Source organism: Pongo pygmaeus, chromosome 1, assembly GCF_028885625.2.
Source record: "Pongo pygmaeus isolate AG05252 chromosome 1, NHGRI_mPonPyg2-v2.0_pri, whole genome shotgun sequence".
Taxonomy (NCBI): domain Eukaryota; kingdom Metazoa; phylum Chordata; class Mammalia; order Primates; family Hominidae; genus Pongo; species Pongo pygmaeus.
This window is the reverse complement of record NC_072373.2, coordinates 21862053-22006231: the sequence shown is the minus strand read 5'-3', so window position 1 is coordinate 22006231 and position 144179 is coordinate 21862053. Positions and strand designations below refer to the sequence as shown.

General features: G+C 41.4%; 1 protein-coding gene and 2 pseudogenes across 1 annotated transcript; 2 read left to right on the top strand and 1 right to left on the bottom strand.

Annotated features, from left to right (window-relative positions):
• Positions 1-43024: 43024 nt before the first annotated feature.
• LOC129022523 (5S ribosomal RNA) lies at positions 43025-43144 on the top strand (annotated as a pseudogene).
• A 2176-nt stretch (positions 43145-45320) lies between these two features.
• On the top strand, positions 45321-141998 carry ZNF678 (zinc finger protein 678). The gene is given in 4 exon segments (XM_054467622.2): positions 45321-45508; positions 125042-125168; positions 132867-134240; positions 134243-141998. Coding segments are annotated over 4 exon segments (1647 nt in total). The 5' UTR covers positions 45321-45478; the 3' UTR covers positions 134359-141998.
• On the bottom strand, positions 80838-81594 carry LOC129021762 (protein FAM133B-like; annotated as a pseudogene).
• Positions 141999-144179: the final 2181 nt, after the last annotated feature.

The window sequence follows — 144179 nt, the reverse complement described above, 5'->3', positions numbered from 1 at the left end:
GCACATAAGAGTAAATGCTATAATTAAAGTAGGATGTTGGGAGGGAGGGCTGGGGAGCCATAGCATTCGAGGGACCCAAACGCCTCACTGAGTTGACATTTATGCCATGACTAGGATGACAACAGAGGGCTAGCCCTGCACAAGTCTGGGAACAGTGTGTCAGGGAGATGCCACTCCTGGTGCAGAGACATGCAGGCAGAAATGACTTTGGCAGAGGATGTGAGAAAGAGGCCGGTGGGGCTAGAGGGAGGCTGGGGAAGAGAAGAGGAGAGGGAAGGAGGACTCTGAGGCCTGGAAGAAGAAGACAGTGATCTGCTTCTCTCTGACATCATTGTCCCCAAACTTAGCACCTTCAAGCAACGAACGCTTACTTATCTCACGACTTAGGTGGACCAGAATCTGGACACAGCTTTGCTGGCTGCCTGCAATGAGGCTGGGGCTGTGTTCTCAGCTGAAGCTGGGCTGTGGGAGGATTCGCTTCGAGGCACACTCATGTGGATATTGGCTGGATTCAGTGTAGACTGAGAGCCTGAGTGTCTCCTGGGGCCTGGGCACTCCCTCATTCTCTGTTGTGTAGGCCTCTGCACAGGGCAGCTCATAACACTGGAGCTTGCTTTCTGAATTTGAGGAATGCAGTAGAAAGACAGGGAGAAAAATACATATTGACAGAAAGAGAATGAGGGAGAAAACACTGGACAGAGTAAGTAGAAGAGATGAGAGAGATTGAGGAAGAACACACAGAAGAAAGTGACTAGGAGAAAATGGCAGCTTTTTGGATAATAACATAATGACAGTTGCAATAGACTGAACATTTCCCCACCAAAAATTGTATATGTTGAAATCCTGGCCCCCAGTATAACAGTACTAGGAAGTGGGAGGTAATTAGGTCCTGAAGGTGAAACCCTCATGAGTGGGATTACTGACTCTATAAAAGAAACCCCAGAGAGCTCCTTCCTCCACTATCCATCAGGTAAAAATACGATGTAAAGTCTACAGTCTGCAACTCAGAAGAGAGTTCTTACCAGACCCCGTCCATGCTGGCGTTCTGATCTTCAACTTCTGTCCTCCAGAACTGTGAAAAAGAACATTCTGTTGTTGATAAGTGGCTCAGTCTATTTTTGCTATAACAACCTGACTTAGGACAGAAGTGTTATCCCATCACTTTCGTTGCATTCTGTTGGTCAGAAGTGAGTCACTAACCCCTTAGTGTTGTGAGCCCTTCCTATTGGCTGCCCAACATATAGGCCAAAATGAAGGACATGGGTCTGATTCTGAATATAATGAGAAGGCACTCAAAGGAGTAATGTCAGAGGATGACAATATCTGAATTTCATTTCATCTCAAACTCTTACTGGTGCAGAATGAAAAATGGGGCTGAGAGGGGAAGTGACTTTCCAATAACACACTGCTGGACACAGGCCTGTTTGAACTGTATACTACGCTACCTCCCATTCCTTATAATTCTTTTATCTCTAAGTGTGTGTATTATCTATATGGGATGCCACACCATGAGTTTCACAAGTTTTATCTCATACACACCTGATGAGTTCCCTAGAAAGGAGATGCTGGCATGTTACCGCACTGTACATGTTGAAAGGCCCCAAAACCCACAATAACTTTTCTGGTGTCACAGAACTAGTAAGAAAAAGTAGGTTGTTACCTGGATCTGTGACCTCACACCTGAGGCTCTGGCTGCCTTCAGGTCTTTCCAGGGAACTGAGAAGGGCTGTACTTGCATAACTGTGCACAGGTAAAGAGTTGACATGCAGGGATAGTGAGCAGTCAGTAGCCCAGCAGGGCCTTTGGGTAGGTCTTATGGAAGCAAGAAGCCCAGAGGATGAAACCTTGAAAAAGCCATCTTACTTCCTTGGTGACAGACCCCAACAGAACTTAGAACTCTGGTAGCCAAGCACCCACACCCTAGAGACAGCCCTGTATCCAGGTTACTTGGTGGGAAATGCTTAAGAGACCATGATGTGCTCCTGCTCTATCCCCTCTCTTAGGCTCTTGCTTCAGGAAGGCCTAAAGCGAAAACCTTTTCTGAGATGCTCACATTGGCTTATTCCTCACCCAAGATGCCTCTGGAGATTTTGCAGAGGTCACCCAGAGGTAACATACAGTAAGCCGAGGGCAGGCCCCTCTAGCCTAGGTCTCACCAGTGCTTTCATTTCCCTTTGCATTAGAATGTAAAGAAAAATCAGGAATTTAAAATAGCAAAAATTGACCAAAACTACATTTTTGTTAGATTCTCTAAGGTTCTTGTTGTTGTTGTTGTTGTTTGTTCGTTTGAGACAGGACCTCACTCTGTCACTCAGGCTAGAGTTCAGTGGCACAATCATAGCTCACTGCAGCCTAGATTTCCTGAGCTCAAGCAATTCTCTCACCTCAGCCTCCCAAGTAGCTTAGAGACTACAGGTGCACACCACCACACCTGGCTAATATATATTTTTTATTTTTAGCAGAATTGAGGTCTCATTATGTTGCCCAGGCCTGCCTTGAACTCCTAAACTCAAGCAATCCTCAATTTTTGATACATAGCTTTGCTAGGTGTAGGATTCTTAGTTGACAGTTTTTTTTTTCTGTGAGCACTGGCCAAGGAAATTTTAAAAGAAGAAATAGAGAAACTTCAAATAAGTCAATTAAATGAACAAATCAAGAGCTAAGAAACAACAAAGATTGAGTATTGAGGTTGTAGTTATGGCAGCTAATGATAGACTAGATCCAGTTAGAGAGTTCAGGCAGAATTGTATTTGTAGAGAGTAGAAGTCTGAGGGGTGAGGGTGTCCTGAATGAGGCCAATTGGAAGACTTGTTTGTTATAGAATCAAAGACAATGCATGGGAACATACCATGCCAAACCCAAACAGGCTGAGCTGGTGCTCTGTGCTAAGATATATAGGTTTATGAAAAGAAAAGCTACCATTATAACATCAGGTGTTTTTCTTAATTAAAAGAATCACAAATGTGGCAGTCATAATCAGGGTTGAGTTATACTTCAGGTTTGGTTGGTGGGTGTCACAAAACCAAAAGTTTATCTTTTGCCAAGAAGTGGGTGTTCTAGTTTGTGAAATAAAACATCCCCATGATTAGAAACAGTAGAGGAGAAAAAGGAATGGGATGGCAAACACAAATTCCTGACCACAATCAGGCACAGCAGCTGTGCTGCGTTGTGGTGAACTGCCCCCTAGTCCCTGGTGCCAGCAGACTAGAGCGGCCAACTCAAACCACAGATATAGCGGCTGCCCCTCCCCCGGGAACTTGGTCCATCTCCGCCTCTCCAGCCTGCTGCCGCTGGCTAGCTGGAATTCCAAGTCAATGGGTCTTAACTTGTGAGGCGCTGTGGGAGTAGGGCCCACAGAATGATGCCACTTGGCTCCCTGGATTCAGCCCCCTTCCTAGGGGAATGCATGGATGTATCTCGCGCTTTGCCGGACTTCTGGGGGCAGAGTATGCAAAACTCCTGGGTTTCCACGCACATCCCAGTGAGCCAGCGAGCACTCCCCGAGACTCCACACAGCTCTGTGCTTCAGACCCAAGGCCATGGTGACTGGGCTCACGAGGGAATCTTCTGATCTGCAGGTTGCAAATATCCCCGGGAGAAGCATGGTTTCCCCGAGTAGAGTCACACACAATCACTCACTGCCTCCCTTGGCTGCGAGTGGGGCTCCCCTAGCTCCGTGCCACACCTGGGTGGGCCGTCGCCCCACTTGCTTTTCCTCACTCTCTGTGGGTCGAGCTGTCTGCCTAGTCAGTCCCAGTGCAAGAACCTGGATACCTCAATTGAAGGTGTAGAATTTACTGGCAGTTTTCATTGCTCTCCATGAGAGCCATGAGCCACAGCTGCTTCTAATCGACCAGCTTGGCCCCATCTAAATTAGGATTTCTTAATACATGAGATGTTTTAAATATTTTACAATGATGATATTTATCACAAATAATATTTGGTCTCAATGTGTTATGAAAATTGCTAATAAATAAATTCTTTTTTGGTTACCACAAAACTATCTGGAAATGTAACTTCTGCCGTTTATAAAATTTTTGTAGAGTTCATAGAACTTTACCTGAAGGGAGGCTGGCAATAGACATCATGATTTCACATATAGTATTAATTGTTTTGTAATTTTGTGTTTTTTTTAAACTAAATTTATTAAATTGGTGATGTATTACTTTAGGTAAGATTATTTGGTGATGAGAGAATAATAATTTGCACAATATTAAGAATATGAGTTCCTTATTATAAAAATGTCCTCTGTTTTATATTACTACCATTTCCTCTGAAAGTTTAAAATTGTAATTTTCTAATTAAAATACATACTCACAAATGTGACTTGTAAATGTTAATATTAATTTTGTTTTTTTTTTTGCATTTGGTAGGGATAGGATTTTCTGGTGTCTATTCTTCTTCAAGATAAAAGAGAAAATGGAATAAGGATAGGTTAAAACACAAAGGAACACAATGATGATAATAGAGATTATTCATTTGCAGCCTGCCATGGCATAAAAATATCAAGAAGAAACATGATCAATAGAAAACTTGCATGTCCCTGAACATTAGAGAATTTTTCATTTGTTTAAATAAATGAAAAAATTTTTTAAATAAAAGTGTAAACTTATTGAGAGATTATAACAATTGTAAATATATATGCACCCAACATCTGAGCACCTAACTATATAAAACAAATACTAACAGACCTGAAGGGATAAATAGACAGCAATACACTAATGTTAGGGGACTCCAATACTACACTTTCAACAATGGATTTATTATCTAGACAGAAAATCAGTAAGAGAATAGTGAACTGAAACAACTATAGACCAAAAGGATCTAACAGTAATATTCAGTTCATGTTAAAAATCTCTGCAATTTGCACATTTAGGAGAGAGAAAGTCAGAGTGCAGGGACCTCCCCTGATCCTGATCAGAGCACTCAAATACAAAGCATGTGTATTTATCTCCTCCCAACTCCATAGTGGAAGCAGTTGCTCTGGCTACTTATTACAGTGATGCACAGAGACATGATGGTCAAAGAGCTTGTGTGCTTTAAAAAAGAAATGTTCTATTATGTTGAGATTTAAAAAAAAGACATGATTTGTCTACAGATCTTCATAATCTGCCTCAATTATATTAAATTTATAAACAACTTACATAATAAAATAACATACTGGGCTTTTATTATTATTTGATAATTTCTTTGTCAACATCATTTTCACCATATTGTATAAACAGCATTGTAAGACCTATGACTGGTCATTGACAATATATACAATATGTATATATTTGTACACAGGATCCAGCTCTGTCATTCTTGCTGGAGTGCAGTGGCACAATCATAGCTCACTCCAGATTCAAACACCTACCACCAGGCAGGATTTTTAGAGGTTTCCAAAAATTGTAACATATGACTTGTGATCAAGCCCCTCTACTATTTTTTGTCTTTTGTCTCTGCAGTAACACTTCTACTACTTTTTTCCTCAACGAGCTAAGAATTAAATGTCTTGAGATCATAAATGTCTATGTTAGTAAACATTGTGATTATGGCTGCACCCTGTATTAAGTTACATTGCCAGAGAAATTGGGATGTATTTTAGTTATTTGGTTATTATCTTATAATTATTCTTTTGGCATTTCTGCATTTCACAAGGTTCTTTTCATGGAAATATCTAGTTAGAAAGAATAATACTTTTCTAAAATTGTGAGCTCAGTTTCTCAGGTTGCCAACTATTGCCACTGAACCAACCAACCTTCCTTTATCTGTCACATGAAACTCTCATAATCACTTTATGTTGTTGATAACCAGTCATAGGTCTTACAGTGCCATTTCTAGAATATGGTGAAAGTGGTGGGGACCAAGAAATAATAATAAAACAGCCCAGTATTTTATTATGTAAGTTGTATATATATTTAACTTAAGCCAGAGTACAAAGATCTGTAGACAAATCATGTCATTTTTTAAAAATCTCAACAAATTTGACATTATTATAAAGACAAACAGATTTAGCAAGCTCTATTTTCTTCAAATTATTTTTCATTACACTCTCTTTCTTTGCTTCAGACATCTGATCTAAACACCTGCAGTATTTGTGATCAGTCTTTTGTTTTGGTACATTTAATGGTGTTATTTTTCCCACAATTATTAATGATTATATATATGCTTAGGGACTTATACAATTTTGAAGGTAAAGCAAGCACAATGAGAATGAGCTTGATTTGCATTGTCTGTCTCTGAGAGTGCGCAGAGACTTCACCCTCAGCCCAAGGACAATCTGGTTGCCACATTTTCCTGGTGAGAGCTCAGATGTACATCCTGATTTATGTTTTCAATGTATCATTTGAAACTCAGTTTTCTTTTATACTCTTACCAATCCATATGACCTTTTATTCTTTTTTCCCCACATCTGTACAGTGTTATTGTAAATCCTATGATACTTCCATAATGGATGTGTCAGATTTACCAAAAGAAAATATAAGAAACACAGTAAAGTTTAAAACTAGGATAAACAATGAATAACTTTTTAGCATAGCTATGAATATTTGCATATTTGTGTGTAATATGTTTAAGCAATTATTGGAAGATATTTATACAAAATAATAACATTACTTACCCCAAATTCAAATTGAGCCAAGTGTTTTATAATTTTTTAATTTTTGTAGGTACATAGGTATATATGTTTATAACATACACGAGATGTTTTGATACAGACATACAAAGTTAAATAATCACATCACAAAGAATGGGACATCCATCCCCTCAAGCATTTATTTTTTGAGTTGCAAACAATCCAATGACACTCTAAGTTATTTTAGAATGTACAATTAAGTTATTGACTATAGTCACCCTATTGTGCTATCAAATAACAGGTCTCATGCATTCTATTTTTTGTACCCATGAACAATGCCCACCTCCCCCTAGCCCCCCACCATCCTTCCCAGGCTCTGGTAATCATCCTTCTACTCTCTATATTTATGAGTTCAAGTGGGTTGATTTTGAGATCCCACAAATAAGTGAGAACATGTGATATTTGTCTTTCTGTGCCTGGCTATTTCACTTAACATAATGATCTCCAGTTCCATCCATGGTCTTGCAAATGACTGGATCTCATTCTTTTTTAAAGCTGGATAGTACTCCATTGTGTATATGTACCACATTTTTTAACCCATTCTTGATGGACACTCAGGTTGCTTCCAAAGTTTAGCTACTGTAAATAGTGCTGCAACAAACATAGGAGTACAGATATCTGAACATACTGATTTCCTTTCTTTTGGGTATATACCCAACAGTACAATTGCTGGATAATATGGTAGCTCAATTTTTAGTTTTTTAAGGAAACTCCAAACTGTACTTTATAGTGGTTGTACTAATTTACATTCCCACCAACAGTATATGAGGGTTCCCTTTTCTCCAAATTCTCTCAAGCATTTGTTATTGCCTGTCATTTGAATATAAGCCATTTTAACTCCAGTGAGATGATATTGCACTGCAGTTTCAATTTGCATTTCTCTATTGACGTTGGGCACATTTTCATGTGCCTGTTTGCCATTTGTATGTCTTCTTTTAAGAAATATATATTCAAATCTTTTTTGGCCATTTTTGATCAGATTATTAGATTTTTTTCTTGTAGAATTGTTTGAGCTCCTTATATATTGTGGTTATTAATCCTTTGTCAGATGGGTAGTTAATCCTCTGTCAGATGGGTAGTTTGCAATTATTTTTTCCCATTCTGTGAGTTGTCTCTTCACTTTCTTGGTGTGTTATATTTTATTGTTAATTTATTATTTTATTTTATTTTCCCATAAGTTATTGGGTTACAGATGGTATTTGGTTACATGAGTAAGTTCCTTAGTGGTGATTTGTAAGATTATGGTGCACCCATCACCCAAGCATACACTGCACCATATTCATTGTCTTTTATCTCTCACTTCCCTCCCACTCTTTCCCCCAAGTCCCCAAAGTCCATTGCATCATTTTTATGCCTTTGAGTCCTCACAGCTTATCTCCCACATATTAGTGAAAACATATGATGTTGAGTTTTCCATTCCTGAGTTACATCACTTAGAATAACAGTCTCCAATTTCATCCAGTTCACTTCAAATGCTGTTAACTAATTCCTCTCTATGGCTGCGTAGTATTCCATCATATATATTTCTTTATCCACTTGTTGATTAATGGGCATTTGGGTTGGTTGCATGATTTTGCAATTGTGAATTGTGCTGCTATAAACATGCATGTGCAAGTATCTTTTTTGAATAATGACTTACTTTCTTCTATGCAGGTACCTAGTAGTGGGATTGTTGGATCAAATGGTAGTTCTACTTTTAGTTCTTTAAGGAACCTCCACACTGTTTTCCATAGTGGCTGTACTAGTTAACATTCCCACCAGCAGTGTAGAAGTGTTCCCTGTTTACCACATCCACGCCAACATCTACTGTCTTTTGATTTTTTTTTTATTATGGCTTGCAGGAGGTAAGGTGGTATTGCATTGTGTGGTTTTGATTTGCATTTCCCTGATCATTAGTGATGTTGAGCATTTCTTCATGTTTGTTGGTCATTTGTATAACTTCTTTTGAGAACTTTCTATTCATGTCTTTAGCCCATTTTTTGATGGGGTTGTTTTTTTCTTACTGATTTGTTTGAGTTCGTTGTAGATTCTGGATATTAGTTGTCTGTCAGATGTATAGATTATGAAGATTTTCTTCCACTCTGTGGGTTGTCTATTTACTCTGCTGACTGTTCCCTTTGCCATGCAAAAGCTCTTAGTTTAATTAGGTCCCAGCTATTTATCTTTGTTTTTTATTGCATTTGCTTTTGCACTGTTGGTCATAAAATCCTTGCCTATGCCAGTGTCTAGAAGGGTTTATACAGTGTTATCTTCTAGAATTTTTAGAGTTTCAGGACTTAGGTTTAAGTCCTTAATCCATCTTGAATAGATTTTTGTATAAGGTGACAGATCAGGATCCAGTTTCGTTCTCCTACATGAGGTTTGCCAATTATCCCAACACCATGTGTTGAAAATGGTGTCCTTTCCCCACTTTATGTTTTTGTTTGCTTTGTCAAAGATCAGTTGGCTGTATTTGGGTTAATTTCTGGGTTCTCTATTCTGTTCCATTGGTCTATGTGCCTATTTTTATACCAGTACCATGCTGTTCTGGTAACTATGGCCTTATAGTACAGTGTGAAATCAGGTAGTGTGATGCCTCTAGGTTTGTTCCTTTTGCTTAGTCTTGCTTTGGCTATGAGGCTGTCTTTTGGTTCCATATGAATTTTAGAATTGTTTTTGTAATTCTGTGAAGAATGATGGTGGCATTCAGATGGGGATTGCGCTGAATTTGTAGATTGCCTTTGGCAGTATGGTCATTTTCACAACATTGATTCTACCCAACCATGAGCATAGGATGTGTTTTCACTTGTTTGTGTCATCTATGATTTCTTTTTCTTTTTTTTTTTTTTTTTGGAGACAGAGTTTCGCTCTTGTCACTGAGGCTGGAGTGCAATGGCGCAATCTCTGCTCACTGCAACCTCCATCTCCTGGGTTTAAGCGATTCTCCTGCCTCCGCCTCCTAAGTAGCTGGGGTTACAAGCATGCACCACCACGCTCAGCTACATCTATGATTTCTTTCAGGAGTGTTTTGTAATTTTCCTTGTAGAGGTCTTTTGATTCCTTTGTTAGGTATATTCCTAAGTATTTTCTTTTTTTGCAGCTATTGTAAAAGGGGTTGAGTTCTTGATTTGATTTCTGCTTGGTTGCTGTTGGTGTATAGAAGAGCTACTGATTTGTGTAAATTAATCTTGTATCTGGAAACTTTGCTGAATTCTTTTATCAGTTCTAGGAGCTTTCTAGAGGAGTCTATAGGGTTTTCAAGGTAAAAGATCATATCATCAGCAACTAGTGACAGCTTGACTTCTCTTTTACTGATTTTGATGTCCTTTCTTTCTTTCTTTTGTCTGATTGCTCTGGCTAGGACTTCCAGTACTATGTTGAAGAGGAGTGGTGAGAGTGGGCATCTTTGTCTTGTTCTAGTTCTCAGAGGGAATGCTTTCATATTCCCCATTCAGTATTATGTTGGCTGTGGGTTTGTCAAAGATGGCTTTTATTACATTAAGGTATGTCCCTTGTATGCCTATTTTGCTAAGAGCTTTAATCATAAAGTGATGCTAGATTTTGTCAAATGCTTTTTCTGCATCTACTGAGATGATCATGTGAGTTTTGTTTTTAATTCTGTTTATGTGGTGTATTACATCTATTGATTTGCATATATTAAACCATTCCTGCATCCCTGGTATGAAACCCACTTGATCATGGTGGATTATCTTTTTGATATGTTGTTGGATTTGACTAGCTAGTATTTTGTTGAGGATTTTGGCATCTATGTTCATCAAGGATATCAGTCTGTAGTTTTCTTTTTTGGTTATGGCCTTTCCTGGTTTTGGAATTAGGGTGATGCTGGCTTCATACAATCAACTGGGGAGGGTTCCTTCTTTCTCTATCTTGTGGAATAGTGTCAAAAGGATTGGTACAAATTCTTTGGATGTCTGGTAGAATTCTGCTGTGAATCTGTCTGGTCCTTGACTTTTTTTTGTTGGTAATTTTAAAATTACCATTTCAATCTTGCTCCTTGTTATTTGCCTGTTCAGGGTATCTAATTCTTCTTGAGTTAAGCCAGGAGGGTTACATTTTTCCAGAAATTTATCCATCTCTTCTAGGTTTTCTAGTTTATATGCATAAAGGTGTTCATAGCACCCTTGAATGATTTTTAGTATTTCAGTGGTGTCAGTCATCTCCTGTTTCACTTCTTAGTGAAATTATTTGGATTTTCTCTCTTCTTTTCTTGGCTAATCTTGCTAATGGTCTATCAGTTTTATTTATCTTTTCAAAGAACCAACTTTTTGTTTCATTTATATTTTGTAGTTTTTATTGTTGTTGTTGTTTCAATTTCATTTAGTTCTGCTCTGATCTTGGTTATTTCCTTTATTCTGCTGGGTTTGGGTTTGGTTTGTTCCTGTTTCTCTAGTTCCTTGAGGTATGACCTTAGGTATTCTGTTCATGTTCTTTCAGACTTTTTGATGTAGGTGTTTAGGGCTATGAACTTTCCTCTTAGCACAGCCTTTGCTGTATCCCAGAGGTCTTGATAGGTTGTGTCATTATTGTCATTCAGTTAGAAGAATTTTTTTAAATTTCCATCTTGATTTTGTTTTTGATCCAGTGCTCATTCAGGAGCAGGTTATTTAGTTTCCATGTATTTGCATGGTTTTGAAGATTTCTTTTGGAGCTGATTTTCAGTTTTATTCTACTGTGATCTGAGGGAGTGTGTGATATAATTTCAATTTTCTTATATTTATTGAGGCTCATTTTATGGCCTATCATATGGTCTATCTTGGAGAAAGTTCCATGTGCTGTTGAATAGAATGTGTATTCTGTGGTTGATGGATGAAATGTTCTCTATATATCTGTTAAGTCCATTTGTTCCAAGGTATAGTTTAAATCCATTGTTACCCAAAAAACACATGAAAAAATGCTCACCATCACTGGCCATCAGAGAAATGCAAATCAAAACCACAATGAGATACCATCTCACACCAGTTAGAATGGCAATCATTAAAAAGTCAGGAAACAACAGGTGCTGGAGAGGATGTGGAGAAATAGGAACACTTTTACACTGTTGGTGGGACTGTAAACTAGTTCAACCCTTGTGGAAGTCAGTGTGGCGATTCCTCAGGGATCTAGAACTAGAAATTCCATTCGACCCAGCCATCCCATTACTGGGTATATACCCAAAGGGTTATAAATCATGCTGCTATAAAGACACATGCACACGTATGTTTATTGCCACATTATTCACAATAGCAAAGACTTGGAACCAACCCAAATGTCCAACAATGATAGACTGGATTAAGAAAATGTGGCACATATACACCATGGAATACTATGCAGCCATAAAAAATGATGAGTTCATGTCCTTTGTAGGGACATGGATGAAATTGGAAAAATCATTCTCAGTAAACTATCACAAGAACAAAAAACCAAACACCGCATATTCTCACTCATAGGTGGGAACTGAACAATGAGAACACATGGACACAGGAAGGGGAACATCACACTTCGGGGACTGTTGTGGGGTGGGGGGAGGGGGGAGGGATAGCATTGGGAGATATACCTAATGCTAGATGACGAGTTAGTGGGTGCAGCGCACCAGCATGGCACATGTATACATATGTAACTTACCTGCACATTGCGCACATGTACCATAAAACCTAAAGTATAATAATAATAATAATAATAAAAGAAAAAAAAGAAAAAAAAATAAATAAATCCATTGTTACTTTATTGACTTTCTATCTTGATGACCTGTCTAGTGCTGTCAGTGGAGTATTGAAGTCCTCCACTATTATTGTGTTGCTGTCTATCTCATTTCTTAGATCTATTAGTAATTGTTTTATAAATTTGGGATCTCCAGTGTTAGGTGTGTATATGTCTAGGATTGTCATATTTTCCTGTTGGACAAGGCCTTTTACCATTATATACTATCCCTCTGTCACTTTTAACCACTGTTGCTTTAAAGTTTGTTTTGTCTCCTATGAGAATAGCTACCACTGCTCACTTTTGGAGTCCATTTGCATGAAATGCCTTTTTCTACCACTTTCCTTAAGTTTATGTGAGTCCTTATGTGTTAGGTGAGTCTCCTGAAGGCAGCAAATAGTTGGTTGGTGAGTTCTTATCCATGCTGCAGCTCTGTACCTTTTAAGTGGAGCATTTAGGCCATTTACATTCAATGTTAGTATGAACGTGTGAGGTACCATTGCTTTTATCATGCTCTTTGTTGCCTGTGTACTTTGTTTTTGGTTTTTAACTTGTATTTTTGTTTTATAGGTCCTGTGTGAGTTATGCTTTAATGAGGTTCTGTTTTGATGTGTTTCCAGGATTTGTTTCAAGATTTAGAGCTCCTTTTAGTGGTTCTTGTAGTGCTGGTTTGGTAATGGCGAATTCTGTCAGCATTTGTCTGAAAATGACGGCATCTTTTCTTCATATACGATGCTTAGTTTCACTGGATAGAAAATTCTTAGCTGATAATTGTTTTGTTTGAGGAGGCTGAAGATAGGGCCCCAATCCCTTCTAGCTTGTAGGGTTTTTGCTGATAAATCTGCTGTTAATCTTATAAGTTTCCCTTTATAAATTACCTAGCGCTTCTGTCTCACATCTCTTAAGATTCTTTCCTTCGTCTTAACTTCAGATAACCTTATGACAATGTACCTAGGCTAAGATCTTCTGTGATGAATTTCCCAGGTGTTCTTTGTGCTTCTTGTATTTGGATGTCTAAGTCTCTCACAAGGCCAGGAAAGTTTTCCTTGATTATTTCCCCAAATATGTTTTCCAGGCTTTTCGAATTCACTTCTTCCTCAGGTACACCGATTATTTTAGGCTTCATTGTTTAACATAATCCCAGACTTCTTGAAGGCTTTCTTCATATTTTCTTATTCTTTTTTTCTTTCTCTTTTTTGGATTGGGTTCATTTGAAAACCTTGTCTTCGAGCTCTGCGTTTCTTTCTTCTACTTGTTCAATTCTATTGCTGAGATTTTCCAGAGCATTTCACATTTCTAAAAGTGTGTCCAAATTTTCCTGAATTTTTTATTGTGTTTTCTGTAAGCTATCTATTTCCTTGAATATTTCTCCCTTCACTTCTTGCATCATTTTTTGGATTTCCTTGCATTGGGCTTTGCCTTTCTCTGGCCCCTCCCTGATTAGCTTAATAACTAACCTGAATTCTTTTTCAGATAAATCAGGGATTTCTTCTTGGTTTGATCCATTGGTGGTGAACTAGTGTGATTTTTGGGGGGTATAGAAGAGCCTTGTTCTGTCATATTACCAGGGTTGGTTTTCTGGTTCCTTCTCATTTGGGTAGGCTCTGTCAAACGAAAGGTCTAGGGCTGGAGACTATTGTTCAGATTCTTTTGTCCCATGGGGTGTTCCCTTGATGTAGTACTCTCCCCCTTTTCCTATGGGTGTGGCTTCCTGTGAGCCAAACTGCAGTGATTGTTGTCTCTCTTCTGGGTCTAGCCACCCAGTTGGTCTACCCAGCTTCAGGCTGGTACTGGGGGTTGTCTGCACAGTCCTGTGATATGAACCATCTTTGGGTCTTGCAGCCATGGATACCAGTGCCTGTTCCAGTGGAGGTGGCGGAGGGTGCAATAGACTCTGTGAGGGTCCTTAGCTTTTGTGGTTTAATGCTCATATTTTTGCAGGTTGGCCTCCTGCCAGGAGGTGGCGCTTTCCAGAAAGCATCAGCTGTGTAGTGTGGAGAGGGACCAGTAGTAGGCAGGGCCCCTAGAACTCCCAAGATTATATGTTTTTTGTCTTCCACTACCAGGGTGGGTAGGGAAGGACCATCAGGTGGGGGCAGGGCTAGGCATGTCTGAGCTCAGACTCTCCTTGGGCAGGTCTTGCTGCAGCTGCTGTGGAGAATGGGGGTGAGATTCCCAGGTCACTGGAGTTGTTTACCCAGGAAGATTATGGCCGCCTCTGCTGAGTCATGCAGGTTGTCAGGGAAGTGGGGGAAAGCCGGCAGTTACAGGGCTCACCCAGCTCCCACACAAACTGAAGGGCCGTTCTCATTCCCACCACCCACCACCCCCCACCCTGCCGCCAACAGTCCCGAGTCTGTTTCCAGGTGGAGGGTTAGAGGAGCTTGAAAATTTGCCCAAGGATATCTGCCTCCCAGCTGTGAAAGAAAAGGGCTTTAGTAGTTCCCCTAACTGTGGAGTATGCACACCAGATTCGCACCCTCCCCTGAGTTCTGGCCAGGAGAGGGATTGGTTCAAATTCTTACAAAGTTCTTGCCTGGTTCAAATTGTTACAAAGTTCAGCTAGAGAATTCCTTCTCCCTGTGGAGTTTTACCCCCTGCTCCTCTGGCCACCCTCCTGATGGATCCCTGTGGTGCCAGGCAGGAATGGGCTGCCTGGGTACCCAGCAAGCTCCCAGGATCTTTCTGCTGCTTCTTCTACCCATGTATTTTGCTCACCTCTCTAATTTGACTCAGCTCCAGTTAAAGTCAGAAACTTCTCCTGCAAACAGAACTTCAGCTTCTCCAGTGGGGAGTATGTGTTCAGGAGAGGAGGGTCTCCTTTTCCCACTTATGCAGCTGGGGCATTCACAGTATTTGGGGTATCTCCTGGGTCATGCAGGGGCAGTCCGCTTCCTTCAGAGGGTCTGTGGGTCCTCTCGGAATTCATGGTTTGTTCTTGCAGTTGACCTGGAGGTAAAATTCACAATGCAAGCCTCTGCATGTTGTTCTGTCCAAAGCTGCAATTTAGTCCTGCCTCCCATCCACTATGATCCCCTGAATCCCCTTATATTTTATTTTTCAATTCTAGTTTATGAAAACCGCTTTTCTTTCCTCAAGACTTAGCATAAATGCCCTCAAAAACCTCATTAAAAACAAATTTGTTAATTCACCAGATACACTGTTTTGCAATATGTGGTAAACATTTAGAGACTGTGTAGCATGAATTAGAGTGTATGATCTGGTTACCCCATGGAGAGAGAAAAAAATAGAATTTTTACCTATGTTATTTTATCTAATTTCATTATTTCTTTATGGGATATGACTTATACATAGTGTGTGTGTATATATATATATATATGAATCTGTATGAATTCACCATATATGATTCACTTTCCTAATATACTGCACTTGCATGAATATATCCATGACAATAACATGAGAGAGTAATTGCAAAATTATTCAGTGAAATTATATGTCTGTAAAGGGTTCTGATACAGAGATATCTTGCTTAAGATGTGGAGAATTATCTTTACTGTTAGAGAAATTAGTATTTTTCCAAGGCATGAGAAAGTATTTCTGTATAAAGTCTTAAGAAAAGGAATGCCATGGAATTAATTTCATGCAAATTCGTTGATGTCATAAAGCAGAAAAAGGTAGTCTATGTCCTCTAACATTGAGAGCTGGATTTTAGCAATTTCCTCTTGAGATTAAAAAAAAATTTTTTTACATACTTCTCTGGGATAGAAACAAAACTTGAAAAGAGCCAGGATTATTTTAAGGAGATGTAGTTAATTAGCCCTGTGGTAAGTGAAATAATGCCATAAAAGATGCCTATGTCTCAACCCCAGGGCCTAGCAATATATCATGGTATGTGACACAGCAGAATTAAGGCTGCAGGTGAAATAAAGGTTGACCATCAGCTGACTCAAAAATAAGAATATTAACTTGAATTGCAAGTTTGGCCTAATGTAATTACAAGGGTCCTTAAACCTTTGTAAAAGAGAGACTAAGAAGAGAAGCAGTCTGGGTGCTGTGATGTGAGGGAGTCTGTTCTTTTTAAATTTTTTTTCCATTTAGTGACTCTCTTCTTTAAAATAAAATTTAGTTTAGATATACAAACACTCATGAGGTATTTTTATATGACTATCACTCTTCTAGTTGATAAATATTAGGCAAGAGATCTAGAACTACAAAAAGTGTTTTCTAAATAGTGAGCCCCATACTATGGTAGTATAGATAATGGGCATTCTATATGGGTGATTATGAATGTGCTGGTGTGCTGTGTATGTGTGTGTGTGTGTGTGTGTGTGTATCTATATGTATATATAATTTGGTGTACAAAATAATGTGACTGTATTTTTAAAATTTCATGATAGAATTAATCAAGAAAACATTTTGAGTGACATCTTGTAAACTAAAAATTAAAAAACAAAAAAGTGTAAAAAATCAAGAAAACATTGAATGGAATAAGAAAAGATATCATTTGTGATAATTTTGACTATATAGTAAATAACATTAATGATGTAAAATCTATTTTTTTGATATATATTTCTCTAGTTTTCCCTTCCTTTTTTTACTATGCAGTGGTAGTTTATTATTTCTGCATCAATATTTATATTTATTTATCTCTTTTTGAACACTATGCATGTCTGAATTAAAAGATTTGTATCTGGTTTTTAATTTTATCTTATAAAATTATTACTTTCTGATTGTTGTGTTTTATTCTTTTCATATATGCCAGTGAAGTAACTGGATATGTTCTACCCCTTCCTATTCTAGTCGTTATTTATCTGTATTTATGTTTTATATCAGTTTACCTGTTTCACTATAGATTTGTTCTGCTTAATCTCCCAGTGCACTATTCCTCTCAGCAGCTCCTACAAAGTTAATAAAATGTATATTCATATGATGAATATTCAAATATGATGTATATTCAAATTCTATACCTTATTTTTCAGCTATTCAATTTATCCTTGGCTCTTTTCACATCTGCTCTTCGAATTTAAAGATTTTTTATTTTTCAACATTATTTTGGTTTCATATTTTCCCACTGTATTGACTTAAATATTTGTGATTATTTCAATATCAGAAATTTATGTGTAATCTATTCTGGTAGCTTAAATTCTGGTAGCTTATTTTCTTGTATGCTTCAATCTTTATAATTTAGTTCTCACAACAGAGAGATCTAATACTGTAAATATTTTCAATCTGTATGTTTATGTATTTATTCTAGTTGGCCTGGCACAAGACTTTCAATGTTGCTGTGTGACCAGCCATTGGCTTTTCACATTCACAACTCCTCTGAATTTTTTCTTGCCTCATTTCTGGTTCCGGGGAACTCTGATATTTTCTCCTCATCTCCATTGTACATTTTAGGGATTCTCAAAACTTTTGATGCACAAACATCAACACTGTCCACATAAGGTAAATATTTTACTTAGATATTTTCTAGCAGACACTGAGTTCTCATGAGAAATCCTCAGTTTCTTTATTTGGAACACCCCCTCCCCAATATTCCATATGGAGTAGTTATGTGTAGAATGTGATTGCTTCATTAATATGTCAAAGTAGGGATATATTTTGAATACATTTCTGAAGTTCTAATCCTTTTCTTCATGAATAGCACCTGCACATGAACATAATTGATATTTTCTCTGTAGCAGAAGTTAGCACTGGTAGAATCTGTTCTGCAATACGAGGTCCTTGGGCCCCAGTGTCAATGCTTCCTCCTTAGATCCTCACTGACCCTGTAAATTTACCTCAGTCTCTATTTCTTAATCCAATAGTTATTTAAATTGATCTTCAATTACTTTGTATGTGGCTAGATATTATTTATGGGTTATATTCTAATTCACATTTTCTGATGTAATTTCACAGAGTCTAGAAAATATCACCTATTGAATGTCTACTTCCACGAAATCAGTGATACATTTTTAGGTCTTAAACTTCAATATTTAAAATGTTTGTCTCTGGAATGTGAAAATAATGTGTATGTCTTGTTTCCTGGCTAAAAAGGCTAATCACTTGTTCATCTGATTAGTAATCAAACTTTCTAAAGTTTATTTAATACTTGATGTTAATTTATTTGTTTTTATAAAAGTGTATTTCTATGACAGTTTTAGTGTCACCTAATATTATTTTCAATGTTGTAATTTTTATTTATATGAATATTTGTGTTATACATTTTAATGTCATTGGTATTAAAACTGTATGTGAAAATAGCTTGAAATAGCGCCTAACACGTCATGGATTCTATGTAAATATTCACCACTCTGTTTCATCACATTTTAACCCATTCATACCATTCTTCATTTGCTAACATTTTGTTTGTCCTTATTCAAATTTATGTTGGTGTTCTGTGTACATGTTAATAAAAAAGAGGAGGTAGGCTCAGACTTCCATCTTGATTAAATACTATGACAAATGGCACATTTTCCTAGTTCTATTTAGATACAACATTACATTTGTCTCACACTATAAATGTGAGTATTAAGTACAGCAAGAAAAACAATCTTCTCCTTCCTATAACAGATGTTGGGTTATTCATGGATTGTCCACAGCTTCCTTCTCCCAACATTATTTTTATTCTTACATCTCAACTGCCATGAAAACCTAGAAGCATGAAATACTACAAATTAGAAACAAATTCGCTGCTATACACAAATTGGAAAAGTAAACTCAAGAAGAAATAGAATATATGCATACTCATACAACAGGTAAATAGATGAAACTAATGAAAACTCTTCACACAGAGAAAAGCCCAGGCTCAGATAGCTTCGCTAGTGAATTCTATTAAACACTTAATGAATAACCAATCCTTAACAAACACTTGCAAAACACAGAAGAAGGAAAACATCGATTCATTTTTGAGGCCAGTATTACCCAGATAACAAAAGCATCACAAGAAAATAAATGTGCAGACCATTATTCCTCATGAATGATGACAGAAAGCTTCAAAAACTCTAGTAAACTGGATTCAGCAACACATAAAAATGTTAGACAAGCCTGGCATGGTGGTGCACACCTGTACTCCCAGCTACTTAAGAGGCTGAGGTGGCAGGATAACTTGAGCTTAGGAGTTTGAGACTATAGTGAGCTAAGACTGCCACTGCACCCCAACCTGGGTGACATAGTAAGGCCTCAACTCTAATAAAAATTAAAGAAAATTAGAAAAGAATGTTAGACACTATAACCAAGTGGAATAATCTTACAAATACAAATTTAAAAATCAATCAATGTAATACACCATATTAATAGAATAAAGGAAAAAAACCATGATTCTTTCAATGGACATCTGACAAAGTCTGACACTCATTCCTGATAAATCTCCCAGAAATCTAGCAATAGACATAACTTCCTCAACCTCCTACAGGATATCCATGAAAATTTAATAAATTCCACTAAGGTATATTGAAAGACATTGATACTTCCAACTCTACACTTTTAAAAATTAATAAAATGATAACTAATAACAGTAATATATCCATCTGGAAAACATTAAACACTTCTCTAAAAATATTTCTTTTGCACATGATAAAGGTAAAAGTTCAAATTTAATAAGAGGGGTGCTCTTGAGAAGACTGAAACTTGGTGTTCCTAATTTTTCTGACTCATTAGCAATTACGATCAAATTACCAATAATTCCAACAAGACAGGAGTATTCTCCTCAGCCAAAAGGCATGATCACATAAAATCCTTATGTTAGGCATAACAGCATTTCATATTTGAATTGTTTAATAACATTATAATCATTGCTATATTCTCCTGGAAATAACACACAATATAGACTTCAAAAACTCAGAGCTTTTGCTGGGGATATATGCTCCTTCCAAAGGAGATTGCATGCAGTATTCTGAGAAATAATTCCTCCAAAGGTAAAGTGTGGCTATCTGGGCTTTGGGAGGAAATATTCCAAAAATCCACATATTCTAAAAATCTTTTCCACTACAAACCACCATAAATGCTGGACAACAGAATATGTGCTCAACTGGGCAAATTATTCCTAAGTGGGGAATGAAAGTGAAGAAGCAAAGGTGGCAGGAAGGAGGGAGGATGAGAGCATAGCTGGCAGGGTGGGGCTGCCCATGATGGTGCAGTCATAATAGGGGCATCCTTTATTGGGTTTTAACAGCATTTGGGTGTGGATACAATGCTACAGCAACACCAGTGAAGGGGAGAAGAAACTGACCAGCCTAACTAAAGGAAAAGCCTCAAAGTTCCACAAGTCTCAGAAAAATGGCCTAGAATACTCAGACTGCAGTCAAAGGAAGATAAACAGTGAAGCTCCTCAGGCTATGCCTTGGCTGATTCGGGAAGGCAGGCAGCCCACTGTTACTTTGGGGCTTCTGTACACAGTTTTTGCACAGAAATATTTAAGTGAATATAAATTAATTCAAATGTTTTCCAGGTGGATATTGAGGGAGAAACAGTAAAATCCAAGACAATCTCCTGTGGAAGAAAATTCTCCAACCCAAAGCTCAACCAAACCCAAAGCGCAACCCAAAGCACTGAACAGCACATCAATTAAGACCTGTCAAATATAATCACACAATCTAATATTTTTAAACATGCAAAATGAAGAGCACCAAAGTCAATGTCATTCAGAAATAACGACAACAAAACCAGAGCACCCTATACAATTAGGCCTCAAGGAATTCCAAAGTAGTGTATTAGGTATAGAAAATATATATGTAATTAGAAACATTTACAGAAATTAGAGGGATACAGGCAATATAAAAAATATGAGCTAAAATATGAGTAAAAGAATGAACTGAAATCTATACTTAGGTGTCAGGACAAGAAGAAAAATGAATAGAAAATATAAAATAGAGGTGAAAATAAATTGAAAATGGAATGAAAGGGCTATTTCTAATGAATTTTCAAAACAGACATTTAAATAAACAGAGAAAATAGTAGAAAATAAGACATGTTTAAACATTTTAAAGAATAATGAAATACATGCTCATCAAATATCAACCAAGAAAAGCACAAAAGTTATACATATCTAAAAACATCATAAATGAAAATGCTAACACCAAAATAAAAGAATTAAATTCATTGAAATATAAAATGCAAATTATGGAGCAATAGATTTTAATCTTGTTTCTCAACTTCTTCATGAAATTGATATATCAATAGATATTAAGCTTGAAGTTGTAGGTTAAATATGTGTCAATTTGGAATTGCATACCTAGCTAAAATATTTTTCAAGATTGTGGAAAAATGTAAATTAATTCATACAAGTAATATAAAGTCTTTAATGCAAATATTCACATCTTTAAAAAGTATAGGCTGGGTACAGTGGCTCACGCCTGTAATCCCAGCACTTTGGGAGGCCGAGGTGGGCGGATCACGAGGTCAGGAGTTTGAGACCAGCCTGACCAACATGGTGAAACCCTGTCTCTACTAAAAATACAAAAATTAGCCGGGCATGGTGGCGAGTACCTGTAATCCCAGCTACTTGGGAGGCTGAGGCAGGAGAATCGCTTGAACCTGGGAGGCAGTGGTTGCAGTGAGCCAAGACTGGGCCATTGTACTCCAGCCTGGGTGACAGAGTGAGACTGTCTCAAAAAAAAAAAAGAAAAAAGAAAAAAGTATAATATTTTAAATAAATTACTACCTTTTATTAATGTTTGTGAAGGATATTATTTTTCTTTTAATTGGCCTCTAAAACAGTTAACAATTTCAGTAAAGAAGAAAATAAAAATTCAATGTTTGATATACATATATAAAAATAAATTTCAGGAAAATGAAAGGTCCATGTGATGACAGAATCCAAATTATATAAAAGAGAAATTTCAATATTTGTTTTTACACATTTTAAGGAAAAAAATCAACCCTGAAAGCATAAGTCCAGAAAATAATGTTAATAAGTCTTGAGTTTTCAAGTCCCTCTCACTGACTTTGGCAACTTAGAGAACAGCCAGCACAGGCTCAGGACACCCTACTGAGCATTCTATCAAGGAGACCATCCTCATGGAAATGCAGAAGATGGATGGATGCTCCCCTCCCAGAGACCAGCAGGTGCAAGTGTAGAGGGAGTGGGCCAGGGAGGGGCTGTGAACACCAAGCTGGGAGAGGTGCCTGGACCTCCATTGGACCCTCCTGCCTGCAGGGGCCTCACAGGGTTCCAGCAAAGGCGAATCCTAGGTTCCCTGTCCTATGGCTGGCCCCTGAGACTTGCTCCACCTGCCAGCTCTTTCCACAAAGACATCAGGATGGCAAACCCAACCCAGCCCCCTCACAGAGAAAGGGGATTAATGTCAGGGCCCATGCCCATCCTGGCCTGTTCAGTAACTGTTTAAGTAGTGAATAGTTTAGGCCAGAACGTGCTGCTGTGGCCCCTGGGATCACATCCCTGAAGAGAACTTGCCTGGGGCTGTGACCTGAAGGGGAAGGCCGGACAGCCCACTTGGGGTTCAGTGAGCTGGGACTTAGCTCCCAGCTCAGTTCCTTCTGCCACTCCTGGGGGACTTGGGCTTGTCTAGAGCAGGCATTGAGGATGGCATATAGCAGACATGCTGAGCTGTCAGGTGGGTGCCAAGGGGTGGACATGAGGCATCCCGAGGGTTGGAACCATCAGAAAGCCCTGAGGTCAGCCCAGAACCAGCCCAGCCTCTGTTCCTGGAGCTGCAAGGTGGGCGCTGTGCAGTGGGCTGGTCAGAGTGGAGTGAGAAGCCAGTCAGGGAGGAGCTTTCATTGCCCTTTATCCTGTGGTGCAAATCAAGTCCCCAAGGCCACAAGCCAGTCAGGGCAGAAACAATGGGCTAAAGCATCACCATCTCTCCTCTTTGGCTCACATAGGCCCCTGACTTTCCTGGGCTTGCCTGAGAGTGAGAGAAAATCCCTCTTCTTGTGAGGGTGAAAACAGAAGTCACCAGTCAAGTTTGGTGAGGGGGTCCCAGGCACCCCCAGAGTCTTTGTAGGGCAGTGCCCACTACTTGCTGACTGGACCAAGAGGCCAGGCTGGGACATTCTGGGAACTGAGGTCACCAGTCCCTACCTCGAATCTGTCCCCACCATGCAACCTCGGGCCAGCTCAGGCTCTGCCACCAGCTCCCCACATCGTCGTCCCTCAGAGCCCTAGGGTGGGTTCCCCCTGCCTGGTGTCTCTGGCCCCTGCTCTCCATTCTGAGGCCTGACAAGCACCCAACCTCCAAAGCTGTGTTTTCCTGGGGGAGTGGGTGTTGGGACCCCTGGCACAGAACTCGCAGCTTAGCTACATGTTTGTTCCAGACTTGCTTAATGCAGCAGTAAACCCGCTGCTTCTGGGGTACAGTCTCCTTCATTTCACGGGTCTGGTAGACAGACTGCGTCCCCTTCACCCCCAGGTGTGCGAAAACACAGTTTTCTCCACCTGCAATTCGGTCCTGCTCTCTTCCACCTGAAGAAGACCTGCTCACACCCCAGGGGTCACCTCCGCGGCTTCTTCTTGGTGAAGCCTCCCTGACATCGCCTCTGGCACCGATACCACTCTCTGAGCCCCAGCACAGTCCCAGCAAAAGCTGCACGCTGTGCAACAGAGGCCTGCGCTCGACCTCGCTGTGCACACAGCAGGGGCTGCCCTCGGTCCCACCGTCTCCCCTAACGCCCCTGCCTCCCAGTCCCACGGCCCCCAGGAGGAGCCATTACCCTAGCCCAGGGAGCCAGGTTGGGCGCGGCCTGGGGACCGGGCGTGGGAAGCTGGCCCACAGGGTCGCCCCTAGCAAGGAACCACCAGAGCGCGCATGCGGGAGCCGAGGCCGCAGCACTGGGTGAGCAGCTAGCTCATCGAAGACCCGCGCAGCGGGCCAGGCGCCAGCGGCCGCCAGGTCTGGGCGTGGGGCCGGGCCGGCGAGAGAAGGGTCCGGGGCACCCAGTGGGCTCGGATCTCGAGCGGTCCCCGTGACGGCCCCGCGACGGCGCGACTTCCCGCTCTAGAGAGTTTATGGCCCCTGTCCCGGGAGGGCTCCGCAGCCGCCAGGGAGGGACCGGAGGGACCGCGGCGCTGGGAGAGGGCGGCGCCAGGCGGCCCTGGAGCCCTGGGCGACGCGGCCGGGCCGGCCAGAGGGCGGAGAAGTCGCAAGCAGGAGCCCGGACAGCCGCTTCCGCCCCTGCGCCGCCGTCCCGGCCCAGGTGACCGGTTGCCCTCCCCGGGGAGCAGCGCCCTCCTCCGCCTGGGCCGGAGCCGGGCGTGGGGGTCGCAGGCTGGTGCCACAGCCTGAGGACGCCGCGGCCTCTGCCCAGGGGAGCACGCCAAATGCCGGACGGAGCGGCTGTTGCAGACGGTGAGGCCGCAGCCCCGCTGGAGGGTAGGGTCGGGCGGGGTGTCGGGGTCCTGGCAGAGGCCGCGGCGAGGGCAGGAGCGGGTGCGCTGGCCGCTGCACATGCGCCGCCCGGCTCCGGGACCCCGCGGGCGCGCCCTCTGGTGGCAGCCAGCGGGAGGTGGCGTCCCTGTCCCCAGCCAGGCGGCAGCGCGAAGCTGCTTCCCCGCGGGGGGAGCGGAAGTGGCCCAGCTGTCCGAGTTACTTACCAGTTAAAAATCTGGGGTTGGAGCTGCCACGGGGGGAGGTGTGGAGGCCTGGGGGGCTCTGCCTAGACTTTCTGGGTATCCTCCTGGGACCTCAGGTTCCTCACCTGTCCCAGAGGACTGATGGGCTGCTATGGCAGGGTTGTTTGAAGGATTAGGCCAAATAGTCCCAGTAAAGCCCCATTAGCCTCCCTGGCCTCAGGATTTTTTTATTTTTTATTTTTCTGGCTTGGGAAACTGCGGAATGTGGCCAGGTGCTGAAGCGGGAAGGCTGGACCCTCCCTAGGCGTCGGGGTTCCTTCCTGGCGCGCCCTCTTCTTAGGCTCTTTTCAAGCACATACCTGGCAACATGTGCTCTACCCAAGAGCGCTTCACAGATCTTCCTGAGGGCCTAAAACCAGAAAGCTTTCTTCCCTGACCCCGGCTCTTATATCACCCCAAAGCCAAGTCTTTTGGCGGCGCTGGCTTCAGACTCGAGTCTCAGTTTAATGCTTGTTCTCTAAGGTCTGCCCAGGGTTCTTATGATGGGGCGTTGTTCCACTCCACCCCAACCTGTGCCTCCCCCAATGCGCTGGGGGCCTCAACTGCAGGGACTTGGAACTGGGAGCCCTCCTGGACAGGCTGGCCTGGCCATGGACTGGTGGACCTCAGTCCCAGGGCGAGATACCCCGGGCAGGGACTCTCAGCCCAGCTTTTGTACACTTCAGCCATTTAACCTGGTGTGGTGGCCTCGCTGGGTCCCCAAGTCTGTGGGGCAGGATTTCTCCCTTGTGTCATAATGGAGGAAACTGAGGCAGAGGGCCGGTGAATGACAAAGTCGGAAATGCTCTGATTATGAAATTCCCCCTAGGCCCCGCAGGTCCCTTCAAGACACAGCATCCGTCGGGCTGCTGCATAGTGGGCTGTTGGCTTGGGCACCCCAAGCTCAGCACCATGTGGGGATGAAGCTGGGGAATGTGGGGGCAGGGATATTCGTCCCCCATATCGGCACAGCAGGAGTTTCGTTCTCTGATACGTGTGGACACCACTGCATGTGTGGGTGTGGGTGGGGCCCCCATTGTGTTGATTAAGAAAAAGCCCTTCCTGGGGCCTCTGGGGAAGTGAGGGGCACCATGTGTGCCTGGCTGCTGATTGGGGTGTGGAGGGGCTCATCTGGCCTCTGTCCTTGTTGTCACCTTTTCAGGGCCAGCTAGACCCTGAAGTCTTAGTGCCAGTCATGCCCGGTTGCATGCTGCCCTTCACTTGCCTTCCCCCCCGCCCCTGCCTGACTCCCCCAGCTCAGCCCCTGCCGGGCTTTCTCAGGCCTCTGTGGACCCTGGATGGGATCCCAGGAGATGGCAACTCCACTGCCTGCCTCTGCCTGAAGTCCGGGGTCCCTGTGCAGGGTGGGTGAACAGGTCAGAGGTCAACTTTTGGCTGAGTGCGGGGCCTTTCCCTGCTCCCCACCCCGCACTGCTGGAACCACTGTGCACGGCTGGTCTGGGGGCTGCACTGGGTCCCCCAGCCTCCTGCTGGACCGGATTGAAGAGAATACTTCTGCACATGGCTTGACCTGTTGTTAATGCTCAGTCCAAATCAGAACTAACCAGCTGTTTCCCTGGGGTCAGGGCCCAGGCCTGAGGCTGCCATGACCAGCCCATTCTCTGCCTTCTTGGGGGCCATCAGCGGCCAGTGCTTGGTGGTCCCCAAAAGACATGATGACCAGGACTGGAGAGCTGGGGGTTAGGTCAGGAGATCCCCTGACCATGGGGGTCCACAGGGGCTGTCCCTGAGCTGTGGGTCCCTATGGGATGCAGGCACATGTGGATGCTTTAGGAGATAAGCATGGGTCCTTCTGGCTGGCAGGACCTTGGTGGGCACTGGACATGTGGGGCCAGGTTAGGTGGGATGGGCAGAATTGGGCCTGGCTGGGGAGTGTGACTGGTGTGGCCAGAGTCTGCAGCGAGCCCCTCACATCTAGGCTGCACAGTGACAGAATGACAAGTGGCACGTCAACCATCCCAACTGGGTCTGGGGAAGCAGGCCTACCCAGTGGGACCCCCACCCTTGTCCCAGCCCCAAGCCCAGACTGCCTGCCTGCACTGGGCATTGTCTAGCCTTGGCAGGGAAGCCTGGGTGTGATGATCAGGTGTTATGTCTCTGGGTCTCAGGCCTTGGTGGTCCCTAGGGAGATGGGCAGGCACTGGGCAGGGGGAGGGTCTGGGGGCCACCTGAGTGCATCTGCCTCTGGGTGTGTGCCCCCACCCCAGCTCCTCAGCCCTCAGGGCAAAGTGACCAGGGCTCCTCACCTGCTGTGTGGCTCTAGCTCTGACCCCCTTGCCTAATGACTGACAGATTCTCCCCTGAGCCTGTGGGAACTTTATGTGGGTCATTTGTGAGTTGGGGGTCCCAACCTCCCTATAGGAAGGAGCCCACCACCAACCACCCTAGTAGGCCCACCTGGGCTTCCTCACTCCACTGGCCTGTGAGACCCAACTGGCCAGACCTGGTGTCCTATTTATATTTTGCTCTTTTTCTCAGTGTGTGTTTTCTGTAATGGTAGTTGCATGGCACTTCCAGATAAGCTGCAGGGTAGAGACTGCTCCCTGCCCCCAGAGAACCCCCACACCAAATAGCCCTCTCCACGATCTCCTGGGCTGGTTGTGTCTGTGCTCAGCTTGGTGTAAATGGCGCCTGCAGTGTGAACCATTGAGTGGATCTGTCCACACGACTGCCTGAGCTGGCATCTCTGCCCTTGTTGCTGAGGCCCATTCTCTTCCCCCACTCTCCACCTGAGCTGCTCTTGAAGCCAAGATGAGGGATGGAGAGGGGCCCCACCCCTCCTGGGGTAGATCTCCACCATGAGGAGGCTGGGCTTGCCCACCCTGTCATCCACTCCTCTGAGCTCCATCTCAGCCAGAGGTCAGCCAACTGCAGCCTGTCCCTACCTGCTTTTGTGCTGCCCGTGAGCTAAGAGTGGATTTTACATTTCCAAATGTTCAAACAAATCAAAACATTTATACTTCATGATGCTGTGAAATTTGAATGTTGCCGGTTCATGAATAAAGCTCTACAGGAATCCAGCCATGCCTGTTTATTTACAGGTGGCCTGGGGGAGGCTACTGTCTGGCTACAATGGCACAGTTAAGTCCTTGGCACAGAAAATGGTTGCCAAAGCTGATAATACTGACCCCTGGCCCTTTAGAGAAACAGTTTCCAGCCTGGGGTTTGAGGGTTGTTTGGCAGGACCCCAGACTCTGGGTCAGATCCTTCTCCACTCACGGCTACGGTGGCCTCCACTGGTATGCCTGTAAAGAAGGGGTGCCAGGGGCCTCCCAAGGGGATGTTGAGGCCTTATGTACCAGGTTTCAGTGTGTGTGTTTCACAGTCACTCATCTCACCCGCTGAGGTCCCGGGCCTGAGGTGGGCCTGCCTGCAGGAACAATTGGTCCTTGGCAGTGGGAACTCTGTGGAGCTGAGCTGCCACCAACTTGGCAGAGGTCCCATGGAGCTCACTGTCGGGGTCAAGGGTAGTGCAGGGCTGGTGTCCTGGACTGCATGGGCCCCAACTACTGCAGGCGCTGACTTCCTCCCATGAAGAAATCAGAGCCAACAGCTACAGCAGCTCACCCAGTGCATGCTGTGCCCCGTCTGTGTGCATGTGACAGAGGGTGCCTGCTGGGTCTGCACCAGGCTGTGGGTAGGGGGCCTTGGTGGCTATGTTCACTGAGTGGCTACCTGGCCCAGGAGTGGCCAAAGGGTCTCAGGAGGTGTGGCCACAGCATCCCCTCCGTGAGGGTCTGTCTGATGATTGGTAGAGAGGAGGGCACCCCCAGGAGGTGAGGGGCTGGGGTCCTCACATCAGTGAGGGACAGCTGGGGTCCTCCTGGGGAAAGTCAAAGGCTGAGCCCCAGGACAGAAGGACGCTGCCCTCAGCTGAGTAGCAGCAGGCACTTGGACGTGGGCCATCACAGGGCTGCAGCACACACACACTGTCTCCTGCATTGCACTTCAGGAGGTGAGGAAGTTGGGAGGTCAAGGCTGAAGACACAGATGAGACCAGACTTCAGTCACTTAGGGCTGGTCTGGGGTAATGCCTGCTTCCCACTCACCAAGCCTTGCCCTTCACAGGCAGATGAGGGACCAAGGACTTGGGGACAACCTCCCTAGGGTCACACTGACAGTCAGGGTTCCCTTAAGGTGGAGGAGGGGCTGGGCCACTGACATGACTCTGGATGCCTGGCCCATGGAGCTCACTGTCTGGATGAGCTGGCTCTGGGGTTCAGGCTGGGGGTGAGAAGGGAGCACCCATGCTGCAGATGGGGAGACTGAGACACAGGGCTGTGGGGGTTCCAGGGTTGGAAGGAGGCCAGGGCTGGCCTGCGAGGACTTTGGTGTTGGCTGTTGGTGAGGTAGGACATCACAGGTGTGAGTGCAACAGGTCACAGGGGCTCAGGAGGCTGCCTGCTGGACCAAGGCCCTGTGAGCAGCAGAAGGCAATTGTCACATCCCAGTGGAAGGGGAAGTTGGTGATGGGGGTGGCAAAGGGAGAGCCCACAGTGTTTTTCTGACAGATGGGCTGTGGGTGTGAGAGAGCAGTCAGGGAGACAATGCCTGGGTGATTTGGCCTGGAACAGTGGCAGGGGGACTTTGCCCATCTGTGGAGGGGTTTGGCTGGGAGGTGCGGCTTCTGGTTCTGGAAATGCTGAGAGATGTACAAATGTTGTTGAGGGTCATCAAGGGACAGATGTGTGGAGACAGTTACAATTTGGGGACAGATGGTGTGTTGGCTGAGCCCCTGGGCCCTCTGGCATGGAGGAGACAAGGAGGTGAGGAGAAACCAGCCAGGGGGACACGGCTCAGGGAAAACCAGGGGAGCTGATCCCAAGAGTTGATAGAATCTGGGATGGGATGAACATTTTCCAGCTTCCTGTTCAGCCCCTGCCCCTCGTCTCCCCTGCACCCACCTGGTTCCCTTGCCCTGAGTCCCTGCTTGTCCCTGCTTACCTGCCTGTCCTAGGCAGGGGTTTGATGTTTCCACCCGACGTGGGCTGGGGCTGTGAGGGTCACTGGAGGCCAACTTTCAGAAGGCACCATCTGGCAGTGGGCAGATGTGGCCTCTCAGCCCTGTGAAACAGCCCCCGCCACAGCCTGCTGGGCTGTCTCCACCACCCACCCCAAGAGGCCTAGGAGGGCCACTCACAGCTCTGGGAGGTGCCTCTTTTCAGCTTCTGTTCATAGTTTCCACCTGGGCCTAAGCTTCCTCCTCCAAGAGACAGGTGTGTCTCTGTGGATGGATGGCCGGGAGGTCACTTTGAGAGGGGACTGCCTCCCTCCTGGGGGATGGCAGCCCAGCCTCCCCGTGAACTACAACAGAAAGGCAGCCCAAATCTCAGGTCCTGGGAAAGAAAACAGTTGGGCTGTGAGGAAGTGGGTGATAACAGCTCTGGACATCAGAAAGAGGAGGTGGCAGGGCCTGAGGCACTATTCTCTCTGTCAGGCCACAGAGCTCTGCAGAGGGTGGTGTAGGGTCTCAGATTCTAGTGAACTACAGCCACCTGGCTGCACATCATCTTGCCTGGCTCATCATTTTTTATTGTTGAAAAGCGGACATGTTGAATACTATACTGTAGTAAATCTGGATAGCAAATTCTCCTCCCTCCCTAGGCTTTGTGGCTGTTTCTTGTGAGTTACAGTTGCTTATTTAGTGACCATTTCAGTTTATTTTTAAAGCTGTATCCTTTGTCATAAGTGCTCACTGATACCTATGTTTCATTAGTTGTTGGCTCTTGATTTGAGAGAGGATTTTTTACATGTCTAGAGAATACACATTTTCTGTCTTTGCAATTGTATTCTGCCTCTTTAATAAACCATGCCTTTAACACAGCCACGCAGTTTACAACTCGACTTTTGTCTTCACTTCCTGTTACTCAGAGAATAAATTTCAAGAATACATGAGATCTTAACCTTTCCCAAAACTTTTGTTGGGGCATGAGCGTAGCATTCTAGGTTTTTAGAAATATATGGAAGCTTTTCAAAATGCTTCCGTATTTTCCAAATTATCACATCATACTGACTTTCTTTTCAGGCTTTTTAGTGTGTCTATTGTTTTGACATGTTTTGCTTCATAAGGCAGCAAGATTACTCTTTTTTCCTAGGCAGGGATAATTATTCAAGCCAGAGTGGCCCAGCCCTTTGATTCCAGTTGATGGTCCCTAGGACAGCCTTAATCTTATACAGTAAAGAAAGGAAAATGAAGGCCACCTCTCAAAAGTAGCTGAAGCTGAATTTTGTAAAATTCAGACTCTGTACATGGAATCTTTTCCCTATACATGGAATCTTTCCCATATGTTCTTTTTAATGTTCACACTCAGCTACATTGTTCTTCAATATCTTTCTTCCTCTTCATTGTGTTGATTTCCAGCAGTAAAATTATCAAATCAGAGTTGTCCTGTCATGTCACATGCATTTCTACATCGATTTTAACATAATCACGTGTTCAGCTTATCTGGGACTGCATATACGAGACACTATACATATGATCCATGGCAGTGACAGATTCCATTATTTCACTTTTCATAAAGTGTGAAGTTGGGTCTTCTATCCTGTAATTTTCCTCTAACTATTTAACCATGCCTAAGAAAATGTCTATGTGACCTGTAATGAAAACATAAATAGCCACCAGAATAAACAGTCACCAATAGAATAAGTAAGTCTGAGGCAAAAAAAGTGCTTCTAACAGAGCAACTCCAACTACGTCTACAGGATCTTTGAGAATTTTTTTTCTATTTCTAACATTTTTGTTTAATGTATTGTTTCTCAGTTTGCCTGATTTCTCCACAAAATTAATTTATATATTCACTTATTAGCCATCTAAGGTTCATAAATATGTATTACTTTAATTCATTTTTTTCTACTTAATTGGCACTAAATTTACCCAATGATACTAATGTTTCTAGCTGTGCTAGCTTTGGCACTTGCAATAGTTTTGCTGCATTGACCATGCATATTCAACTGGGATGTCTACAAGCCTATGTTTATATAACAGATCTAGACAAAAAATGATAAACTGGCCATCTCCTTGTCATGGATGCAGGCTCTGTCTCCTTTTCTCATCTTGTACTACTCTACAGTCTTAAATCACATTTTCAAGTAAAACATAATAGAAAAAATTTGTGTCTTTTTTATCAGGCAAGTAATTCAAATTTTAGGTCCTAGTCTCAAGTCTCTCTCAGAGTGACTCATGTTCTGTTATTGCTGTTGTCAGACTTCTGTACCTTCCTCTAGGCCCATCTATAAACTTTCTTGTAAAATTCAGTTGTAGCAACAGTGTAAACAAAGTCACCAGGAAGTTTGAACTGGGAAGAGCTCACTGCAGCTTAGCAAGGCCTCTGTGGCCAGACTATCTCTCTAGATTCCTCCTCTCTGGGCAGGGCATCTCTGCGAAAAAGGCAGCAGCCCATCAGGGACTTATAGATAAAACCCCCATCTCCCTGGGACAGAGCACCTGGGGGAAGGGGCGGCTATAGGCACAGCTTCAGCAGACTTAAACGTCCCTGCCTGATGGCTCTGAAGAGAGCAGCGGACCTCCCAGCACAGCGTTCAAGCTCTGCTAAGGATCAAACTGCCTCCTTAAGTGGGTCCCTGATCCCAGTGTATCCTGATTGGGAGACACCTCCCAGTAGGGGCCAACAGACACCTCATATAGCAGAGATCTAGCTAGTATCTGGCAGGTGCCCCTCTGGGATGAAGCTTCCAGAGGAAAGAACAGGCAGCAATCTTTGCTGTTCTGCAGCCTCCTTTACCCAGGAAAACAGGGCCTGGAGTGGACCTCCAGCAAATTCCAGCATACCGGCAACAGAGGGCACTGACTATTAGAAGGAAAACTAACAGAAAGGATAGCATGTCCACTCAGAGACCACATCCGAAGGTCACCAACATCAAAGACCAAACGTAGATAAATCCATGAAGAAGGGGAGAAACCAGCGCAAAAAGGCTGAAAATTCCAAAAACCAGAACACCCCTTCTCATCCTAAGGATCAAAACTCCTCACCAGCAAGGGAACAAAACTGGACTGAGAATGAGTTTGACAAATTGACAGAAGTAGGCTTCAGAAGGTGGGTAATAACAAACTCCTTCACGCTAAAGGAGCATGTTCTAACCCAATGCAAGGAAGCTAAGAACCTTGAAAAAAGATTAGATGAATTGCTAACTAGAATAACCAGTTTGGAGAAGAATATAAATGACCTGATGGAGCTGAAAAACACAGCAAGAGAACTTCGTGAAGCATACACAAGTATCAATAGCCAAATCGACCAAGCAGAAGAAAGGATATCAGAGATTGAAGATCAACTTAATGAAATAAAGCAAGAAGACAAGATTAGAGAAAAAAGAATGAAAAGGAATGAGCAAAGCCTCCAAGAAATATGGGACAATGTGAAAAGACCAAATCTACATTTGATTGGTGTACCTGAAAGTGACAGGGAGAATGGAACCAAGTTGGAAAACACTCTTCAGGATATTATCCAGGAAAACTTCCCCAACCTAGCAAGACAGGATGACATTCAAATTCAGGAAATAGAGAGAACACCACAAAGATACCCCTCAAGAAGAACAACCCCAAGACACATAATTATCAGATTCACCAAGGTTGAAATGAAGGGGAAAATGTTAAGGGCAGCCAGAGAGAAAGGTTGGGTTAACTCACAAAGGGAAGCCCATCAAACTAACAGCAGATCTCTCGGCAGAAACCCTACAAACCAGAAGAGAGTGGGGGCCGATATTCAACATTCTTAAGGAAAAGAATTTTCAACTCAGAATTTTTCTTTCTTTTTTTTTAATATTATACTTTAAGTTGTAGGGTACATGTGCACAACATGCAGGTTTGTGACATATGTATACATGTGTGCCGTGTTGGTTTGCTGCACCCATTAACTCGTCATTTACGTTAAGTATTTCTCCTAATGCTATCCCTCCCCCATCTCCCCACCCCACAACAGGCTCCGTCAACCCGGAATTTCATACCCAGCCAAACTAAGCTTCATAATCAAAGGAGAAATAACATCCTTTACAGACAAGCAAATGCTGAGAGATTTTGTCACCACCAGGCCTGCCTTACAAGAGCTCCTGAAGGAAGCACTAAACATGGAAAGGAACAACCGGTACCAGCCACTGCAAAAACATACCAAATTGTAAAGATCATCATCACTAAGAAGAAACTGCATCAACTGATAGGCAAAATAACCAGCTAGTGTCAAAATGACAGGATCGAATTCACACATAAGAATATTAACCTTAAATGTAAATGGCCTAAATGTAAAAGGCCATTACATAATGGTAAAGGGATCAATGCACCAAGAAGAGGTAACTATCCTAATATATATGCACCCACTATAGGAGGATTCAGATTAATAATATAAGTTCTTAGAGACCTAAGAAGAGACTTAGATTCCCACACAATAATAGTGGGAAACTTTAACACCCCACTGTCAATATTACACAGATCAATGAGACAGAAAATTAACAAGGATATTCAGGAGTTGAACTCAACTCTGAACCAAGTGGACCTAATAGACATCTACAGAACTCTCCATCCCAAATCAACAGAATAAACATTCTTCTCAGCATCTCATCGCACTTATTCTAAAATTGACCACATGAAGTAAAACACTCCTCAGCAAATACAAAAGAACAGAAATCATAACCAACAGTCTCTCAGACCACAGTGCAATCAAATTAGAACTCAGGATTAAGAAACTCACTCAAAACCACACAACTATCTGGAAACTGAACAACCTGCTCCTGAATGACTACTGGGTAAATAACGAAACAAAGACAGAAATAAAGATGTTCTTTGAAGTCAATGAGAATAAAGACACAACATATCAGAATCTCTGGAACACATTTAAAGCAGTGTGTAGAGAGAAATGTATAGCACTAAATGCTTACAAGAGAAAGCAGGAAAGATCTAAAATCGACATCCTAACATCAAAATTAAAAGAACTAAAAAAGCAGAGCAAACAAATTCAAAAGCTAGCAGAAGACAAGAAATAACTAAGATCAGAGCAGAACTGAAGGAGATAGAGACACAAAAAAACCCTCAAAAAATCAATGAATCCAGGAGCTGGTTTTTTTTAAAAAGATCAGCAAAATAGATAGACCACCAGCTAGACTAATGAGAAAACACTGAAGAATCAAATAGATGCAATAAAAAATGATAAAGGGGACATCACCACTGATCCTACAGAAATACAAGCTACCATCAGAGAGTACTTTAAACACTTCTATACAAATAAACTAGAAAATCTAGAAGAAATGGGTAAATTCCTGGACACATACACCCTCTCAACTCTAAACCAGGAAGAAGTTGAATCCCTGAATAGACCAATAACAAGTTCTGAAATTGAGGCAGTAATTAATAGCCTACCAAATAAAAAAGTCCAGGACCAGATGGATTCACAGCCGAATTCTACCAGAGGTACAAAGAGGAGCTGGTACCATTCCTTCTGAAATTATTCCAAACAACAGAAAAATAGGGAATCCTCCCTAAATCATTTTATGAGGCCAGCATCATTCTGACACCAAAACCTGGCTGAGATACAACAAAAAAAGAAAATTTCAGGCCAATATCCCTGATGAATATCAATGGGAAAACCCTCAGTAAAATATTGGCAAACTGAATCCAGCAGCACATCAAAAAGCTTATCCACCACGATCAAGCTGGCTTCATACCTGGGATGCAAGACTGGTTCAATATACTGAAATCAACAAACATAATCCATCATATAAACAGAACCAATGACAAAAACTACATAATTATCTCAATAGATGCAGAAAAGGCCTTCCACAAAGTTCAACACCCCTTCATGCTAAAAGCTCTCAATAAACTAGGTATTGATTGAACGTATCTCAAAATAATAAGAGCTATTTATGACAAACCCACAGCCAATATCATACTGAATGAGCAAAAACTGGAAGCATTCCCTTTGAAAACCAGCACAAGACAAAGATGCTGTCTCTTACCACTGCTATTCCACATAGAATTGGAAGTTCTGGCCAGGACAATCAGGCAAGAGAAAGAAATAAAGGGTATTCAAATAGGAAAAGAGGAAGTCAAGTTGTCTCTGTTTGCAGATGACATGACTGTATATTTAAAAAACCCCACCATCTCAGCCTAAAATCTCGTTAAGCTGATGAGCAACTTCAGCAAAGTCTCAGGATACAAAATCAATGTGCAAAAATCGCAAGCATTCCTATACATCATTAACAGACAAACAGAGAGCCAAATCACAAGTGAACTCCCAATCGCAATTGCTACAAAGAGAATAAAATACCTAGGAATACAACTTACAAGGGATGTGAAGGACCTCTTCAAGGAGAACTACAAACCACTGCTCAAGGAAATAAGAGAGGACACAAGCAAATGGAGAAACATTCCATGCTCATGGATAGTAAGAATCAATATCATGAAAATGGCCATACTGCCCAAAGTAATTTAAAATTCAATGCTATCCCCATCAAGCTACCATTGACTTTCTTCACAGAATTGGAAAACACTACTTTAAGCTTCATATGGAACCAAAAAAGCCTGCATAGCCAAGACAATACTAAGCAAAAAGAACAAAGCTGGAAGCATCATGCTACCTGACTTCAAACTATACTACAAGGCTACAGTAACCAAAACAGCATGGAACTGGCACCAAAACAAATATATAGACCAATGGAACAGAACAGAGGCCTCAGAAATAACACCACACATCTACAACCATATAATCTTTGACAAACCTGACACAAACAAGCAATGGGGAAAGGATTCCCTATTTCATAAATGGTGTTGGGAAAACTGACTAGGTATATGCAGAAAACTGAAACTGGACTCCTTCCTTACACCTTATACAAAACTTAACTCAAGATGGAATAAGACTTAAACGTAAGCCCTAAAATGATAAAAACCCTAGAAGAAAACCCAGGCAATACCATTCAGGACATAGGCATGGGCAAATACTTCATGTCTAAAACACCAAAAGCAATAGCAACAAAAGCCAAAATAGACAAATGGGATCTAATTAAACTAAAGAGCTTCTGCACAGCAAAAGAAACCACCGTCAGAGTGAACAGGCAACCTACAGAATGGGAGAAAATTTTTGCAACCTACTCATCTGACAAAGGGCTAATATCCAGAATCTACAATGAACTCAAACAAATTTACAAGAAAAAAACAAACAACCCCATCAAAAAGTGGGCGAAGGATATGAACAGACACTTCTCAAAAGAAGACATTTATGCAGCCAAAAAACACATGAAAAAATGCTCATCATCACTGGCCATGAGAGAAATGCAAATCAAAACCACAATGAGATACCATCTCACACCAGTTAGAATGGCGATCATTAAAAAGTCAGGAAACAACAGGTGCTGGAGAGGATGTGGAGAAATAGGAACACTTTTACACTATTGGTGGGACTGTAAACTAGTTCAACCATTGTGGAAGTCGGTGTGGCGATTCCTCAGGGATCTAGAACTAGAAATACCATTTGACCCAGCCATCCCATTACTGGGTATATACCCAAAGGATTATAAATCATGCTGCTATAAAGACACATGCACATGTATGTTTATTGCAGCACTATTCACAATAGCAAAGACTTGGAACCAACCCAAATGTCCAACAATGATAGACTGGATTAAGAAAATGTGGCACATATACACCATGGAATACTATGCAGCCATAAAAAATGATGAGTTCATGTCCTTTGTAGGGACATGGATGAAGCTGGAAACCATCATTCTCAGCAAACTATCCCAAGGACAAAAAAACCAAACACCGCATGTTCTCACTGATAGGTGGGAATTGAACAATGAGAACACATGGACACAGGAAGGGGAACATCACACACCAGGGACTGTTGTGGGGTGGGGGGGAGGGGGGAGGGATGGCATTAGGAGATAAACCTAATGCTAAATGACGAGTTAATGGGTGCAGCACACCAGCATGGCACATGTATACATATGTAACTAACCTGCACGTTGTGCACATGTATCCTAAAACTTAAAGTATAATAATAGTAATTAAAAAAAGATGCTATAGAAATGACTACAAATACATATGCATATCAAGAATAACGCCACTTTGTTCCCCTGGGACCACAGAAAAAGATTGTAGATACTGTATATCAAGGCACCCTAGCACACAACAGAGGCCAATTATGCTTACTAAAATGCCAGTAAAACCAGATTGTGAAACAAAAACCTGTACCCCTATAAACTTTACCATTCTAAAGCCAGGCTTACCCATGTGGACTTCAGATTACCCCATACATGTCTACATAAGAAAGTACCCAGCAACCTACCTGTATGTTATCATATACCCTACCTATATGTTATCAAAAAAGGAACCCAGGCCCGTCCGGCCCAGCAACAATTCCAGGTCTTTAAGTCATTCTATAAGCATGTAGACCAGAAGTTACCAGGGCCTCCTCCTTTAGCTGAGAAACTGTTTGCTCAGCTGGCTGAAAACACTGCCAGCAGCCTAGGCATTTCCTCATGTTATGTTTGTGGAGGAACTAACATAGGAGACCAATGGCCTTAGAAAGCAAAAGAGTTAATGCCGCAAGATAACTTTGACTGACTCTTCCCCTGAACCGACGCCCACAGGTTCAAACGTCTGGCTCTTAAAAACTTATTTCATCAGGGGATACTGTGTTGCTCACAGAGGAAAAGCTTTTACAGACCCAGTAGGAGAATTAATATGTTTAGTACTGCAATATTTTAATGAAACACTAAGAAAAACTTTCTTGTGAGGTAAAAATAGTTCCAAATCACCTCAATACAAATCCATTCTCCCGTTTCTCTTCTCTAAATCACACCTGGTATCAGCTTGAAGCTCCAAATACCTGGCAGGCACCCTCTGGTCTCTATTGGATTTGTGGGCCACGGGCCTACCAACAGTTACCAGCCAAATGGACAGGGGCTTGTGTACTCAGAACAATTAGGCCATCTTTCTTTTTGCTTCCACTGCAACACGAGGAAACCTTAGGGTATCCTGTCTATGATAAAATTAAAGGAAGAAACAAAAGAAATGTAGACATAAAAAAGACATAAAATAGGAGATTAGAAAGACACAGATTGGCCACCTGAAAGAATAATTCAATACTGTGGGCCAGCTACCTGGGCACAAGATAGGTCATGGGGGTACCGCACCCCAATTTACATGCTTAACTGCATCATAAGTTTTGCAAGCAGTCCTTGAAATTATCACTAATGAAACAGCAAATGCATTAGACTTATTGGCCCAGCAGACCACAGAAGTTAGGAACTCCATTTATTAAAATAGACTGGGTTTAGACTATCTCCTAGCCCAGGAAGGAGAAGTATGTGGAAAGTTTAATCTAACTAATTGCTGCCTAGAAATCGATGACAATAGAAAAGCTATTATCCAAATAACTGCAAGAATGAGAAAATTAGCCCATGTTCCAGTCCAGACCTGGAAAGGGTGGACTCCTGATTCCATCGTTGGAGGCTGGTTCACCTCTTTTGGTAGATTCAAAACCTTAATAGGAGTAGTTCCAGCCATACTAGGAGGTTGCTTGATACTTCCTTGCCTTTTACCCCTCCTTGTTAGGAGCATTAAATCAACTATAGAGACGATTGTAGCTAGGCAGACTACCACTCAGCTAATGGCTCTGCGTAAATATCAGTCTGTGCCTAAAAAAGAAAAACTGTTTTTTTCAAAAAGAACCAAGTAATAGTGATGCTTTCTATTAAAATCTTGTTTATAAAAGCATCAAATGGGAAAACTGAGGCAGAAATTTGAAAATAATGACAATAAGTACTGCATTCATTCACTCCAAGAAAAGTAACAGACAAGGCTATAAGAAGGTTGTAGTGACCTAGTCTGAGAAGTAAAAGCCAAGGCCCAGAATGTGACAAGGCAAAGGTTAAAAAAAAAAAAAAAAAAAGAACAAGTTTTCCTCTGCCTGGCAAGCTCACTTCAAAGACAGTTACAAGATAATGCTGTCCCTGAAGTCAAAACCAATGGAATAGGCTCCAGACACCCCTCCTCTGGAGCAAGCGTGGAGAAAAAAAATAATAAAGGACAAATGTCTGTATTTAGACAGTTCTTGTTTTTTTCTTTCAAAGCAGCTACAAAGCCACAAGTTATATCAAGTCATCAGTTATGCTAGAGATTATGTGACCTGTCAATATATGATTTACTGCCTTTGTTTTGCTCTTGTATGCTAGCCTTTATAAACCAAACTCTGTTTTTGTTCAACGCTCATTTTTTTGAATGGGAATCCACTGAGTCAGTGTGTACTTTAATATAAACATCCTCCTGTTTTCCCATATCGGTCTCTCTGGTCCTCAGTTTCCCACAACAGAAATACCGGGTGCTGAAGGCTTTTTGGCTTCCTGCTCCCTCCTTGTTTACCCCTTTTATCGCCTTGCTTCCCAAAAGCCCCCTGACTCTGCTCCCCATTTTCTGCACGCCTGCACCCCCGCTGCAGCCCGGGACCTCCTTGTGGGGGTCCACAATTGCAGCACCACCAGGTAGCGGCATCCCACCTCTTCCACCTCGCCGCCGCCACAGCAGCAGGAGCCCGGCTTGCTGTTTGGGGAGCGGTGGGCCAGGGCCTGACCCCAAAGACGCAGGGGCGGGTTGCCTACAGTCCTGAGAGGTTTCCGCTCCCGGAACCCCCAGGCAATTCAATTCACTCATCCGGTGCTGCCTCCACCGTCCAAGCTGGGGGAATGGGCGGGCAGGGGCAGCGGGTCTCACAGATGCCAGCCAAGACCTCCGCTCCAGAATGCATGGGCTGCTTTCCCGGGGGCGGGGGGAAGGACATTACCTTCACCAGTCACCAGGAAAACCGTAACTGTACACCCGGAATCCCACTGCCAACAACTTCATGTAAACTCCAGTCCCAAGGACACAAGAGAGACCCAGGCCTCAGGCCCCATGGGCACTCTCGGTGTCAGAGCTCTCGCCAGACAGACAGGGGCAGTCTACAAATCTCGGGGCCCACCGCAACAAGTGGACAGGAAGGAGCAAATTAAGCAAAAACCCTATAAAACGCACCTCCAACGCAACCAACCAATCCAAGAAAAAACACGTCTCACGGTTCCATTGGCCCACCCTCGTGGGCGGCCCTGCCACCCTGTTCTGGCCCAGCTCAAGCACCCTCCACCCTACCCCCAGCCTGCTCAAAGGGGCCCTGTGTACTGGAGCAGAACGCTTCCTCTCCAAGGCTCTATGGCTCTCGCTTGCTAGGTCCCTCACGCTCTCTCTTTCTCTTCTTCCCCCTTTACCTCGCGCTCTTTCTGTCACCTTTTCTCTCTCTCTCTCTCTTTCTCACCCTTCTCTCTCCACCCTCACCCTGCCTCTCTCTCTACAGCTGTCTCTCTGTTCCTCCGTTTCTATCTCTCCATCCCTCATTCTTTGCTCTCCTTCAAACTGTCTCTGTATGTGTCTTTGTCTGTGTGTCTGTGTGTGTGTTTGCCCACGCGCGTGCACCCTTTGTGGGGGGGAGGGGGCTGCGGTGGTTTAGCTCGTGGTGGTCATTAGTTGTGCCTGGGTGGGCCTCAGCCCCTGTCTCCCGGGATCAGACTGCCGGCTTTGGTGCCAGCGCGGGGCAAACAGTGCCCGCCCCTCCCCGCTGGACCCTTTGTTGCCCACAGGCAGGGTCCTCCTCGGGAAAGGCAACGGTGGTGAAGGCTTTGTGAGAAAGAGGGCCCGCGGGGCTGGGTCGGCTTATCGCCCTTGGGCAGCCCTGGCAGCTCTGGTTGGGTGGGGCAAGAGGGGGCCTTGCTGGAGGGGCAGCGAGGGATCCAAAACAATCCCTCAGCGCTAAGGCAGACGACCGGAGGGGACCAGGACCCAGGACCGTGGGCCCTGGGCCCTGACGCCTCGGAGCACACCCCGTCCTGAGCGGGCCCGATGTGGTCTCGGGAGCTCGGGAGCCGGGGGAAGGCCTGGAGCTTCAGCGGAAGGGAGGCTGCCTGGAGAGCCCAAAACCTGTTCTGGCCCACCCTGTTCTGGCCCAGCCCAAGCACCCTCCACCTACCCAGGCCTGCTCAAAGGGGCCCTGTCTACCAGAGCAGAGCGCTCCCACTCCAAGGCTCTATTGCTCTCGCTCTCTAGGTCCCTCACCCTCTCTTTCTCTTCTTCCCCTCCACCTCGCGCTTTTTCTGTCGCCTTTTTCTCTCTCCTCCCTCACCCTGTCTCTCTCTCTCTATGGCTTGGAGAGCGCTTTCTCTCCAAGGCTCTATCGCTTTCGCTCTCTAGCTCCCTCACCCTCTCTCTTTCTCTTCTTCCCCCTCCACCTCGCGTTCTTTCTGTCGCCTTTTCTCTCTCTCTCTCTCTTTCTCTCTTCCCTCACTATGTCTCTCTATCGCTGTCTCTCTCTCCCTCCGTTTCTATCTCTCCATCCCTCTTGCTCTTGCTCTCCTTCAAGCTGTGTGTGTGGCCGCGCGCGTGCGCCCCTGTGTGAATGGGTGGTTTTGCTCACGGTGGTCGTGAGTTGTGTCTGGGTGTGCCTCAGCCCCTCTCTCCCAGGATCAGGCTGCCAGCTTTGGTGCCAGCGCGGGGCAAAGCAGAACCCACCAGGCCCCCTTGTTGCCCACGGGCTGGGTCCTCGTCGGGACAGGGGACAGGGGTGAAGGCGTTGTGAGAAAGAGGGCCCGCAGGACTGGGTCAGCTGATCGCCCTTGGCCAGCCCTGGAGGCTCTGGGTGGATGGGGCAAGAGGGGGCCTTGCAGAGGGATCCAAAACAATCCCTCAGTGCTAAGGCAGAGGACCGGAGGGGATACCAGGACCGTGGGCCCTGGGCCCTGACGCCTCGGAGCACACCCGGTCCTGAGCGGGCCCGATGTAGTGGAAGCTCAGGAGCTCGGGAGCTGGGGGAAGGCCTGGAGCTTCGGCCGGAAGGGAGGCCACCTCGAGGCCACCTCGAGACCACGAAGCCTGTGCAGGAGACAGAGGCCTCTGGCGCCCCCGCCCGGCAGCAGGGCGGCGCTGTGGCGGTCCCGCGCTTGGCCTGGCCACCAGCTACTGCGGGAGGCTCTGGGAGGCCAGCGGAAGGCGCAGCGCGCGGCGGACGGTGCTCGGGCGTAGAAGAGGAGAGCGGCCGGTAGAGGGGGAGAGCCGACCAGCCTGGCCGCCGGCGAGCAGCTCAGGGGTACTTGATCCGAGCCCCGTGGACCCGGGGTTGCCGGGATGCCTGGAGTCGGGCGCGCAAGACTGAGCGGAGCTCTTGGGGCTGCCAGGCGTCTATGGCCATACCACCCTGAACGCGTCCAATCTCGTCTGATCTCTCGAAGCTAAGTAGGGTCAGGCCTGGTTAGTACTTAACTGGGAGACCGCCTGGGAATAACAGGTGCTGTAGACTTTTTGGTTTCCCGGTCCCTCCCTCTTTCCCCCTTTTATCGCGGTGCTTCCCAACCGCCCCCTGACTCTGCTCCTCCTTTTCCGCCCGCCTGCGCCCTCGCGGTACCCTGGGACCTCCTCGTGTGGCGTCCGCCACTGCAGCACCGCCAGTTAGCAGCTTCCCAGCTCTTCCGCCTGGCAGCCACCCCATCAGTAGCCCAGCTCGCTGCCCGGGGCGGGGCGGGCCGGGGCCAGCCTCGAAGGCTCAGGGGCGGGTTCCTTGCCGTCCCGGGTGTCTTCCCTCTCCCGGGACGCCCAGGGAATTTAATTCACTCATCCGGCGCCGCTGCCACCGTCCAAGCCGGGGGAAGGGGCGGGCAGGGAAAGCGGGCCCCACAAGACACCAGCCAAGACCTCCGCTCCAGAACGCATGGGCTGCTTTCCCCAGCTGAAGGACATTGCCTTCTCCAGCCACCAGGAAAACCGTCCCTGTGCACTCGGAATCCCATTGCCACCAACTTCGTATAAACTCCAGTTCCGAGGACACGAGACAGACCCAGGCCTCTACCCGGTGGGCATGCTTGGTGCCACAGCTCTCGCTAGAGGGACGGTTGCACTCTACAAATCTCGGGGCCCACCGCACCAAGAGGACAGGGAGGAGCCAACAAAGGAAAAGTCCTATGAAACGCACCACCGAAGCAGCCAATCCAACAAAAAATACGTCTCAGGGCTCTGTTGGGTCACTCCGTTAGCCCTTCCACCCTGTTCTGGCCCAGCCCAAGCACCCTCCACCCTACCCCGGCCTGCTCAAAGGGGCCCTGTCTACCGGAGCAGAACACTTCCTCTCCAAGGCTCTATGGCTCTCTAGGTCCCTCATCCTCTCTCTTCTTCTTCCCCCTCCACCTCGTGCTCTTTCTGTAGCCTTCTCTCTCTCTCCCTCCGTTTCTATGTCTCCATCCCTCTCTCTTGCTCTCCTTCAAGCTGTCTCTGTCTGTGTCTTTGTCTGTGTGCCTGTGTGTGGGTGTATGTTTGCAGGAGGGGCAGCGAGGTGTGTCTGGGCGTGCCTCAGCCCCTCTCTCCTGGGATCCAGGATGTGTGTGTTGGGGTGAAGCTGTGGAAAGGGTGTTGAAGGAAAGTGACAATCGGCTTCCTGAAGGGCACTGACAGGCCATTATTCCTGTGGCTTGGCAAATTTTCTGTTTGAACTTATTTCTTGTTAAGGGTCCAAGTGTACTGACTATGGAGATAAGAAAAGAAGAATAGCTCTAAACAGCTGAAGCTCTGTGAGGCACGGAAGATTTTTCTGGCCCAGAGAGACTTGAGTATGGGATTTGAGACACAGCTCCACACCCTTTCCCAGGGGCAATTGTTTAAAGGTATGTTGTTCCTAACTAGCTGTCTCATCTGGAATTTGTGATACAAAGAACAATGTATAGCCAGTCAGTGGCTTATGGATTTTAATGTAAATTTTTGATGAAAATTTTAGGAACTGCTTCTTTTCTTAAAACCTACTTGTAACGGTTACTAGTTGGAATGTATAATCAGGGCAACTTTAGTCTATGCTCTCAGGTAGGTATCCTAAACATGTGCCTTTGAATATACTTTTGAAAATAGATTCTGACTTTTTTATTATGATGGGTTGACAGGGGACTGCCCTGGGACACCTGCCTGGGTGTAAATACTCCAACCATGTGCTGCCCTGCCCAGCAGAAGAGGCGGGTGGACAGCAGGCCCCCTTTGGTCAGAAACACATGCATTGCGTAGCGGTTCTGGAGCTGGGTCCTGCTTGCAAGGACAGTTCCACAGGCGCACCGGAATGCGCCTCCCCTTTCCACCCGCCAGCATTCCCAAGCACGCCTCGGCTTCTGACTGTTCTGCGCTTTGGGAGGAAAACTCATCTTCAGGTTTTTCTCCAACAGAAGATGATTTGATGTTGTTTAGACATTCAGGAACAGAGATTGCAAATTGGCTTAAAAGTGCGCCCTTTATAAAAGACGGTACGCATGGAAAGACATGGAACAATTTTGGAAGGATACAAAAAAATTGCCCATTTTGTTAATAGTCTCATTTCAACCCCTTTGTGACCTCATCTCCTGTTACTCATAACCAAAGGAGGCGGGTCCTGGAGCCCTGTCCAATTAGGGACATTGACGTGGGAACTGTCCAATCAGAAGCGCAGCTTGAGAGGCAGAGGCGGTTTCCGGGATCTGGCGGGGCCTTTGTCTTGTGCTCCAGCTGGAGCTTCGGTACCGTATTCTCGGCTATTTATCCTCAGCTGCGGGAGGCCCTGGTGACTCTGCTGCTGCAGTGTCTGGTTTCCCTGTGACCTGCAGGTACTGGGAGTTACATAGCTAAGATGCCAGGACACCCCGAAAGCCGGAAAACGGTGAGAGTTCCCGGGAGGGTGTTCCAAGATGGCAGCGCGGCCTTCCGGCGTCAGCACTAGAGTCCGGGGCCCGGAGTCCCGGCTGGCACCGGTGGGATCTGTCACCTCTGGGTAGGGGCGGGGCCAGGCCGCCGCGGTATTCTCCTCCCATCACTGCGCCGCGGCTTCCGCCCCGGCCTCTGGGCGGCTATGAAGCCGCAGCCCCGCCGGTCCCCCAGACTGTGTGCTTGGTCCAGAGGGGAGGGTCATCGGGGAGAAGCCAAATCGGTGTGCGAAACATGCGTGGGAAGAGCTGTTCCATGGGGCTTATCTTAGCTGTGCAGTCCATCCTTTTTCCTGTGAAAAATGGAGTCACTCTTAAAGCTTTGAAGAGTGAGTTTGAGGAAAGGGAGTTTCATGAATGAGAGAGCGCCCAGCTATGGTGTGTGGCTTGTGGGTTTATGGAGGAGGTGCTTGAAGGAAAAGCTTTTTTGTAAGGTGCATGAGGAAGCAAGCCAAATTTAATAATTGACTGGCGACAGTTACAGTCACCTTATTTGGACTGTCCAGGTGGAAATTTCCTGGTTATTTAATTGGTGATTAATTGGAGTTTTGTGATTGGTTGAACCTGGATTTTGTTTCCACTTAAGGCAGTCATTAACAAGAAATGCATTTGAGCTATTAATATTCTTTTTCATGTAGAAACGCAAGACACTAGAGCCACCTCAGTCTAATTGCCTGCTAATTATTTTAACACTGCACGAGAGACTGCTTTTCCCCTGCATTTTCCAAATAACATGGAAAGCAGGGTCTTAAATCCACTCCTCTGTTCTCCCAGCCTAACTCTGGCCTGCAATAAAATACTAAATTTTCAGTTTCTTTCCAAAATTCATAAAAACCACCGTCACCTCTTCAATTCACAACATTGTTAGCTATTTGTCTTTTATTGCGTACTCCAGGCACAATATTTTAATTAATCATTTTTTCACAGAACATTGGAGGGCACTCTTTGTTGTTGCTGTTGTTGTTTTGTTTGTTTTTGTTTTTTCTTTAAGAAGGAGTCTCGCTCTGCAGCCCAGGCTGTAGTGCAGTGGCGCGATCTTGGCTCACTGCAACCTCTGCCTCCCGGGTTCAAGCGATTCTCCTGCCTCAGCCTCCTGAGTAGCTGGGATTACAGACATGCGCCACCACCCCCGGCTAATTTTTGTATTTTTAGTATTTTGTATTTTAGTTTCACCATGTTGGTCAGGCTGGTCTCCAATTCCTGACCTCGTGATCCCCCGCCTTGGCCTCCCAAAGTGCTGGGATTACAGGCGTGAGCCACCACGCCTGGCCTGTTGTTTTTTCCCCACCCGGCTTTTTTTTTTTTTTTTTTTTTTTTGGTTGAGTTGGAGTCTCGCTCTGTTGCCAGGCTGGAGTTCAGTGGCGTGATCTCGGCGCACTGCAACATCCGCCTCCTGGGTTCAAGCGATTCTCCTGCCTCAGCATCCCAAGTAGCTGGGACTACAGGCGTGCGCCACCACACCTGGCTAATTTTTGTATTTATAATAGAGACGGGGTTTCACCATGTTGGCAAGGATCGTCTTGATCTCTTGACGTCGTGATCTGCCCGCCTCTCCCTCCCAAAGTGTTGGGATTACAGGGGCGAGCCACCACACCTGACTTCTTGTTGTTTTTAAGAGGATCTTGCTCTGTCCTCCAAGCTGCTGGAATGCAGTGACATTGTCATAGCTCACTGAAGCCTCCACCTCCTGGACTCAAGTGATTTTTCTGCCTCAGCCTCCTGAGTGGCTAGGCTTAAATGTGTGTGCTACCCGGCTAATTCTTTTTATCTTATTTTTTTGTAGAGATTGGGTTTCGCTAGTTACCCATGCTTGTGGAACTCTTTAAAGATTTGTTTTCTGTTTGTGAAAGCAGAGAATAACCCCCTGGCACTCTATTGTAAAGAAATATTTGTGCCACTCTGCTTTTTATTTTTCCTAGGCACAGACGCCTTGTACAATATCTTAGAAAACTTTGGGAACTTTACAGCTTGTTGTATCCTCAGCCACTCTTTTTTATTTTTATTTATTGTTTGAGACGGAGTCTCACTCTGTCGCCCAGGCTGTAGCGCAGTGGCGTGATCTCGGCTCACTGCAAGCTCCGCCTCCCGTGTTCACGCCATTCTGCCTTAGCCTCCCGAGTAGCTGGGACTGCAGGCGCCCGCCACCATGCCCGGCTACTTTTTTTGTATTTTTAGTAGAGACGGGGTTTCACCGTGTTGGCCAGGATGGTCTGGATCTCCTGACCTCGTGATCCGCCCACCTCGGCCTCCCAAAGTGCTGGAGTTACAGGCGTGAGCCACCGCGCCCGGCTCCTCAGCCACTCTTATCCTAGTCCTGAATTTCAGAATTGTCTGGGAATGGCCCAAGATGCCCACAGTGGCTATGTCTCTTGGAGTATCTAGTGAATTTTGGTTCCTGGGTTTTTTCCTCCCAGAGGACAGCCTATGGCATGGAGATGGAGCCTCTCAGTGAAGCAGCTGGATGTCCTGGGGCTGAGAGAAGTCTTCTGGTACACCCTTCATCTAAAAAGCTAACCCCTTAGACATTCTCCCCCAACCCCCAATTTCATTGCCTGGAGACACATCAGTGGTGTTGGGAAAAGACAGAAATAATTCCTGCCCTCTGGATTCTCAGACTTGTGAAGGGAGAAAAACTAGTCCAAAGGACAAGCAAAACCTACTCCAGTGAGCTGGTGCGAGAACATGCAAAGCAAAACATCCCTGGGGCACACCGTGAGGCGCAGTGCAGTGTCTCCAGACAGAATGGTCAATGAGCACTTCAGTGAGCAGAATGGCGAGTGGGAGAATGTCCCAAGTTATAGGATAGCCTGACTTGACGCTTGAGTCGGATGTGTCTGTGTTCCAGGTAGCACTGCTTCTCCCTGAGTTTGTCACCTTAAAAAGATTTGTTCACTTATTTCATCATCAGTTTTTTATTAAGTATATATTACACTTTATCAGTAGAGCTTGAAAGGTTAGAAAATATTTACAAAGGGCATGAAAGTGGTGAATTCTAGGAAAAAAATATGTAGTCATATATTTCATTTGTTAAAAAACTCATTTACCTTTTTCTTCATCAGAGTAAGTGTAGTAAGTTTCTTAGTTCTGTTCTGTTTTAAGGATAGTTTCAAACAGAATCTCAGGGCTTAAGTTTGGGAATTCTATCGGGGAAAAAAATAGGAAACATCTCTTTTTCATTATGCCTATAGGAAATTCACTTTCACAAGACAGTATGGTAGATTAATTGGTAAATTATATAGATTCATGAAACATCAGTTCCTCTTTTTTACTGGGTGGATAATTTGTGACATTAAATGTTCTGTATTTAATTATCTGGACATCCAAATTCAATGCTAAGTTTTAGGAGATGGGACATGGCTCCTCTTAGAAGGGTTCACATTTAGTAAGTGTTTCCTAAATGATCTGTTATAGAAATATTTAATTGACGTTTTTGTTATCTGAAAGGAATAGACACTTTTGCCTTTCCTTTTGAAACATAAAATGTAAGTGTCTTACAATTTTATTCCCTTTTATAAACACTGTCTGAGTGATTTTGCTGAATTCTTCAAACTGGGCATTTTCTCATTTAAAACTAAATGAATAGCCCTGACTGGAAAGCAGAAGTCTGAGCCCAGTGACTCTTAAGTTAAGGCCAATCTTGAGCCTGCAAAAGAAGGTCACTGAAGGCCCAGTTAGTTCTTCCTGAGGAGCCTCTTCTGCAGGTGTCCCAGCCTGCTCACACAAGCACGGAGGAGCCCTTTACATTGAGAGAAGCTACAGATCTCTTGGAAAGTGGGAGATCCATAGGCAGATGCAAATGGGGTTGGGTTGGAAGACGGGTTCTGAAGCTCTTTCTGAGGATAAATTTCGTTGTCCTGGGCTGTTTCTAGACTTTGTCAAATAAAGCTAATTTAGATTTACATAAAAAGTTACTTAATTCTAAAGGAGTATTGCAACGGGAAAAATACCAACTATATCTGCAGTCATCTGAAATGTTAGGCAGAAAAGGGCTTTATTTAAAGGGGAACACACAAGACTAGAAAGAATGTGGGAAGGGGAGGACAGGATGAAAGGTGCCAAAATTAGATCCTAGATCAGAGAATGTTTCACCCTGAGGTCAGCCTGTGTTTAGGAGGGGCATAAAGAGGAATTATTTGTTGGCTCAGGCTGAGTGTGCATCAAAGTTCAGAGGCCTGTTGGAAAGAGAGAAGCTAACCCATTTATGCCTAGTGTTCCATTACTGGAGCACTAAGCTCGTGGGAGTTATTTATACTTCCTACTGCTAGATGACCCTACTGCTCAGGGTCATCACCATGGTCTGATTTTTCACACACAAAAAAATTTGCCACCTCCAGCATAAATGGGTTAAGCGGTGGTTGGTGAACAAGTACTTTTTTTTTTTTTTTTTTTTACCACTAAAGAGAATTGTTCAGGTGATTGTTTATGAGACAAAAATGGGAATTTGCAATCCGTGTTTGGCTTTGTAATAGGTTAAAAAAAAAGGGAGCATCATCTAAGTCAAAATGAGAAGAGTGTTTCTTCTCATTCAGCTGTTCTTTGAGAACATAAAGGATGGGGAATTTCTTCTATCACATCTATTTACCAGGATTGCCTACCCACCCAATCTTCTCCTGCCACCTTCCTTTGCTGTATACAGATCTTCCATTTGGCTGTTTTGAGATGTACTTTTCATGACAAACTGGTACATGTTTTGCTGAGTTCTGTGAGGAGTCCTGTCAAATTATTGAACTTGAGTATGGGGTTATGGGAGTCCCAGAGTTACAGGCAGTCACTCAAGAAGTATAGGTGGGTCCCTGGTGCATGTGACTGGCCTCTGTAGTGGGGGCAGTGATATGGGACTGAGGCCTGGCCTTGCAAGGTCTGTGCAAACTGAGTGGTGTCAGTATTGAATTGTTGAGCAACCAGTGGTGTTGGAGAATTGGTTGGTGTTCAGGAAACTCCACACATCTGGTGTCAGAAGTTTTGTCAAAAGTGCAGGAGCGGCAGCTGGAGGTAGATGCCCTTTCTCAGTGAAGGGAGGCTCTGTTCTGTACACAGGCTGTCACACTGCACTGTCCTGTGATTCCAGGTGTCCTTCCAAGATGAGAGGGGACTGAGGACTTAGAGGGAAGGAGTTCTGAAAACAGACCCCCTTTCCCCACAGCTGCTTTCACATGATTCCCCACCCACTCAAGAACATAGCCACTAACTATTGATGTGGGCATGCCTCTTCCAGAACAAGGCTTCCCTCTCAGGAATTTCACATACAACACCTTCGCTCCTAGAGTCTCTGACCAAAAATCACACATGTGTCTTCAGGACTCTTGGCATATCCCCTACCTCAGATACTGTTTCTGTAGCCACAACCTGCTCCCTTCATCAGTCTGGGCTTCTGGACTAGCTGATTATAATCTCATTTTCCTGCATGGACACAGAAATGAGTCAGGGCATAGCCCCACATGGACCAGTATCTGAGCATAAACCAGTTCTTCCTCCAATCCTTCACTGTCCCCCACCTGTGGATCCTTGAGAGCACCTTTCTCTTTTTTGCTTTCTTCCCTCTTTCATGTGCCTAATCCAATGCTCACTGGAATTCCAATGTCCAGGAGTTCAAGACCTGGCTGTTGTAGTAGCAAATACAAATTATAAGGAAGAAACTTAATTTTTCCACATGAGAATGAGGGAAGAAATTTTGCTCTTCTCCCTTTTCTTTTTTGTTTTTGTTTTGAGACGGAGTCTCGCTGTCTCCCAGGCTGGAGTGCAGTGGCGCGATAGGCTCACTGCAAGCTCTGCCTCCTGGTTTCACACCATTCTCCTGCCTCACCTCCCGAGTGGCTGGGACTACAGGTGCCCGCCACCACACCCAGCTAATTTTTTGTATTTTTAGTAGAGACGGGGTTTCACCGTGTTAGCCAGGATGGTCTCGATCTCCTGACCTCGTGATCCGCCTGCCTCAGCCTCCCAAAGTGCTGGGATTACAGGCGTGAGCCACCACGCCCGGCCTCCCTTTTGTTAAAGTATTTAATTTAGAAAGATCTTATTATTCTTTTGTTTGTTTGTTTTGAGACAAGGTGTTGCTTTTTCACTTAGGCTGGAGTGCAATCATAGCTAACTGCAACGTGGAAATCTTGGGCTCAAGGACTTCCTGCCTCACCCTCTGGAATAACTAGGACTACAGGCATATACTACCATGCCTGGCTAATTTGTAAAGTTTTTGTAGAGACAGGGTCTCAGTATGTTGTCCAGACCGGTCTTGAACTCCTCGCCTCAAGGTTGCTTTCTACCTCAGCCTGCCAAGGTGCTAAGATTATAGGTGTGAACCCCCATGCCTGACCTGGACAACTTAATATGTATTTTTTCTTCTGCTTCTTGAAATATATGCAAATTTTTTTACCAGCTAAATAAATTTGAATCATTCTTTTTAACTCATGGTTGTCTTTATCTAAGACCTGGATTCTGTTGCATCGTTTTTTGTTTGTTTTTTGATTTGGCAGAAATTTATTGTTTTTAAAATTTTTAAAGTTGATTAAGAGCACACAAAAGTTGAGCCCAAAGAATAGATCTTTCACCACATTGGTTAAATTTATTGCTAAGAAATCTATTATTTTGTTGCTATTGTAAATGAGATTTTTTTTACTGGTTTATTGCTACTCTGTATAAACAAAACTGATATTTGTAAGTTAATTGTATATTCTGCTACTTTACTGAATACATTTATTAGTTTAAGCTATTTCTTGGTGGACTATTTATGATTTTACATATATAAGATTATGCCATCTACAAACAGTGACATTTTTTCTTCTTTTCAATTTTGATCTTCTACGTTTTCTTGCTTAATTATTCTACGTAGGACTTCCAGTTCTATGTTCAAATAGAACCGTGAGAATGGTCATAATATAGACTTGCATTGGTGTTTGTGCATTTGAAGGAGCAAACACCTTTTCATTTTTATAAACTGGTTTCAGTAGGTAAAGATCTTCATCTTTTGGGTCTCAAGCCTGATGAGATCTTTTCTGGGCTTTCAGTAAAAAGGGTTGTAGCTGGGTCACAAGGTTGCTGCCAAATCTGGAGTGGGTTTTACCTTTAGTGGGCTTCTTACCAGGAGCACATGTGGTTGTGAGTCCTATCATGTTTTTGGGCAGACTGGATTGTCTTCAGGACTTTCTGTGGAGCAGGCACTAGGGCAGAGTTCTGCTATATGGTGGGCCTAATACCAGATGCGTGGATGAGTGTGGCTCCCACTGAGTACCTAGCAGGGTTTCCCCAGGTTATCTACAAACAGTGACTTTTGAACTGTTTTGTGTGGGTGACAAGTATGATGCCCTCAGCTTTTTTCTTATTCCGCATGATTGGTTTAGCCATTCAGTATTTCTTGTAGTTCTATGTACATTGTAGGCTTGCATTTTCTGTTACTATGAAAAGTGGCACAGGAATTGTGATAGGGATTTGAGTTAACTTACAGATTGCTTTGGATAATATGACACTTTATTAATCAAAGGGCCTGTCTTCTCAAAGTGACTCCTTGATCTTGGGTTTTAGCACAGTTTCCTAATGCCCAGTATCCCAAAGCTCACTATATTGTCCAGGCTGTTCTTGAACTCCTGGCCTGAAGCAGCCCTCCTGCCTCAGGCTCCTGAATGGAGGAGATTACTGTCATGAGCCACTATGCCTGGCTCTCTCATAAAGTTATTTTGGTTGATGGATGGCTGACTAGTTTTTTTTTGTTTTTTTTTTTCTGCAAGGGAATATAAAAGTAGGGAACTCCTATTCCATCATCTTGATAATGTCACTGTTTCCATACATTTCTGCCTTATTTTGTTCTCTTGTATGTTTGTGTGTTATTTTAGGTTCAAACATGAAGAACAACATGGTAGAATTTATACATTGTGTAAAAAGTAAATTAGATAGCTAGTAGGTACCCTATATATATTATAATATTCACCTGTAAGATTAAGTTTAGTGCAGACAAAAGGGCTCATTAAGATTTTCATCCACTTTTTTCAACCTCTGTCCAAACTATAATATAGTTTATGCCCAAATTTTTATCAGTTACTCTTAACCATGTTTCACAAAATTTGTATTTTTTAAATTTAGAAATGTGAGGCTATTATTTGCTTTTAAAGGCTGTATTACAGGTTATTTATTTTGTAAAATAATAGCATCAATGTATTAGTAATATAAGTAATTTGTAGTGTAAATACTTATTAAAATTTTCACATTAGATAATTTTATTAATTATTGTAGTGCATTTTCTGTAAAATTGTACTGCCATACACCACAGGGCAATGATTCAGAATGCCTGGTCTTCATAGATGCACAGTTACAGATGAACATTGTAGTTATTTAGAAAAATTCTTTTCTAGTGTTGTATCAATGTTCCAAACAAGATTTTATGGGTAAATGTTTCTCTCATTCTGGTTTTGCAGTTCCACGTTAACTGTGTTTTTATTTTAGGGTAGGTCCCTTGACATCGGTTTATTGTATTGTTGGTTTTACCTAAGCATTATTTTGGATGACAATGTGCAGCTTTTTATGTACAGTTTATGTCAATTTGTAGTTTAATTACAATATGAATTAGCCATATGTGTATTCACAATTCAATTTAAGTTCAACAGAGTTAATGAAAACTAAGCAAACTAATGTTACATGATAAAGCCCCAGTCAGCTGTCTTATACTTAAGCAAATACACCGAATAATAGTTTGTAGCTTTATTGCTGCTTTTGTTCAAACTATGTTTTATATCCTCTGTGACCAAGGAAATTTCCGATATTGTCCTATCAGGCTAAAGAAACAAAAGCTGGGCGCGGTGGCTCATGCCTGTAATCCCAGCACTTTGGGAGGCTGAGGCAGGCGGATCATGAGGTCAGGAGATCGAGACCATCCTGGCTAACATGGTGAAACCCCGTCTCTACTAAAAATACAAAAAATTAGCTGGGCGTGGTGGCGGGCGCCTGTAGTCCCAGCTTCTCGGAAGGCTGAGGCAGGAGAATGGTGTGAACCCAGGAGGCAGAGCTTGCAGTGAGCCAAGATCGCACCACTGCACTCCAGCCTGGGCAACAGAGTAAGACTCTGTCTCAAAAACAAAAAAAAAACAGTGATTATACTTTCAAGTGGCAGTTTATTCCAGGTACTCCATATGTTGACAACTATGCTCATATTTGTTTGTTTTAATAAGGCTGTGGTCCAAAACCTTACGTTTTTATAGAAATTAAAGCTTTTCAGTTCCATTCTAAAGAAAGGACAGCCCCATGATCTAAATCCAAGGGTGATGGCTTAGAGTGAGGAGCATTTCTTGTTGACATGGAGATGGTTGAGTTGGTCTACAATAAATCTATGGGAGAGGCAGGTTGTGATGACTTGGAAGTGTTGGCTGCCTTCATGGTCTCAAAGTTCTTTGCCAAGTTCACCTCAGCAGTGCTGTACTGTTCTGCTGTCAGGTTGGGAATGCTTGGCCAGTAGTGGTTCTCTGCATGGTCCAAAACTGCGGATGTTTCCCTGATACACTGCCTGCTAGAAATGCAATTGTAGCAAAGGAGGTCAGTAAGGGGACAGAAGCTAGCTGGCCACTGCCTGGTGGGGAAGAGCGGTGGGAACCCAATCCTAGCTCACATGCCAAGTGCCATCCTCATCCCATTACCCAGGGGTGTCTCCCATAATGTGCACTGCCTGGCCTTATGTAAATGGAGAGCTCAGCTAAGGCCTAAAGTTGTAAAGGGGCCGTTCCGGAGCCCCAAGTATGCTGGACAACTCACTAGCCATGGAAGGAGCCTGGTTCCTTGTGGCCACAGAGAGGCAATGATTACTGCATGCCCACATTGCAAGGCCTTCTGGAGTCTTCATGTGAGAGTTCAGCTCTGGCACCAGAGGACATTTCCGGTGGCTAGAGATGCTCAGTGTCTGGAAGGTGGGAAACTGATTGATGGCATCTGCTGGCTTCTGGAGCCCTGCCTGGCGGTCCTTATCTGTGGGCCCCACCCAAGGCACTTCAGAAAGCTTGATCTCTGGCTAGCATTCTGGACTGCGAGACAGCCTGGCTACAGCTAGCGCTGGATGGAGAGAGTAGAGTGTGGTGAGGTGGGAACAGTGTGCATTCTGCCACGTGGCATGGGGTTTCTTGTGATTCTGAACTACCCAGGTGCGGTGACCAGAAGGCAATCAGGGAGTGGAAACAGTCGGACTCACAGACATGGTTATTTATTGTCAGTGGAGAGAAGTTCATTGAAGGAGATAACCGAGTAGGGGTGGTGCATTAACGTAATTCTCAGGGCTGAAAATGCCACCTTTTAATAATTTTTTTCTTAGGACCCCACAAGTGTGTCATTGTTTTTAATTCCATGTACAAACATAGTGCTCTCCTCAAATAATGAAAGTAGCACTATTATTATGTCGGGAAGAGTGCGGCAGTACTTGTGAATAAAAGCCCATTGACAGATTGAGCTCATAATGCATACACTAATTTATACATGATATGATTTCAGGTGATGCATAATGTGTGCTTGTCAATAAAAATATGAATTTAAAAAATTAAACAGTTTCTCTTAAAATGCAGCTATTTTAGCATTGCTCTTTACATTATACCTAACATATATAAGGGTTTTTGACTCACACAAATGGTCCACAGTTTTAGTAAATGTCTGTTTTTTCCCAGTAAACCATATTCTTAATACAAATGTTAGCACTCAGTACTGCTTTTTATTTTTATTTTTTATTTGTAACTTTTAAGTTCAGGGGCACATGTGCAGGTTTGTTACATAGGTAAGCTTGTGTCATGGGAGCTTGTTGTACAGATTATTTCATCATCCAGGTATTAAGCCTATTATTCATTAGTTATTTTTTCTGATTCTCTCCCTCCTCCCACCTCTACCCTCAGATAAGTCCCAGTGTCTTTTGTTCCTTTCCATGTGTCCATGTGTTCTCATCATTTAGCTCCCACTTACAAGTGAGAATATGCAGTATTTGTTTTTCTGTTCCTGTGTTACTTTGCTAAGGATAATGGCCTTCACCTCCAATCAGGTTCCTGCAAAGGGCATGATCTCATTCTTTTTTATGGCTGCCTAGGATTTCATGGTGTATATGTACCACACTTTCTTTATTCAGGCTATTATTGATGGGCATTTAGGTTGATTCCGTGTCTTTGCAATTGTGAATAGTGCTGCAGTGAACATACACGTGCATTTGTCTTTATAATAGAATGATTTATATTCCTTCGGGTAATAGTAATGAGATAGCTGGGTCAAATGGTATTTCTGCTTTTAGTTCTTTGAGGAAGCACCACACTGTTTTCCACAATAGCTGAACTAATTTACACTCCCACCAACAGTGTATAAGGGTCTTTTTCTCTGCAACTGTGCCAGCATTTGTTACTTTTTGACTTTTTGATAATAGCCATTCTGACTGGTGTGAGATGGTATGTCATTGTGGTTTTCATTTGCATTTCTCTAATGATCAGTTATGTTGAGCATTTTGAAATATGATTTTTGGTTGCATGGATGTTTTCTTTTGAAAAGTGTCAGTTCATTTCCTTTGCCCACTTTTTAATGGAGTTGTGTTTTGGTTTTTTTTTCTTGTAAATTTTTAAAGTTCCTTATAGATGCTGGATATTAGACCTTTGCCAGGTGCATAGTTTGCAACAGTTTTCTCCCATTCTGTAGGTTGTCTGTTCCTCTGTTGATATTTTTCTTTTCTGTGTAGAAGCTCTTTAGTTTAATTAAATCCCATTTGCCAATTTTGCTTTTGTTGAAATTGCTTTTGGCGCCTTTGTCATGAATTCTTGGCCCATTTCCATGTCCTGAATGATACTGCCTAGGTTGTCTTCTGGGGTTTTTATAGTTTTGGGTTTTGCATTTAAGTGTTCTATCCATCTTAAGTTAATTTTTGTGCATGATGTAAGGAAGGGGTCCAATTTTAATCTTCTGCAAACGGCTAGCTGGTTATCCCAGTAACATTTATTAAATAGGGAATCTTTTCCCCATTGCTTGTGGGGTTTTGTTGTTGTTGTTGTTGTTGTGATATAGTCTCACTCTGTTGCCTAGACTGGAGTGCAGTGGCATCCATTGCTTATTTTTATCAGGTTTGTCAAAGATCAAATAGTTGTATAGTTGTAGGTGTGCAGCCTTATTTCTAGGTTTTCTATTCTGTTCCATTGGTATATGTGTCTGTTCCAATACCATGCTGTTTTGGTTATTGTAGCCCTGTAGTATAGTTTGAAGTTGGGTAGCATGATGCCTCCAGCTTTGTTCTTTTTGCATGGGATTGCCTTGGCTATTCAGGCTATTTTTTGGGTCTATATGAATTTTAAAATAGTTTTCTCTAGTTCTGTGAAGCATCTCATTGGTAGTTTAATAGAAATAGCATTGAATCTATAAATTGTTTTTGGGCAGTATGGCCATTTTTGCAATATTGATTTTTTTTCTATCTTAAGCATGGAATGTTTTTCCATTTGTTTGTGTTGTCTAATTTTTTGAGCAGCAGTTTATAGTTCTCCTTGTAGAGATCTTTCACCTTCCTAGTTAGCTGTATTTCTAGGAATGTTACTCTTTTTTGTAGCAGCTGTGAGTGGGATTGTGTTCTTTATTTGGCTCTCGGCTTGGCTGTTGTTGGTATATGGCAATGTTAGTTATATTCACACGTTAATTTTGTATCCTGAGACTTTACTGAAGTTGTTTGTCAGCATAGGGAGATTTTGGGGCGAGACTGTGGGATTTGTTAAGTATAAGATCATGTCATCTGCAAACAGGTATAGTTTGACTTCCTGTCTTCCTATTTGCATGCCCATTATTTTTTTCTCTTGCCTGATTGCCCTGGCCAGGACTTCCATTACTATGTTGAATAGGAGTGGTGAGAGAAGCCATCCTTGTCTTGTGCCAGTTTTCAAGGGGAATGCTTCGAGCTTTTGCCCATTCAGTGTGATATTGGCTGTGGGTTTCTTGTATATGGCTCTTATTATTTTGAGGTATGTTCCTTCAATATCTAGTTTATTGAGAGTTTTAATCATGAAGGATTGTTGAATTTTATTGAAGGCCTTTTCTGCATCTATTGAGATAATCATGTTGTTTTTGTCTATAGTTCTGTTTATGTGATAGATCACATTTATTGATTTCCATATGTTAAACTAAACTTGCATCCCGGGGATAAAGCCTACTTGATCATGGTGGATAAGCTTTTTGATGTGCTGCTGGATTCAGTTTGCCAGTATTTTGTTGAGGCTGAGGTTTTTGCATTGATGTTCATCAAAAATATCAGCCTGAAGTTTTCTTCTTTTGTTCTGCCTCTGCCAGGTTTTGGTATCAGGATGACGCTGGCTTCAGAGAATGTGTTAGGGAGCAGTCCTTTCTCCTCAAGTTTTTGGAAGAGTTTCAGCAGGAATGGAACCAGTTGTTCTTTGTACATCTGGTAGAATTCAGCTGTTAATTTGTCTTGTGCTGCTTTTTGGTTGGGAAGATATTACTCAATTTCAGAGCTCACTATTTGTCTGTTCAGAGTTTGAATTTATTCCTAGTTCAGTCTGGGGAGGGTGTGTGTTTCCAGGAATTTATCCATTTCCTCTAGATTTTCTAGTTTATGTGCATAGAGGCATACATAATATTTTCTAATGGTTGGTTGTATTTCTGTGGCATCAGTGGTAATATCCCCCTTGTCGTTTTCTATTGTATTTATTTGAATCTTCTCTCTTTTTTACTTTATTAGGCTAGCTCATGGTCTATTTTATTAATTAAAAAGAAAACGCCTCCAGGATTTGCTGATCTTTTGAATTGTTTTTCATGTCTCAGATTTCTTCAGTTCAGCTCTGATTTTGGTTATGTCTTGCCTTCTGCTAGCTTTGAGATTTGTACTTGGTTCTCTAGTCATTTTAGTTGTGATGTTAGATTGTTAATTTGATATCTGTCTAACTTTTTGATGTTGGCATTTAGTGTTAATAATTTTCCGTCTTAGCACTGCCTTAGCTGTGTCTTAGAGATTCTGGTATGTTGTATCTTTATTCTCATTAGTTTCAAAGAACTTCCTGACTTCCGCCTTAATTTTATTATTTGCCCAAAAGTCATTCAGAAGCAGATTATTAAATTTCCATGTAATTATATGGTTTTGAGTGAATTTCTTAGTCTTGATTTTTAGTTTGATTGTGTTGTGGTCTGAGAGATTGTTATGATTTCGGTTGTTTTGCATTTCCTAAGGAATGTCTTTCTTCTGATTATGTGATTGATTTTACAGTATGTGCCATGTGGCTATGAGAAGAATATGTATTTTGTTGGTTTTGGGTGTACAGTTCTGTGGATATCTATCAGGTCCATGTGATCCAGTGCTGAGTTCAAGTCCTGAATATCTTTGTTTATTTTCTTTCTCAATGATCTAATACTGTCAGTGGGGTATTAAAGCCCCTACTGTTACTGTGTGGGAGTCTAAATTTCTTTGAAGGTCTCTAAGAACTTGCTTTATGTATCTGTGTGCTTCTGTGCTGGGTGCATGTATATTTAGGATAGTTATATATTCTTATTGAATTGAATCTTTTACTATTATGTAGTGCCCTTCTTTGTCTTTTTTGATCTTTGTTGGTTTAAAATCTGTTTTGTCAGAAGCTAGGATTGCAATCCTTGCTTTTTTTTCTGTGTTTTATTTGCTTGGTAGATTTTCCTCCATCCCTTTATTTTTAGCCTACATGTATCATTGTGTGTGAGATGGGTCTCTTGAAGACAGCGTACCAGTGGGTCTTGGTTCTTTATCTATCTTGCCATTCTATGTCTTTTTATTGGGGCATTTAGTCCATTTCCATTGAAGGTTAGTATTAAAATGTATGGTTTTGATCCTGCCATCATGATGGTAGCTGTTTATTTTGCAGACTTGTTTGTGTGGTTACTTTATAGTGTCACTGGTCTGTGTACTTCAGTGTGTTTTTGTAGTGGCTGGTAACAGTCTTTTCTCTCCATATTAAGTGCTTTTTTCAGGAGTTTTTGTAAGGCAGATCTGGTGGTAATAAATTCCCTCAGCATTTGCTTGTCTTAAAAGGATCTTCTTATTTCTTTTTTGCTTGTGAATCTTAGTTTGGCCGAATATGAAATTCTGGGATGGAATTTCTTTTCTTTAAGAATGTCGAATATTGGTCCCCAATCTCTTCCGGCTTGTAAGGTTTCTGTTGAGAGGTCCACTTTTAGTCTGATGGGCTTCCTTTTGTAGGTTACCTGACCTTTCTCTCCAGCTGTCTTTAACATTTTTCCTTTTATTTCAACCTCAGAGAATCTGATGATTATGTATCTTAAAGATGATCTTGTTTTGATGTGTCTTACTGGTGCTTTCTGCATTTTTTGAATTTGAATGTTGGCCTCTCTAGCTAGGTTGGGAAAGTTCTCATGGATGACATCCTGAAATACGTTTTCCAACTTGCTTTCATTCTCCCCATTTCCTTCAGGGACACCAATGAGTCTTAGATTCATTCTCTTTACATAACATGATGTATCTTGGATGTCTTATTTGTTCCTTTTAATTCTTTTTTTTTTTTTTTTAACACTTGTCTGATTGTCTTATTTTAGAAAGTCAGTCTTCAAGCACTGAGATTCTTTTCTCCATTTGGTGTATTCTGCTGTTAATACTTGTCATTGCATTACAAAATTCTTGGAATGGGTTTTTTAGTTCTATCATATCAGTTATGTTCTTTTCTATACTGGCTATTTTGTCTGTCAGCTCTTGCAGTGTTTTGTCATGATTTTTAGCTTTCTTGCATTAGGTTTCAATGTATGCCCGTAGCTCAGATGATCTTCATTTATATCCGTATTCTGAATCCTATTTCTGTCATTTCAGCGATCTCAGCTTGGTTCAGAACCCTTCCTGGAGAGGTGACACAGCCGTTTGGAGGAAAGAAAGCACTCTAGCTTTTTGGGCATTCAGGGTTCTTGCACTGATTCTTTCTCATCTTTGTTGGTTTATCTACCTTCAATCTTTGAGGTAGCTGACCTTTGGATGCGCTTTCTTCTTCTTCTTCTTCTTTTATTGTATTTGATTGCCTTGAGAATTTGATTGTGGTAAAATGTGGATTCAGCCAACTGGTTTTGTTTCTGGCAGATTTTAGGGGGCCAGCACTCAGTTCCCAAATCTTGGACTTTGTGCTCTCTGGGAGACTTGTGTTGAACCTTGTTTGTTTTCTGGCTCCTGGAGGTTTGGAATCCACTGCACTGTGTGTATGGTGGGGGGTGAGGTGCAGCAGCTGCAGCAGAGTGCTAGTGGGTGCTGGGGTGCTTGCCGTGCTACAGGCATTCATTGGAATGGTGAAGGCAATACAGCAGGGGGTTAGGAGTGGCGGGAGTCCCTGTTGCAGAGTGTGTGTGCCATTGTGCTGGAGGTGGTGTTGGGTTAGGGCCAGGGTGCTGGTTGTGCAGGTCTGGGTGCCTAATCTGTGCCCTACAAGCAGGAGTGATTGCTCAGGGGAGAACCCGCTGTTCTCTGTGCAGTGTTAGTGCAAGGGTGGGGCGCTAGTGTGGGTAGGGCTTGCTGGCTCTATGCCTGCCAAGGCTGAATCTGCAATGGTGGTTGGTGGGGGGTCCACCAGCACAGGTGGACAATGAAAGTAAAACCTGCCTATATAGACATGCACCAGCAAAGTGATGTGGGAAGTTACCATGGCCCTGGGGGAAGCTGCAGTATGAGGAGGGAACAGACAGGCTTGTGCGTGGTCATAGGGGTCATCTCGCTGGAGCTCTTCACCAGTCGGGCATAGTGCATCAGTGCAAAAGCTACAGTGTGGGCCCCTAGGACACCCAAGACTGCCCTGCAAGCAGACATGGCCAGGCTGGGGCCCCAGGATAGGCCAGCAGACCAAGGGATACTCAGGTCAGACCAGCGCCATCTGATAGGCAAGACAGCCCTGTGGAGATCAGATCTGACAGTTCCCCTGGCCTGCTAAAGTCTACTGGAGTAAGTTGAGCCTGTGGGGATGGTTGTCCAAGTCCACACTTCACTACAGATGCTTCTTTATCAAACCCTTTGGGCTCTGCATCAGCTGGTTTGCTATCTCTACCAAGTAGGGGTTGCAGCTCTAAGGGACAGCAGCTCTCCCTGCTAACTCAAGTATCTCTGGTGGCCGAGGGGTCTCTTCCTGCTCGGGGTTCCAGAGGCCTATGAGAGTGGGTTGTTTCTTGATAGTTCAACTCGTTCTTCTGGAGCTGTTGTGCTCCAAAAGTGAGTCCCGGTGTACAGTCGCCCCATGCATTGTTTCCAGCTTTCTGCCGCTTCAGACCAGCTTCTATGTCTTCCCTCTGTTCACTCTCAGCGCCTTTCCTCTGAAGATCTGTTAAAAGCATACCTGTCATCTCAGTCCCTCGGTGAGAGCTGTTCTACCTGGCTGCGTCTAGTTGGCTATCTTACCCTCCCCTGCTGCTTTTTAAAATAAAGCAAAATTGACTTTCATTAGTCATACTTTCACCTTTAATATTAAAGCAAATGCTATAAAATTGAAGTTATTCAAACCTAAATATTTTTGACAGAAATTATATCCATACTTCTGGAAAAGCTGTTAATGTCCTGATACACAGTGAATTTTTGTTATCATTACTTTTGATGCCTTTATGAAACTAAGGGCTTCCTTGAGTCTCTAATCTTTCTGTCAAGAACATTAACATCATTCTTTTATGAGGAATGAAAGTACATTATAAGTTATCTAACTTCTAAGTCTATTTAGGCCAAAAATTACCACAAAAGGCCGGGCACGGTGGCTCATGCCTGTAATCTCAGCACTTTGGGAGGCTGAGGCAGGCGGATCACCTGAGGTCAGGAGTTCTAGACCAGCCTGACCAACATGGAGAAACCCTGTCTCTACTAAAAATACAAAATTAGCCAGGTGTGGTGGTGCATGTCTGTAATCCCAGCTACTTGGGAGGCTGAGGCAGGAGAATTGCTTGAAACCGGGAAGTGGAGGTTGTGGTGAGCTGAGATCGCGCCTTTGCACTTCAGCCTCAAGAACGAAACTCCCTCTCAAAAAAAAAAAAAAAATTTACCACAGAAAATTGATAAATTAATATTGTAAGAGTGATAAATTTAAAGTATGGACTTCTGTATAAAGATCATGTACAATTTTCATTGGATAATTTTCAAAGTCTTCAATATGAATACTGAAATGAAAAAGGTTTAATAAATATGAAGAAAAGGAGGAAAAAGAATAGAAAATGTAGTATGGTTTCTTAGAAATATAAAATCCTTATAGAGATTTATTTATAATTTGTATTCTGTCAATTGCTAAGAAAAGTATTAGGGCTTGTCATTAAAATTATATTGAAGTATATTATACATATATAAATATACATAAGTTATAAGTATATAGCTTGATAAATGTTACAAAATTCTGCAACATAACTAGCCCTTAGTTCCAGAAGGAGAGCATTAAAAAGAGGAATAAAGAAAGGAAAGAAGGAAGGGAGGAAGGAAGGAAAGGAAGGAAGGAAGGAAGGAAAAAAAGAAAGGAAAAATTAAAGGAAACATGGATTACTAGAAATCTAGATGCCCTATTGTAGTTTCTGCCTATCCACCAAGTGCAAACATTACCCTGATTTCTAAAACCATGAAGTAGTTTTGTCTGTTTATGAACTTTATGGTCATAAAATGGGTACTGTTTATGATTGGCTTCATTCACTCAACATTCTAAGTGGCACATTGCTTCTTTTTCATCCATAATCTAATCTATCTATACTTGTTGCTGTATTGTATTCCATTGTATAAAATCAACTTGTTTTGTTGATAAAATTTTGATTGTGTCTAGTTTGGGACTATTATGAATACTCTTGCTTTGAACTTTTTAGTGCATGTCTTTGGTGCCAAGGTAGTCACATTTCTGTATGCTAGAGACCTAGAAAAAGTGCTAGATTAGAGATTATGCATATGTTCAGCTTTAGTATGTACTGCCAAATGGTTTTCTAATGTGGTCCTTACAATGTACATTTCCGCCAGCAGTGCATGAGAGTTTCATTTGTTCTACATCTTGGCAAACATTTGATATGTTTTCTTTTTTCATTTTAATTATCTTGGTGGCTATGTAACTGAACTGCATTGAGATATAATTTGCATTTCCTTGATAACTAATAAAGTTGATGTCATTTTATATGTTTAATGGCCATCTGAAGGTAATTTTTCTCAAGTATCAGTTTAAGACTTTTGCATTGTTATATTGCATTGTCTACCTTTTTCTTATTAATTTACAAATACTCTATACATTCTGGATACAAGTATATCGTCAGATATATACACACACACGCGCGAATATCTTCTTCCACTCTAGTTTTTTATTTTCTTAATTTTGATAATAATAATTTCTTAAATTGAATGTAGTCACACGTCAATTTTTCTTTTTCTGGTTATTTTTGTTAATTAATTTGTTATTATGTATGTATATATGTGTGTATGAGATAGGGTTTTACTCTTTCACCCTTGGTGAAGTGCATTGACATTGTCATAGCTGACTATAGCCTCAAACTTCTGGACTTAAGCCATCCTTCCATCTCAGCTTCCCAGGTAGCTAGGACCACAGGGGCATGCCACCTGCCCAGCTAATTTTTTTTTTTTTTTCGTAGAGACGCGTTCTCACTATGTTGCCCAGGCTGGTCTTGAACTCCTTCCCTCAAGTGATTCTTCTGCCTAATCCTCCCAAAGTTCTTAGATTACAGGGTATGAGCCACCACATCTGGTCCTGGTTTCTATTTTTAAAAGTTTTGCCAGTTATAATACATATGTCTCTCTTATGTTTTCTTCTAAGAGCTTTATAATTTTAACTTTTGCATTCAGAGCTACAATCATCTATAGTCAATTTATGTGTGTGGCCTGAGATAAGAATCAAGATCTTTTCTGTGTGTGTATGTGTGTGTGTGTGTGAATGTCCAATAGGCTTGGCACCACTAGTGCCAGTATAAGACATTATTTACTTACTGCACTGTCAACTTTGTCATTAATAAGTTGGTCATATATATTTTGTAAAAGTAGTTTTTAAAAGTATATTTTAGTTGAAGGTTAATTGGCAATTTCTGATAGGTAATGTCTCTAGTTTTGTTTGTTCTGTTTATATTGCATTCTGGCTTTCTTACTTAGAAACCTAAAGCACTGGGACTGCCACTATAATAGCCTCCCTGTTAAGATTTTTAAACACTTGTTTTTATTTATTTTACATATTATGTATCTATTGTTCTGACTCTTTAAAGTTGGGTCTATTATTTCTAAGTTCTATTGGTAACCTTTACATCTAATAACTGTTCACAGCACACCTGATGTCTTATTTCATGTGTGATTCAGTAGACATCCAGGCAACAAGTATTACATTTATGAACCCCTACTATTAATTCTTTCTTTTCTATAATGATAACTTTGCAACAATTCAATGGGTCCATTTTAGAAAATTTCCTTTTTTTTTTTTGAGACAGTCTTGCCTTGTCTCCCAGGCTGGAGTGCAGTGGCACAATCACAGCTCCCTGCAACGTCCACCTCCCAGGTTCAAGCAATTCTCATACCTCAGCCTCCCAAGTAGCTGGGATTACAGGCAATTCCACTTTCGATTTAACTTTGTCAGAAGTTCCTTGACCACTCTCAGAATTGATGACTCACTAGAAAAACTAAAAACACTTAGAAAAACTGTTACATTTATGGCTACAATTTATTAAATAGAAAAGATACAGATTATATTTAGGAAAAAAAATAGGAGGTAGGAAAGCTTTCAAAGGAGACCGAGTGCCTGCCTCCAGTTGTCCTGTCACAGTGGAGTCACACAAGCAGTACCTAATTTTCCCAGTCATAATGTGACATGTGCAAAGTTTTGCCAAGTAGAGAAACCAACCAGAGTCTTGGTGTCCAGAGTATTTTGTTGGGATTCTATTGCATAGGCGTGCAGTGGGCATATGATTGGCTGTAGGTACTCAATCACCATTTCTACTGTAGAGGTCAAACTAATACAGCATGGCCCAGAGACCCATGCATACAAAAACAAGAGATTCACTTCCACTTACACGGTTAGAATCCTATATATCTTGTTGCCCAAGACCTCAAGTGAGCTAAGACAATCTTTCTTATCAGGTAGAATTTTCCAGGGGTGTGGAGGTTACCTTCTAGGGGCAAGTCTAGAGCCATTTCTGAAGACCTTTAAAATGTACATGGTTGGGGAAGTCCACACCAATTGAATTAACATTTTGCTGCAGAGCTTTATACTGTCATTGGTGCAGGATATTTTATATTGAATTATTTGTTCATTTGTCACAAGGCCTAAAGCAGTCAACAGCTCACTGTTGAATGAATACATGATTTCCAGGTACCTTTTCTCAGGCATGGAAATATTCAAGGCTCAAATAGGAAAATCAATGACTACCTTGGTGATGCAAGAACTTCCTTAAACTAACCGTTTATCCACTCTCCAGTCAAACCATTAATATTTAAAATATGCAGAAATAAGCAAATGCGACTATTAATTGAGATGAGCTAACAACTGAGAATTCTGAAAAAAACTACAGCTAGATATTTACCTTGCTCTGTCTCCAGCTAAGGCTGATCACTTTTGGCTGTCCATGCGTGAGGAACACTATTTACAAATTACATGTCAAACATGTTAAAAAATATTCCATGATACTTGTTAAAGCATAATGAGAAACACTTTATTCAGAATAATAAGACGGGTATAGACACCACTGCAGTAAGATTTTGTAGTTGGGGAGAAAGATTGTGCTCAACCCTAAATACAGACAGTATGGGTAAGTAAGAACTTATAGCCAAGGAGCAGGCTAAGGGTTGATGGATGAAAACTTACTAAGAGGAAACAAGGATGAGGGGTATTCTGGTTAAAGTGACCAAACCAATTCTTGCTGGGGACAGCCAGGGTGATCAGACTTGTGGGATGGTGGACAGTGAGAAACCTTATGAAACATTGAGGCTGATCAGATATTAAGGATGAAGTGTTCTTGCTAAACTGACTTTTCAAGGTAATTTGCTACAACTGAATTTTACAAGAAAGTTTATAGATGGGCCTAGAGTAAGGTACAGAAGTCTGACAACAGCAATAACAGAACAGGAGTCACTCTGAGAGAGACTTGAAACTAGGACCTAGAATTTGAATTACTTGCTTGATAAAGAAGACACAAATTTTTTCTATTATGTTTTACTTGAAAATGTGATTTAAGACTGTAGAGTAGTAGAAGATGAGAAAAGGAGTCAGAGCCTGCATCCATGACAAGGAGATGGCCAGTTTATCTTTTTCTGTCTAGATCTGTTATGTTAAACATGGGCTCGTGGACATCTGAGCTGAATATGCATGGTCAGTGGAGCAAAACTATTGCAGGTGCCAAAGGTAGCACAGCTGAAAACACAGGTATCTTTGGGTAAATTTACTCCCAATTAAGTAGGAAAAAATGAATTAAAGTAATACATATCTATGAACCTTAAATGGCTAATAAGTGAATATATAAATTAATTTTGTGGAGAAATCAGGCAAACTGAGAAAGTATACATTAAACAGAAAATGTTAGAAATAGAAAACAAAATGCTCAAAGATCTTGGCCGGGCACGGTGGCGCACACCTGCAATCCCAGCACTTTGGGAAGCTGAGGTGGGCAGATCACTAGGTCAAGAGATCGAGACCATCCTGGCCAACGTGTTGAAACCCCATCTCTACTAAAAATTCAAAAATTAGCTGGATGTGGTGGCACACGCCTTTAGTCTCAGCTACTCAGGAGGCTGAGGCAAGAGAATCGCTTGAACCTGGGAGGTGGTGGTTGCAGTGAGCTGAGATCACACCACTGCACTCCAACCTGGTGACAGAGTGAGATTCAGTCTCAAAAAAAAAAAAAAAGTGTATTCTCTAGACATTTAAAAAATCCTCTCTCAAATCTAGAGCCAACAACTAATGAAACATAGGTATCAGTGACCACCTAAGACAAAGAATAGAGCTTTAAAAATAAACTGAAATGATCACTAAATAAGTTACCACAACTCACAGCAAACAGCCACAAAGCATAGGGAGGGAGGAGAATTTGATTTCCAGATTTACTACAGTATAGTATTCAACATGTCCACTTTTCAACAATAAAAAATGATGAGCCAAGCAAGATGATGTGCACTACAGGTCCCAGATACTCAGGAGGCTGAGATGGAAGAATTGTTTAAGCCTAGGCATTTCAGTGCCCTATGATTGAGTCTGTGAGTAACCACTGTACTGCAGACTGGGCAACATAGGAAGACCCCATCTCTAAAAAATAAAATAAATAAGCAAATAAAAAAATAGTCATTCAAATGAACAACAAAATATTAATCACAGGAAAATACTAATTAATTAACAGAAACTCTCTTAGGAAGCACAGATGTAATATTTATTAAACTAAGCCTTTAAATAAACTTTCATAAGCACATTTTAAAAGCCAAAAGAAAAATCAACAAAAAGTAAAGCCAAGTGAGTAAAACAGTGTTCCACCAAAAAGATCAGTAAACAAATAGGGATTTTAAAAAAGTCAACCGAATAGAAATTCTAGGACAAAAGTATACTAACTGAAATAAAAAATTTACTAGAGGGCTTTAACGGAGCACTTGAGCAAGCAGATAAAAGAATTGATAAACTTAAAAATAAGTAATTAAGAGTCTGCTAAAAAGTAAACACAAAAGAAAAAGGTAATGCAGAAATTTAGAAACAAAACTTTCAGAATCTCTGATTATCACCAACATTTAAACTCTGCTTGCAAGCACCACTCCCTCTGTGGTTCTGTGTGGTGTCCAAGGTGTTTCTTCCTTGGCATGTGAGAATATGTAGTTAATAAGCTAAAGTCAGTTTTACCAGTGCCAGGCATCATGTGTTTGGTCATATTCTTAACCCTAACAGTCAATTTTTCCCTCATCAAGGTGGTGATCAGGAGGTAGATGAAACAAAGCATTCCCTAATTACTGTGGGGCAGGAATGTAAGGGAGAACTCCATTTACAGTCTCCCTGAATGCAAAGCCCATGGGAGTGGGGTGATAGGCTGCACCTAAATGGCAGGATGAGAATGGAAGACAGAGCCCTGTTCAGTATTTGCCTTGACAGTGCATTCAATTCAATTTGGGTTGGGAGAAGCTAGGCCTCAGTATTGCAGGGTGAGGATGAAAGAGTTCTGCTCCTAGTTTTTGTAACACTAGCACTGTGGGAAGAGAAGTGTTTTGTCTTACTTGTGTGTGATGTTTGCCAGAATATGAAAAAGTGTCGTCAAGTAATCACTTTCTGCATAGGCCATCTTTATCCCATGCTTCTTTGGCTAGAGAGAGCATGTTAGATTTTTTTTTTATTATTATTTTTCAGTTGCCTTTTCCAGGTTACTGTGTTCTCTGCTACTGAACCAGGATATATAGGAGGCAAAACAAAACAAAACAAAAGACATACCCAGGGCAGTAGCCGTTAAACCACTCCTGCTGTTCCAAGTTAGTCTGCCTTCTTTTCTGTATTTTCAGTCTTTAGACTGATGCTTTATAAGTTTTTACAAGCCCATTGCTATAATTTTTGAGAATAGAATAGAGTTTGCTTATCCCATCTTGTCTAGAACCAAAAGTTTCAACTTTTGGTGTTTCAAGAACATTTTGAGATATTTAAATCCATTTTATCTTGTGTTTCCTGCATTAAGCAGTAGCCCGTCAGTTCTTATACCTTCTAAACTGCTGCAGACTCTTGAAATTTTGGGTATCATCACTGCATTTACAAAGTGCATGATGCAGCCAAAGATGTTAGGGGAAGTTATGGGTAAAATTTGGAGCTTCTCCTCCATGCCTTCTTATCTAGAACATCTCTCTACATTTTAGCCACTGTGGAAACCCTGAAATTCACTCTTTCCTTTTTTTTTTTCCCCAAGATTTAAAAAAAAATTCAGGGGTACATGTGCAGATTGTGTAGGTTTGTTACATAGATGTGTGCCATAGTGGTTTACTGCACAGATCATCCCATTACCTAGGTATTAAGCCCAGCATCCATTAGCTATTCTTTCCGATGTTCTCCCTCCCCCCAACCCCCCAACAGGTGCCCAGTGTGTGTTGTTCCCCCAACATGTTCATGTTTTCTCATCAGTTAGCTCCCACTTATAAGTGAGAACTTGCAGTGTTTGGTTTTCTGTTTCTACATTAGTTTGCTGAGAATAATGGTTTCCAACTCCATCCATGTCCCTGCAAAGGACATGATCTCATTCCTTTTTATGGCTGCATAGTATTCCATGGTGGGCATGTACCATATTTTCTTTATCCAGTCTATCATTGATGGGCATTTAGGTTGATTCTATGACTTTGCTATTGTAAATATTACTACAATGAACATACATGTGCATGTATCTTTATAAAAGAATGATTTATATTCTTTTGGGTGTACATCTGGTAATGGGATTGTTGAGTCAAGTGGTATTTCTGCCCCTGGGTCTTTGAGGAATCGCCACACTGTCTTCCACAATGGTTGAACTAATTACACTCCCACCAACAGTGTAAAAGTGCTTCTTTTTCTCCACAACCTCACCAGCATCTGTTGTTTTTTTACTTTTTTTTTTTTTTTGAAACACAGTCTCACTCTGTCACCACGCTGGAATATAATGGCATGATGTCAACTCAATGCAACCTCCACCTCCTGTGTTCAAGCGATTTTCATGCCTCAACCTCCTGAGTAGCTGGGATTACATGGTGGCATGCACCACCATGCCCAGCTATTTTTTCTATTTTTTTAATAGAAGCAGGGTTTCACTGTGTTGGTCAGGCTGGTCTGGAACTCCTGGCCTCAAGTGATCCACCTGCCTCGGCCTCCCAAAGTGCTGGGATTACAGGTGTAAGCCACTGCCCCCAGACTGTTTTTTGACTTTTTAATAGCCATTCTGATTGGCATGAGATGGTATCTCACTGTGGTTTTGATTTGCATTTTTCTAATGATCAGTGACGTTAAGCATTTTTTTCATATGTTTATTGGCTGCATGTATGTCTTCTTTTGAGAAATGTCTGTTCATGTCCTTTGCCCGCTTTTTAATGGGGTTGTTTTTTTCTTGTAGATTTGTTTACATTCCTTGTAGACTCTGAATATTGGACCTTTGTCAGATGGATAGATTTCAAAAATTTTCTCCCATTCTGTAGGTTGTCTGTTCACTCTGATGATCATTTCTTTTGCTGTGCAGAAGCTCTTTAGTTTAATTAGATCCCATTTGCCAATTTTTGCTTTTGTTGCAATTGCTTTTGGCATTTTCATCATGAAAACTTTGCCTGTGCCTATGTCCTGAATGGTACTACCTAGATTTTCTTCTAGGGTTTTTATAGTTTTGGGTTTTACAAATGTAAAATCTTTAATCCATCTTGAGTTAATTTTTATATATGGTGTAAGGAAGGGATCCAGTTTCAACTTTCTGCATATGGCTAGCCAGTTATCTTAGCCCCATTTATTAAATAGGGAATCCTTTCCCCATTGCTTGATTTTGTTAGGTTTGTTGAGGATCAAATGGCTGTGTAGCAGGACGAGCCACAGACAAAACTCCTCAGACACCGAGTTAAAGAAGGAAGAGGTTTATTCGGCTGAGAGCATTGGCAAGACTCCTGTCTCAAGAGCCGAGCTCCCCGAGTGACCATTTCCTGTCCCTTTTAAGGGCTCACAACTCGAAGGGGGTTGTGATCAATTGAGAGGGTTGTGATCAATTGAGCAAGCCAGGGGTACGTGACTGGGGACTGCATGCACCAGTAATCAGAATGAAACATAACAGGACAGGGATTTTACAGTGCTCTTCCATACAATGTCTGGAATCTATGGATAACATAACCGGTTAGGTCAGGGGTCGGTCTTTAACTACCAGGCCCAGAGCATGGGGCCAGGCTTTCTGCCTGTGGATTTCATTTCTGCCTTTTAGTTTTTACTTCTTCTTTCTTTGGAGGCAGAAATTGGGCATAAGACAATATGAGGGGCAGTCTCCTCCCTTATTCCCCCCCTTTGAGACTCTCACTCATTTTATTAATGGGAGTTCTCACTTTTGTCTTTACCATTTGTGTCTTCCTGCATGACAGATTGATAGTGATTTACTGTAGTACACTTGTGCTGAAGCATTCTGGTGAGCTAGAGTAGCGATGAAACCTTTTACCATTTGAATGAGTACAGGTAGTAAATAAGGGATCAGTAAGCAGGTTCCTATTACTACTATAATTTTTATTATAAGAGTTTTAAATCCTCCTAGCACTGGGAACCATTTTTAAACATGGCCTCAGGTTCAGATCCATGCCACACTTGTACAGGCACATGTGCCAGTTTCATCATGTCTTTAACTATATCTTCGATTACTTGCCCTTGATCATCTATGTGCAGGCAGCAATTGGTAAGGTTAAATTTTCTACAGACTTCTCTTTCAGCTGCTAGCAAGTAGTCGAGAGTCAATTTATTTTGATAGATAGCATTTCTCGTCAGAGTTTCTTGCCGGGCCAGAACAGTCAAGGTTTTACCGGTTTTATTAGTGATGATCTCCAAGACAGCTTGTAACCGCATGATTTGGTTGAGCATGTAAATGGGGGTCCAGTATCCCCACGAGCCGTCTTGTGTCCAAGTGGCAGGCCCATAGTATTGTATAATTTTTTCAGGAGGCCGTTTATCATCTTTTTAATTATCCATGGCTATGCTTCTCTTTTCGTGGGAAGCATAGACAGGGAAGCCCAGGAGTTCGCCTGTTTTTATGGGCAGTAGAAAGAAAGATGGTTTAATAGTGCCAATAACACAACTACCTGTCCACTGGTCAGGCAGCTTAGTGTAGGCTCTATGTCCACATATCCAGTTTAGCCCAGTGGGGGCCGTCCAGTCTCTGGAATTCTGGGTAGGCCTAAACGGTCTGCAGCTTTGGAAATTTACTGTGTGTCGTTTGAACTCCACCACGTAGTCTTCCTACAGGAAGGGTGAACTCCTTCCCCACTCTTGCTATACAGTATTGCCTAATGATTGAGGCTTTTAGGACCTAGAAGTGATCAGGGTGATTCTTTTGGGCTGGGAATTCATTCAGGAACTGGGTCTGTAGGTACTAATTCTCAGGCTTCCTATGGCCATTGATCTTCTATTACAGTTCCTCCACATACATAACATGAAGTGACATTGAGAGACTGGGCTACATGCTCGGCTAATTGCAAAAACAAATTTCTTGTTTTTCTTGGAATTTTTGGTACTGGCACATTTAGTTTATCATAAAAGGTTTGAAATACTGGCTCAGGAGAGCGTTTATAATATGAACTTTTTCTCAAACCACGATATTTACTTGAAGATCCAGTCCAGCTCCATCAATTTTTAGGGTTACACGTTCCACTTTTTTCTAATGAGGATTAAGGGGGTTGGTTATAACTAGTTCTAAGGGGTTACACTGACCACTGGTACAGGAAGGGCCACTTTTCCTTTGCTGAAGGTGGACAGGATTTTTTCATTTTTTTAAATTTAAGTAGCCTAAATGACACAAGACCAGTATCTACATTTATTTTCTCACAGTCCTAATTCATGATAAATGTACTTATTTTCTGCCATATAGCCTCTTTCCTAATTAAGAGAACCACATCCTATTTTTAACTTATTAATGACAGCACAGGCATCAAATTTTAAGGTGACTTGTTTGGGCACCTCTTTTTTTTCTGTTTTGGCTCACACTTTACTCGTATCGTTTATGAGCCCCCACCAGTCTTCAGTTCTTAATCTTATTTTAAAAACTATGGTCATGGGAGGCTCAGATGGGTCATAACACACATCAGGTTGGTCATTCCCTGGGCTACATACCTTGTATAGAATAACATTATACAAACAAGTTCTTTTTAGAGTTCCAGTACACTTATAATAACCATAAAATAATAGGACTGTAGCAACCTTTTGTCCTACCTCAGTGACTTGATGTATACACTGGGAATAGCCCTCAGTCTGAGGAAGGTCAGTTGAAGTCCTTACTGTACAAGTCCAAATTTTAAGGAAAATGAGTCCTGTGATGAGTTTCCTCCTGCTTCAGCCATGCGTGGACCAGTCAGCTTTCGGGTGTGACTGGAGCAGGGCTTGTCGTCTTCTTCAGAGTCACTTTGCAGGGGTTGGCGAAGCTGCTCCCATCCACGTACAGCTCCCAATCTACTGATGTTTAAGGATGGTCACAAAGGTTGGGCCCACTAGAATAAACTGAATCCATTACCTCTACATAGTTACGTTCAACTGGGCTCTCTGATACTGGGAGCAAGGTGGCAGGGTTTAGGGTGTTGTAAACTTCAATGGTTATGCGGGGATTTTCACAGAGCAAGCTTTGGTATCTAGTTAGTCTAGCATTCATTAGCTAATGATGTCCTTTGGTATTGATTAAAGTCACCGCAGCATGGGGGAAGTTTATGTGTAGGTTTTCCCTAAGAGTTAGCTTATCTGCTTCTTGTGCTAACAGGGCCGTTGCTGCTAGGGCCCTTAGACATGGGGGCCAGCCTTTGGAAACCCTATCTAGTTGTTTTGAGAGATAGGCCACTGGCCTTGGCCAGGGCTCTACAGTCTGGGTTAAAACTTCGAGTGCCATTTTTCTTTTTCTGACATAGTGTGTAAAGGGATTTGTCAGGTCAGGTAGCCCCAGGGCTGGGGCCGACATGAGTTTTTCTTTAACTCATGAAAAGCTTGTTGCTGTTGGTTGTGATAGATGTAATTTATCTAATCTACATTTTTATTAACTGCCACCCACTAACATATTGACTTAAATCCTGTAGCTATTTGATTTCAAGCTTTAAATTGATCTGGTATTCTTTGTGGGGCTCCAATTGCATCTAAATAGATGTGAGAGTCAAAAGGCCTATAAGGGGCTTCTCTCACTTTACAATGTCTTATTTCTTCTCCCTCTGGTTGATGAAATGCCAGGGTGAAAGGGATAGCCAAATGGACTAAAGCACAAGTGCCACTCCAGTTATTCAGCAGAGTGCCCAGTAAAGGTCCACCACAATACCACCACACATCCACTCGGGGATGAACAAGGGCTGACTGATTGATAAGCTCTTGAAATTTCTTAAGCTCATTGTATCCCTTTAGGTCTCCAAGGAATGCTAAGTGTTCTCCTTGTCGTGAGAGACACAAAGTGAACTTAGTGTTGGGAGACGGAAGCTGGATGGCCCTCGGGTCCTGACCTGCAGGGTGCCGGACTTTGGGATACAGCAGAGAGAGCTTGGCATGACTTATTACTCCAGGCTGTAGAATCCTGGAAAAGAGCTACCATGCAGCCTACGCCTGGTCAACTGGAGGACCACCTTAGTGGAAGGGGGACAATCTGGGCCTCTGGCCTGCCATGTGCACAAGTATAACAATTGCTTTTGTTTAATGTGCAGATGGAATATTTGATCCATTTTAACCAGGCATTTGCATCTTGGTATCCTGTCTTTATTGCTAAAGTTTGTTTTAAGTCTTTGACTTCTATGACCCTGCAGTAAAATGAATGTATGATTTTAGGAAATTACAAAAACTGGTTAGGGCAGTCCATCCTTGCTCTTTAGTGGTCCACAGAAGATTGGACCAACAATGGCATGAAAGCTCTACATTGGGGGCAAGACTCCTGGTTGGCACTGGGGTCTTTATCGAAATCTCCCTGGGTTAAATGGTCCTAGTTTACTAATGCCCAGTCTGAGGAGAGTCAGGAGGGACAGAAGTACTTTTCTGAAGTAGAAAGCTGTTTTTGACTTGGCAAGTCTCCACAGGGTATAACAAGGCAAACATTAAATGCAATAGTTTGAGGCAAAATTGACTTGGTTATGTTAATAACTAGATGGTCAGCAATAGAACGAGGAAAGAAGAAAGAGTAATAGAATAGGCGAAAAGAGTTACATTTTTCTTAGCTTTAGTTTGGTAGGGTTTTCCCCTGGGACTATGGCCCACGACTCTGGAGGGGGTGGCGCTTTCTTGACCCGGGTGTTATGAGTCCATCCCCTTTTTTTTTTGCTGTACGAACAGCAGTCTTGATGGTTAGCAGCACAAGGTAGGGTACTTCCCAGGCTGGCTCGAGTTTCTCTTCTTTCCACCCTTTGATGAGAACGTGAGCTTCAGACTGGTGCTGATTTACTGGAAATTCTAGGGGTGGTACATGTGCTAAAAGACTTAGTTTTTGAGGGAAAGGAAAGTGGAAAATAAATGAAGTATATAATTTTTAAGAAATTGACCTTTTGTTTTAAATGTGGGGACCTTGGCAGTGGACTTTATAGTCCTAAGTGCCTTTTTACTGAGAAATTTCCTTTAGCACCTATTTTTATTAGTTTTTAAACCAAAGAAAGCCAAATACCATTTTACATTTAACAATGCTTTTTGTATGATTTTTATGCCAGATAAGCTAAATTTTACCTTTATATTAGTGTGTTATTAATGTTAAACCTAATTTTAATAAAACCTTATAGACATATTTATCCAGTTGTTAATGTTTGACCATAAGGTAAGATTTTATAGACTCTTTTTAACCTTTCATAATTTTTGTTAAAGAGCAGGTTGGTGCTTTAAGAAAAACCTATGCTTTTTTTTTTTAATGTCCAGTTTATAGAAAAACTGGATGATACCTCTTTAGCCAATGTTTACACACAGAATTTTCTTTCCAATTAACATTTTAAAACTTGATTAAACCTTTAAAACAAAGTATACGTATTTTTAACCTTTTAATATAGGTAAAAATTTATATTCTTATGCCTCCTTATAATTCTTTTACCAGAGGTATATTTTACTTTCCTTATACACCTTGCACATAAACTTTTTTTATAACATTTTTCTCTTTCACGACTTTTGCAGACAATTCTTCAACATGCCTTAACTTTCTGACTTATTACAAATATTTATTTCTTTAAACAACCAGTTAATTTATTTCAGGACAAGAGTTTACCATATAATACTTTTTTTTTTTTATACTTTAGGTTTTATGGTACAATTCCACCCCCCCTTTTTTCCTTAGGTTACTTCTGAACTGGTGAGGTGTGCTCACAATGAGGTTTCCTCTAAATTTTTTTTTTTTTTTTTTTACTTTTTTCTGTTAGCAAAGCAGTTGCCGCTACAGATTGAATGCATTTGGGCCATCCGCGGGTTACTGGGTTAAGGACTTTTGATAGGAAGGCCTCAGTGCTTTCGGGATACGCCCTTGTTTACAGTGACAACAAAGTGGTATTGGAGTGTTATGGGGTTATGGAGAATACCTTCAATTATCAATTAGAGGTTTTAAATTTACCTTGGCTTTTAAAGGCATAGGGTACGCTGTTTTTTTTTCTTAACTACTTGTATATATCTCTCTTTCTCTCTTTGACTTTGTCTCTCTCTCTTCGACTTTCCTTTTGCCTCTGTCTCTTCCTCTGTCTTCTCTGTCTCTCTCTCCCTGCCTCGCTTATGCTGCAGTTCTCTCAACCACTGTGGAGAGATCTAAAACCAGCTGTAACCAAGCGTCTATGTATGGGAACTGTTCTGGGTGCCCTGGCTTTACAGGTTACCTTGTGCCATACCTTTGAAACAAGGGACCTATCCAGGCTTCCTTCTGATGGCCAATCCACCTCTAATGCTGGCCAGTCTATTTTACACAAAGTTTTATGTTTTCCTGGTGTCATAGTACTCCATAGTCTCCTTTAAATCCTTTTTTGAAATTTTTCAACATAGTTCCTGGTAGGGTGGGCTTATTTGTGCTTGACCCATGCTTCTTCGAGACAAAACACCACGCTCACAGCACACACACACCACAGAAACAACAGGTAAAAAGGGCACACACACACGCTTTTGCAGTTTACACCAAACCAAAATCAAAACCAAAATCAGAGTATCCAGAAATCCAAGCCAGGTCAAAACCAAAACCAAAGTATCAAACAATCCAAGTCAAGTCAAAAACAAAAACCAGAGTGCTGGTACAGGCACACTGTGGGTGATCAGGCCGTGCTTCCACTCAAATGGAGTAGGCAAGTTCCCAAGACCAGTCCTCTCAAGCAATTTAAACCAAGTCAAAACCAAAACCAAAGTGCAGATAAAGGCACGCCGTGGGTGATCAGGCCGGGCTTCCACTCAAATGGGAGTGGGCAAGTTCCTAAGACCGGTCTGGTCAAGCAATTCAACCAAGTCAAAACCAAAACCAAACTAAAGTGCTGATAAAGGCATGCCGTGGGTGATCAGGCCATGCTTTCACTCAGATGGAGTGGGCAAGTTCCCAAGACCGGTCCGGTCAAGCAGTTCAAACCAAGTCAAAACGAAAACCAAAACTAAACCAATGTGCCGATAAAGGCATGCTGTGGGTGATCAAGCCACGCTTCCACTCAAATGGAGTGGGCAAGTTCTCAAGACTAGTCTTACCAAGTTTTAGATGTCCGGACTCCAAGTACCAGTTCCTTTCCGGTGTTCAGCCACTGCATTGATCTTCCATGGGAGCCTGCCACACACTGCTCTGGCGAGGCATCCCACTGGGGCAAATGCCTACCTGGGAGCACTCTCAGGATCCGCGTCACTCGGGCTGGTCGGAGTCCCCCGCGGGGATGTTCCATAGGGCAGGCTTAAGCCGCCTAAGGAGCTGCCGCAGCCATCCGCCAATCACCTCGCTTCCTGGTCAGGGAACCAAGAAATGTAGCAGGATGAGCCTCAGACAAAACTCCTTAGACACCAATTTAAAGAAGGAAGAGGTTTATTCAGCCAGGAGCATTGGCAAGACTCCTTTCTCAAGAGCGAGCTCCCCGAGTGAGCAATTCCTGTCCCTTTTAAGGGCTCACCGGTAATCAGAACGAAACATAACAGGACAGGGATTTTTACAATGCTCTTCCATACAATGTTTGGAATCTATAGATAACATAACCGGTTAGGTCAGGGGTCGATCTTTAATTACCACGCCCAGAGTCTGGCGCCGGGCTGTCTGCCTGTGGATTTCATTTCTGCATTTTAGTTTTTACTTCTTCTTTCTTTGGAGGCAGAAATTGGGCATAAGACAATATGAGGGGTGGTCTCCTCCCTTAGCTGTAGCAGTCTTATTTCTGCTGAATTGTTTACTAGGAATGTTAAATTAATAATTCATTTTTCATTTTACATTTTTATACAATCAGGTAACATGAAATATAACGATGTACAATTTTGCCTGTTACAAAGGGTGTGCTAAATATAGTGGTATATGCACTGTATGCACAGAATATATTGGCATGACAGCAGGCTGAATAAATAGCTATTTTACTTAATAAAAATAAAAAAATTACAAAATAAGGAATATCAAACACAAAGTCCAAATTCAACAGCACATAATAAAAGTTTTTTCTAAAATCCAGTTTTCTCTTTGAATTCCTAAAATTAATATCCTTCTGAAAACATCTACTGTATTTAGACATAATTAACTAAGATATGACCGAAATTAAAGAATAAAATTCTCCTACCACTTCATTGAGAAAATCCTGCCTCATCCTGATTACTGGTGCCAGTGATAAGCTTTGTTTCTATAGATTATAGATTAACTAAAAGTATTCCTTATTGGAAACAAAGGGGTGGGCCGAAATGGATGGGTTTGGCTAGTTATCTGCAGCAGGAACATGTCCTTAAGGCACAGATCACTCATGCTGTTGTTTGTGGTTTAAGAATGCATTTAAGCAGTTTTCCGCCCTGGGTGGGCCAGGTGTTTCTTACCCTCTTTCCAGTAAACCCACAACCTTCCAGCGTAGGCATCATAGCCATCACGAACATGTCACTGTGCTGTAGAGATTTTGTTTTTGGCCAGTTTTAGGGCCAGTTTATGGCCAGATTTTGGGGGGCCTGTTCCCAACATAAAACTTAGTATAAAACATGCATTTTAGAATCTTTAGCTATCAAGTTCAAAAAGTACCAGTGTCTATTTAAAATAATTCCTCTCCCAAGCCAAAGTGTAATCAAAATTAATTCAAATGACATAACACATTCTAATGCTAAAAAATATTCATTATTATTGAAGTGGAGGTGAATCCTAGAGCTTTGGGGCTTTCTCATGCTGCAAATGGCTGTTTCTCTGGTTCACTCAGAGCAGCATATGACAGCATCCAAGGATGACACTAAGCTCAGTAAAGGGCAAGACTGCTGGTACCCAGCTCTGACCCCTCAGTGAAGCATGGCTACTGTGTCCACAATATAGGATGTGTGAGGATCAAAGGCACACTATTCTGCTAGCTAAAGAGATAGCAAACCAGCTCCATAACCCTAAAAGCTCCTTCCCCAGGTAAATAAAAGTATACAAGGGGAAAAAATTAAAATACGCTTCTCTACAGAGTAAGGGTTTTGAAATATTAATGTAATCCCTCCTTCAAAAATTTTAACATTCATGGCCCTTTCACACAGTGGCGTCTGTGTGGCTACTGAATAGTCCAGGAATAATTCTAAACACAAGAAAATTCATGGATTTTAGTAAATATGTTGTAGTTTTCAGTTGAAATTTCCTCAGACATTGCACTTTCTTTATAAGGGAATCCTGATTTTTCTTAATGTTATTGTGAGTCAGGACTTGAACTAGCAGCCTTCTTTTTCTTCTTCTTACTATGTTTCTTATGCTTCTTTTTCTTTTTTGTTTTTTCTGTTGCTTTTTCTCGTTTTTCACTGCTTTTCTTCTTTTTTGCTTGTACCTCCCCAATATACTGTGATTCTGACAAGGACTCGGATGATAAAGGTTTATCTTAAGAATTTGTCGTTCTCTTTTTGCTGAGTCCTTTAATGTCCTTTTCTTTCTCAGTTGCATCTTTTGATGTCTTTTTCTTTTTTAAACTATCCTTACTGTCTGATTCAGTTTATGACATGGAGCTTTCAGAAGATTTATGTGAACGGTTCTTTTTCTTTCTCTGTTTTCCTTGTTTCTTATCCTCATCTTCACAATCAGAAGAACTGCTGGAAGAATTAGAGCTTGTTGAAGAAGAAGATGAATACCTACCAGATTTATTCTTTTCTTTTTTTTTTTTTTGATGAGCTCTCACTTCCACTTAACAATTTCTCCCTGTGTTTTTCTAGTTCTTTCTTCCAGTTCTCATTCATTTTTTCTTCAAATTCAGCCAAAGCCTTGGAGCCTTTCTTTTCTCCTCTTCTAGTTGCTCTTTTACTTCTTCCCAGGTAGGACTTGATTGATTCAAATAATCCTGTATTGTTGGCCCTGAAGACTGGATTGGACCCCTTGATCTTGCCATTGCTATTAGGTTCATATAGGCCAGGATGTAGAACATCTTCCTTCAGTTCTAGAATCAGTTTCTTGTTCAAATAACCTTTGTTAAATTTAACTGGTTTCAGGTTTTTGTTTTTGTTTTTAACAATATTGATCACATTCTAATTCCCTTGGTATCATGTCATAATTTTGGCAGTACCACGCGATTGTCCCGCTTCCCCATGGTGCTGGGCTGAGTGCACAGTTGCACGCCGAGGGAAACCAGGCCGGAGAGAAGGCCGAAGTGGGCCCACCGCAGGTCCTCCTGCCGCCTCCCCCTATAATTTTCTTTTAAATACTGTATGTAATTAGGTGAAATTTTATCATTGAAAGCAACAGATATCTAAATTAATTCAGAATGACTGAGTTATACTTCTTTTTTTTTAAGTTTGGAGGCACTTTAGTGTGTTTATAATATTTTAAGATTGATTAAAATTATGTCATAAAATATGAGATTATTTTACATTTTGTATTAATTAGATTTTAGATTACTATGAAGACCATTTAGTTTTATTATGCCATAGTAGTTGCTATTAGAGAATTTTTTTTTCCTGGCTACCATATAATATCTGAAAATAGAACTTTCTGCTGTTTATCAAATCTTTGAAGAATTAATAAACACCATACATGAATGTTGCTTTAATATTCAGTGTGATTTTATATACCTTCTTAAAAATAAATTCAGCTTTATTATTTTTTCTTTTTTTTTATTTCAAGTGCAGGGGTACCTGTGCAGGTTTGTTATATAGGTAAACTCATGTAATGGGGGTTGGTTGGTTTACAGATTATTTCATGACCCAGGTACTAAGCTTAGTACGCATTAGTTATTTTTCTGATTTCTCTCCATCCTTTTGCTGTCTACCCTCTGGTAGGCACCCCATGTCTGTTGTTCCCCTCTATGTGTCCATGTGTTCTCATTTAGCTCCCCCTTAGGGAAATGCAATATTTGGTTTTCTGTTCCTGCATTAGTAGCTAATAATAATGGCCTCCTGCTCCACCCATGCTTCTGTGAAGGACATGATCTCATTTTTTTTTTGTGGCTGCATAGTATTACATGGCATATATACCTAATTTTCTTAACCAGTCTACCATTTATGGGCATTTAGGTTGATTCCATGTCTTTGCTGTTGTAAATAGTGCTCAATGAGCACATGTGTGCGTGTGTCTTTATGATAGAATGATTTATATTTCTTTGGGTATTTACCCATAATGGGATTGCTGGGTCAAATGGCAGTTCTGTTTTTCAGTCTTTGTGAAATCACCACACTGTGTTCCACAATGTTTGAACAAATTTACACTCCCACCAACAGTGTATAAGCGTTTTGTTTTGTTATTTTCTGACTTTTTAGTAATAGCCATTCCAACTGGTGTGAGATGATATCTCATTGTGGTTTTGATTTGCATTTCTCTAATGATCAGTTATGTTGAGCTTTTTAAAAATGATTGTTGGCTGCACGTATATCTTTTTTTTGAAAAGTGTTCTTGTCCTTTGCCCACTTTTTAATGGAGTTGTTTTTTTCTTGTAGATTTGTTTAAGTTCCATATAGATTTTGAATATGAGACCTTTGTCAGATACATAGTTTGCAGAAATTCTCTCCCATTCTGTATGTTGTCTGTTTACTCTGTCAGTAGTATCTTTTGCTGTACAGAAGTTCTTTAGTTTAATTAGACACCATTTGCTAGTTTTTCCTTTCATCGTAATTGCTTTTGGCATCTTCGTCATGAAATCTTTGCCTGTCTGTATGTCCAGGATGGTATTGCCTAGGTTGTATACCAGGGTTTAGTTATGGATTTTACGTTTAAGTCTTTGATTCATCTTGAGTTTTGTGTATGGTGTAAGGAAGGGGTCCAGTTTCAATCTTCCACGTATGGCTAGCCAGTTCTCCCAGCACCATTTATTAAATTGGAAGTTCTTTATTCATTGCATTTTTTTTAAGTTTTGTCAAAGATCAGATGGTTGTAGGTGTCTGGGCTCTCTATGCTGTTTCATGTGTCTATGTTTCTGTTTTTGTATCAGTACCATGCCACTTTGGTTACTGTAGCCCTGTAGTATAGTATAGTCGGGTAGTGTGGTACTTCCAGCATTGTTATTTTTGCTTTGGATTTTCATGGCTATTCAGTCTTTTTTAAAAAAAAGTTCTGTGAAGAATGTCATTGCTAGTTTGTTAGGAATAGCATTGAATCTGTAAATTGCTTCGGGCAGTATGGCCATTTTAATAATACTGATTTTTTAAATGCATGACCTTAGAATTTTTAAAATTTGTTTGTGTCATCTCTGATTTATTTGAGCAGTGTTTGTAGTTCTCATTGTAGAGCTCTTTCACGTTCTTGGTTAGCTATATTTCTAGGTTTTTCTTTTTTCTTTTTTTTTTTGTGTCAATTGTGCATGGGATTCCATTCCTGATTTGGCTGTTGGCTTTATAATTTTATTTTTTTATTTTTATTTTTTGAGATGGAGTCTCACTCTGTTGGCCAGGCTGGAGTGCAGTGGTGCAATCTCGGCTCATTGCAACCTCCACCTCCCGGGTTCAAGTGATTCTCCTGCCTCAGCCTCCCGAGTAGCTGGGATTACAGGCACGTGCCACCACACCTGGCTAATTTTTGTATTTTTAGTAGAGACGGGGGTTTCACCATGTTGGTCAGGCTGGTCTTGAACTCCTGACCTCGTGATCTGCCTGCCACAGCCTCCCAAAATGCTGGGATTACAGGTGTGAGCCATCATGCCTGGCTTGGCTTTATAATTTTTGGTGTATAGTAATGCTAGTAATTTTTGTACATTGATTTTGTGTTTTGAGACTTTGCTGAAGTTGTTTATAGCCTTAAGGAGCCAAGGTTGTGGGTTTTCTAGATATAGAATCATATCATCTGCAAACAGGGATAACATGACTTCCTCTCTTCTTACGTGGATGCCCTTTATTTCTTTCTCTTGCTTAATGCTCTGGCCAGGACTTCCAATACTATGTTGAATAGGAATGGTTAGAGAGCATCTTTGTCTTCTGCTGGTTTTCAATAACAAAACAAAAACTTATATAAAGTTTTCTGCATATCAGTTTGGCTGAGACAGATTAGTAATGAGATAATAATTGCTAAATTTGGTAATTTGCCACATTATTAAAATAAAAATCCTGCTGTTTTCTCTGAAAGTTTCAAATTACTTATCAGTTAAAATTTATATTTACTGTGACAAGTAAATTTTTGAGAATTTTTAGTTGTATGCATTAAAATTTGTATAATATACAGTACTTTTCAGAAGCACAAATATCCACATTGTACACATAAGTAAAATATTTCACAATTTTTTTTGGGACAAACAGTAGTATTTCATCAGAGATCTCAAGTCTCTTATTTGGACCACACACCCTATCCCATATACCATAAGATAACAGTAATTTGTAGAGTGCAATTTTTTTTAATACTTGAAAATTTATTTTATGTTTTGCATAAATTGTTGAAATAATACTGCTTCACTGCAGAAATAGTATCTGAATATAGCCAGAATTACTGTTTGTTTATAACACAAGGCTAGAATTGGTAGAATTATTTTAGGTATTGGGCTCTAAACATCCTTCTTCCTCCTAGCACTTTCCTGACTGTGCAAAAATATCAGTTTGAATATTTCATTTAAACCAGGTGTTAACTTAGAAAGGTCTTAAATGAAGTTTGCATATGGCTGAATAGTACTTGTTGATTACACTTTAAAGAATGCTTTTTGATCCAGGCACAGTTGCATGTACATGTAATTCCAGCTTCTTGAGAGGCGGAGGAATAAGAATTGCTTGAGCTCAGGAGTTCAAGGCTATAATGTGTGATGATTGTACCTGTGAGTATCCACTGCGCCCCAGCCTGGGCAACATACCAAGATCTCCTGGAGGGGAGGAAAATAAAACATAACTTGTGACCCATACATGCATGTGCATCTTCCTGGAATGGGCTGCTGCTCGTTGTACCGGGTTCCCTCTTGCAGGTACTGCCTGGCTGCCTCAGCATCTCCACGTGTGGATGAAGTCTCAGGCTTTGTGGGGAGAAAGAGCAGCTCCACAGGCAGCTAATTGTCTCCAGAGCTCCAAATCTGTTCCTCCCATGTCATGATGGGCATGGGGCCGGGGGAATGTTGCATTGTGTTTTCAGAGAAATCAGGTACAATCCCTGGAAGAATGAATCTATTTTGCTACTTCTGTTGCCAGGTTGAGGGAAGTACTAGGTGGTTCGCCTTTATTTGTATGGGATACTCAGGTGCCCTGCCACTGTGTTGCTTGTTTTACTACCATACAATGAGGGTTCACTTTCAAACTTGGCGTGTAGATGCTATTTGCCACCAGCACAGAGGAAGGCTGCTGACTTGGGAAAGTGTACTTGGCAGCCCCAGGTGTATCTGGCCACCCCAGTGTGACCTACTGGGCCGCACTCCAGGTGCTGTAGTCCTACTAGTATGTAGGAAGTCATCTGATTCCTCACCCGCCATTGCTCATGGGCTCCAGGGTCTTGACACCCCCAACCCAGCCCCCTTCTGCTGCTTCATGCCAGCTGTGGGAGGATGCGGAGCTGGTGCCTTGTCCACTTGAGCTCTTGTGGGTGCTCCAGGCCTGTTGAGAAAGCAGTAAGTGGCAGCCATTAACCTTGAACTTCCAGGATGTATTCAGTGGACTTCAGGTGCCTCTTAGAAGCCTGATTCCATTAACTCCCCCAAAACTTAATGCAATTTGAGGCTACTTCTCATTCTTATCTTAGTGTTACACAACCATTAATCTCCATTCTATCTATAGACATTCACTTTCTGGACATGTCTTGTATAATTGGAACCATACATTATCAGTCTTTTGCTTCTGGTTTCTATTAGTTTGTTTGAGGTTCGTATCTGTTGTAGCATGTAGCATTATTTAATTCATTTTGATTGCCAAATAGTATTCCAATATAAAATATACTTAACTGTTTTTCCTTATATTAACTGGTTGACATTTGAGTGTTTCCATTTTTCATATTTGGTTATAACAAACAATGTTCCAGTGAGTCTTTGTGTGAACCAACATTTTCATATCTTTTGGGCACATGAGTGAGAGTGGAGCTGATGCACCAATATGGTAATTCCATGTTAAACATTTCGAGAAACTACCAAATTGTTTTGTAAAGCGGCTGTGCTGTTTTACAGTTTTATCAGCAGTTTTTGAGGGTTCTATGTTTACATCTCTGCCAATGCTTACTTTTGTTTGTCGTTAAATCATTCTACTGCATAAGAAGGGGTATCTCCCTGAGGGTTATTTTTTTGAGACAGGGCTTCACTTGGGGACCCAGGCTGGAGTGCAATGGCATGCTCATGGCTCACTGCTGCCTCCACCTCCCAATCTCAAATGATCTTCCTGCCTCAGCCACCTGAGTAGCTGGGACTACAGGATGTACCACCCACCATGCTTGGCTAATTTTTGTATTTTTTAGTAGAGATGGGGTTTCACCATGTTGCACAGCTGATCTCAAACTCCTGGGCTCAAGTGATCCACCCATCTCTGCCTCTCAAAGTGCTGGGCTTACACGCATGAATCACTGCACCTGGCCTCCCTGAGGTTTTGATTAGCATTTTTCTAATGACTAATGTTAAGCGTAGTTTTATATACTTACTTACAATTTATATATATTTTTGACAGTGACAAAATGTTCATTAAAATTACCTTTTTAAAAATGTGTTTTATCTTTTTATTACCTTTTTTTTCAGTTAGCACTTTTTTTTTTTTTTTTAAAGATGGAGTTTCGCTCTGTCGCCCAGGCTGAAGTGCAGTGGTGCAATCTCCGCTCACTGCAAGCTCCGCCTCCCAGGTTCACGCCATTCTCCGGCCTCAGCCTCCCAAGTAGCTGGGACTACAGGGGTCTACCACCACGCCCAACTAATTTTTTGTATTTTTAGTAGAGACGGGGTTTCACCATGTTAGCCAGGATGGTCTCGGGCTCCTGACCTTGGGATCCGCCTGCCTTGGCCTCCCAAAGTGCTGGGATTACAGGCGTGAGCCACTGCACCTGGCCCAATTAGCACTTTTTAAAAAAGTTTTTTCTCTTGAGAGTTTTTATTTGGTTTTATTTTGAATGGTATGGTTTTCTTTGTTGTATTTTCAGAAAGTTCATAGCTAGTGTACAGAAATACAGTTAATATTGGTATCTTCACCTCATAGTCTGCAACATTGCTAAACTTATTTCTTTGAGTTTTTAGACAGCTCCTCAGGATATCTTTTATATATGAAATAATGTCTCAGAAATTAAAAGAATTTTACTCAGACAATGTAGAGTCAGTTTCTTTATCTTTTCGTATATGACTTTTAAAGCAAAATTTTCCAGGACAATATTTAATAGATGTGGCAAAAGTGAATATTTGTCTTGTTCTCAATGTTATGGAGGAAACATTTTTTTCACTAAGTAATATTTACTGTATATTTTATATAGATGCCCTTTAACAGGTTGTAGAAGTTCTCCTCAATTCCTAGTTTGTTTAGGATTACAATCATAAAGTACGTTTAGCCAAAATTTTTTTCTGTCAATGATGTTATCACATCTTGATCTTTATTTTATTATGATACATTTTATGGATATTATTAACAGCTTTATTAAAATATTTGATATACAAAAAAGTTCAAGCTCAATATACTCAATTTCATGAAATTGGATATATTCCTGTGACACTTCACCACTATGAGAATAATAAATATAGCCATGTTAAGTGTACTTATAAAACACACACACACAAATTGGGGAAACTTGTGGAAGTATAAGCATAAATGGATAAATTAATTGTTCTCTAGATGTTAAAACTACATGTTTTTGAAACAATCCCACTTGGTCAAGGTGTGTAACTCTTTTTATATGTTATTTATTATCTCCTTTTTATTGAAAGTGAAGGGGGCCTGCCCCTCCACACCTGTGGGTATTTCTCATCAGGTGGGACAAGAGACTGAGAAAAGAAATAAGACACAGAGACAAAGTATAGAGAAAGAACAGTGGGCCCAGGGGACCGGCACACTCAGCATGCGAGGACCTGCTCCGGCGCCAGTCTCCGAGTTCCCTCAGTATTTATTGATTACTATTTTCACTATCTCTGCAAGGGGAGTGCGGCAGGAGAACAGGATGAACAGGGTGATGGTGGGGAGAAGGTCAGCAGGAAAACATGTGAGTAAAGGAATCTGCATCATAAATAAGTTCAAGGGAACGTACTGTGCCCGGATGTGCACATAGGCTAGATTTGTGTTTCTCTTTACCCAAACATCTCAGTGTAGCAAAGAGTAACAGAGCAGTATTACCACTAGCATGTCTTGGCTCCAGCCACAGGGCGGTTTTCTCCTATCTCAGAATAGAACAAATGGTCGGCTTTACACGGAGACATTCCATTCCCAGAGACATGTGGGAAACAGAGGCCTTCCTCTTATCTCAACCGCAAAGAGGCCTTCCTCTTTTACTAATCCTCCTCAGCACAGACCCTTTACGGATGTTGGGCTGGGGAACAGTAAGGTCTTTCCCTTCCCACGAGGCCATATCTCAGGCTGTCTCAGTTGGGGGAAACCTTGGACAATACCCAGCCTTTCTTGGGCAGAGGTCCCTGCGGCTTTCCGCAGTGCATCTTGTCCCTGGTCAATAGAGAATGGAGAATGCCGATGACTTTTACCAAGCATACTGTCTGCAGACATATTGTTAACAAGGCGCATCCTGCACAACCGTAAATCCCTTAAACCTTGATTTCAGTACAGCACATGTTTCTGTGAGCACGGGGTTGGGGCTAAAGTTACAGATTAACAGCATCTCAAAGCAGAACAATTTTTCTTTGTACAGATAAAAATGGAGTTTCTTATGTCTTCCTTTTCTACAGAGACACAGTAACAATTTGATCTCTCTTTTCCCCACAGAAGGTATTTGGGAAGGGTTGATATTTATTCTCTAAAAAATTTGGCAGAATTATCAGTGATGCCATCCAGATCTCAGATACTCTATACATGAAGATTTTTAATTGATTTAATCTCTTTACTTGTTAGAAGTCTATTAACACATCCTATTTTGTCTAGAATTTGTTTTTATAATTTTTATCTTTATATACATTTGTTTATAATTTCTAACGTTCTGTGTCTCTAGATTCTCATGGCAGTTGATATTTTAAAATAATGTGAAAAAATGAGGCTTTGAGGCTGTCTGTTAATACCCTCTTTCTGAGGGTCTTTGTAGAAAATAAAACAAGGCTACAACTTCATACCTACCGCTCAGACATGTCATTTTGCATGAGACAAAAATGCACCTAAAATAAACTAGAAGATTATGTCATTTGACTTTAAGTTTTATCAAATGATGGCCGGCAGCCTACTGTCCTCTTTTGTGTCAGTATTTAGATAACACAGGGGATGTAACTTGTAATGAGAAAAATACAAAATAACATCGTAAGTAAAGAGTGGTATCGGTGGTTGATCATTTGAGGAATCAGTGGTTAACACTTATATAGCACAGAGTATGTATATTTCCAAGCCACTTACATATATGTCTTAAATATATAGCTATTTAAAATAACTATATATAGTTTTAAAGTTATATATTTAAATATATTTATATTTTATATATTTATTTTATAATATACATTTATTATATATTGTATATTTATTAGCTTATAATATATGCTGTTATTTAGTTATATATTCAAATATATATTTAGTTATATATAGCACATACATTCATTTAGAAAATAAATTGGCACATTTACAGTTTTCATAGGGGACATTAAAACTGTTATAAAATAATTTGTTTTAGTATATAGGAAAAATTAACACAACAAATGTTAACTAACTTTATTACATTGATTAGTTAGAAAGATAGACACATGAACAACAGTTATTGTGGTAACCAGAGTATACAGATTATTTTTGATTACTTAAAAAAATATATTTAAAATTTTAAAGTTTAAGCTTCCAAAAGTATAAATAATGTTATGAAAGCAGAACTCCTGCAGGTTGCATTTTCTGTGAATAACAATAAAATCTACCAGTTAAAATTGTAAATTGTAACCAAAAAGTATTATCTAGGCATCTAGCCACATGCAAATATAATTTGAGGTTATTTAAAAATAGCATTTGGGTTAAGTAGAAAATTCAAACTGACTTTTTTTTAAGGATTTAGGTAAGTACTAAGAAGGAAACATGGTGATTGGAATCCAATTAATTCAACAAAGCTATCTTAAAATAGGTAAATAAATACTAATTTGGGTCATATTCAGTAAAGTAGAGAATGATATCTTTACAAATTTATTCAACACAAAATTATTTTTTAAATATTGAAAATTATTTGGCAAATGATACTTATAAAAATTTCTTAAACACATAAAATTATTTACGTATTAAAAATCATCACATTCTACAAATTATTACTAATATATGGTACACTGTTGGGGTCAGAAGCTATTCTTGAATAAGAAACTTGAGATTTCTCATGAGACTCTATTGTCAGCCACAAAATATCTATCTGAAATATTTCACTTATGTATTTTTGGGAATAATATTCTATATAACAGCAAGTTTCTTCTAAGGCAACAACCGAAAATGCTCAGGAAGTTATAAGAGTGCTTAAAATGCCCAGTAGAGTTGAAAGAAAAATGCAGAAACTTCAAGAAGGAAAAGTAAATCTAGAGAAGGATCTAAAAAAGGAATCAAACAGAGATCCAGTTACTGCCCTCAGGACAGTTGATGTTCTTGTGTATGGGTCCTCAGACTTGCCCCCAGGTAAATTTGAGTAAACAAAGACACATAAAAACTGGACTTTTGACAAGAATTAAGGTATTCCAAATTAGAATTTATAAGCCACATAGGAAATAAACCACCAGAATGAAGGGTCAGAGAAACTAGATATTTCCAAAACGTCAAATACTAAAATTTTTAAAATATTTAAATGTATATAAAGGAAAAAATGGGAAATTGAAGTGATATGTAAAGATCACAGAGCAACAAACTTTATAAGCCATACTTGTAAAAGAACTAAACCAAACATAAACATTTGAAAAATAAAGTTAATATACAATGCACAGTCAAAACATTAATGCATAAAGATCAAGGAAAAACAAACTTTATAAGCCATATTTGGAAAAGAACTAAGCCAAATATAAACATTTGAAAATATAATAAAGTTAGTATACAATGCACAGGCAAAACATTAAAATAAGTTAATGAGAGGATTAGTGAACTGTAAGATTTAGCTGCCAAAATGCATTACAGAGGAACAATGAAATAGAAATACGAATACAGATGGCTAGTACCCATTAGTTATTTATTTACATCCTCTCCCTCTTCCAATTCTCCACCCTCCAATAGGCCCCAATGTGTGTTGCTACCCTCTGTTTTAAAATACGTAGATACTTTATAACAATAGGTTTATTGAATGCTGATTTTACCATAAAATTTGGGACGATTCAATAACTACATTAAAATTTATTTGTAACTTTTTGTGAATATATGTTTTAATCCAACATCAATATTTGAAACCTTTAAACAGCAAAAATACTAACAGGAAAAATACTAACAGGAATCTTTGAAGATGGAACACCATTTCCTTCACTTTTTTTTTTTTTTTTTTTCTTTGAGACGGAGCCTCGCTCTGTCACCCAGGCTGGAGTGCAGTGGCAAGATCTCGGCTCACTGCAACCTCCGCCTCCCGGGTTCAAGCGATTCTCCTGCCTCAGCCTCCTGAGTAGCTGGGACTACAGGCGCATGCCACCACACCCAGCTAATTTTTTGTATTTTTAGTAAAGACAGCGTTTCACCGTGTTAGCCAGGATGGTCTCAATTTCCTGACCTCGTGATCTGCCCGCCTCAGCTTCCCAGAGTGCTGGGATTACAAGTGTGAGCCACCGTGCCCGACCCTCCTTCACTTTTTAAAAAGTTTTTCTCTCATTAGAAAACAAATCTCACACAAAGTAACATACAGAGTGTTCTAATGAGTATGCGTTTATACAGAAGACCTAGGGAGCTCTTACTCTACTTTTTCAAATGGAGACTGTCCCCTAAAAATAGAAAACCTGACGTACAGCTAATAAATATGTTTAAGCTCATGGTGAATATTTCCAGCCCCTGTCATCACTGTTAGTCAATAACGTTACAAGGATTTTATAAATAGCAGAGAATAATTTCCACATACTTTTGTGGTAGCCAGAAAACAAGATAAACAAAAACCTTTTTATCGGCATTAATTACAACGGAATAAAACAAAATAACCTACATGGTCTTGTCTTAAAATTTTGTTATCATGAAAGGTTAAAACCCAGGTTATATATCATAGTACTTTATTTTATTTTTATTTTAAAAGCTTTAGGGTTACATGTGGTTTTTAGTTACATTTTTAAAATAAACTTTGTGCACATTTGAGTTTCACAAAATGTTGTAGGATACCTACAGATAGTAAAATGGTTACTATAGAGAATCAGATTAACATATTCATCATCTCAGATAGTTTTTGTGACAAGAGTGTGTACAGTACGGAGATTTTATAAAAAATCTCTAATACCATACAATTTTATTTACTTTAGTCCTCGTGTTGGATATTATATCTCTAAACTTGTTCATTCTACATATTTGCTAATTTGTATTCTTCTACAAACATCTCCCAATTTTCTTTTTCCTCATTCTCCTGCCCTTGGTAAGCACTGTTTCCTTCCCTATTTCTGCATATTTCAGAGATTTTAAAATATTTTACATTTTTTTTTCTGTGTCTGGCTTTACTTAGCATAATGTCCTTCAGTTCCATCTATGTTATGACAAATAGCAGAATTGAATTCCTTTTTTTAAGGTCGATTAATGTTCATTAATATTTTCTGTATTCATTCATCCTTTGATGGACACTTAAGTTTATTCCCTATTTAGCTAAGATGAGTGATACTGCAGTTAATATGCCAGTGCAGATACCTTAACTGTGTGGTGATTTTCTCCCTTTTAGGTATACCCAGAAGAGGGATTACTGGGTCATATGGTAGTTCTATTTTTAATGTTTTAGGAACCTCCATCCTGTTTTTTGTAATGGCTGTACCAGTCTACATTCCCACCAACAGGATTGCCAGGATTGCCTTTTCTCCACATCCTCTCCTACATTGGTTATCTCTTGTCTTTTTATAATAATCATTCTTACAGGTGAGAGGTGATATCTCATAGTGCTTTTAATTTGTATTTCCCTGATAATGATGTCAAGCACTTCTTCCTATACCTGTTGGCCATTTTTTGTTTCTTCTTTGGAGAAATACCTGTTCAGATCTTTTGCTCATTTCTTAAATTGGATTATTAATCCTGCTATTGTGTTGGAAGAGTTCTTTGTAAATTTTGGATATTAACCTCTTACCAGATATATGGTTTGCATATATTTTTTCCTAATCTGTAGATTGCCTTTTAAGTTTGTTGATTGTTCCCTTTGCTGTGCAGAAGCTTTTTAGTTTTACATAGTCCTATTTATTTTTGGTTTGGTATTTTAACTTTTAATGTGACAGCCAAAACTTTATTGCCAAGGCTAATGTCATGGAGCATCTCCCCTATGTTCTCTTATAGGAGTTTTATAGTTTCAGGTTTTACATTTATAGCTTTTATCAATTTTATGTTGATTTTGTGTATAGTGTAAGGTATGGGTTCAATTTCATTGTTTTACATGTGGAAATCCAGATTTCCCAGCACCATTTACTTTTTTTTTTAATTAATTAATTACTTTTTTTGAGATGGAGTCTCGCTTTGTCGCCCAGGCTGGGGTGCAGTGGTGTGATCTCAGCTCACTGCAACCTCTGCCTTCCGGGTTCAAGTGATTCTCCTGCCTCAGCCTCCCGAGTAGCTGGGATTACAGGTGCACACCACCACGCCTGGCTAATTTTTTTTCCCCAGCACCATTTACTAAAGAGACTATCCTATCTGCATTGTATCCTTTTGGTGCCCTTGTCAAAAATTAGTTGATCATATATTTTTAGATTTATTTCTGTGCTCCCTATTCTTTTCCACTGGCATCTATATATACGTATATATATATATGTAGTTCAATACCATACTGTTTTGATTACTATAGCTTTGTTAGTGTAGTTTTAAATCCGGAAGTATATGCCTCAAAACCCATGGGCATTTATGGCCTAATTTCACACTGATCACAGGTTACTCTGATTTCCACATACCCAGTGTAGTTCACCAGTCTTGTTGTGCCCATGAATGGACTTGGAGGAGAACAAGCCTTTAGAATACCTGCCAGGGTCATCATTAAGGGAGGACCCATCATTTTTTCACAAGCTCTGGTGTTACTCTCACTCACCTCTCAGTGACTATTTTTCTGTCATTGGCCTGGACATTCTGGCACTTTGGATCCCCACCTGGACCAAGCCCAAGTCTTTTGTACTGATGACTGTACAATCCAACAAGAAACCGGTACAGCTTTCCAACCCCTCTAAGGTGATCAACACCCTATAATATCAACTCAAGAAGGGATTCATCCTGTTACATATGACATGATAGAAGGGGGTTTTCTGAAACCACTATCTTACCTTTTAACTTCCCAGTCTGGCCCTTCTTCAAGGCCAGGGAAAGGAATGGAAGCTCACTGCTGATTACCACAACCTCATCAATGCTATACTTATTAAATCTCCTTACATCAGACATTGTCACCATCTTGGAAGAAGTTCAGAATTCCTCTGCAACTTGGTTTACTGTTACTGACCTGGCAAACATGTTTTGTTTTGTCTCAATTTATAGAGAAATTCAGGTGCAGTTCACTTTTACTTTTAAAGGCCAAAGATACATTTTTATGAAGCTTCCAATGGGCTACCTCAGTAGTCCTCCACTGGCTCATGGTCTGTGTAGAGAGGACCTAGCTACCCTCTGACTTCCACCTGTGGCATTATGTGGGTGGTGTCCTTCTGGGTGATAACCCAAAGGAAGAGGTAAAATTGACCTTTACATTGAGAACCAACCCATGACCCATGGGGATGGGCCATCACCCTATATAAGATACAAGGACCTGCCATCTCCATCAATTTTGGGGGCTATATTTAGAGTAAGGAAGGCAGACAAACTTCACAATCAGCCTTCCTCACTCACTCACAGGGTTCTTTTCTTGACTAAAGAGGCCCAGCACATTGTTGGCATTTGTGTCTTATTGAGATAACACATTCATCACCTCTAATGCGTTCTAAGATGCATTTATCAGGCCACTCACAAGACATTCACCTTCATCTGTGTTCTTCTCAAGAAGAAGCTATAAGAGCTGCCCAGCGGTTAGTCCAGGAGGCTCTTCCACTAGTCCCATGGGGAAAGGACTTGCAGTGGTAGGTAACAGGTTTCAATAATAATACTGCTTGACTCATGGAGTCTTTACTCACTCTGGATCTTGACTCACAATGGGCTTTTGGTGTATGCCTGTGGTTAATATATGCTTCTCAAGACACAGTTGGTTGCAGTTTATCTAGTTCTCTCTGAGACCAAGACACTGACAGGATTTGAATTCATCTACTGAAAACAGAGATCTCCATTGTGCCTTGGATCTGAGAACCCTATTCTAGCAAACCAGGTGCTGCTACCAAGCATCTCTTGTCCAATGGAAGGGATACTTGCAGGACTGAGACAGGCCTGGAGTTTCAGGTGTTTCTGTACTTCACAAGACTGTCAGTTTCTGTCCCTCCAGCATGCCAGAAGATGATCGACAACCAGAGACCATTTTGCCTTTAGCTAGCTGGGTCCTTTCCAACAGCTGGAAAGCTGTTGCACTGCTGCAACAGGGGTGTACCTACTTTAGTGATGGACATGCAGAGGTGCCCAAGTCACATCTGAATGGGCAACATCTATCATCTGGCATCAGATAAACCCTTCCAGCTGCAGAAAAAGGACCACTCAGTATGCAGAACTGATGGCCCATTTCCACTAGGTCATGAGGTTGGTTCTCAAAGTGAGGGCCCTTCTTACCTCTTCCTCTTGGTTATCTTTTCATCCTCCTGGCTGTTGAGCAGTCTGCCATGCAAGGCCAGTGTGAAACCCACATCTTCACCAATTCTGGGGCCATCACTAATGGGTAATCAGTGGTGGTCACAAACTGGAAAATTCGTGGTCAGGCACTGTGGGGTGCCTCCCTTTGGTGGAATGGTGCTGATTTCTGTGCCACACGGTCTATTTTTATTCACTGTGTCTAGGCTCACACCAGTAAGGTCCTGCCTCTCAATATGACAAGGCAAATTACCTTACCTACATCCTTACTCTCATAGACCAGACTTTGGTACCTGGGATAGCTTTCTACTCCTGGACACACCTGACTTTGAGACATCTTATCAACTTGGATTTTATTGTGGGGCTTCTCTGTTTTATTCAACTCAGTTGCTTAAGCCATCCAGAACAGGCTGCTCTGATAAGAAGACTTCTTGTCTCTTACTATCTTTTGGTGACTTAATTACCCACATGTCAACCAGAAAGTTCATTTTATTGCCCACCCCAACAAAGAGCAGGCCTCACCAAATATGCTCCCACTGTGGGTGACACCTACAACCTACACTGCACTGCTTCCTGTTCTTTGTTGATGATTAGCAGCCCAAAAACATCATCAGTGTCTGACTGTGTCAGTCCTGGCCCTTTTTGGGAACCTCCATGCCATTCAGTCTGAGCAGGGTGTCCATTTTTCACCTAAGGTCACCCAAAATTGGGCACTGGGGAATGGCATTACCTGGGCCTTTCACCTTTAATACCAGCAGACAGCGGTGGGCTAAGTGAAAGTGTGAATGGGCTGATGAAGACTTTGAAAACAGCCTCCTCTTTGGACTCCTTCTTGTCACCAATATCTGCCTGTGGTACTAGCTCATGTTTATAGCTACTCACTACCTCTGCTCCTCATCTCCATTCCCAGGTGGCCAACCCACCTTTCAACTTTTCTGCATTATTCTTCAGGTCAAGCTGCCTACCCTGACTTGGGACCACAGGATTTTGACACTGCCACAGCTATTGCCCTGGCCCCAGGACAGGAATTCTCAGATTACATTTTCCTCTTATTTATCATCCCAGAGATGCTACCCACAACTTTGGGCAACACCACATGGGCATTGCCATCTCATTAAGGTCTCTGCACTTCTCTTTTTCCAGTTACTGTTAGGGGGGTGGATGTGCCACCAGCCACTGTGCATTTGATTTCACCTCGAGATGTGGAAGTTACTATGTTGCTGCATCACTAGGTCTTTTGAAAAATGACTCCAGAATCACCCCTGGTTGAAAGTGAGCCAGCAGCTTGAAGACTAGCAATAAGTTAATGTTGGCCGAATAAGATTTCAAACTCACAAACAGATATACCCCACCCTTGTTATTGCGACCTCTGCCTTTGCTTTCTGTTAGTGCTTCTCATTCTGGGCCTCATCTTTGATAGCCTATGCAAACCTCCTAATGGTGACTCCCTTGCAAAACTCTGTACTGGGAGCCTTCCTGTTGGAGTCCTCTACTGTGTGTCCTGTGTGTGTACTGTGTACCTTGCCTGCCACAAGCCCCAGGCCCAAAACTGTTTCTCTGGTGCCAACAAGTACCGCTGGAGTCAATTCTACCCAAAACAACTGATTATTGAGAATAGGACTCTGCGCATCCTGGTGAAATATCAACATGATTAGCATCTCCAGTCTTTGAAGGAGTGCCTCGACATTTGCTCCTGCTACTGCTATCAGAAAGCTTGTGAGTTGTGATCTAATTGAGACTTACGGTCTCTTAGAAATTCTTGAATGGCACCATCATGTTCCTCATGCAAAGGCCATCTACTGGGCCTAGTTTGACCTCCTGCAGACTAAACTCCTTATGGTCTTCTGGACTGGGCTGACTCAGAGTACTATTGTCAGCCCCACACTTGATTGATTTTTACTGTGCTGTCCATAAGAGTTACTTCCAGATTTGACCACTGCTTTTTATTTTGATTTTATCCCTTTGTTGCTTCCGCTGCTTAATTGCCAGAATTCTGACAATTAATAGCAGGATACCTACTGCAACATAAACCTTATGACACCTTTACCCTGGCACTCCTGTCTTTCTTGATATTAAATGAAAACGGACTTGGCTGCCACTTGACTCCCATCCTGCTGGCTCTGCCATCTTGCATGTGACAAGGCTATTAGCTAATATCACTGCTTGCTTGACCACAGGTGATGTTCTTGTGTCACAGACCTTCTTCCCTATTTATAAAAAAATCACCTTTCTTCCAACAAATGGCAAAGCTTCTCTTCTAGATCAGCTTCCATAAATACCTTCTCACCTTTTTTCTTAGCTTTTCTTCAGACCCCTCTTTTTGTATGACAAAGATAAAGGCTAGCGCTTATTCAGCACTCCTCTAGCCCTTGACCTCAGCTCAGATCTTCCCAGTCTGCAAGGTGCTGCCTCATACACATGACTGTGTGCCTTATTTCCCTGGTGGTTGCTTTATGTCCTTCCAGACCATATATCAGTTATTCCACCTGCTGAAAGATACCCTCAGTTACCATCTCTGTCCTGCGCCCAGAATGCCCACACAGACTGTCCCACCAACCCTGACCACATTGCTACCCAGCAAAACCTTTACTTGTGTTTTTTCACTAGTTTTTTAAATAAGAAAACTCTTAGAAAAAGTTAACAGTGTTTAATTGAACAAAGAATGATTTACACATTGTGCAGCCTTCAGCACCAGAAGAGGCAAGAGCTCTGCTCCACAGTGTGGGCAGGAGGATTTATACAGAAAACAGAAACAGAACTGTAGTACAGAAACATCTTAATTATTAGTTACAGCTTGGAATTTGCCATTTTTTGTGAGAAAAGGTCTGATTGATTGTCAGCCTGTGATTTACTGAATCTCAACTACTGTTATTGGATGAAACTTAGCTATTTGTTACAAAAAGATGCTCCTAAGTTAGGCCTCCAGTTGGTTTACATACTCAGGATATAGTTCCTCACATAGAGGCTCAGTGCAGAGGCAGTTTCAGGTCATGTTTAGTTAAACAGTTTCCTAGACCACCTCCTTCACTGTTCCTACAGCCTACACCTTTTGGAAACACTTGGTACCTCAGTTGTATTTGGCAGCCATTTGGATGGACAAGACCCACAACTCAGGCTTGATCGGGCCACCCCCAAAATCAAGCTTTTGTACCTATGATATCACCTCCAGCACACACAGTGCCTCTAGACTTAACTGCTTAGTTCCGAGTCCTCCTGGTCCTCCTGTCCCACTCCAGCCTGCCATTGCTCACAGTCAAGCAACTCTGAACCTACTACCAAGTCCATTTAACTCATTTTACTTCCCCATGTAATCGTTTTTTCAAGACGCAGTGTACTTACAGGTTTTTGTTTCCCCAGATGGCCTGATGTCCCTCCTCAAATTGTGGCTTCTCTAGATTTATTCACAGATTACTCAGCATTGCTGTCACTGACAATTTCCATCACAGGGTCATTTCAGTGACACGTCAGGCAGGCAGCCTTTCAACTTGCTGGTCATGCCTTTGCTGATATTCTGCTACTAGTCTACCTTTGATAATCAAGCCCTGGTTACCATCTGTTGACTGTTCTTTTCTCACCATTGGTAAGTCTGCCCTTGGACAGCTGACCCTCGGTCTTGTGATCTCCCCTAATTGTTCAGCCAACACGGGACCTATAATGCCCTCTCTGCTGATGATGCAGTTCAGTCCCCACCAGACTGTTCTGAGGATGCCACCAATTCCTGTCTCACCATCACAAGGTGTCCTCCTAGAGGATACTCTCATACTTATCAGGGCACCTGCCCTGGCTGGTTGGGCACCTCTCACGTGACCTCCCCCAAGAGGCCATGGTGGTCCTGTTTCAGGAACACCTTTTTACCTATTTTCTTACCCACCTCTTTTCTTGCATTCCTTTACCTTCACCAAAGGAGAGATAGGACCCTTTGGGAATCTCGTCAACTAGGACAGTCCTAAACCATCAAGCACAATGCACTGTAAGAAAAATAACACCTTAAAATATAAATAAAGGCATATATATAGGGTGAACATTTTGCCTCTGGCCTCAGGCTCAGGGTGACTCTCCAGGTGCTGGCCCATTCCCAACATTCCCTGATACTGTCCCAGTGCTGTTTCTCAGTAATTCTTCTTTTTCTGTGCCAGAATTTTTCCCCAGAAACAAATCTGACATTTGGGTGTCAGAGAGTAGGAAATAAATCTGACTGAACTTTTGAGGCCTTCTACCTTAGGGAAATTTGTAAGAGTTAAGTGGCTGAGGCAAGTTGAAAAATTTTTTCTAAGGTGAAAGGTGAGTTTTTTTGCCTTTGGCTACAAACAAGAAAGAGGCACAATACCTTTTGTGTTTGGAGGAGGCAGCATATTCCTCATTTGACTGTGTCACTGCATTTCTCTTCACCACTGTCCAGGGGTGTCTCAGAAAGGTGTTGGAGTGCTGCAGCTGTCCATTTTTTGGTGGTGCATTCATATTATGCAGAAAAAATCTATAAGCTAGGCCCTAACCTTCTCTTCCTCTGACAGCTGATTATAGGTACCCCCATGAGGCCATAGGTGCCAGCTTGAAGAGATAAAGTGGTTTTGCTGAATGACGTGAAAAGCTGTTCCCAGTGGGGTCCAGAGCAAGAGAAGTCTCTGCAGCAGATCCAGGCTGCTGTACAAGGTGCTCTGCCACTTGGGCCATGTGATAGCAGATCCCATGGTGCTTGAGTTGTCAGTGGCAGATAAGGATACCTTTTGGATCCTTTGCAAGGCTCCTATTAGTGAATGACATGCTAGCCTTTAGGATTGTGAAGCTAGCCCTGCCATCATCCACAGAAAACTACTCTTCTTTTGATAGCAAGTTCTTGGCCTATTAGGCCTTGGTAGAAAATGAATGCTTGACCATGTGCCACCAGGTTATCATGCAATGTGTCCTGACCATGATGACCTGGATGTTGTCTAACCCATCAAGCCATTAAGTTGGGCATGCATAGCAGCACTCCATTATCAAATGAGAGTAGCATGTGTGTGATTAGGTCCAAGCAGATGCTGAAAAACAACAAAGTTAAGAAGTGGCCCAAATACAGATAGTTGCTCCTCTTGCTAAACCACTATCTCTCTCCAAGGCAGTACCTATACCCTCATGGGGAGTACCTTATGAACAGTTGACAGAGGAAAAGAGGGATAGGGCCTGGTTTAACAAATGATTCTGCACAATATGCCTATACCACCCCAAAATGGGCAGTTGTAGCACTACATCCCCTTTCTGGGATATCCCTGGACAGTGGTGAAGAGAAATCTCAGTGGGCAGAAGTTTGGGTTGTGCGCCTACCTCATTGTGCACTTTGCTTCAAAGTAGAAATGGCCATACATACTGTGGTATATCAGTTCATTGGCCATGTCCAGTGTGGTTTGCCTGGATGGTCAGTGATTTGGAAGGAACATGATTGAAAAATTGATGAAAGGGAATTCTGGAGAAAAGGTACATAAATAGATGTCTTTAAAATAGCCTCCAAAATGAAGCTACCCATCTTCTATGTCAGTGTGAACCAAAGTGTGATCCCAGCAGAGGACGGTTTAAATCACGTGACTAGGATGACCCATTTTGTGGATACTGGTCAGCTTCTCTGTCCGGCCACCCTTGTCTTTAGCTAATGGGCTCATGAACAAAGTGGCCGTGGTCTCTGGGAAGGAGGTTATGCATGGACTCAGCAGAATAAATGTCCACTCACCAAGGCCAACCTAACTATAGCCACCCCTGAGTGTCCAGTCTGTCAGCAGCAGAGAACAACACTTCGCCCCTAATATGGCACCGTTCCACAGGATGATAGCTAGCTGCCTGGTGGCATGTTGATTACCCTGGACATCATCCAGAAAGGAAGGGGAGGCATTTATTTTGTATTAGAGTAGTCACTAAATCTGAATATAAATTTGCCTTTTTTTATGTAATGCTTTTCCCAAAACTACCATCCATTGACTTGCTAAATGCCTCATTAATCATTATACTTTTCCGCACAGCATTGAATTTGACCAAGAAACTTACTTCACAGCAAAAGAAGCACAGCAATGAACCCAGGCTTATGAAATTCATGGTCTTACCATGTTCCCCAGCATTGTAAAGAATTGGGCTTGATAGAATTGTGCAATGGCTCTTTGAAGATGCAGTTAAAAGACCAATTAGAGGATGGTATTTTTCAGATGTGGGGTAAGGTTGCACAGAAGGCTTTGTCAACATCTTATATATGGTAGCATTTACAGATGTAGAAATCAAGTGATGAAAATGAAAGCGGCACCCCAAGTTTCGCTTCTTGTTCCCTTGACTTTATGCTCTGCTGGCCTAGAGTTCTTAGTTCCAGAGTGAGAAATTTGTTTGCAGGAGACACAACAAGGATTCAATTACATTGGAAGTTTATGTGGCCACCAAACCACTTTGGGTCCCTTATGCCTCTGAGTCAATAGGCCAAGAAGTGAATTATGGTTTTGGCTGAGGTGATTTATATAGACTACCAAGGGGAAATTAGACTACTACTTCACAATGGAGGTAAGAGACAGTATGCCTGGAATACAAGATCCCTTAGGGCATCCATTAGTATTACCATGCCCTGTGATTAAGGTCAATGGAAAACTATAACACCCAGAACCAGGTAGTATTATAATTCAGTTCCTTCAAGAATGAAGGTTTGGGTCACCTTTCCAGGTAAAGACCCAGCTAGGTTTTTGCTGAAGGCACAGACAATACAGATTGCGTAGTAGAAGAAGGTAGGTGTGTCAGAACCACATGACTGGTTACAGTAAGATGATTATAATTTTCGTAAGGATTTTCTTATTTTTATGATGTTTTTGTTTATGTAAATGTATTAGCAAATATCTTTGTTTTTTTCCTTCTTATTATGCATCATAAGATGTATTGACTTTATATCAGTATTTTAGTATTGTTAATTTTACATCACAGAACTTAAGTTACTGGATATCTGGAGAAAGACATAATTTCACTCAAACACTCTTTATCTCCTTTTCTGAGGAAGAGTTCAGTGTGTTCTCACTTTTATGTAGGACAGTTGTATCATGTTAGGTGGAATTATGAACTCAGCACTCTTGTTATTTTGAAATTAAGTATGGTTTGACAAGATGTACATGGGTTCTAATTTAATAAGGGTAGACTTTTGATGGTTAATTTTCTGTGTAAATTAGATGGGGGGGCTAAGAAATGCCTAGATTTCTTATAAAATATTATTTCTGAGTGTGCTATATAGGGTATTTCATGAAGAGATTGTATTTCAATCAGTAGACTTAGAAAAATATCTGTTCTCACCACAGAGGGCAGGCTTCATCTCGGTTGAGGGCTGAAATAGAACAAAAATTCAGGCTCAGATTGAATTATACCACTGCTTTCACAGCACTCCAGCTTGCAGATTGCAAATAGTGAAACTTCTCGTTCTACATAATTCTACATGCAAATTCTCATAAGAAATCTCTTCCTGTATATATCTATAAATTGTATTGATTTCATTTTTCTGGAGACTTCTGACTAGTACAGTGTATCAGGGAGAAGGTACTCGTGGTGCAGAGACTGGCAGGCAGAAAAAAGCTTGGCCAGAAGAGGTTAGAAAGTTGGCCAGTGTGGCTGCACCAAGCCCATCAGACAAAGGAAAAGGGCAAGGTCTGATGCTGGGGCTTGGTGTAGTGTGTTATTGTTCTACTGCTCTCTGACAATATTACTAATAGCTCAACTTGTAGTGGCTTAAAACTCCATACATGCATTATGTCATACTTTCTGTAGACCGTGAATCCTGGCATGGCTCAGCTGAGTGCCCTTGCCACAGGTCACTTCTGAGGCTGGGGCTTTGGTCTCAATTGAAACTGAACCTAGAGTATCAAGGAGGATCCCCTTCTAAGTTCATTCTGATTAAATATTGGCATCATTTAGTTTGGAATGAAGGCCTGGGTTTCTTTCTGTCTGCTGGCCTGGACACTCCATATGTTTTCACACAGCCTGTAAATAGAGAAGCTCAAACATTGGAGTTTGCTTCTCCAAAGCAAGGTATACCATGGGGGCAAGGGGAGGGAAGAAAGGACACAAGAGAGAAGTAAGAGACAAGTCACAATCTCAGTATTTTAGGAACTAAATCTTGGAAGTGACTTTTCATATTCTTAGTTCCATTCTATTTACTAGAAGCAATCCACTAACCACTTACTGGTTACACATTATTTGTATACTGGGATGTGGGGATCATTGTAAGCCATTCTGGAGGCTGCCTAATATGTGAGCCAAGATGAGGCTCATGGGCCTGATTCTAAATAAAGTGGGAATACACTGGAAGGTTTATTGACACAGGATGACAGTATCTGAATTTTATTTAATTTCTTCCTCCTTGCAGTGGTGGATCTTGGAATATGAGACCAAGAGAGAAAGTGGCTTTCTTAAGATCCAAGTGTTAGAACTCAGGCATGTTTGAGTTGTATTCTGGCTATGTCTCATCTCTTATAATTCTTTCATCTCTAAGTTTATGCATTACCCATGTACAATACCAACCCACAAGTGTTATAAGAATTACCACATGTACACATGATGAGTTCTCTTGGAACTAGATACTAGCATGATTGCCACTGTGCCAGTTGGTAGACTGGAGGCCATGTGAGGCACAGTGACATATCTAGGCTCACAGGACTGGTAAGATAATAGAGGTTCTGACCCACCTCTGACTCTTCAGATCTGTGGCCCTGGCTACATAGTTTTTTCCTGTGGGGCTGTGTTTGCATAATTATGTTTAGGTGAAGAGTTTACATGGGGAGGTGGATGAGCAGTCAGCAGTCCAGGAAGGCCTTTGAGTGGGTCTTATTGGAAAAAGAGGCCCAGGTAATGGGACCTTGAAAAAGTGACCCCACTTCCTTGGTGATATACACAAACAGAACTTAGAACTCTAGTAACCAGGCACCCACATTCTAGAGACAGCCTCATGTCCAGTTCACTTGGTAGCAGACTCTCAAGAGAGCACAATATTCTCCTGCTATATCCTGACTTTCTGAGGCTCTGACCTCAGGAAGGCCCAGAGTGAAAGCCTTTTGTGAAGATGCTGATGTTGGCTTCACCCTCAATTCCCCCAGCCCCATTCTTAGGCAGTTTGGCAAGAGGCACCCAAAGGTAACACAAGGCAACTCAGGGCAGGGCTACTCGGTCCAGTGCATACCTGTGGTCCCATCTGGGCAATCCTTCACTCCCCATCACCATTGTGTTTGGGTAGTGGGGGAATTGGGAGATGAGAGGAGCCCTCTGTAGACAGGCATAGGTTGTTAGGTGTTGGAACTTCGGTGGGTCTGTCATGTTCACACCCAGATCATGGTTGGCAGGATGAGTGTTGGGAATCAAGCTTGTCTATCATTTAATTCTGAGACCTCGAGCTTTCATCTTATTTTCTCCCAGGCTGCAGGTCTATGGAGAGGCTCCTCTGTGCCTGATCTTGAGAGCAGAATTTCTAATGGTGGTCTCCCCTTGTGGGGACAGCCAGGCAGGCCACTGTCATTCTTTGACCAGGCTTCATCTAATTGTCTAAGAAGCAAAAATGAAGAGTATGTGTCTGGCTTTTTGCTAGGTAAAAAAAATGAAGTATCATCCAACTTACAATGGAAAGGGTGGTTTTTTGTTTTTGTTGTTGTTTTTGTTTTTTTGTGTGTTTGTTTTAGTAAGCTGCTCCTGATGAACACAAAGGATGGGAGATTTAGTTGCAGCTATTTGCCAGGATTACCTGCGCACCTATATTAGTTTGTTCTCACACTGCTATAAAGAAATACCTGAGACTGGGTAATTTATGAAGAAAAGGTTTAATTGACTGACTTTCCCATGGCTGGGGAGGCCTCAGGAGACTTACAGTCATGGCAAGGGGCAAAGGGGAAGCAAAGACCTTCTTTCCATGGTGGCAGGAGACACAGTGAGGGGGGACCTGCCAAACACTTTAAAACAATCAGATCTCATGAGAACTCATTCACTATCACAAGAACAGCATGGGGGAAACCGTCCCCGTGATTTAATTACCCCCACCAGACCCTTCCCTAGACACATGGGGATTACAACTTGACGTGAGATTTGGGTGGGGACACAGAGCCAAACCATATCATCACCCATCTTCCCCTGCCACTTTCTCTTGCCCTACACATCTCTTCCATTTGGCTGTTTATAAGTTGTACCCATTTTAATAAATTGATAAACAGTAAAATGTTTTTGTTGAATTGCTTGAGTAGTTGTATCAATTATTTTAAGCTTGTGGAGAAGGTTATGGGAGCCCCTGATTTATAGGCAGTTGCTCGAAAGTATAGTCGGGCCCCTGGGTCTTGCAGCTGGCATCTGCACTGTGGGAAATGTTGTAGGACTGAGCCTTGAACTTATGGAGTCTGTGCTGACTCTGGGTTGTGTCACAGTTAACCCATTTATGCCTGAGGTTGCAATTTTTTTTTGTTTTTCAGACGGAGTCTTGCTCTGTTGCCCAGGCTGGAGTGCAGTGGCGTGATCTCAGCTCACTGCAATCTCTGCCTCCCGGGTTCACGCCATTCTCCTGCCTCAGCCTCCTGAGTAGCTGTGACTACAGGTGCCGCCCACCACGCCCGGCTAATTTTTTGTATTTTTAGTAGAGATGGGGTTTCACCGTGTTAGCCAGGATGGTCTCGATCTCCTGACCTCATGATCTGCCCGCCTTGGCCTCCCAAAGTGCCTGAGGTTGCAATTTTTTGAACTTTTGCAATCAGACCTTGGTGATGACCTTAAGCAGTTGGATATAAATAACTCCCACATGCTTAGCATTCCAATAATGGAACACTACGCATAAATAAGCTAAAATTTTAGACAACCAGTTGGTGTTGGAGAATGGATTTTTTTCAGCAAGCCCCACACATTTGATGCCCGAGGTGTTTTCAGAAAAAAATCAATCAATCACAGGTCAGAACCTTTACCTTACTCCAGGTAATTAGTCACTTGTGAGAATTGAGACTCTGGAGGAGCATCTCCATACGGTGAAAGGGAATAGTAGAGTGTATGGAGCTCCCAGAATTAAATTCCTGAGCTTTTCATGTTTCTCTCATTCAGTACCTAGGAGTGAGTCACCCTGGGCTACATTTCCATAGTGAGAGCAAACTGCAAGCTTGAAATCCTATTTAACATACAGAGTATGGAGTTCTTTGTAAACTGTAGATAAAACAGGCTGGTTACCCAAGTTGCTCCTTTTTCCCCCTTTCCTCCCCTCCATTTTTCCTTTTTTGAGTTTTCAGTAAGTTAATGTTACCATTAATATTCCACTAATATTGTGCTGAAAAAGTTTGTGTGTGTGTGTGTGTGTGTGTTGCCTTCGTCTTTTGCACACGTTCTTTCTCAGGCTGTGGGTCACCCAGTGTACTCACCCTTTTCACTGCTTAAGGGACTTGGCGTTGTTTCAAGTCTGTTTCATTATGACAATATTATTGTTGATTTTAACAAATGAAATTGAGGCACAAAACATACTTGTAAAGGTTTACTGGAGCCAAGTGAAGACTGCTGTGTGAAAGACTCAGATCCAAGTAAATGTAAATATGAGTTCCATTTGGTCTTTGCTAAAAGCAGGTTTTTAAAGATAAAAGGGGCAACACAGAGTGGAATGGTAAAAAGTTTGTTGGATATTCTCATTAGTTTTCAAAAATAATATTTATTAGTGATTGGTTATACATTGTTGGGCTGTAGGGTATGAGTAATAGTATACAGTGTGTGACATTATTAGGTTAATCTATAGCTACTTGTGCTGTTAGTCTAGAGTGTACATAGCAAGCAGCTTTAAGAAATAATTACTTAGCTTAAGAGTCAAGGTGTGGGGAATGGGACATGATTGCTTCTTCCTTCCTGTGTCCTTTTGGGTCTGATAATTAGAGGTAGATCACATTACTCAGATTAAAAAGTTTCTTGCCAGGTGCCATGGGTCACACCTGGAATCCCAGTATTTGGGAGGCTGAGGCAGAAGGATTGCTTAATCTCAGGAGTTTGAGACCAGTCTGGGCATCATACCGAGACCTCATCTCTATTGAAAAAGTCAACCATATGTAGTGGTGTGTGCCTGTAGTCCCAGCTACCCTGGAGACTGAGGTTAGAGAATTGCTTGAGCCTGAGAGATCGAGGTTGCAGTCAGCTGTTATTGCACCACTGCACTCCAACCTGGACAACAGAGCAAGATTCTGTCTAAAAAAAAAGTTTCTATTTTTTCTCATTGTTAATGAATTATGTATTCCCAGTATGGGGCTTAGTGAGGGAGCTTTCCTATAACAACCTAGACATAAGTACCCCAAGCATGAGCTGCCAGGCTCAGTGGAGGAGGTAAATGACAGTAGGGGTCAGCATGGGCAGTGACTCACTCAGTGAGTAGCTCTTTTGGAGCTGGCCCTTATTACAAGGAAGTTCATATATGTCCCCTTAGATACACAGGCAGCTTTCTTTTGATGCCCACCTGTGTCTGGAAGCACATCTCAGAATGATTTGTGCTCTAAGCAGAAAACTTATCTTTAGGTTTGTCTTCAACTGGAGAGAATGATGAGGTTGTGTAGAACCTCAGAAAGAGAGACTGTAGATTAGTTTGAGTGTGCCTTTTGCTAAAAAAAAAAGATAGGCATTCAAAGGCATTTAGCAATTTTGGAATATAAGCCAGTAATGCAATTCTAAGCTCCCCCAACTGAATGAATGGACTTTTGGCCAAGGGAATCCCAGTGAAACTGAGAAACTAATTTAGGCTATGACAAGAAGGGAGAGAGTTAGATATGCCTCATTATAGCTCCTCCCTTTGGAGTTTAGGTACCACTGACCACCATCAACGTTAATTAAAATAGAGATCATAAAACTGACAAAAGAGACTCTGTAGCAATAGCATGTCCAATTCTAACCCAGTTCTGGTATAGCATCACATGACAGATAGCAGGCCCTGAAGGAAATAAAAGTATTTTACCCCAAACTGTATTTTGTTGTACATATTTTTAAATGGCTCTGCAAAACCATCTCTTGTGGAAGAAATTTGCATTCTGTAGAGAATCTGTGTCCCTTACTAGGTCTTTTCTGGAAAGTCTGACATCTTTTAAGTTCCCATAAGAAACATTTACTACCTATTCTCTCTGAAGCCTGGTACTTAGAGACTTCATCAACATAACAAGAACTTTGGTGTCCACAGCTTCCCTTGTCTCATTCACACATTTCTTTCTTCTGACTTTATAGGCAAAGCTAAATTCTTTCAAACAATTGCCAATACAAAGTCTTTGCATCCACCTGTGATTTGTCAGCACCCACATATTCCACCTTTGTAGGTCAAACCAGTGCATACTTTACATGTATTGATTTATGTTTTTGCCTGGAATTCATTCTCCTTAAAATGTATAAAACCAAGCTGCATCCCAACCACCTTGGGCATATGTTCTCAGAACCACTTGAGGCTGTGTCTTGAACCATGGTCACTCGCGTTTGGCCCAGAATAAACTTCAAATATTTTATAGAGTTTGATAGCGTTTGGCTTCTTTCATCAACAGGAGGCATACAAAAATCTTTGTCATAATTACTTATGGTAGTGAGACTTGGGTGGGGGGAAGTTTTATTTGTATGCCTTTTTTTTTTTTTTACTATTTATTTGTGCCATATAATGTACTATTTTTACTTTTTAAAAGCCAAGAGAGCCCCTCCTGCCTCCATCGAGGTGGGGGTTAAGGCTGAAACCCTCTAATCACATTGCTGGTTTCCCTGGCAACCAGCCCCCATCCTGACTTCTCTAGGAGCCCCCAGCCATCAGTCATCTCTTTAGCATACAAAAGACATTTGTCACTTCAGACATCCTGTGGGTTTTAGGGGCTGCATTCCAGGAAACTGGGACAGATCAATACATGCTTCTTACTATTAATATAATCACATTCTCACAATGAGGGAGCCTCCAGGCTTGGCTCAGGTATGGTTCATCCTATGGAGCTTTACTACACCTTCCTCCTTCCAATTAGAACCAGCCCCTCTATGTACTACAGCTCTCCTGAGCCTTCACACACATCATTATAGTGGCAGCGTGTTAAAGTACTGGGTCATCAGTTCTAAGGCCCTGGCCAAGGAGCCAAGGCTTGGAGATTATATTGCAGAGGGGTAAGCTGGGTAGAAATTGGGGGAGTAGAGCATCTTACACAATGGGAGAGCAATCTTCCTAGCCATTTACAAACTTGGGGCCCTGGCAAGTGTGGTGGGGAATGGGTCCCACATAACTGCCTATGTCAAGAGCTGTGTACCTAAATTGGGAGGGACACCAGGGGAAAGACTCCCTGGGTTCATAGCCTAGTGCCTAAGGATGCAGTATAGAGCTTCCTTAGATCCCTTTGAAGATACAAATTGCTCTAATACTTGGGAGAGGAAGTGAAAGTCTGAAGCATTAGTACCTAGGAGGCAGGGGTCAGAGGAAGTAGATTCAGAGGTAAGGAGAATTTTGGGGCTACACTTTCAAGAAAGTCATGGCTGGGACCTAGGAGGTATGGGTCAAAAGGAGAGGTAGGGGCACATGCATGGGCGACTGTTGAGTAGAGGCTTCTGGCTTTGCCATGATCTCGACCAGCTAATGCCGTGAGTTCGGGACAACAGCTTTCTGTCTCTAGTCGGCCCTTGGCTTCCCCCAGGAATATTGTGAAAGTGGAAGCTGGTTCCAGGCAGACCAGCACTCCCAACCCAGAAGGATTGGGAGTTAGCTTTTTCCCAGAAAGCCTAACACTGAGTCTTAAGTCTGGCAGCCACGCTAATCGTTTTTAACCAACTGACAGGTGCCCGGTATTTTCCTCTGATTCTAAGGAAGGATAGGACAGAATAGCAAGCGAAAATGGTCCGATATTACTCACTGCTTTGGAGAATCCCCGTATCGGCTACCAAATGTTACCAGCGGGTCTTTGTTCTTAGAGCTCCCAAAATGGTGGTGGGCCGTTCCCAAGATGGCAGCAAGCCTTTTATTCTCTGACCTGGGGTTCTTGGCCTCATGGATTCCTTGGAATGGAACCTTGGGCCATGTGGTGAGTGTTATAGCTTTATTAGAAGCCATGGGTCACAGAAGAGAACTGTGGAACCCAGAAACTAGTGTTCAGCTCGATTAGGACAAACCCAGGCACTTAGCCACTCAGGAACAATGGTAAGCCTCTAGCCCGATCAGGAGTGGCAATGGGCACCTCGCTGGATCAGAATTGTGGTGGACACCCTGCCAGATCCAGAGGGGTGGAAGTCAGTGGCAGGCCTGGCATGGCGGCAATCAGCAGTGATGGACAGCAAGTGAAAGCTCAGCTCAAGTCGGAACAAACGGACCAGAAGAGTATGCAGTTGCAAGATTTAATAGAGTGAAAACAGAGCTCCCATACAACGGGAGGGGACCCCAAAGTGGGTTGCCACTGCTGGCTCAAAATGCCTGGGTTTATATCCCAATCATTGTCCCTCCCCCTGTGCTCTCAGGCAACAGATGATTGACTATTTCTTTACCTCCCGCTTTTAGCCTAATTGGTATTTTAGTGAGCTCTCTTTACTACCTGATTGGTCGGGTTTGAGCTGAGTTACAAGCCCTGTGTTTAAAGGGAGGTACAGTCACCTTCTCCAGCTAGGCTTAGGAATTCTTAGCCTAGGAAATCCAGCTAATCCTGTCTCTCACAGAGAGGAAGAGTACAGCAATTGTGAGGCATTGAATTCAGTGCTGCCCTGTTACAGCAGAAAACAAAACCGAACCAAACTCAGCTGACACCCACCCATGGAGTGAGCGTTTAAACAAGCCCTAGCCAGAGGGGAGTTTCTGATCCCATTAGTCAGAACTTGAGTTCCCAGAAGCCTTGCAGCTGTGGGCTAAAGTGCTCTGGAACCCTAAACAAATTTGAAAGACAGTCTAGGCCACAAAGACTGCAACTCCTAGGTGAGTTATAGTGCTGAACTGGGCCCAGAGCCAGTGGACTAGTGGGGCACATGGCCCACTGATACATGAGCTAGGGCAGCTAAGGGAATGCTGACATCACCCTTCCCCTAACCCCAGGCTTCACAGCTCATGTCTCCAAAAAGAGACCCCTTCCTTCCACTTGAGATGAGGAGAAGGAAGAGTGGGGAAGACTTTGTCTTGCATTTTTGTATACCAGCACAGCCACAGCAGAATAGGGCAGTGGTCGTAGTCATGAGGCTCCCTTTCCAAACCGTAGCTCTGTCATGACATTTCTGTACACACCCTGGGCCAGAGGGAAACCCACTGCCTTGAAGGGAAAGACCCAGTCCTTGTAGAATTTACCTGCTAACTAAAGAGCCCTTGGGTCCTGAATAACTAGCAGTGATTCCCAGTTACTACACTGAGGACTTCAGGTGACACTCTGAGACTTGCTGGCTTCAGGTGAGACTCAGCACATTCCCAGGTGTGATGGCTACAGGGTGACACTTCTGCTTGAGAAAAGCAGAGGAAAAGGTAAAGAGGATTTTGTCTTGCATGTGAGGCACCAGCTTGGCCACAGGGAGGTATAGCACCAAGTGAGCTTTTGAGGTCCCTGATTCCAGACTTGATTCTTGTATGGCATTTCTGGACCTTCCCTTGGGAAAAGGGAAACACACTGCCCTAAAGAATGAGTCCCAGTTTGGGCAGCATTAACCACAAGCTGATTGAAGAGTCTGAAGGGAACAGTGGTGGTATTATGGAAGTACTCTCCATGGTCTGTGATGGTGGTAGCCTCAGAGTGAGGCTCTTCTGCCTTTGGAACAAACTGAGAAGAGAGAGAAGGCCTGCATTTTTTGGTTTGAGTACCAGCTCAGCCACAGTACAATAGAATGCCAGATAGATTTCTAAAGGACTTGACTCTAGTCCCTGGCTTGTAAACAGCACCTCTGGACCTCTCTGGGGCCTAGGAGAACTTACTACCGTGAAGGGAAGAACACAGGCCTGGCTGGCTATGGTACCTGCTAATTTTAGAACCCCAGGGCTTTGAGAAAACATAGGTGGTAGTAGCCAGGGAGTGGTTCCAGCAGGCTTTGGGTAAGACTCAGTGCTTTGCTGGCTTCATGTCTGATCCACCACAATTCTAGTCATTTTGGCCACAGGGGTGCTTGTGTCACCCTTCCTCCAGCTCCAGGCAGCTCAGCCCAGAGGCAGAGACTCTGTTTGTTTTGGAGAAAGTGAGGGAAGAGAACAGGAGTCTCTGCCTGGTAATAAAAAAAGAAAAAATTCTTAATTCTCCAAGTTGAATATGTAAGTGAAGAGAGTATGCTCTTCTCCCTTTTTATAAACCACTTAATTTAGAAAACTTTTATATGTAATTATTTTCTTTGAAATGTATGCACATCATTTAAAAAGCTAAATATGTCTTTTGTCATTTGTCATTTCATTTGACTCAGGTGTACCTTTATTTTAAACCTGGAAATCATTGTTTTGAAATACCAATAGCAAAAGGTAGAGCACCCTATTCCAGAATTTCTTTTGGAGAGAAGAGCCTACCTTCAGCAGGACCTGGCTCCAAATTCCAAAACTATCTATGTCATGAAGAAATAGAAAATTTATATTTCTTTTGAATATAGGCAGTTCAGTTTTTTGTTGACTATAGCTAAAACACAGATGACCTCCCCAGTTACCAGGTGAATTTAGGGTGAACGTTGTGTGTGTGTGTGTGTGTGTGTGTGTGTGTGTAGCAGCATGCTATTTTAATGAGCACCTGAGTGCAGGCAGGCTGAGGCCTAAAATGGCGTCAGCACCAAGTGAGGACAGGGCAAAGGTTTTATAGTCTCCTGCAAGCAGGAAGTGTCCTAGTCTGACGTAACTGCTACATTGTCGTACCCGGATGGCCTCTTTCTCGATCTTCAGGAGTACGTGTCTTCTGGCAGGCTCTCTTGCTGCTTCTGCTATCTTGCCGGCACACGCTGCTGGTGCAAGTAGCCTTGCACCTTGGGACTGGGCCTGAGAAGGGAGCAGTTATTCATCTCCTTAAGCTTTCAGGCCCAGGGAAAGAATCTTACATTCCTGTCTATTTGGTTATAGAAAAAGGAAAACAGACGACTTTCTCAATAACTACTTCAGGCGTGACATGGGGTGGCGTGGGAACCTTGGACAAAGAAAAACTTAATTTTGGGGGTATTCTTAAGAGACGGAATGGTATCCATCGTGTCGTTGTAGGAGGAGCATCGTCTGGATTGTCTGGCAGTTAACTGTAGTTTCAACAAGAGTTTTAATGGCTTTTATTATCCGTGGGATAACACACCAGAGAAACAGGAGGGGCCCGATGATGAAGATTACTGCCCCTACCAGTGTTTTAAATCCTCCTAAATTAGAGAACCACCCTCCTAGAAGGTTTGTTGGGTCCCATCCCTTCCAGGTTTGGACTGGTACATGGGCTACTTTTCTGATGTTTGAAGCGATTTCTAGAACCGTTTTTCCGTTATCATCTATGTTAAGACAGCAATTTAGAGATACTAAACTTACCACAGACTCCACCCTCTTCTGCTAATAAGTAGTTTTGCGCTAGCCTATTTTGATAAATTGCTACATGCATTTGGTTTTGTTGTGCCGAGCATTTCCAGGGCTGAGGCAGTTTGGTTAGTGATTATCTCTAGAACAGCCTATAGTCTAGTTATTCTATTTAGCATACATATAGAAGTGCAATAACCCCATGAACCATCCTCGGCCCAAGTGGCAGGACCGTAATATTTGATGATCCATTGCGGAGGCTATTTGTCCCTTTGCCACCTTTTGGCTTCCTCCTACCTTTAAGGATAGTTTTTTCTTTGTTTAGGTTATTATATACAGGGACTCTGAGGGTGCTGCCCACTGTTAATGTTTTGGAGGAAGGAGTAGCCTTGGGGGTGAGCTTGACCCTGGTGCGATGGACCCACTGGGGGAGTCCTTGGACTCTCACTGCAGTTGGCCTGCTGAGAATCACAGTGTAGGGGCCTGTCCATTTTGGTTGTAGCTTTTGGTGAGGGTCGGGTTAGCAGATAAACCCCGTTCTTTCCAGACGGATGAGTGTGAGTGCACTATGTGGAATGCATAACGAGAATTTGAATATATGTTGATCTGTTTTCTGGCTGCTAGAGTGAGAGCTCAAGTGAGGGCGATGAGTTCAGCTTTTTGGGAGGTGGTGCCTAGAAGTAGTGGATTGGCTTTAATTGTGTGTGTGTATGTGGGTGACACTATAGCATAGCCAGCATGCCAGCGTCCTTGATGTAGGAAGGAGCTGCCATTTACAAACCAAGTAAAGGAGGCATCTGGAAGGGTTTGGTCTGTTAGGTTTGGAAAAGATATAGGAAAGGTTTGAACAGTGTTCACACAGAAGTATGCAGGGTCTTGGGCAGTTGTAGCTTCAGGTAAGAGCATGGCTGTGTTTAGACGGGAGCTGGTTAGCACAGTGATTTGGGGGGTTTCTATGAATAGAGAATACAGTTGGAGGAGCCGCGAGGCAGAGATGAGACTTAGTACATTGCGGTGAGCTAGCATGTCTTTGATCTTATGGGTTGAATAAACTGTTAGGTTGGCATGGAGAGATAGTTTTAGGCTTTCAAGGGTGAGGACAGCAGCTGCTGCCAATGCTTGGAGGCAGGCAGGCCATCTGAGAACTGTGGCTTCAAGCTGTTTAGAGAGGTAGGCAACAACCTGGAGGGTGGGTCCCTTAGACTGGGTTAGAACACCTAGTGCAACTCCATGCTGTTCATCGGTATAGATGGAGAAAGGTTTGTTGAGGTCTGGGAGAGTGAGGACGGGGGCTGAAATGAGATTCTTTTGGAGTAGATGGAAAGGTTGGGTAATAGGCTGTGCAGGTTTTCAGGGCTCATGGAGAGGGCCTTTAGCAGCTTCGTATAACGGTTTGACAAGTAAAGCAAAGGAGAGAAACCAGAGCCTAAAATATCCCACTAGTTCTAGAGAAGAGAAAATTTCTTGCTTAGTTTGCGGAGGCGAGAGGGACTGGAGGAGGGATATGCGGTCAGTTGTGAGCCCTCGGGTTCACGGGCTAAGAGCTAGGCCTAGATAGGTGACTGAGGGGGTGCATATTTGTGCTTTCTTAGGGGAGACCCAATACCTCTGTTCTGCCAAGAAGTTTAAAAGAGATAGTATGGGCGTCGCAGTCTCTTTGGGAGGGGCTACACAGGAGCAGATTATTAACATATTGAAGGAGAGTGGACGGTTTTAGGGATAAGGTAGAGAGGTCGTGAGCAAGGACCTGTCCAAAAAGGTGGGGGCTGTCTCTGAAACCTTGAGGTAGTACACACCAGGTGAGCTGACGTGAAAGGTGGGTGTCGGGGTTTTCCCATGTAAAGGCAAAGAGGTTTGGGGAATTAGAGTGTAAAGGAATTGTGAAAAAAAGCATCCTTTATGTTTAGAACAGAAAAATGGGTGGTATTGGAGGGAATTGCGGAAAGTAAAGTATATGGGTTAGGAACTACTGGACAGCTTGGTTAATGAGCCTGAGGTCCTGGACTAAGCGATAAGTTCCTGGCTTTTTAACAGGTAGAACTAGTACGTTAAAAGGGGATTTTGTTGGGCAGAGTAGGTGACTGGCGAGGAGGTGAGAAATGATAGGCTTTAGGCCTACAAGAGCTGCTTGGGGGATGGGATACTGCTTCTGTGATAGAAACTGGGTGGGCTCTTTAAGGGTAATGCGGACTGTGGTGTGGTGTTTTGCGCCTAAACAGCGGGGTTAACTACAGATAGGGGATAAGGAAAAGTTGCATGTTTTAAGGTGGGAGGTTGGAGGAGTAGAACAAAGTTAGAAGTACCAGAGGGGTCTAGGTGGATGTCTTGGGTACTATGGGGAACGTGGAAGTGGAGAGTAATGTGGAGTTTTGAAAGGATGTCTCTGCCTAGGAGCGGAGTTGGGCATGAGAGCAGAACTAAGAAAAAGTGAGTGAAGGAAAAGGTGTGTAGGGAGCAGAAGAGTGGAGCGGGGGCTTGGGGTTTGGAGACTTGTCCATCAATTCCCGCAACAGAGACTTGGGAGGACTGGGTGGGTCCTGAAAAATTAGGTAAAGCAGAGTAGGTTGCCTGGTATTAATTTAAAAAAACACACTGGCCACTTGCCACCGTCAGGGTTACCACTTGGCTCGGATGAAGCGATGGTAGTTGCCGGGGCGTCCTTTCCAGGGCACCGGCAGTCTTCAGTGGCAAGGCCAATGAGATCCAAGTAGGAGGTTTTGGCCTGCTCGGGAAGGGATGGGGGCGGTTCTTGCTGGGGCCCCTCATAGTCCAACTTCCAGTGGGGTCCTCTGCAGAGGGGCACAGCCTGGTGGGCTTAACTGGGTTTGGGCATTGTCTGGACCATTGGCCTTCATTGCTGCACTTGAAACAGGTGCCAGGTGGAGGTGGATTGCTAGGAGGCTTCTGTGTGGAGCTGCCGCCCCGTGGGCCAGCAGGCGGCCCCTGATGGCGGAGGCAAGCATTTGATTCTCTGCCTGTTTTTGCCTTTTACTTTCCTCATCACGATTATTAAAGACTTTGAAGGGTAAATTAAGAAGGTCTCACCGTGGGGTTTGAGGGCCGTCATCAAGCTTCTGAAGCTTGCACCAAATATCAGGGTTGGATTGGGAGATGAACTGAAGTTTTAAAATAGTGGTTCCTTCTGGCCTGGTTGGGTCTAGGTTGGTATATTTTCTCATGGCTTCAGTTAAACGAGGGAAAAAAAGGGCTGGGTTTTCGTCAGGACCTTGGGTGATTTCTAAAAATGGGCACCCTTTTTCAGTGCTGTAAGGAGACACACAATCATGTGGTCTCAAAAGCGGCATCCAGAGGCCCCGTCTTGATAATCCCAGTGGGGGTCCTGGTTGGGGACTGCCTCTGCACCAGTAGGCTGGGCAGGAGCTTGGTGATGAATTGTATTAGCATGCACCTGAGCTAGGGTGCAGATACAGTCCTGGTCTTTGGGGGTGAGGGTGGAAGAGAGGATAACATAGAGGTCATGCCAGGTTACTTCGTAAGACTGGGTAAGGTACTGAAATTCCCTAATATAAGAGGCAGGGTCTTCTGGAAATGAACCGAGTCTTTTGTTAATTTGAGAGAGATCAGTGAGGGAGAAGGGAACATGAACTCTAACAATACCTTTGGTTCCTGCTACTTCCTGAAGGGGGCACTCTAGCACAGGTGCTGAAATAAGGGTGGGGCATGGGCCAAAGATGGTGCCTGAGCGAGTATGGGCAGGAGAGAAGGAAGAACCTGGAAGTGGTTCCTGCTGAGGATGTGAAGGGGGAAAGGGGGTTGAGTTAATAGGCAGTGGAGGATAGATAGGGGCATAAGGTGGTAGGATGAGTTTACAGGCTTCAGGAGAGGGTGGTGAGGAAGGAGAATGAGTACAGGCAATGCTAGAGTTGTCCTGAGGAGAGGATGGTGTAGGAAAAGAAGTGGATACAGCTGACTGGGAAGATGGCAGCTGGGAAGATGGCTGAGAAGATGACGAGGCTTGGGGGGTTAAAGAAGATGGTTGAGAGGAAGAGGTAGGGGCTAGGATGGGTGGACAGCAGTCTGCTGGATCTAATGAGAAAAAAAGGTAGAGTTGGGAGGAGAAAGGTGATCAGGGCAGCGAGAATGGAGGAGAAGGATTTGAACAGGTGAGCAAAAATTGCAGAGGTCGGGATGTAATCTGAGTGCAAAAAGGCCTTAGACATAAGGAATTTCTCCCCATTTTTCCAGTTGTTGACAATAATTGCTTACGTCAGTTAAAATTGTAAAGTTGAATGTTCTATTTGTGGGCCATTTGGACCCGTTATCTAATTCGTACTGCGGCCAGGCTGTATTGCAAAAAAAGACAAGGTGTTTAGGGCGGATATCTTGCCTGAGGCCTAAGGTTTGCAGGTTTTTTATGAGGCAGCCTAGAGGGCTGTTTTTTGGAATGGAGGACTGGGAGTTTCCCATAACAGAGGGTAGGCTTGTGAGAACAGGGAAAAGGAGACCATCCTGGATGGCTGGAGGGAGATGATAAAAGGAGCGATCGTCACTGCTGCCTTTTTCCTCCCCAAACGGAATCAAATGGCTTGGAGGCGTCCTCCTAAGACCAGATGATCAGTGGGTACCTGGCACACGCCAGAGCCTTCTTGGACCAACGTTGGATTTTCAGACTGGAGAAACCAAGAGAGGCCGTGTGGGTTTTCCCCTGCTAACCAGGCTCCCGGGAAACTTACCAGTAGGCGAGATCAGTGACCGATGTGCCTACAGAGAGAGGTGACTGGAGGCTGAGTTTCCTTTGTCCGGTTGCTGTGGCCTGCTCTCTGGAGTGGAGGGGTAGGTCCACAGGTGATGCAGATCTGAGCCCCTCCTGGGTCTCAGCACCAGATGTAAGGTTCTTGTATCGGTTCGAACCCCAAGAGCGTGCCAACACACAAGGCAGTGTGGAGCAACATGCTGTTTTAATGAGTGCCTGGGTGCAGATGGGCTGAGGCCTAAAATGGGGTCAGCCTGAACAATATATTTTTTAAAAAGATTCTGTCTTCTACTTTTTTCATTACTTTTCATTACTTTTATTTTTGTTTTTGCAGTCTCTTAGCAGATGACATGTGATATATGTCACATTGTGGTTCAATTTTATAAAAAAAAAAAAAAAAGCAGCAGTTTTCTCTCTGTTCTACCATTGTGGAGAGTTTTTCTGGAGTTGAAAATAATTTTGTTTTTAGTTGCTTTTTAAACACTGTCCAGAATTACCAAACATGATATAAACATATAAGTTACCCACAAGGTTTCACTGTAAAGGGGCCTTTCTTTTTTTCGGCATCCAGTCACATCTCACAATTGTACAGCAAAATATTGCACAATTTTTAGATAGCAGGGTCTCTCTATTTGGAATCTACAGTTCTTTGAGAGCAATTAGACCATATTTCTACAAAAAAAACTTCACAAAACAGCAACCAGACCTTCCAGCTCTTTCTTTTAATGCCCCTGGCATCTTCAGACCCAAAACTGAGTCAGAGATAATGGGGCCCAGAAACAACTGGGCTCACATCTGTGTATTGAGTAGGTGTTAAGACTCTCAACTTTCATTCCTTCTCCTGTTGTCCAAATGCCCAGGAATCTGCAGAGGGCACCTGTCACATTCCTACCCCTCAAAGACCTAAATCTGCAGCTTAAACTTTTGAATCTAGGTCCTGGGGTTCTTCAGCATCTGTTAGAGAAGCCTTCATGAGGGCTATCTCTCCTCCAGATTTTCTCCCCATTCTGCAGCTCCACGAACTAGTAAACCAGGTTGACTCTGCCTACAGTCCACACAAAGGGGCTGGCATTTGCCTAAGATTCAAAATAAAGGGCTAGACTTTGAACTGAGGATGGATAGAAAACTCAGGGGAGACATCTACCTTGTGAGACATCAACATAGACTTTGTAAAGTCCCTCTTTTGGAGTGGGTTTCTCCATGTTTTGTAGATTTTGTCCAGTGACCTGCTGCAGTTGTGCAAATAGCAAAAGGTAGAGCACCGTGTCTCAGAGTTTCTTTTGGAGAGTAAAGCCTACCTTCAGCAGGTAAGAATCTGTAAGTGTAAACAAGTACCTTAGCAATGAGAGGTCAGCACCACAAAAACGCCCAGAGTCATGACCACAACTACACCTCATCTGTGAACTCTTACTAGAGTAGGATAGTTTTGTCTTTCTTCTTACCCAAGAGTTAGCTGATCAGGGACAGGTAGTATCCCACATGGATCCAGGGTTGGCTGCTTTACAAGGGCAGTTTAATTTACTTTCCTGGCCTCATAGGAATACCTTGAATTGGTCCTGCCTGATTCATCATGGGGACATCAGCCTCAGCTTACTGGAACCCCTCTCATCAGCATCCAAGATTCTATGAGACATTTAGGGATGTCCTGTGAAGACTGTTGATGGGGTTGTATTTTGCTTTCATCTCAGTGGAAGAGAAATAAGGCATCTAGGGTTTGTTTCTCCCCTCACAGAATGAATCTTTTTGGTTGGTACCTAGATGGGAGTTTCTTCAGTTTCCTGGTACTTGGATGAAGAACCAAGAGATCTGGAGATGCAAACTAATACATAGACCAATTGCCTCCATTTGATGTGGCTATTAGAAAAGCAAATGGAGCTGTCATGGCTCCATCCTCCAGGAACTTTCAGTCTAGAAAATATAGATAAATGCTTGAATTTGGAAGTATGTGGCCAGTTTTTTTAAAAAGTAGAGAGAGAGGTGCACAGGGAACTTGGGCTTCGTTTGAGCTCCTTACTTCCCTAATGTTATTGTGAGTTCTGATGTCACTACCTGAATGGCCATTCTTGAAAAGAATTAGGAGGAGGAGGAGGAGGAGGAGGAGTTAGTAGTAGTAGTAGTAGTACAGCAGTGGTGGTGGCAGTAAATGCTTTTACCTTCTTAGGAATAAAATATTTAGCTTCTAATATATTAGTGCCAGAAAATTCTGAAGGTTTATATTATATTTATTGTTATGTTACAGAACAGAGAATTGTCTTAATTGAAATCACACAAACTGTGAAAGTCAAGTTTCTCATGGGCAGCCTTAGGAAAGACGTAACTGAAAATAAGCCAGTGGTATAAAGATGTGAAGCCCAGGGTCCCAGCCCTGCCCAGATTCACCCTCTTCGAAACCTTGTCTAAATATATTTCCACCCTGGAATTTCCCCTCACACAAACTGATTAGGGGAGATCAGAGGTTTGAGTAGCTGCTCTTGCTGCCTCCCCAAAGCTGGTACCCACAATTTTCCCAAATCCAAACAGATAAATGGGAGCCAAAGACTGTATTTTGGTGCCTTAATTTTTATTTTTTAATTAAAATCTGTGTTTCTAAAAACATTTTGCTCAGTAAACTGTTCTCTGTTCCCTCAGATCCAGTAGTTGCTCTCCAAGTTATAAAAGAGTAAATATAAATACAAAAAAAAAAGTTCCTCTGACCTATATGCCACACTTATTTCTGTGTCTCTTCCATTTATATTTAGCTTTTATTTTATATATTTTCTTTTCTTTTTTTTTTTTTTTTGAGATGGAGTCTCGCTCTGTCACCCAGGCTGGAGTGCAGTGGCATGATCTCGGCTCACTGCAATCCCCGCCTCCCGGGTTCAAGCGATTCTCCTGCCTCAGCCTCCCGAGTGGCTGGGATTATAGGCTCCCACCACGACGCCCAGCTAGTTTTTTGTATTTTTAGTAGAGGTGGGGTTTCGCCATGTTGGCCAGGTTGGTCTCGAACTCTGGACCTCAGGTGATCCACCTGCCTCAGCCTCCCAAAGTACTGGGATTACAGGCGTGAGCCACCACGCCTGGCCTTTTTTAAAATCAGTGATAGAGAAATGGAAAAAGAAATACAAAGGATATGCCCTGTATTTACATCCTGGCAATTATGAGACACTTCACACCTACCTCCCAGGGTTTTATGAAGATTAACTCACATAATGTGAGGTTCCCTGCGTAGTGCTTTGTAGTGTACTTCCGAGCACATAGTACATGCTCCATAAACATGGCATTAATGTATATGCACAAGTTGTTTCCCAAATGGAGGCTTGCCCAGACATTGTGGTCCTCTTTAAACTTTAAAGGGCTAGCAGACGATGCCATGTTTCAGAATTGTGATTGGTGGTCTTCACTTTGGATCATAAATATTTGTATTGGGCTAAGAGTATTGTGTAAAGGGACTCTGTTGGTTGTGCCTGTTTTTTTCTAGCTAAGTGCTACTCATGATGGGCCTAGGAGGATCAACATTAACACGAACAGGGACTTCTTACAGAAGCCAGTTAATAGACTTCTTCCAAACCTACAGAATCACATTACTTAAAGTGGGGCTCAGAATAGCAAATGATATATGCACATTGAAGTTTCAGAAGCAATGCTTAGCTAAGTGGCTCTCAGCCTAAGCTTCCAATTAGGATCACATGTCCAGTTTAAAGAAATACTCCCACTTTTACCCTCCCCACAGGTTCTGTCTGTTGGTCTGGGTAAGAACATCGGTGTTGTTTTAGTTTAGTACCCCATGTGATCCTAAGGTAAGGCCAGGGTCAAGCATGAGGGCCCTTAGATACATTTGTGAGAGTTGAGTTCAGCCTTTGTTCCAGAGGAAGGTCACAGGGCCTGCTCTCCTTTGGTTTGGTGTGGTCAAGTCAGTGCAGCCAGTATTTTTATTGTTGTAGCCAAAATTGCTGGCTTCCATGGCAGAGAAGGGCACTTGATAGCAGGAAAATGAAAACTCACATTTTGACCTTTACATAGGAGCTCATTGTTCCTGTCTTGTATGACGAAGAAACAGGAGAGTAGCTTTTTCTGCATTTCAAGGTCCTTCTGCCTGTGTGTGTGGTCATAGCAGGTGAAGGAGTTGTGCTGACATCTCTAAAGGCATATTCTCAAGATGTGTGATTTGTCCAGATAATCTCATCTGAACAGAAATCAGAAAAAGAGGAAGAAATGGCTGATTCTCGGGTAAAGGAGTACTAGGTCAAGGGCTGGGTCAGCTGTTTCTCCAGAAATGTCACGTGTTTAGAACTTGCAGACTTTTATTTATGTATTTGTAATGTTTCTGCCTAATAAATTTATTTCAAGTACTTTTAAAATTTTTCTTATGATAGTCAAGGGGCTGTGAAAAATATTTCTTTCCTATATATCAATGTTTTATATCCATTCAGGCTTTTTAAGTGCCATAAGCAATCTTTACTATAAATTTTGACCTGCAAAATGAATGTTTCTTTTGTATCTGTTGAACATAGGCAGGGGTGGATGCCCAAGATTCCCATTGGAGATGGATTTGGGTCCTTGGATTAGTTAAAGGAAAGTTGATGGAACTTTGCATGAAACTGATGTTTATGATTAGATTCAGATTTTGCCTTCTTGACCTATGCTATTATAGCAATGATGTTGTAACCTCCTCCTGTGCATTTTTACACGTGATACCAGTTTTTTCTGTTACAGTTGATGTTAATTTTATTCACTAGGTTAAGGTGCTCTCTGACAGATTTCTTCACTATAAAGCAAATTAGTTTTCTCTGTATTATTAATTACATTGGGGAGATTTAATAACTGATGGGCATAAACCATCACATTTAATTTGGAAGTTCTCTTTCTTAAATTATTTGGCCTATATTTTGCTTTGGAAAATGAAGGCTATTGTTTAATGGTCAAATGAACTGAGATAAATGCAGGCTCTGCCACTTAATGTTTAGCAGAATATTCTCCTTGGTTCAGAAGCATTGGCATCACAGGTGAACTTGTTCAAAATTCAAAAAGTCAGGTTTCAGCCCAGACCTTCTGAATCAAAATCTACATTTTAAACAGATTTCCAATTTCTTGTTGTATGCATTAAAATCTGAGAGGAACTTCAGATGATTTTTCCATCTGAGAAATTTATCCAGCTTATCCTGTATAATGTAAATATAGCTGTCCCAATATGTAATGCATGTATTGGTGCCCTTAGTTTTATACTACAACACTTACAAAAATATAGCATCTACACTGGTTTTGTAAATCTTACACCATCCTCTTTCCTTAGAGTTACAGAATGCATTTGAGAATCTTTGTGTTTTAAACAATGTCTTACTGGACAATTTCTGCCAGAACAAGTTCACTTTACTCTCTTCAGTTGGAGTCAAATTAAGAACTCTGCCCATGGCACATTTTGTAAATATGTGTGTATTTTCCCCCCCAGGGACTATTGGCATTCAGTGATGTGGTCATAGAATTCTCTCCAGAGGAGTGGGCATGCCTGGACCCTGCCCAGCGAAATTTGTATAGGGATGTGATGTTCGAGAACTACAGAAACCTGGTCTCCCTGGGTGAGGATAACTTCAATACACAATTTATATATTTCATACTACAGATTCCATATTTTTCACTCCTGAACTGTTACCTGAGAGTTTGTCATTTGCATGAATGAGTTTTTGATCTCTGCTTCTAAGGAAAACTTGGGAATTTGTTGGTGTAGAAAATAAAATCTTCAAAATGTTTCATCTTGACATAAATTTTAAGGTGGTCTAAATTCTTCACTCTAGATGACTGGTAATTCCAGAACTTTAGTGGCATAAGATATTGTTGCCCACACCTCACAATCTAATTACACTGCCAAGTTTTGATTCAGTAGTATTGGGTAGTGGAGTTGAGAACTTATATGTTTTTGGGAGGCCGAGGTGGGCAGATCACCTGAGGTCAGGAGTTCAAGACCAGCCTGGCTAACATGGTGAAACCCCATTTCTACTAAAAATACAAAAAAAAATCAGATGGGCATGGTGGCATGTGCCTGTAATCCCAGCTACTTGGGAGGCTGAGGCAGGAGAATCACTTGAACCTGAGAGGCAGAGGTTGCAGTGAGCCGAGATCGTGCCATTGCTCTCCAGCTTGGGCAACAAAAGCGAAACTCCGTCTCAACAAACAAGCAAACAAAAAGAGCCTATACATTTAAAATCCTTTCTAAATATTGTATAGTTAATGTCAGAAAATAGCATTTTTGGAGTAATTTTCTAGAACCTTCTAAAAAATGTTTTTCCTACTGAGCACCATACCAGGTTGGTAACTGGAGCATGCCAGCAAGAGTCATGTTATTTTTTCTAATGAAACAGGTCTTGCTATGTCTAATCCAGACCTGATCACCTTTCCAGAGCAAAGAAAACAGCTTGGGAGTTTAAAGAGGCAGGTGATAGTAGCCAAATTTCAAGGCAGGTAGGAGTAAATAAAGCAGATGACACAGGTTAGAGGCCCAGATGTCAAGGAGAAAGCCAGAAATGAAAATGGGCAGCTCTGCTTCAGAAAAGCCTGGTTTTCTTTGTCTTCCTCTCACAGGAGCATCTTCTGCCCCATGCTCTTAAGTTCTCTAAGGATTCCACTACCCATGAAGTGATTTTCCTTTGAGGTTACAGAGTGAAGCAAAGTCCTCTTCATGGTTTATAAGGCACTATATAATCTGACTGCTTTTCCATTGCTTTGTGGAACATAGGAATATCTACATGTTTTTGAGGAACTCTATTTTACACCATTTAATTCTCTTTTTGCATCTTGTCTGAAATTTGCAAGAGTAGTGGTATATTGGCATTTGGTTCAGAAATCCCAGGAACACCACAAACATGTGTTGTATTTTCAGCTTTACGATTTTCTATCCTATGGAGGTTTCAAATGTGATTTTACAGAAGCTCATACTCAGTGATTTTATCAGAACACTAAGTATAAGAAAATCTAAACTTATTTTACTTCAAAATTTTATTTTCTAAGTAAAAACTGAGATTGGTAATTTAAACTCTATACCCACATTGTTACAATATCAACAGTAATATAATTTAATATATCTACTCCCTACATTAAAAAAGTACTATTTTATTAGGGAGCTTGGAAGATTGCTGAGCATATATTAAACTCCCACCTTTTACCTTATTTTTAAATAACTATATTTTAAATTTGTTTTTATTTACTATAAAGCTTACTGGGGCATACACACATATACATGCATGCATATATATTTATTTGTGTGTGTAACAACTCTTTTACAAATAAAAATTATGTATGTCCAACATAAAAATTTGATGTGTACACATTGTACTATAATTAACACACTCAAATTGATTTGGAGTGAGAATTCCTAATGTCTACTGCCTTAGCAAATTTTAAGCATACAAGACATTATTGTTGACTGTATTCATAAAATTACACATTTGATCTTTTAAATTTATTCATCTTAAAACCAAACAACAATTCCAGCACTTTGGGAAGCCAAGGTGGGCAGATCACTTGAGGTCAGGAGTTTGATACCAGCCTGGCCAACATAATGAAACCCCATCTCTACTAAAAAAACAAAAATTAGCTGGGCATGGTGGCAGGTGCCTGTAATCCCAGCTACTCAGGAAGCAGAGGTGGGAGAATTTGCTTGAATCTGGGAAGTGGAGGCTGCAGCAAGCAGCCACTGCACTCCAGATCCTGCCATTGCACTCCATCCTGGGCGACAAAGCGAGACTCCGTCTCAAAAAAACAAAAAAACTGAAAAACACCTTCCCAATTTATTCACTTCTAGGCCCTGCCAGCTCCCTCTGTACTCTCTGCTTCTGTGAGTTTCATCATTTTGGATTCTTTGTATAAGTGAGATCATACAGTATTTGCCTTTTGGTGTCTGGCTTATTTTACTTAGCATAATGTCTTTCCAGTCCATCCATGTTGTTTAAATGGCAGAATTACATTATTTTTATGACCGAATAATATTTTATTGTTTATGTAAACCATATTTATCCATTTACTATTTAAAAACATTTAGGTTATTGTCATATCTTGGCAATTGTGAATGATACTGTAATAAATATGAGGATGCAGATATTTCTTTGAGATACTGATTTCATTTCCTTTGGTTATATACACAGAACTGGGGTTGCTGAATTTTATGATACTTGTATCTTTTTCTAAGAGCCTTCATACTAATTTTTATAATGACTTCACTAATTTACAGCTTTTAAAGTATACAGTACAGGATTTCTGTTTCTTCACATTGTGTGTTGTGTTGTGTTGTGTTGTGTTGTGTTTGAGATGGAGTTTTGCTCTTGTTGCCCAAGCTGGAGTGCAATAGCACGATCTCAGCTCACTATGACCTCCACCTCCTGGGTTCAAGCGATTCTCCTGCCTCAGCCTCCCAGGTAGCCAAGATTACAGGCGTGCACCACCACACTTGGCTAATTTTGTATTTTTAGAAGAGACGAGGTTTCACCATGTTGGCCAGGCTGGTCTCAAACTCCTGACCTCAGGTGATCTGCCCACCTCAGCCTCCCAAAGTACTGGGATTATAGACATGGGCCACCACGCTTAGCCTGTTTCTTCACATTATTGTCAAACTGTTACCTCACTTTTTAATATATATGTATTAGTCATCTTAAGTGTGAAGTGATATTTCATCATGGTTTTGATTTGTGATTGCCTGATGATTGGTGATAGTCAGCCCTCTGATATATCTGTTGGCATTTGTATGTCTTCATTGGAAAAATATCTATTGGGTCTTTTGCCTGTTTTTCAATTTTATTATTATTATCATTATTATTGTGTTCCTTTTGATTTCTGAGTTCCTCATATATTGTTGATATCTACCTTTTATTTGATATATGGATTGCAAATGTTTTCTCCCATCCTTCAGGTTTTCTTATTTTATTGTTTTTCTTGCTGTGCAGATGCTTTTTAGTTTCATGCAGTCTAACTTGTCAATATTTGCTTTTGTTGCCTGTACTTTTGGTGTCATATCCAAAAAATCATTACCACAACCATATCAAGTAGTTTTAAAAATATATTTTCTTTTAAGATTTTTAAGGATTTCTGTCTGACATTTAAGTCTTTATTTTGAGTTAATTTCTTGGTATCATGTAAGAAAAAATGGTCTAATTTCACTTGCATGTAGATATTCTTTTTGCCCAGCATCAGTTATTGAAGAGACCATCTTTTGTGCATTGTGTATTCTTGACGCCCTTGTTAAAGATTCATTGACTTTATATGCATGGGTTTATTTCTGAGCTCTCTATTTTGTTCCATTTTTTTGTATCTATTTTGTTCCATCCTACTCTTATTACCATAGTTTTCAGATAGAGCTTTAAATCAGAAAGTGTGATGCCCCCAGCTTTGTTCTTCTCAACTATTCAATGTCTTGTAATGCTATATAAATTTTAAAATTTTATTCCATTATTTTAAAAATAGCCATTGGAATTTTGATAGGAAGTTTATGGAATCTATTGATTGCTTTGGATAATATGGCACTTTACAATAATTAGTCTTCTAATTCATAAACATTGGGTATCTTTACATTTATTTGTTTTTTCTTGTTTATTTTATCAATATTTTATTTCCCAATGTAAAGATTTTTCACTTAATTGTTTAAATTTTTTGCTAAGAAATTTATTTAGATGTTACCGTAAATGAGTTTTTTTTTATTAAGTGGTTTGTAGTTAGTGTATTAGAACAAAACTGATATTTGTATAACCTTTTATATTCTGCCAATTTACTGAGATTTTTGGTTTATTTGTTATGGCTTTCTACATATAAGATAATGTCATCAACAAACAGCAGTATTTTTACTTCTTTCTTTTCAATTTTTATGGCTTTTAAAAAATGTTCTTGCCTAATTGTTCTGTCTAGGACTTCCAGGACTATGTTAAATAGAAGCATTGATAATGGGCACAATATCACTTTGCATTGGTGTCTGTGCATTTGAAGGAGCAAACACCTCTACCAGTTTTTATAAACTGGTTTATACAGGTAAAGATTTTATCCTATTGGGTCCCCAGGCTGATGAGGTCTTTTCTGGGTTCATAGTAGAGAGGGGATATACCTGAGTCCTAAGGTTGTTGGCAGGGTCCACAATGGGGTCTATCTTTGGTGAGCTTATTACCAGGGGCTTGTGTGCTTGTGAATTCTGTCTTATTCCTTGGCCAACTGAGTTGCCTTCAGCACTTTGATCTATAGGGCAGACACTTGGCCTAATACCAAGTGTTTGTATGTGTGTGGCTCCCACCCAGTACTTGTGAGGTTTTTACCAAGTCACAGGTCTCTAGGTTGGCAGGACTGTCCATGGAATGTAGCTTAAAGGTCTAGAACTGAGTTATTCACCTGCTTCAGAGACCACAGTAAATGTCAAGGTCTGCAGTTCTGCATCTATGGCCATGAATGAGCATCTGACCCCAGCTCTCTGAATGGGCAGGACCTCTTCTTGACTATGGCTGGGAGGAGTTAATGACAGTTACAGTGTTACTTCAGAATTCTAAGTGGAATCATGTTAAATGGGCCATTTCCTTGTCTGTAGCCAAGACCAGCAGTCCTCAAGTTTGCCACCTGAAGGAAGACTTGCTTTCTGAAAAAGGCTTTCCTTGGTCTTGTGCTTTTAGCAGGGTATAACAACCCCCTCTCTGAATCACAAAGCAAACATAAATATACTTTTTGTGTGACAGGGTCTTGCTATATTACCCAGGCTGGTCTCAAACACCTGGCCTGAAGTAATCCTTCTGCCTCACCCTCTCAAATAGCTGGAATTACAAATATGAGCTATGGTGCCCGGCTCTCTCACAAAGGCACTTATGTCCATAGATGGCTGATAAATTTTTGTTGCTTTGGGAGATATGCAAGAAGAGGACCTCCTGTTCCAACAACTTGCTGATTTTACTCTTCCTATGTGGTTTCACTTTCCATTTAGTGTTCTCTTTGCATTTCAAATTTGTGTGGAATTTTTTAATAAGTATATATATTTGGGAAACCTAGTGGGGAACGTATGTTCTTAGTAAATCTTATATGTATTCATGAGTGCTTATAAATTATATATGTTCCCAATAAATGAACACTTTTATTATTACTTGATGTTTATATTTTCTCTTGTGACAATTTTGGCTTAAAGTATACTTTGCAAAATATAACAGTTGTTGACATATAATGTACTTTTCCCAATATAATTGTTACCTTTCCAACTGTCACTTGGTTACTATTTGCATGGAATCTTCTTTCTTCCTGCCACTTTGTCTATTATGCCAGTCGTCTAAAGTTAGTCTCTTGGAGACAAGACATAGTTTGTGGTTTTTGAAATTTTTTCTAAATCTGTTTATTCAGTCTTTTGATTAGGATGTTTTGTTGATGAATATTTGAATAGCTGTCTAAAACATAATTACTTACTATTGTCATTTATTGTTTTATTGGATTCTTGTAGCCATTGCTTCTACTCTCTTCTTCTGTGTGTGTTTATGTGTACTTTATAGGTATTTTCTTTGTGGTTACCATGAGAATCACTAAAACCCCCAAAGTTACAACATATAATAAACTGGTAATAGCTTTAACTTCAGTTGCATACAGAAATTTTTTTCATTATATTTACCCTAAACTTCATATTATTGATGTCACTAATTATATATTTAATATTATATAGACATCAACAGATGTTTATTATTGTTCTCATGCATTTTTCAAATTGTAAAGCGTAAGTAAAAGTGTTTTCAGCACCATCATTCTAAAACTACAGAATTTTATTTTTGTGTATATGTACATCTTTCCCAGACAGTTATGTATTTGTATATAATTTTTTGTTTAATGACACATTTTATTTTCAATGGGCTGGAGTCCATTTTACATTTTCTATAGGACAGTTGTACTGGTGATGTAGTTTTTCTGCATTTGGTTATCTTGGAAAATCTTCACCTTCTCTTAATTGTGAAGGACAGTTTTACTGTTAATAGTATTCTTGCTTGAAAGTTTTTGTTTTTTCTTTCAACACCCTGATTATATCACTCAACTCCCTTTTGCCCTGCAAGGTTTCTGTTGATAAATTCACAGGTAATCCCATGGGAGAATGCTTATAAATGACACATCACTTTTCTGTTGCTGCTTTCAACATCTTATTCCTCTCTGTGATTTCAAAATCTTGCTTATAATGTGTCTTGTTATGGTTCTTTTTGTGTTTATTCTTGATTTTTTTTACATCTTATGTATAAATATTTCTGTTATTTTCTTGTATTCTTCAGTCCCACACTTTGTTTCTTGTTATATATTTTATTATTTTGTTGATACTCACATTTCCTGATTTTATTTAGTTGTCTTCATTCCCATTTCACTTATTGAGCATCATTCAGATGAGTCATTTGAATTTTTTAGATAATTTATACATATTTATTTTCTTAGAATTAGTTTTTTATTTATTTTGTTTCCTTGACTGGACCATGTTAGCCTGATAACTTTGCATATGTTGTCATCTTTGGTTCATATTTGGGCATTAATAAAATGCCACCCATCACACTCTTTATAAGTGGCTTTGTCCTGGAGGAGGCTAATAGCTATTTGCCAGGCTGGAGATTCTTATAGCCTCTCAAACCTCTTCTTATGATTTGTCTTCTCTGGAATTGTGTGTTTACTGTTCAGCTAAAGAGATTTGGTCATGTTTCTTTGTAAAAACTTGTAATCATGTGTTACACCTGGTGTCTGTCTGTGGCACTGTGATCTCTCTGCTGCAGTAGCAATTATTTACCTTTTTCTTAGCAGACCAAAGCTGTCATTCAAAGCATACCACCATTTCTTTCAGCAGTCTTTGTTATGGGAAACAGAAACCAGTCTTTGGAAAGCCCCTAAAAGCCAGAAGTATGGGCACATGTGCGATGTTTTGTTTTTTTGTTTTTGTTTTTGTTTTTTTGTTCTTTGCTTTGAGGGAGAAGCCAGGAGTTTGAAGTTTACTCTTAAAGGCACTATGCTGTATTGGGGTGGAGGAAAGGCTGTATGTATAAATGTAACAAACTTTACTTTCTGTTCTACATGGATTTTGCAATTGTGCTCACCTAGGGTGTTGCAAACTCTTAACTAGATTTTATAGTTTTCAAAAAGACATTTTGGTCCATATATTTTTGTTAAGTTTATATGTTCAAAAAGGAATCATGGCTTGTGATATTTTATTATGCCATCTTGTTAATGTCTCTGATATAATTATATTTATTAGATTTGTAAAGTATATTTACTGAAGATTAGTAAGCAGAATAACTTTTTATTTTTATTTCTTTCAGCTATTTTATCATATTCCATTCAAGACCTTTTGCCAGAGCAGGATATGAAAGATTTATGCCAAAAGGTGACACTGACAAGACATAGAAGCTGGGGCCTTGACAATTTGCACTTAGTGAAAGACTGGAGAACTGTGAATGAAGGTAAGGGGCAGAAAGAATATTACAATAGACTTACTCAATGTTCGTCAACTAAAAGCAAAATCTTTCAATGTATTGAATGTGGCAGAAATTTTAGCCGGAGATCAATCCTTAGTGAACATAAGATAATTCATACTGGAGAGAAACCATACAAATGTGAAGAATGTGGCAAAGTTTTCAATCGATGTTCAAACCTAACCAAACATAAAAGAATTCATACTGGAGAGAAACCCTACAAATGTAACGAATGTGGCAAAGTTTTTAATTGGTGGTCACAACTAACTAACCATAAGAAAATTCATAGTGGAGAGAAACCCTACAAATGTGATGAATGTGGCAAAGTTTTTAATTGGTGGTCACAACTAACTAGCCATAAGAAAATTCATAGTGGAGAGAAACCGTACACATGTGAAGAATGTGGCAAAGCCTTTACCCAGTTCTCAAACCTTACACAACATAAGAGAATTCATACTGGAGAGAAACCCTACAAATGCAAAGAATGTTGCAAAGCCTTTAACAAGTTCTCAAACCTTACTCAACATAAGAGAATTCATACTGGAGAGAAACCCTACAAGTGTGAAGAATGTGGCAACGTTTTTAATGAGTGCTCACACCTAACTAGACATAGAAGAATTCATACTGGAGAGAAACCCTACAGATGTGAAGAATGTGGCAAAGCCTTTACACAGTTTGCAAGCCTTACTCGTCATAAAAGAATTCATACTGGAGAAAAACCCTACCAATGTGAAGAATGTGGCAAAACTTTTAATCGGTGTTCACACCTAAGTAGCCATAAGAGAATTCATACTGGAGAGAAACCCTACAAGTGTGAAGAATGTGGCAGAACCTTTACTCAATTATCAAACCTCACTCAGCATAAAAGAATTCATACTGGAGAGAAACCCTACAAATGCAAAGAATGTGGCAAAGCATTTAACAAATTCTCAAGCCTTACTCAGCATAAGAGAATTCATACCGGAGTGAAACCCTACAAATGTGAAGAATGTGGGAAAGTTTTTAAACAGTGCTCTCACCTAATTAGCCATAAGAGAATTCATACTGGAGAGAAACCCTACAAATGTAAAGAATGTGGCAAAGCTTTTTACCAATCCTCAATCCTTAGTAAGCATAAGAGAATTCATACTGAAGAGAAACCCTACAAATGTGAAGAATGTGGCAAAGCCTTTAACCAGTTCTCAAGCCTTACTCGTCATAAAAGAATTCATACTGGAGAAAAACGTACAAATGTAAAGAATGTGGAAAAGGTTTTTACCAATCCTCAATCCATAGTAAGTATAAGATAATTTATACTGGAGAGGAACCTGACAAATGTAAAAAATGTGGCAGTCTTTAAAAACTGCTAACATTATACATGGCTTCAGTAATTTCATACTGAATAAAAGTGGTATGAGCATAATGACTGTTTAAGGATGTTTCACAAAATGTAAACTTCAGAGTGCATAACACTGTACTGAATGAAATTTATAAATATAAAAGATTACAATACCTTCATTTCAAAGATCTTCCTGTAAATAGAATCTGTACTAGAGGAAAAACCCTTAAACAATTATTCAGACTTTATTCAACTTTAGAGGATTTTATGGGGGTAAAAAACTTCCTACAAATGTGGAAAAACATTTTTTCAAGATATATACCTTAGAAAACACTAGAGTTTATCGTATAGTAGAATATATTTTACAGATACAGTGAATACAAACAAATGTCCAAAATTAAGTCTAAATAAAACATTACATAATTTACTGTAGAAAGTACTAAGGCACTAACAGTTTCAGATGTTACTTTAAAGAAGTGTTGATTGTCGAGAATCATTCAAAGTTAAAATAGATAATTTAGTTGTATGTAAATTTAAATGAATCAAGAGATGATGTCTTTTTGAAGTGCAGTTACATTCACGTTATACTTTTTTTGCATTAAAAGTTTTTATATTTTTGATTATATATTTTAATATTGATGTAATTCATATCTCAAATAACTTCATTTTATTATATTTATTGTTTATGTTAAAGTATGTGGTCAGTTGTTGCTGCATAAGAGCTATGAGAAGTTCTTCTATATTAGATGACCATCATTTATATACTTTTTCATGAATGATTAAGGGTGCTGAAATGTAACATTTATAAGGAAAATCTAAGTAGAAATGCTTTTTGTTGATGTATAACAGTGTTTTAAGTAACACATTAGGTATTCAGAGAAGTATTTTGCATTATAGTAATAGGGAAACATTTTGAGTTTTAGTAATAAATTGTTTTATGAGTCGCACATTAAGGTAATACAGTAGTTTTTGAAATGTTATTTTTAGAATGCAATTTCTTTTCATAAAACAAAATGATTTTTAATGTGTTAAGAATATTTTGCATTGAATGAAGTATATCTTGCCACAATAATTAACCTATACCACCTTACCCAAAGTTGTAGATAACAGATAGTAACAATACACTACTGGGTAACAGTGAAAGGACACCTCTAGTAATCTCTTTTCCCAGTGGCTTTTAATTTCAAACAACTTGGGGAATTTTTTTTATATGACATGCTTTGGTTTTTTTGTACCTTACCTCATGTTGAAATGTGTTCCCCCATGTTGGAGGCGGGGTCTAGTGGAAGGTGTTTAGGTCAGGGATGTAGATTCCTCATGAATGGAGTGGTGTTCTTACCACTGCAGTTAGTGTGTTCTCTGTTAGTTCATGTGAAAGCTGGTTGTTAAAAAAAAAAAAAAAAGCTGATATTCCTCTCGCTTTGTCTTTTGCCATGATATCCCTTTGCCTTTTATCATGCATGAAAGCTTCCTGAGGCCTCATCAGAAGTTAAGCAGATGCTGATTTCATGCTTGTATAGCCAACAGAACTGAGGCTAATAAACCTCCTTTCTTTATTAATTTGCCAATGTTAAGTATTCCCTTCTAGCAGCACAAAATGGACTAGCATACCATAGGTTATATTTTTATTTTTTTCTTTTGTAAATACTGGACAATGATACTCTTATATAATCTTCAGTATAACCATTATAATTGCTCACTATAATGATAATCATAAAGGAGTATAATGAAAAGCCATGTATTTTGAATCCTGAATGACTATTTACAAAAGGTCATACTACATTTTTCTTTGAGCCTGTGACCTCTCTGGCCTGTAAAAACACATACATACATTTAGTTTTGATTAACATGGAGTTCATTTTATAAGTCTATCACTCTAAACGTAAGTGTTAGCTTTAAGAGAATTATGGAGCATGTAATTGTGTTTGAGTCTAGGTGTGTACTTTTTTGAGAAGAAAAAGATATTGGAACAAAATATAATTTAAAAAGTATTGGTAATTTACTAGCAAACTAGGAATCTCAAAGATTCTGAAAGTAAATATTTATTCTCTGCTTTGTATTGAATTTACTTCTGTAAAATCTTATGGCTGCTGGCTCAGAATCTTCTCATGCAAATCCTGTTTTTTTCTTGTCTGTTGATCATACTAAACCTAATGTATAGTTTTCTCATTCCAAAGTTCATGAAATTTTCTCTATATTCCTGAGAAATTCTAAGAATAACTTTCATAAAATGTATTAATGTTCACAAGATAGTTTTAAGATATAATTCTACAATGTGTGTGTTGCTACATTTTATTTAATTAGTACATTCTATTTTTGTGTTTCAATTGGAGAACCCTATTTTGGCCAATTTTTACGTGGTTTTTGTTTCCATTTTAATATTTTACATAATTGAATTTTTTTCACTTTATTGAGCCACTTTGTTTAGATGTACACTGGGAAGGCTTCATAATTCACAGTTGTTTTGACATATAAATGAGGTGAACAAACACAGGAAAGTGCTAGGTTTCCTGGGGGTATAACAGATACTCGATAATTAGCAGTAAATATTCTTGTTTAAGTCACTTTTTGGCTGCAAGTAAGAGATTAGAAATATTCAGCATAAAGAGATGGCATTAACTCTGCATGTAAAGAAAACACATGTATACCCAGGCTGTACAACTGCCTCTGAAATTAAGAGGAATTGTGCTTATTTCATAGTTATCTCTGGTACTTCACTATTATTTTATTTTCACCCCCAATTATGCATCAGTCATAGCCCTTTCCCTTCTTTGCTTATTATGGCTACAGATTTCTCACAGTTCTCTGCAGTCCATGTAATTTCACACAGTATTTTGTAGGTTGTGATAAGAAATTTGAAATTTTTAATATAGTGAAAAATTGGATCTAACTGGAGAGTTTGAGGACATTTTTAAGTTACAAATGCACCATTTGAATCATTTAATTGGCATAATTGGGATGTACTCTACACAGTTTATAGGATTAAATTACTGAGTTAGTAATGTTTGTATGAAAGAAATGTTATTAGATTCTACCACAAAATGTGGTAAACATGAAATCAGTTAGAATCAGTAAAGCATTAATAATGGTAGGCTATATATCATAATCACTATATAAAGAAACATCAGAATTTGGAAACCCTTTAAGCAAAAATATATCTTAGAAATCTTAAGGACACTTAATGGCAAGCAAAAAAGTTTAAATTTAGTTTTTTATAAATTACATATAGCACAATTTATGTGTACATGTAGAATCTTTTAGTTTTTAGTGTTTATGTAATATATTAGGCAATAATAAACATTTACATTTATGTTTACATTTATATTTAATTTTTTGAATTTAATTTAAATTTCTAAATGCTTCTGTGGATTTAAATTTTGGAATAATCTTTTCTTCCCCATTGATACTGGAATCTTGGGAAGTTTCTTACTCATATCACAATATGTTTTATTCAAATGGGTGCAGCTTACATTGCAGAGTTTATATAAATAATCACATAACAAGCCACTTCCTTAGTCATTTTCTGTATTAAAAAACTCAGAGATCTAGAGAGCTTTTGGATTGAAATATTTCCTTGGTGATTTTGGATGCAAACCTGATTTCTGTGTTCACACCATGGCCAGAGATGGGACTGTTAGCACCACCTGCTTCTTTAATGTCATCCACATGATCAGCATCAGCACCAGAAACTCCAGGTGTCCCAAACTTAAAGTGAAAGCCATAGAGTCCATTGGTGACTCCCATGTTCTGTGCTGGTTCTAGAACATGCTGGTAAATATCAGAGTTTCTATGCTTATAGCTGATAAGTAGACATTTTTAAAAATCATAAAAACTGTATTTTCTATATAGTTCAGCTAAGTTTGTGAAAAAGATGCAGACTCAGTATTTGGAGCATTGCTATTGCTCCATGATGTGTTTAAAAATTATTTTTAAATTGACAAAATTATATATATACATATATATATCTTGTAACACATGATGTTTGAAATGCTTAATTCTAGCCAATTAAAAACTCTTTACCTCAATAGTTATTTTTATTGTGAGAACGCTCAACATTGTCTTGGCACTTTAAAAAATATATATATATATTCTCAATAACTGTAGTCACTCTGCACTACAATAGGTCTCTTGAACTAATTCCTTCTAGCTAACAGGCATTGTTTATCATTTAACAGATAATTCTCTAAGCCCCCTTCTAAAACTTCAGCATCTCTTAACCTTCTTTCTAGTCTCTACTTTATGAGATCAACTTGTTTAGATTCCACGTGAGTGAGACCGTGAGGTATTCATCTTTCTGTGTTCTGCTCCATTGGTCTATTTATCTGTTTTTAATGCCAGTATTGGACTGTTTCAGTTACTGTAGCTTTGCAGTATATTTGACTGTCAAGTAGTGCAATGCTTCCAGCTTTCAGAGTCTTTTGCTGTACTATATGAATTTTTGTTTTTTTGTTTTTGTGAAAAATTTTATTGATATTTTGATAGACATTATGTTAAATATATACATTATTTTGTGTAACATAGACTTTTTAGCAATATTAATTTGGCCAATTTATGAATAAGGGATAACTTTTCATTTATTTGTGTTTAATTTTATACCTTGATTTTCTTTAGCTTTTAATGTAGAGATCTTTAACATTTTTGAATAATTTTATTTGGAAGTAAACTTTTTGTAACTATTGCAGGTGTCAGTTGTTTTCTTTCTTTTTCAGATAGTTTGTTGTTAGTGTATAGAAATGCCACTGACCCTTATATTTTGATTTTGTATCCTGCAACTTTAGTGAATTTATTCTAAGTGTTTTTAAAGTTTTCTATTTATAAGACTGTGATATCTGCAAACAGGGACAATTATTTTCTTTCTTTCCAATTTGGTTGTCTTTGGTTTTGTTTTCTAATTGCTGTGGCCTGGAAATTCAGTAGCATGTTAAATAAGGGTGATGAAATTAGATATCTTTGCCTTACTATAACTCTTAGAAAAAAAGGCTTACAACTTTTGAAGGTTTAGCATGATGTCAGATGTCCATTTGTCATATATGGCCTTTAGTGGCTTGAGGTATGTATGTTCTATATGTAATTTGTTTTGAGATTTTGTCATAAAGTAATGTTGAATTTTCTAAAATTCTTTTTCTGCATTCACTTAAAAGTTATAATTGGTTCTGAGATCCTTCATCTTTGTCAGAATCTAGGAGGATGCATCTATACCTAGAGGAGGACACGAAGGCATCATATGTTACATTCTTGTGACATATAATGTCTACTGCTTATAATGTCTACTGTGAGTTTCTGACTCCCCAAATGAAATTGAGGCCCAGAAACTCTCAACTGCTTTGTTCATTGAATAATGCCAAGTGTCTAGAAATGTGACTATTCAGATTAAACGCTTAATGTGTGTGTGTTAACTAAATAAATCTCAACCAGAACCTTCTCAGATATTTTGTTGAACGTGGGACCTTTTGTTTTGTTTTGTTTTGTTTTACCAGCAGGGGACCCCTGTTTTGTCTGTCAAGAACAAAGACCAGGCAAAAGAAATGTCAAACCGCATTTAGAAATGCAAAAATGGACTTGCTTTTGATATGCTTTTCCCAACAATAAGGGACATGAGTCATTGGGGCATGTTACAGAGAGTTTCAGTAAAATTCAGAAAAAAATAATAAATATGAACAGCCACAGCATGCCCAGAAGCCTTTTTATGGAGCCAGGCATGGTTGACCTGCTTTCCATGTCTCAAAACATTAGTCCCTACAAGAACCCTATGAGGTTTATCTTCTTTTCACCCATTTTCAGAGAAGAAAAGTTCAGCTCAGAGAGCTACAGGAACATTGGGGACATCTCCAAGACACAGCCAATAGGTGGCAGTCATCAGTGTGTTTTGGAAGGGACAAACATTGAGCTTCTGAACAGCTACTCCAGGAACTATGGTGCTGTGGTGAAGTCCTGGTTAGGAGCCTAGGAAAATGGTGAAGGAAAAGATGGTCCCAGCCTGCAAAACCAAAGTCAGGAACTCCACCAGCATCTCCCTTCTCCCTAGCCTGGTGGTCCACATCATGCAGATTTACTCTAGATTCAACTTAGACTCATTTTTATACTACTCAGGGGACAAGGAGGGAACTACAGTCAGTAATAGCAACATGAGCCTCAGGTGCTTTGGGGATTGAAATTCAGACCAGGAAATTCCAATACATCAGTGCATATGGAGGCCATGCGTATTTAAGGAGAAGGTTCTAGGCTTCCAAAGTAAAATTGAATGTGGAGGTTGGGGCTTGATTCAAACATTAATACTTTTGAGACATTTTTATGGTATTTGTCAGCTGTGGAGCAACAGCACACATCTGTATTAATAGCCTGTGTTAATAGCCTCATCGTAGAAATGAGAAAACACAGGCTTTTGCACATGAAATGGCTCCTCAAAGCATGTGGTTCAGAATTGAGAACGTGCAGAGTGAGAGTGGTATGAATTTTCCTGTAAGCTACCTATAAGCTACCTGAAGTTCTGTTTGCTCTCATGTGGAGGAAAAGAGCCTTGAAGAAGTTTTATTTTTTTCTTTGTTTGGAAAGAACACACAGAGCAAGATGATTTACAATAACCCTTTTGACCTAACACACATACTTGTTTTCTTTAACATTAAGGGGAGTCTTAAGAAACCCCAAATAAGTATTAAATGACTGAAAGGTGACTCAAACTTATCTGTTAAACAACTGGAAATGCAAGGAATTACATTAATTTCTTTGTCACACAGACACCAGATTGGCAAAAAATTAAGTCTTAACATTCAAGGGAGGCTGGATGTAGGGAACCAGCGATATTGAGAGACTGCTGGGGACAATATACTTGCCACAGCCCTTTTGGAAAGTAATCTGGCTGTAACTATTAAAGTTTTACCCATGCATATTCTTTACCAAGTTACCCCTTTCTGCAGGTGATTACTATATATTATGGGCTGAATTGCATTTTCTCCCAAAAATGTTCAGAATGGGAATATATTTGGACATATGATTTTTATAGAGTTAATTAAGGTTAAGTGAGTTTATTGGAGTGAGCCCTAATCCAATATGACTGGGGTCTTTATAAGAAGTGATGGTAAAGATACAGAAACAGAAGATCCTGTGAACACAGCAATGGAAGACAGCCATCTACAAGTCAAGGAAAATGGCCTCAGAAAAAACACCCCAGCCATAGCTTGATGTCATATTCCTAGCCTCCAGAATTGTGAGAAAAAAAAAATCTGTTATTAAAGCCTTGAGTTTGTGATGCTGTATTATGACAGCGTAGCAAACTGTTATAGTTTGTTAGGACACATACAATATGTTTCCTGCAGCACGACTGAAGTGGAAATAAAATGTCTTCATGCCAGTTTCCACCAGCATTGAAAGGCTGAACCACTGTGGGAAACAGCTTTGATCATGAAATAACATAAAGACGTGATATCAAGACATGTAAGGGCAGAGCTCCTGCCCTGGTGGGACTATAGGCATGAGTTCTCTGAGATGACACATTGCAGAGAAATGCATAGGATACCTTAACCTTTTTGGTTTAACCCCCGGCTCCCCTTTTGTAAACACTTCCCTTATAAAAATACTGGTGTGTAAGGTATGGAGAAGGAGCTGTCTGCTATAAGAGATACCTAGGTGCAGTTATTTAATAAAAACAGCAACATGCAAAGATACTCATGGCCTAGTGTGAAGTAAAAACAACAGAAAAATGTTTTCTCTGGTATTCCTACAAGTATGTGAACAGGGATTTGCACCTAACTGTTTGCCATTTAGGACTCATGAAAGCCAGACTCCTTTGGGAAAGAATGGTGAGTTACCCTAGTGGAAAAGCCCTAGGACAGATCCCAGGGTGTCTACATACTCAGATCTTGGTCCTGGGCCCACTTTTGTCTCCTCTGATCCCTGTCTGCAAAGACCTCTCTGTGCCCACTCCCACCCAAGCCCAGTGCTAGATATGATTGGTGGCATGGTATACCTGCCCTTCATCCAAAGAGATGGAGTAGTTGGACCCATCAAACAGCTTTTTATTGATCTCCTGCATGGAGCTCTGCAAAGAGAGTGCCTTGCAGCTAGGCCAAGAGGCATCAGTGGTTGCCTGGTTGTCATCAAAGGGGGACACTTCCATTAAAAGTTCTCCAAAGGTTGAGGCTTTGTTGAGCCACGATTACACCACTGCACTTCGGCCTGTGAGACAAAAGTGAGACCCTATTTAAATAAGATAATTATCCCTATATCAGGCATAAAAGAGAATTCCCATAGACCTACAGCCAGAAAGGAAACCAGATCACGGTTTGAAGTCTTGGGGTTCACATCCAAGAAGACAAAGTTGTTTTTCAACACTCACCTCCCTGTCCTGTCATGCCCTGTGGTATGAACCTGACCAGCTCACTAAGGCTTCCGACACTTGATAATCTGCTTGTGTCCAGAAATAGCCTCCTCAGCACTTGCTTTCCCCAACACATGGTGTCAGACATGTGAGTCTTATAGGATCACAGGTGAGGCCTCACCTGCATGGGCCTCTCCTGAGATGCCCTGTGTTACCTTTGCATGCCCCCTGCCAAGTGGCCAGAGGCATCAGTGGTGAGAGTTGAGCCAATGCCTGCATTGTTGGAAAGCATTCTCACGTCAGGCCTTACTAAATCAAGAGCCTTGGAAAGTCAGGATATAGCAAAAGAACATCATGCTCTCTTGAGCATTTCCTACTGAGTAAGTTGACTACTGGGGCTGTCTCTAGAATGTAGGTGCCTGGTTACCAGGGTTCTAAGTTATCTTGGGGTCTGTCACTGAGAAAGTAAGGTCACTTCAGGGTTCTATCCCCAGGACCCCTTCCTTCCATAAGACCTACCCAAAGGCCCTGCTGGGCTACTGATTTCTCACGCTCCCCACCATGTGAACTCCTTGCCTATACACAGTTATGCAAGCACAGACTCTCTCAGTCCCCTACGGAGACTGGACAGTCAGGGCCCCAGGTTTGTGGTGACACAGCTGGATCAGAACTACTTTTTTCTAACCAGTTCCATGACCCTAGAAGTCATTGTGTATTTTGGTGCCTACCCAGCCTCCTAACCTACCCAATGGGGATTATACCAGCATCTTCCTAGAAAATTCTTCAGGTACAAATGAGACAAAACTCATGGCATAGTGTCACATGAAGATAATGCACAAATTTAGAGATGAAAGAATTACAAGAAGGGGTGGGAGGTAGTATGGACTACAACTCAGACAGGCCTGGGCCCAGCAGTGTGGTTTTGGAAAGTCACTTCTCTGGGCCTCATTTTTCATTCTGAATTAGAGGTTAAAATCCAAATATTGCCATCTTCCAGCTAATTACACATTCCAGTGACTTTCCATTATATGTAAAATCAGACCCTTGTGCTGCATATCAGGTGGTGTGCAGCATCTGCAAAAGCTCAGAGCACTATGGGGCTAATGACTCACTTCTGGCCAACAGAATTCAGCAAAGACGATGGGATATCACTTATATTTCGCCTTATTCTGGAGATCAGTGTCTGGCATAATTGGGCTTTGGCAAGGGCTCTCAGGTTGTAGGCTGGACACTTAAGGTTGTACACTTACCTGGCAAAGAGAGTAAGAGCTTTTTAAGAACTATTTCATAAAGCCAGTAAATCCAACTATGAGGGCTTCAGCCTTAGAATATAATTGCCTTCCATTTCCTCAGCTTTAAGATGTCAAAATATGAATTAGACAATTATGTCATGACTAAGCCTGAGCATTTATGTATGTAAAGCTATTAATATTTTTTGTGAACTGCAACATATCTTTTGCCAGTTTTTCTATTTTGTGGATTATCTTTTTCTAGTCAATAATCTTGTGATTATTATTTAATCCAGGGT